Genomic DNA, 144,179 nt, shown 5'->3' on the forward strand with positions numbered 1-144,179 from the left:
ATATTCCATGCCAGCAAATGCATCCTCTGTAAAGTACACCCCTTTTGTAATTCCAATAAAAAAAAATCTCCAATCTCTCCCCCCCCCCCATTAAAGGAGACTTTTTCTGATCATATCCTTTCTCTTTCTGCGTCAGAGCTTCTACCGTCGCCATCTTCCCTCCTCAGCCCAAGCTGATCTGATCATATCTGATCTTACTCTGCCAATTTTGATCAGGGCTCTCTGCTGAGGACTGCGATGATGCCACTGGCAACTGGCTGTCCGATCTCTTGGGAGGTTGCCATATCTCATCACTGAAAGCCGGAAGTTCCAGGTGCCAAAATGTCTTAGAATGGCCCTGGACTCATATCTCCTGGCATTTTGCAGGTGAAAATAGAAACATTTGTGTACTTACAAATCTCTATACTCACACCAAGCATTTCTATCTGAGTGCCTCCCTCATGCACTCTCTTTCTCTCTCTCTCTCTCTCTCTCTCTCTCTCTCTCTCTCTCTCTCACACACACACACACAGAGAGAGAGAGAGAGAGAGAGAGAGAGAGAGAGAGAGAGGTGGCTGGTACTCATTGCAGCTGGTTGGGAGTCCAACCATAGGTGGAGTCAGAACCAAGGAAAGGCAGAGCCAACTAATTCTAGCTTTGTCCCCTCCTGAGTTCTATATTGGCAATTCTGAGACTCGGGAGAAAGAAGCTGACAGCCCTGGTTGTAAGTAGGAAGGCAGAATGGCAGAGTTGTAGAAATCAAGAACATAAGTAGGAAGGCAAGCATGGTGGGCAGTACCCCATTTTCCCCAGTAGAGCAGCCACACAATTATGGGCCATGCCTCAGTGACAGAGCATCTGTCTTGCATGTATTAGGTCCTAGGTTAAATACCTGATATCTCCAGCTAGAGATAAGGCAAAAAGCCTACAACACTGGAGAGACTCTGCAAGTCAGAGTAGATAATATTGAGCTAGATGGACCAATGATCTGGTTCAATAAAATACATTTTCTTATATCCCTATACATTACTGTTTGCTTATTTAAATAAATACAAATGAATACATACCAGTAGTGATGAAGGGGTGACAATAAATCTTTTTAATAAATACACTAACCCCCCCCCAAAAAAACCCCAAATGTATTTAAGCAGATCCTTGTCTACTGAAATGATAAGTTCATAGGGCTGGAATAACATTCTATATAGACGTTAGAATCATTGTACCATGATTGATCACCCGAGTAAGCAACAAACCCAAGGAAAATCAACAATTTTCCGCGTTATCAGAGCAGATTATACAGTGCTGTCATAATGCAGCAGAGAGATGAACAGTGTTCCTCTGACACCTCACATGTGACTAAGTTTCCTTGGGAACTTCCTTGAGAAGTTACACTTGGTAGTCAGCCTGGAAAACCTGAGAACGAATGAAAGCTACCTCAACACTAGTAACTTGAAAGGTCTGCCAACTGATAATGAAAGCCTAGTTTTGACTCGGGGGGGGGGATTCTTCTCAGTTTTACTGCATAATCTGAATTTTGGGTTCATTGCATGATTTGTCATATTCCATGCCAATTCTGGATCTTCACAGAAAAGGTGTCAAAGCTGGAGGTGAAGCATTGGAAGGGACGCACATGGAGCGGGGAGGGAGGGAGGGGACATCTGCCTAGCCAGCCAGATCAGCCGAGTCAACCCTGGCGATCAATGGGGTGACAGATGTCGCAGCCATATCGCCCTCACATCCTTACCAAAACTTAGGGTAAAAAATATGCAAGAACAAGAGCAAAAAGAACTTCAGGAAAAGGTTGGCTTACAGATCATCAAGAAAGCAAAATATTTAGGTATACCTGTAGATCTAACTATGAACAATATTAATCTGTTTAAAAATAATTATGAATAAGTTTGTAAAGGTATAAGAAAAGATTTTGAAATCTGGAGTAGATTAAAGTGATCAATATGGGGAAGAGTCTCCATAATAAAGATGAATGTTCCACCAAAAATGTTTTATTTGTTCCCAACGATGCCAATTATAGAGTAAATAAAGAGAATTGCTTTAAAGAATGGAGGAAAGATATAACGAGATTTGTATGGCAAGGGGAAAAACCGCGGATAAAATATAAATTATTGACGGGGAAGAAAGGGGAGGATTGGCATTGCCAAATTTAAAATTATATTATGAAGCAGAATGTTTAATATGGGTAAGAGATTGGATTAGATTAGAATTAGATCTTGAAAGTTTCAACAATGGATACGGATGGCATGCATATCTCAATTATGAGAAGGTAAAAGTCAACAAAGAATTTACAAATCATATATTAAGAAGTGCATTATATAAGGTTTGGAACAAATATAGACTACAGTTGGAACCATGGACACCTTGGTGGATATCACCGCTGGAAGCATATGCTGTTAAAAAACTGAATATGAGGGCAAATTGGCCAACATATAGACAACTATTGGAAGAGAAACAAAGGAAATTCAGATTAAAATCCTTTGAAGAGTTATGGCAATATGAAATTGATAGATGGCACTATATACAACTTAGAAGTATATTTAATTCGGATCAAAAAAGGGTTTGCAAAAGAGGACTCAAAATTCAATGCTACAATACTACAGAATAATAAGAAATTGTTATGTAACCTTTTATTGGACTGGGAATTGATGGATGAAGAAGTGAAAGAAATGATGATTAAATGGGCTCAGGATGTCGGACATACAATCTATCTATCTATCTATCTATAGCAATGGGAAAAACTCTGGCGATAAGATATACTATTTACTGCCTCATATACAATCAAAGAAAGTTTTGTAAAGATGTTTCACAGGTGGTACTTGACACCAGTTAAGTTGGCAAAGATATATAAATTCAAATCCAACCTTTGTTGGAAATGTGGTGAAGAAATAGGAGAAATTTTGGACAGTAATACATGAAGAATTAAAGAAGATGTTGAAAATGTCAAAAAACCAAAACAAAACAGAGACCTATCTCCTTGGATTGATAGGTGAAGAGATACCGGGGGGGGGGTTAACTACACCCTCAAGGGAGGAATGGATTTGTAAATTTAATGAATATTTAGCTTCTGCAAAACTAACAGCTATTATAAGAAATCAGTCAAATCAAAAATTTAAAAAGGAGTGGAAATGTTTCGATGAATATATGGCAAAATATTGCTCAAAAAAGATATGCTAATATGCCTAGATTAAAATGTAAAGTACCTGAGGGAAGGACAATTAGTAAGGAAAGTTAATAAGAATATATAGAAGATTTGAGAAGATTGTAGAATGCAAAGATTAATGTAATTTCAGAATGTGGAGGAAATCGAGTGGGGGTGGAGAGAAGTGGGGGGAGGGATAAAAGAATATTATGCTTGAGTGATTATTCAAATGATAAATATAAATATATGTGGGGATGGAGACGAAATGGTGATGGTTTTGGTATATTTGTATTGTAATGTAATATGAGAAAACTAATAAATAAAAAATAAATAAAAAGGCTGGAGGTGAAGCAAGGCAATGCAATGTTGGATGCAAGGCAAGGCAAGGCTGGTCAAAAGTTCCAATGCAACAGATAAAACTCTGAGCAAGCAACTTGCCCCAACAAGGTTTTAGAGCAGACAACTAAGTTCAAAGGAATTCAGAGCCTTAAAGTATATCTGGCCTGCAGATAGGCACTCCTCCATTGCATAACTTCCCTCTCTGTGCAACTGGACTGGTAAAGTTTGGTGAGAGTCATCTGGTTCCTCAGGCTCAGGGGAAGGCACCTGTGAGGGTCTGGACTCTGGCCCTGGTGGTCCAGGAGGTCCCTCTGGGGACTTTTGTCACTCAGCTTCAGTCGCAGTAGTCATTTGATCTCTAGTAATCAGAGGGACCCAGGTGGCACTGTGGGTTAAACCACTGAGCCTAGGGCTTGCTGATCAGAAGGTCAGCGGTTCGAATCCCTGTGATGTGGTGAGCTCCCGTTGCTCGGTCCCAGCTCCTGCCAACCTAGCAGTTCGAAAGCACATCAAAATGCAAGTAGATAAATAGGAACCGCTACAGCGGGAAGGTAAACGGCGTTTCTGTGTGCTGCTCTGGTTCGCCAGAAGCAGCTTTGTCATGCTGGCCACATGACCTGGAAGCTATACGCCGGCTCCCTCGGCCAATAATGCGAGATGAGCGTGCAACCCCAGAGTCAGTCACGACTGGACCTAATGGTCAGGGGTCCCTTTACCTTTACCTTTACCTTTAATCAGAGTCCTAAGCTTGATCTGGGTCCTTAGTGGGTGCCTCTGTGTTCAGGGGTCATGAGAATGGCTCTTTCCAAGAGGATCCTCCTCTTGACTGCTTAGCAATTTTAGGCAATCTGGTGACTCTTTTTCAGTATGCTCAGTGAATGTATGTAAAGATGAGAATGGGCAGGATAATGAGCTGTTGTGTCAATGTCCAATCCCCAAAGAGTTATTGGTGGATTGTGTGTTGTTAATTCCTATATTTCTGTTCCATAAATTAAAAGGGCCTATTTAGTTGGCGTCTCTTTACAGACATCCAATAAATCGCATGAATGACTATTTTTAAAACACTTCCTTTGATAAATTGGTGTGCAACCTTTATCATCTTGTTGATTTCACAGTGCAATGATCACCTAATTACTTCTACTTATTCCTAACATGTGAACACCTGTAGTTCCATCTTAATGTTTTACTTCATTTCTGTCTGTTTCTGTTCTGTTTGTTGTCTATAACACACCAGCCACTGAGAGAATCTACCTGCCAGTGAGAGAATCATGGCAGTGGAGAATCAACAAAGGCAGTCAACATCTGTTCCTTTGTTCATGTTCCTTTTAGAAGTCTTTTTAAAAAAGAAAGCCTCAGAGATAAGGGGTTGGGTTTTTTTGGACCTCTGTAAGGCACAAAAGTATGGAACTGTGGTCTCTAATCACTAGTCTCCAGCACCTTGCCTTCTGCACCACAGCCCCCTGTGTCCTTGAGATGCTAGGCCTTAGGTAAAAAGGCATCTCATTAGCTGAATTTTCACCCTGGAAGAGAGTTAGGTAACCTCCCAGCTGACTCTCCAAGCCAATTAGGACTCACCTAACTAGGTCTAAAATAAAAAAAAATTCCTTCAGTAGCACCTTAAAGACCAACTAAGTTTTTATTTTGGTATGAGCTTTCGTGTGCATGCACACTTCTTCAGAAACTTAGTTGGTCTTTAAGGTGCTACTGAAGGAATTTTTTTTATTTTACTTCGATCCAGACCAACACGGCTACCTACCTGTAACCCTAACTAGGTCTAGTTCAAGATCAACAAGTCCCAAAATTAACTAGTTCCAGTTCAAATTCATACCTTTAGAAAATCAACTACTTTGGTCCACATAAAGTTCAAGGTGAAGTTCATCCAAATTACCCTTGGCAAATATTTCTCAGCATGCATAATTTTACAAGCTGTTATACCAAAATATAAAATACACTTAATATGACTAAGAAGAACAGCAACACACACACACACACACACACACATAAAGTGCAATATTAATGGTTTAATTTATCCCCACCCCTCACAATTATGATCCTTACAGCTAAAGGCCAAAAGATTTCAAAGCATAAAAACACGTCAGATAACGAACTTGAAAGTGAACTAGAAATCATTCAGCATTCTACTCCAAAACAAACTTTAAAATAATTCAATTCACCTGGTGATTATGGAACTTATTTTCAGGTGCAGTTCAGAAAATTTTGAACTAACTCGGTGAACTTGATTTAACTGAACTTGTTAAACCAAAACATTCAGATCCTCCAGGCCGTATGAAGCCAAAATATTCAAGTCGGTTTATCAGTCTAATCAGCTTACTCTATATTAAGAGTGAGGACTCTACCTGCTTTTTACTTTCCTTGCTGCTACCTTAGATCATAAACCAAACTTTCCTTCTTTGACTGAATCTGTTTCCAGTTCCTTCAGCCCTCTGTTGCAGCCTTGAGATTTGACCATTTCTCTGGCCCTTTGATGCTCATCTGCCAGAACCAGCATGTGACCTACAGTCCATTAATGACTATTTTTACTACCCTTCTGATCCTTCTTCACCTGCATCCTGGACTGCAGTTGTAGACAATACTGGAGGTAGGCCAAGTTCTGAGCACCCTTTAGGTTGTTCTTCATACCTGCCAGTGCTTCCAATAGCTCCTATTCCACCATTATTAATTCACACAGAATGTCACACCTTTGTCCAGATTGTTAATGAAGATGTTAAATCTGATGAGACCCCTGTAATGCCCCACTTAGAAAACCTCCCCATGATTTGGTGTGGTGCCATTTCTCATTACACTATGTTTGCACTCAACCAGCCATTTTAAAATCCAAATGGCAGGGCTCCATGTCTGAGCCAAATTTAATTTAATTTTGCAAGTAAAGATTTTGCATCCACTGCTTTGCTGAGACTCAGATAAATTACACATTCTTTCATCCACTAATTTTGTAATGTTATCAGAAAAAGCAATCAAGCTTTGAAGATTACTAATACTCCCTGCCTGTTCTCCACTGGACCATGGAAGATCAGTCACTTAAAAATCCGAATCCCTGAGTTATCAAAGCATTGCTGCTACACCAGCCTGGGGACTGATTAATTTTTAAAATATTATATTGGTTTAATTCACTTTAACACACATGGGAGCTCCTCTGACCCAGAGCTTGACTGTTCAGTGGGCAGCATTCCTTACTTATTAGCACCAGATAATTTATAAGAACATGATAGTATTGGCTTGGTAGTCTCACCTTCCAAGGCATAAAAACAGGAAGAATCTCAGGATATTAAAATCAGGCCATATTGTCAACAGGGAAATCAGTTTTTCTGCACTCCTTAAGACATCTCATCAAATCACCACAATAGTTGACAAGTTCATAATGTTAAAAATAACACAGCCACCAGCATTTGGGAAGGGGGGGGTAGAAGAGCCTTCTAGCCTGAACAAATGCCTGCCAATATGTCTCCACACATCAAATGCTGCTGTTAGTGACACATTTATAAGACCGTGTCAGTTCACAGAAACACCCGTGCTTGTTTCTGAGAATGAAAAAACCACAATGGTAAGCACTATTGGCTGTTATTTGGGCCACACATTGCATTAACCCTGTTCACATTTTTTTTAAAAAAAAAATGAATCAGAGCCCTCAAAGGTATCTTTGTCATGTGTGAGGATGCTCAGGACTGACCACAATTTCCATCCTTTCTTAACCTCAAAGCTTGCCTCTTTATAATGCACTTAATGTAGTTTGGCTGCTGATGACCACTTTGGTGTTGCTGCTGCTGTAGAACATAAAGGCCCTCCTCTTGTTGGAGATAAGCTACAGGAACACCACCTCTGCAGTTCTCCAACAAAGTGCCAGCTCCAGGTTTTAGGAGGTCTTGAACAACAACAAAATCCTCTGTAGGTCTCCTTCTCTGAATGTACACTGATACCAGCAGTGGAGGAGGTGGGGAAGGTGGGACACCTGCAGGATGCCACCTTAAGGGTTTCCGCTACCCAAGGTGGCAATTTCACCCTGCTTCATGGGTGAGCTGGCCCTGTTGTTTCTGATCCTGGAGATAACACATAGACTTCTTTGCTAGTAGAAATTGGTAGCATTATCCTCCAGGAGTCTAACTCCTTTTTAAGTTGGTGGCCATCACCTCGTTTTGTGGGAGCAATGTGCTGCTGAGTCACAGATATTAACTTCAACTAGACCTATTATAGGAGTCAATTGTCACTGTAACACCCCACCTTTAGAAAGGAAATTTACAGGAAGGCTTATTACCACACCTACTTCAAAGAAGCTGCGTGAATGAGGCAGAGAAAATGAATACAGCATAAATGAAGAGCAAAGCATGTGAATAAATAAAAGGGTATCAATCGAAAACAAACAAACAAACAAACAAAAACAAATAAATCACATATCCAGCAAGGCAACGTGAAATTCCATTTCATTGACTAGAAAAATCCATAATGGAAATGCAAATTGGTTCTCAACACCTCACAAACAAGATACATATCGGAAGAGAACAAAGAATCTCTTCGTTGTGCTGAATAATACAAAAGAGAAATTCTCTTGGCAGCTGTTTCAGAAGGTTCCTAGCAGTCTTGAAAGAGTTTGGTTTTAAAAAATGTGTGTGCGCACACACGCACACGCACACGCACACAAACACAAACATAAAAGGTTACTTTGGTGCCAACTATTGTACCATAGTTTCCCCGCTAATTTATTCTCTGTGGTCCAAACCTGAATGGTTTCATCCAATAGTGACACCTGTTTTGTTTCTGTTTTCTAATCATCCCACTCTGAGAATTTCTTCTTACTCTAGTAATTCCTGAAGCAGCTGTGCTGGTCACAAACTACATGCAATTTATTATACCTACCTTTGAGTTCAAACTCAAAGAATCAGTTTCTGGGAGCTCTAATCCTTCTGTTACAGAAATAATTAGGCTCTTTCATTTGCAAGATAAAAATCTTTGGGGAATGCAAGAAAAGTAGCTAGTGACCACTATGTGTGTACATGTGAGTGAGTGAGGGAGATAAAGAAGAGAGTGCAACAGTCTTGCTACTGTATGGGAAGGTGTGTCTCTCATTTTGTCGGCACACGTACAAAAAAGACATCTTACAGAACTTCCTTTTATGAACAAAAAGTCTATGTACTATGAAGATTGGATGAAAAATTGGGACAATTTTTAAGTCAGTGTCAGCCAAGATTTGAGGAAATGTCATAAAAGTTATATAGCACAAATACACATCTTCATCTTTATTAAATAAAAATCACAAGAAGTAGTACAAACTGCTGAAGGAAATGTCATAAGTATCTTTCCTCTTTCGATATGTGATGGGATGGTCCTCTTGTCTGGGTAAAGGTTTTCCAAAAAGTGGAAATTATGAACCAAAATATTCCACTGAAATGCAGAATTGCCCTCCTTTCCATTTTTGACATTTATTTGAATTTATTACTTACCTTACATAAGTGGCAAACAGAACTACTGCAAAATATCTGCATGCTAAATTGATGGTTGACTGGCTGAGACAGACAAGGAGGGAGAAACAGGAGGATAACCGGGATGAGGGAGGAGATGGGTACTTCCCTCTCCCAATATCTGATTTCCCTGGCTGGGGTGGGCATCAGCCAAACACTATGAATGGAAGAAACAGTGTCAGAAGAAGATGGCATAGCCTTGTCACCCAGGACCTGGTAGCAGAGGTGGCCCAGACATTTTGGCACCTGAGTTGAAATGCCCCCTGCCACTCTGATGGTGGTGGTGGGGTTGACTGATAGGTGTGCTTAAGGTTCTGCAGGAAGATACACTATCAAAAGTTCCTTTCCTACCCAAGCTTCGTGAGAGCTTCTGCTAAAGGAGAAACACTTGCAAAGACTTGCTGCTGGGCTGGGCTGGGAGCTTTGCAAAGCACTTCTCTTGAAGAAGAAGTCCTTTCTGAAGTTCCCTTCCCACTCAGCAGCAAAGCTAGGTGGCGGAACACCTCCCCTCTTGCTGACAGTGAGAGGGGAAGCATTCTGCAGAGTTTTGCTGCCAGTCCATCTCTGCCCCAAGGGGCAGTGGAGGCCAGCAACAAAGCTGGGCAGTGGGATGCTGTGCCACTCTGCCGCGTCCACCAGCTCCCTTACCAGGGTTGCTTCTGCAGCAGCAATGGGGTATGCAGAGGACTCTTGGGGTTGCCTCCTCTTTCTTTTCCACCACCTGAGGCACCTGGCTCAGCTCTGCCTTGTAGTGGGCCAGCTCTGGCTTGTAGTGCTCTCATTGTTGGGAACAGATGCAGTGAGCATCTGCACACTTAGCAGTTTCAGAAGGCATGAGTCTCACCTGTAAGCTAGCCCATATCTTCAACAGCATGGTGGATGCTGCCTTGTTTCAATGCAGTTCCAACTGCTGCTTCTACCCTGGCCTCTTCTGTAGTCTAGCCTGAGCAGAGCAGCTGTAGCTGAGCCTGTATCTCCTTTCTGCCTTAAGAATGACCTCTTCATTACTGTCATTGTGCTTTGGGCAGAATACAGGGCAAGATACCAACAAATATAGAACTTAGCACTATTGGAAAAATGAATTTACCAACTACAGGCACATCTCAAGAATCAAAACACAGACAACCTCTCTACACTATTACTTGCTGCACCTTTTTTGGTTATGCTTCAATGAAGGAACATTAATCCCACCCTCCTGGTACCTATGGGCATTCGTGAAACATTATTCCATAATTTGCGAAAAAGATTATGGCTTTCTTGGGTCTTCTCTGGGTTGATGCCTACATTTATTTCCAGTTTTTCTCTGTTTTGCTGTGCTATCTGAAAAAAGTGCTCCCCCCCCCCCAATAACATGCATTATATTCCATAACACACAGGAAACACTACTGCTCTGTCATTTCAGGCCATTCTGCTTTTTATTATTATTTTATTTAAAAAACCACCAGATTTTCCACAGCTTGTTCTGCCCACATAAACCAACTGTCTCTGTCTCACAAAACGTGGCCATATGTTTTAATAATACTGTGGTTTATTCTCACTGGAAGGACAATTATACCCTGTATCATTTCAGATATGCTGTCTACGCTGCCTGTGTTCATCTCTCTCCTTTCCATGTACTACAGATCTACACATATGACTGGATCCTATATAGTTCCTCCATGAATGGAAGGAGAGTTGTTGTCATTTCCTAGCAGCACAGGTTCTGGTAATTTAGAATTGGATATTAAAACCAGTCGAAACAAATTACAGTCACGGGAATAGGGCTGGTCCTAAAATACGTATCTCAGGTTTCCAAGGCCAAGGTAAAAGAGCAGCATCTTCAGAAGTCATCAAAAGCAATATAGTGAAGGTGCTAGGCACACCTTTGTGGAGCGGGAATTCCATAATTTATGGGCCGCCAGAGAGAATGCCCTTTCCTAGGCCGCCGCTACCCCATGCATCTGAGAGCAAGGGCATGGCCAAGGGGACCGCCTTTTCTGATCTTAACAAGTGAGAGGTCTCTAGGGAAGGAGGCAAGATTTCGGGTATTTGAACCTTAAGTTGTTTGGTCCTTAAAAACTCATGTGAGTACCTTGCGCTCACAGTTAGTCTATTTGCAGCCTGTGTGATTTTTGAATGTATTTGATCACTTCTAGACTAGTCTATTGTAGGGATGAATGAACTTGCCAATGTTGGTTTCTCTCAGTTCCTCTTCCATATCTAAGATCTAGCGCCGAGGGCCTTCTGGCGGTTCCCTCGCTACAAGAAGCCAAGTTACAGGGAACCAGGCAGAGGGCCTTCTCGGTAGTGGCACCCACCCTGTGGAATGCCCTCCCACCAGAGGTCAAAGAGAATAACAATTACCAGACCTTTAGAAGGCATCTTAAGGCAGCCCTGTTTAGGGAAGCTTTTAATGTTTGATGGATTTCTGTATTTTAATGTTTTGTTGGAAGCCGCCCAGAGTGGCTGGGGGAACCCAGCCAGATGGGCGGGGTATAAATAATAAATTATTATCATTATATATATCGCCCACCAGCTCCCTTACCAGTGTTGCTTCTGCATCAGCAGTGAGGTATGCACAGGACTCTTGGGGTTGCCTTCCATATCGGACTGCATTTAAAAAAAAAAAAAGTCCTCACGAAAATTCACCAGCATTTAAACATGCACTTCTCCTGACATTACAGTCATACCTCGGGTTACAGCCACTTCAGGTTGTACACTTTTGGGTTGCGCACCACGCTGAATCCGGAAGTCCCAGAAAGGGTTACTTCCGGATTTCAGTGCTCGCATATGCGCAGAAGTGCTAAATCACGCTTCATGCATGCGCAGAAGCGCCGATTTGCAACCCGCACATGCGCAGATGCAGCACGGCGGGTTGCGAACATGCCTCCCGCATGGATCACGTTCGCAACCCGAGCGTCCACTGTGTTGTGTGCAAGTCTGCCCAACTTGCAAACCGTTTCCCTTCATATAATGCATTTTGCATGTTGTTTTCATAAACATATGCATTAAAAAAATAATTCCTTCCAGTAGCAACTTAGAGACCAACTAACTTTGTCATTGGTATGAGCTTTTGTGTGCATGCACACTTCTCCAGATATGCCTTTTAGTGGATGTGAATTTTCACCTGCGTTTAGTGTTTGTGAGTTGCTCTGGGAAGTGTGAATTAGGCAGGTTCACATTACTGAACTGAATTTCCCTGTCTGCTGATGAATAACTCCAGGGCCCCTGCTCTCTCATCTTATGGCCCTTTGTCTTTAACTGGGCTTTAACGGGACAGCCTGTCAATTGGAGGACTCCTTTATATAGAGGACTGTTCACAGTAAAGCTGGGCAACCTGCACACATCCACCATTCAAGAATTATGCTTTTAAATATGATTTTTTTTCCACCTGCATTTCCTGTATTCTTTCTGTATCTTTAATATTCAGTGGAAACCCTCCAGGCATCCCACATTACACTTTAGAGAGAAATTCCAAGGAAGGGGGAGGAATCCATCCTGTGAGTTCTAATAAAATCAGACTTCAGATTCCTAAGGTTTTGGGGGGGGGTTGGGTTTTTTTTACAAAGGGTTATTGCCTTACCTTACTACTCAGAATATTTATACAGTTTGCTGTAAACTAATGCAGTTTATCTGGTTAATATGTTATACTGCTGGCTTGCGTTCGGCTGTGAAAATCTTGATGCCTCCCTATTCCCTGCAGCAAGCCTTTTTTGAATAGGAAATTTCCCAGGTAGCAAAACAACAGCATATTTCAGGCAATTAAAATGCGTTCAGATAAACAAACAAGTAAACAAACAAACATTACTGAGGAAAGAGCATCACAGGGCAAGTTCAAGCATGCAGCTGTTAAAGTAGTACACCTTTTCGTAAGTCTGCTGTAGAGGCACGCTGAAACTTGCTCTTTTCTTTCTTTCTTTTATTTATTTACTTACATTTATATTCTTCCTTCTATCCCAAGGAGCTTAAGCTAGCATTTATGGTTCTCTGCCGCACCGTATTATCTTGACAACAGCACTGTGAGGATAGGTTGAGGGCCTGTGACTGGCTCACGGTCACCTAGGTTACTTCATGGCCGAATGGGGATTTGAACCCTGGTCTCCCAGGTCCTAGTTCAAAACTACACTTTGTGGGCTCTATGAGAGCTTTGGGAGGGGGGAATTTCAAGGGGTTCAACACGCATTGCCATACACATTAGTAATAGGTGCTTTGGGCTTCAGTTTCCAAGGCGAAATTTGGATTCTGTAAATGAATTCTGGATCCAAAGTTTTCAAAGCTTGAGTTACTCTCCACAAGCCCCCCCCCCCCAATAACTTCAGATTTGTGCTAGCCCCTGCTAGTCTGTTGTAGAAAGAAGGAGGTGCATGAGCCTGGAAATGTTCAACCACTTCCCGGATTGCAGAACATTATCTATTCATTTCTTGCCTATGTCTTGCCCCAATGGTCCATGTGCTGCCTTCCCCTCAGCTGTAGTGCGGCTGAGTGGGAGGAGGCAGGCAGACTCCTTGGAGGCCCCCGCAGAGCGTCCTGCCCCGGCTGGCCCCGTCCCCGGGCACAGGGCATGCACGCCACCCCAGGCGCCAGATCAGCTTGCTCTGCCGCTGGCCCCAGTCCCAAGTTGTGTAGTGTTTTGTCCACCAGTACACTGAACAAACTTGGCAACTTTAGGCGAGTCACTGCCTCTCAGCCTCACAGAGCTGTTCTGAGGATTTAATGAGATTTTTTTTGGGGGGGGGAATATGTATACCACTTTGAGATCCTTGGAGAAAAAAACGTGGAATATAAATGCTATAAACAAACTAACAAACAAATTTAACTCGAAAGCTAACATGGCATACTTTGGGGGTTCCACCCCATCAGATTTCTTGGTATTCAGGGAATGAACTTTAAGTGCTAAGGCAAAAAAATAAATTAATGAACTTGTTAGATTTGCAAGTCACCTTAAATGCTTTTAGCATTTATTGTCTCCAGCAAAAACAAAAAAATGAGAGGCAGTGTAGGAAGAAAAACAAACCAAACTGTAAACAACACCATATTTCCCCTCAATTGTGCCTAATGTCATGGGGAAGAAAACCATTCCTCACAGCTATGTGTGCCTGTCATCGCTCTGACACAGGAAAGGCTACTATCCGCCCCCTCCAAATGCATTTTCATCGTATGATAATTTAAGCAGATTGAAGCAAGCAAAGTGAGACTCTGTGCCCTTTGGTGTCAGTGAAATGTGTCTTCTTTCTGTTTGTTTTGTCTGTTGTGAGATTCACGTGGGAGGGGCTGAACAGAGAGGATTCAGAGCAATTTGGCATTATTTTGGCAGACCAAACAGAATGAGACTGGTGGAAGCCTCAGGTGTCAGCTAAATGATGATTCCACTAACTTGTTTGTCTGCCACACTGGTTAAATGGCAGCTGCTATGTATGAAATTAGGAGAATCAGGCTAACACAACTCACACTTCAAAGGAGGGAGATGCATTGCTTACCCCATAGAAAAAGTAAAGTTGGCCATGGTTGTACCCATAATTTAACCAGCAGAGCAAGCATACAGGGAACTCCCATTTTGCAGAAGCTCAAGGTATATGTAACCGCTGACGTACATGCCACTTTTGACCCCGGAAGGGCAGGGTAGGGGCAGAATGGGGCAGGTAGGGCTTATGCACATTCTGCCGACTCATTATGACACAGAATGCAACTGCTGTGCAAATGGGGAGTTGCCTTTACCATTAAGTGAGTTTAAGGGCTTGGTTTTCTGTTTGCTCCATTGTTTCGCCTCTCTCCCCCAACCCAGAAACTCACTCTTTCCCATTCAGTCAGAGCAAACATCACTTGGGTTTTCTGTTGATAAACATTTGCTCCGATTCAGAAGTAAGGAGCAAAGGGTTTTCCCAGGGAAAGCAGTGGAGTTAACAGAAAACCAATCGGAAAACCTCTTGGATCCATGAATATGTCACACAGTTTTGTGACATTTTGGTTGGTCTAGTAAAGCTATTGCTATGGCATTGATTTGGGATTTGTCAGTGGGGGCAGACACACCTTTAATTTCCATGTGGCTTGGAAAATATAAAATGTAGCCGTTTGGCAGCAAGATCCTAAACTGGAGAAACAGGATCTTATCTCAGATGAAGATGGCGCTTTGTTTATGAACTTGCTTTCCAGCTGCTAGGTAAAGCTACCAAGTTTGGCTTCTATTGAATGTTACTAAGTTGTTGTTGTGTTACATATCCTACCACCTGGAATTAATCTTAGTCTTTGCTCATACAACAGTTTCTGGGTTCCTTTTTATTCCAGTTTTCCACCTATCAAGAAATCTGTATGTTTTGCCTAATGATGAAAACAGACCTGGTTAACAAAAGGTTTTTGCATTTTGCAGATATGGGGAACCAGTCTTTCTTTGTTTTTTCCAATGTCACTCAAATGCAACACTTTTCAGCTGAGACCATTTACCCACTTGACTGAAAGGCATAATGGATTGGGTAATTAAGGATGGTATTTTCATGTGTAAAAAAAGTCCTAAATTATTAAGTTGTTGCTGCATAGAAAAATATATATTGAAATTTCCTTGTACGGCCAAAGATCCAACCTATTGTAACTCTAACCCTGAAAGTATAATATGTTCTTAAACTCATTCAACCATTAGTTTAGGGGCCCTTTGTCAGATATAAAGAACTGGTTTTTACAGTCACACACCCCAAAATCTGTTTATTGTATTTTTATCCCATCCATCCTCCAAAGAACTTAGGTTCTCCATCTCCCCATTTTATCCTGATAACAGCCCTGTGTGGTAGGTTAGCCTGAGAAATAGCAACAGGGCTGAGGTCTCCTAGTGAGCAGCTGAACAGCTGAACAGCACCCCAGGCTCTTCACGTCATCATCTGACACACAAACTTCTGTATCAGGTTGACTGTCAAATACTTGTAGTTTCTAACATTGATATCTCATTGCAAGTGGCCATTTCTCTGAAAACCTGGCACACAGAGCAGACCAGGAGCCAAAATAATCCTTGGCTAAGAGAATCAGTGAAGAATAACTATCAAATCATCACTTTGCTGTGAAACATTCTAAGCTACAAAAAAAAAAAGTTGAACAACACCCCTACCCCCCCCTTCTGCCCTTCTCCTAGAGTTCTTTCTGGCTTGTTATTAAACCTTTAGATACAAACAGATGAATGAAGCAACCTGAGCAGAATAATAAACTAAAGCATGCCTAGGGCAGCAAATATGTTTTAATTCGCCCTCCCCTTCTATCTCTCTGGTGTCTTTTTGTAATGGATAATGTATCAAAAGCCTCTTCGTAATCTAAATTCAGAATGCTAAATAAATGAGCAGAATCAAAAAGTCATGTGCTGCTTCTTTCCCAGCCCTGCTGTTACCCTTTAGCACTGCCCCTGTCACTTAGGACTTGCAGACTTTTATCTGACTAGCAGCTGGCATCAAAAAGTCAAGATCAACCCACTTATTCCAGGGGGTGTCCAGCATCGCAAGCTCTGAAAATGTTGGCATTAACAAGAGATTTACTTCCATGAACCAGAAAAACTCATAGATAGAGATGTTTCCCACCTATGAAGAAAACTTTTGATTCTACATCGAGTCAAACTTGTGGGTATAAGGATGTGCTTCTTTTAACAATCTCAATGAACACTCCCACTAGGAATTAAGTTTCCAATGGCCAAGCAGCTAGGAGATGGAACAATTAACTTTACACGAGTGCCAACAGACCTTTTAATCATTTGTTTGGTTCTGCAATTTCCTCCATTTAAATCCCCAAGACAGAGCACACTTTGCAATGCTGTTTGAACATTCCTGGCCATTGTCCATGGATGCCTATGCTCCAGCTCTGCATGCACATGAGAGTTTTCATCAACATTTTCTCTTTCCTCCTGCTGAAACTCCCAAAGCACTTATTGAACCCCCTTGAGGTCCCCAGAGCCCCCAAAGAGCCAGAAAACTCCTGATGTGTGTGGGGGCATCACATGCATATTCAACATCCTGGTGGATTACAGCCTCTGAAACCAAAGTTTTGCAATCTCACTGTATAGTAAGTTTCAAAAAGCATTGGCTCCACCAGACCGTATACATATGCAGGTTCTGAGTTTCTGTCAAAATGACGGTGGAGGAAAATGATTGACGCAGCCCACAGTGCATGGTGGAGGGGGGGGAGGGATTAAGCAGACAAGCCTAAATTGGAATAAAATATGGAAGGAAGCATTCCATTTCTTCGTATGTTTTCGGAAATGAAAAAGTGGTGCATCACTTTACATAATGCATACATCATTAAGGGTGAAGTACTTGCACAAGCATCTAATTTTCCAATCAGTCTTCAGTCACCAGAAATGATAATAGCCAAAGGTTTTAAAACAGAATCCACCAAGAACTTTGCTCTTCTGAATTCCCATTTCTGAGAGGACCTCTTTCCAAGTGGACATTAAATAATGTGACCAGAAGTTTTGTGCACTTCATATGCTTCAGTGGAGCCTAGAAAAAATGACTTCCTCAAAGAATGTGGTTTCCTTCTGGCATGGGTGGGGAACATGTGACCTGCCAGATGTTGCTCAGCTATAGCACACGTCATTCCTGACTAATGACTTTACTGGCTGGTTCTGATGAAAGTTGCAGTCTAGTGAAATATGGCCATTATCTTAAGAACATGTCTGGAATCTCACAGCTTCTCAGCCTGGTCCAAACAAAACAATGTTGTGTAGAATTACTACACTCGTCAGGGACAGTCCAGCGTAAGGCTACCATCAAAAGAGAGGGTAGCAATTTGAATAGCACAGATGGGAGTCCAGAAAGAAGAGTCCTGATGACACTCTACTGAGGAAACTGAATAAAAGTAGTGTATGATTTGAAGAGAACAGAGAGGTTTCTCTTTCTTTGGTCAGGCTTTGTACACTAAGGTTACCAGATTTTCCCCCCATTGAATCCGGGGACACTTTTCAACTTTAGTTGGAATGGATGGATTTTGTCAGGGGGCTGATTTGTAAATCTGGGGACTGTCCCCAGGAAACGGGGACGTCTGGTAACATTCTGGTAACATTCTGCAGTGCATTTTTTTTAAATCCTAAATATTTGCATCATGAAATTTTATATTAACCTCATCCCAAGTGCCGCTCTCTACCCGATGCCATAACTGCCTGCCTTGCACGCAGGCGGCCCTGCCCTTCTGCAGCCAGCAGACTCGCCCACAGCCTGCGCAGGCAGGAGTCATAATCCGACCACAAGCCAAGCACTGGCACAGCAACCCTCCTGTGTGGAGAGGAGTGCCACGTGCGCTCACAGCTGCCTCGGGAAAGAGGAGGGCAGGTGTACCGCGGCAATCACCGGGGTGCACAAGCCGAGTGCTGCTGCTGCACGTCCATTAACCGCATCTGCACATCCGCATCTGTGGCATCACATGCCCAGCTTTGGAAGCAAAAGTAGTGAGGGCTGGGGTTTCTTTTTAATGTCATGGATAGGACTACACCTGGAAAAAAAAAGATTTCTCAGTAATTAGTAACTGTTAATTACTGTACATGAGCAAATGAACTAGAATGGCCCCACATTTCCCGGGGACATTTAATGAAATCCGGGGACATTCTGGGGAAGGAATTTGTCTGGGGACATATTTGCAAATCCGGGGACTGTCCTCGGGAAACAGGGATGTTTGGTAACCCTATTGCACACATGCCCTCAGCCATTGTTTCCATCAATTTTTACCTATATGCTCTCAATCTGCCTTCCATGTTCCAAGTCTCTTCACAAATGGACACACCATTAACATATAATAACACTCCTCCTCTCTTCCTGTTTCGTGACAGCACCCATGCAAATGGGTGTGCAGCATAACCCACAAGAAAATATGGCCTTTCTAAGGACAGCTGTAAATTGGCTATGGGAGAGGCAGAGGGCTGTTCACTACTAATCTCACCCTCAATCATTTATTTGTGTCTGCTACTGGCTTAGATTCCCCAGCAGCAGACCTGAGTTGGTTCTTCCTTGGTTCTTCCAGCCTGCCACTGAAGCCCTACTCCACACACACACACACACACACACACCGCCAACCAAAGCTGAAGCAAAGCTGAAGAAAGTGTCTCCTCCTCCCTGTCCCTACGGGGCCACACTGGGCTACAACCACCACTTCCCCTTAAAACTAAGTTCTGTTTTCATAACTGAGGATGTTTCTGGGCCTGGGTACATGGAGTAATTGTTAGGTCTAAACTTCACACGAGTTTAAGCTCTGAACTCCATGATACCTTTTATAGTATGCTTTTAGAAAATTACATGTAGGATTGTGAAATTTGTTTGGATTTAAGCATAGATTTTTTGGTGTTGCGGGGAAATGGCTGATTTGAAGATCTTGCAAAACCGAAAGATTTCATAATCTGGAAATGCAGTTGAGTGATGTTTTGAGAAGGGGAAAAAAACAAGGCTACAAATCATAAATAACAAACACATGACAGAAATCCCCAGAATTAAAGCAAAAATAAAATACTGTAGAAAACAAAATTCAACATTTAGCCTGATTATTCTGACTCTCTTCAAAGTTCCATAGCATGCAGCATCGAGTTCCCAAGATACTGATCTTCAATCTCAAGTTTTTAGCTCTTAAGAGTTCCAGAAACTTGCATACCTTCTCAAATTCTGCTGTGCTTGGTCTCATAGCTCCCCAAACTTGATAAAATTGTCAGCGAGAGCCTTTAAGTATTCATAATGGAGAAAAATGCAAATGCTTATTAATAAAACTGCTCAGAGTTATCTGATTTATGAGATAGGTCCACAAGAAAGAACCAAACTTGTTCTAAATAAATAGGACTCCCCCCCCCTTGCTGCCACCCGAATTAAAAGAAGATGGCAAGTAGTGGGTGAAATGAAAAGCACCCCCAGTTGCCTAAAGCCGCTTGATTTACAAAGCCACTAAACAATCAGTCTTCCCATCTCCACAACATTTTAATAAGCCCTTTGCTCATAAATCTGTCAGTCATATTAGCATGTAGCACCACTGAGATTAGCACAGTATAGCAATGTGTTTTTAATTTGGGAACCTACGACACTCCCACGATAGTCTTTCCAAATTAATTGCGAGGCAGAAACATACTGTGGGAAGCAAACATACAGAAGATATGACATCATGGTATTCCACATATTTTTGTGGAGAAACTGCTCAGCAGGAAGAAAGCTCTAGGGAACATCTGCTGCAGTGGCCATCCTATGACAATTTCCAACAGGGCTGGCTCTACCATTGGGTAGAATTAAGTGATTGACTCAGGCAGCAGCCAATTGGAGAGAAGAGTTTTGTGCCCCATTCATATTATACACCTGCTAAACTGCTCTCCCAGGACCAGTGCTGAAGTTAGCTGCTCTACAAAGAATGAGAATGGGTGCCATCCTGCCCTTTGCCTCAGACAGCAAAATCCCTTGGGTGAGTCAACATCTATGGCACTACCTTACTAATCTGATGGTGGCCCTTAAGCCCACTGAATATCGGTCCCTTTCAAATTATGCAGCAATATAACCCACAGTGAGGAAATTTGCCATCTATATTGTCTAGTTTCCATTATGAAAGGTGGTAACTAGGCATTTCATTGTCTTTTCATTTGTTTGTTTGTTTGCTGCCATGTGCATATTATGATGTCTAATATAGGCTTCAGAATGGGCAAGATTTGTAATTGCTGATAAGAAATTGTTTAAGGTTTTAGATGAATGGCTATTTGCATGGATAGCCTATGCTATGCCCTCCAGGTGCTGGTTAACTACAATTTCCATAAAACTCAACTACCATGGCCAATGGACAGAGATGATAGGAGTTGTGGTTCAGTAAAATCTGGAGGACACCACATTAGCTACCTGTGGCATAGGCCTAGGATATTGGGAAGTTTGCCTCCTTCCATACCAGCCTGCTTGTTCATAGGGTGGGATCATCTTCTGCAGCTTCATTGCATGACTGACAAGCAAAAGAGGTTGGGTTGCTGAGAATGCAGAACAGAGCCTTTTCTGTGACTGCACTTTGGTTATAGAATTTCTACCATATGGGAGGGGAGCAGACTGACCCTATGCCTGATTACTTCTAGGCAAGCAGTGAAAATATTTTTATTCTGTGGGACTTTTAGTAGTTGTTAGTTTGGTTTTTTTGAAGAAGGAACTGGCAACCCACTCCAATATTTTGCCATGAAAACTCCATGGACATAAAAAAGGAGAAGCTTTGAGAAGGAAGTGAGAGTTTCCAAGGCAAGTGAGAGTTTCCAAGTTCATAGGGTCACGGAGAGCCGAACACAACTAAGGCGACTAAACAACAAGTTTGGTTTTTAATGCTGGGGATAGGGTGTAATTAGGCCTAAAAGGAGCAAACATTTAAAAATAAATAAATAAGAGTAACATACCACTTTCCTGGCATCATAAAGACATAATAAAACAATGATAAGAAATGGCAAGAGCTCCACTTCAGATGATGAAGATCTGAATGCTGATGATAAGGACTAACGTGCTTTGTTTGAAGCAGTGGAGTGTAGAACATAGGAGGCAGTGGAATGGACAGGGAGACTATAAAGAAACATAGAGAAATAGCCTACTGACTTTTCTCACTTACTCCTACCACATAGCGCACTCCATACCCCCCAACATTTCTCTGGGGAAAATAGGGACATCCTAGAAAAGTGGAACATTCTGGGATCAAATCAGAAACCGGGACAGCTTCTGTAAACCCAGGACTGTCCCTGGAAAATGCAGAATATATATTGAGGTTAATAAATCAGAAATGGAAGCCGAGGGAAGTCCAAAAGGGTGGAGGGAGAGATGTTTATGTAAGCTGTATGTTATAAGTGCATTTGTAATGAGAGAAAAGAAAATTAATTTTAAAAAAAATTCAAAAAAGGGTTGTCCCTGGAAAATAGGGACACTTGGAGGGTCTGCATAGCTACCTAAAAACCATTTTGCCCTGGGCAGAAGAGAGATAAAAGGCAGTACAGCCCACCATTTATCTCCTGGTTTTCCTGGTGAAGCAGCCTCCCTTGTCCCCAACCATCTTGCCCTCAGTGGGGAGGAGAAGTGGGGAGTTTTCAAAGGTTTTTGTTCTTGTAATCCTCAGAGGATGTTTCTGGACTCCTGGCCAACCAGTTCCATCTAGGCAACACTGACTCCTGGCTTCCTACATTCTGAGCAATATGGCACCAACATTTCCAGCGTGTGTCTGAAGACATAAGTTATCTATGATGCAGCCATCATAACAGATAGGCCTGTCAGGGAGGCCTGGATTTATTCGCCAAGTTTGCACTGTATTTTACAAACATCTCTGTCCCTTAATCAGCATCCTGTTGTGAATTATAGCCCAATAGAGGAGCATGTGACCTCTCATTTTATCCTTCAGCCCTAATGCTCAAGCTGACAGCACTGAAAATGTGACACATGCCTAAAATTCATGGCTGCTGTCCGGGAAATGACAGCAGGTTTCTGGTGTGTGTGTGTGTGTGTGTGTGTGTGTGTGTGTTTTAGCACCCTTCCCGACAGCTAGTTGAATCTTCTGTGATGTCTTTCTCTCATCCTGCTGAAGCTTACTATACACCCAGATCTCACCCACCAGTAAATTTGTCTGTTTCTACTACAGTTGGTTTTTAACATTGGGTGGGTGGGTGGGGGGTTCCTTAAGGAATGTGGTGATGTTGCACTTCAATGAGCTGTGCTTTCAAATAACATTCTGAAGCATTACATGAGAGTTGTCTAACTACTACATGGAGGAGAAAATTATCACGTGAGATACTTAAGCCTGAAATTGAGGCCTGAACCTAAATGGCAATTTGGAAGGGGGAGCAAAAATATTTAAAGAAATAATTGTTGTTGTTGTTTAGTCGTTTAGTCGTGTCAGACTCTTCGTGACCCCATGGACCATAGCACGCCAGGCACTCCTGTCTTCCACTGCCTCCCGCAGTTTGGTCAAACTCATGTTCGTAGCTTCGAGAACACTGTCCAACCATCTCATCCTCTGTCGTCCCCTTCTCCTTGTGCCCTCCATCTTTCCCAACATCAGGGTCTTTTCCAGGGAGTCTTCTCTTCTCATGAGGTGGCCAAAGTATTGAGCTTAAATGTGAAATTTAGATATATTTTTTTGCCCCAAAGTGTATAACTTTACATTCACGGTACATTGAATCACTTTTGCCATTTTACCAGCCCTCCACTCAGTTTTGGAGCTCTTAGTCATCTCTGTTTAATGACCCTGAACAAAGTATCTTCAGCATTTAGCGTCATCACATGTGCACATTTTTCTACACATTCCCTATCTGCAAAATTGTCAGAGGTTTAAATCTTTTGAAAGATTTAAAAGTGTTCCTGTTCATACAGTATATTGTTTTGGAAAGTGTAATTAGATATGAACTAAATCATTCCCCACCTCGATACTCCTAATGTTGTATTCATCCTAACAGGATTCCGGTCCTAGAATTGGCCAGCTGTGAATTTTGGAATATACCGTATTCATTTGTTACTCATTCAGAGCCTTTCATTTCCCCCTAGGAGCCAGAATAGGTCAGATGGAATTGTAGGGGTGGGAATGGATAACAAGGGAAGACAACTTTTAGTGTCAATCTTAATCTCACATGCACAAGTAACTGCTGCAGTTATGATCCATGTGGTTCTCTTCACAGCATGACTTTGTGGGGGAGGGGGTTGTTGCACTCTTAGTTACACTCTGGGTTCTATGAGAGAGAAAAGAGAGATGCATATCCCAGTGAATAATACAACAGAAGAAAAAAAACAAAAGAGGATAAGTTTGTTTCACTAAGTGCTTTGAAGAAAATTAGCTCTTTTTCTTTGCCAAAGTTCATTCCCAAAGGGAAACATTTACTCATTAGGAAAGGAGGGGGGAAAAACCATAATGCCAGTGACTTGGGAATATATCCAGTTTATAACCTCTTTGTAGTCTACTGCCAATTTAGCAATCCTGACAACATGGAATTACTTTAGGTAAATAACAGGAGCATCAGCATACCGGAACCTATCAAATTCATCCAGAAGCATGCCACTTTGTGGGGCTTTGGGGATGTCATAAAACTGTTGCCATTGTGCAATATTTGATCTAATGCCTTTGTAAAATTCAAAAGGGTAAGAACAATCTGGCTATAATGCTGGTGGATTAGAAAGGCAGAAAATTTAAAACAGGCAGATCAGAGATATTTGGTTCAATTGGCAAAAAAGGGAAACAGGTGTCAGATTTTAAAATATAACTGACCTCATGCTTTGTGGTGGAAGTGACATGTACAGGGCAAGTGATGTAACTATATTTGTTCTTTTTCATTCAAACCCAGAGGCAAGCTGTTGTCTTCATCCTTCGGTTCATAGCAATTTCTAGTGCATCAAATCTATTGCGGATAAGTGCTTCAGCTTTCACCTGGGTAACTAAACCTGAAGAGCAGCACAGCCTACCGAACAGCAAGGAAACACGTGCTGGGAGTCAAATGCAAGGAGATGGAACTCAGAACCTATCATCTTGCCACCCCTCTCCCTTATTCAAGTTTTACAGTCTGTGCAGCTGCTGGTGATATTGTTGTTGTTGTTTTTCACAACTTCCATTCCCCAAATAAAATGAAAATGTGTGTTGCAGCAGAGAGGAAGAAGCATCTAGGAAGTCAGGTTGATCAACGGCCCAGCTCATAAATGTGTTCAACAGAGCTGTGCATTCATTTTATAGCAAATGACAAATTGAACTGAATGGTGCCTATTTTTTGCTCAGTTTTCATTCTTTACAAAACAAATGCATAGGACAAGGGTGTAGAACAGCGTTTTTCAACCGCTGTTCCGCGCGGCACACTAGTGTGCCGCGAGACGCTGGCTGGTGTGCCGCGACGTGCTGCGACGAGAAGGGTGATTTGTTGCCTGGTCACATGCTGCAACGAGAAGGTGGCCACCATTAGGGGGCGCTGACCCGCCGGAAAGGAAGCCGGCCGGGTCACAACACGGGGCGAGCGCAGCTCTCAACAGCTGCCACCACGGCCTCGGATGCGAGAGGCGGCCGGCGGGTGCTGCTGCTGCTCCTTGTCTCGCACTCTCTCCTCTTGCTGGCGGCGCCCGGGGCTTGGTCGGCGTGAGGCCGCGGGCCGACAAGCAGAACAGCCTCCGGAGGGCAGCCAGCGGCGTCTACCAGGGAGTGAGCAGCCTCTTCGGCGAGGAGCACGTGCGTGCCCTGCAGAAGGTGAGGCGCCTGGCCTGGCCTGAGGAGGGGCAGGCCCGTTGCTCCCGGGGGGTTGAGCGTGTTCCAATGGATATTTTTACAGGAAAATATCATCCTGACCTTCCCCCTAGGTTAAAAGCTATCAATCAAGTTTAAATTTAGCTCCCACGCAGTCCCAGATGAACAGGAGGCAGTCAGGGCAAGGAAAGCTTAACGCCTAAGAATGTTTGTACTGTGTGGCAAGGGGGGGAAAATTAAAAAGAGCCACCCAGGCTTAAAGTCAACAAAGGGCATTAACAAATGGCCTATATATAAAGAGAATTACTTTATATATAGTCAATATAGGCACAGAGTTAATTTTTTTAACTTTTTTAATGGTGGTGTGCCTCGTGATTTTTTTCATGGAACAAGTGTGCCTTTGCCCAAAAAAGGTTGAAAAACACTGGTGTAGAACCTCAGGCCCAGGACCCAAATGTGTCCCTGAAGACTTGGGACTCTCAATCAATAAGGGGTGGAGCCGACAATATAAAAAACAATATATAATATAAAAAATTAAAAAATTGTCCAGTAGCCAGGCAGTCGGCTCTGGAGATTCACCCTCCCTCCCCTCCCTTTGTTTAAAGTTTCTTGTTTGCAGGTTAACCTTTTGCTTTCTGTTTAGCGGGCGCTGCTACGGTCTTTTGACTGGTTGCTGCTGAAGAACAGGGAAGAAATTTTCCTTCATTGGCAGGTTTTGTCTTCCCCATAGCAATTCATCACAACTTTGGCGGTTTAAGGCCTTGGGCAGAATCCTTTAGTCTTTTCTTCCCTAAAATTGGGGGAGGGGCCGTGAAGTGGTGACTCACCCCCCCCCCCAGGTAGTGATTCCAGGGTCCCTTCTCGAAGGGGTTGTAATATGGGTGCCATACACTGAAAGGTTGTCAGTGAACTACCCTGCGTGCAAGGATATGGGGTGAGCTGCCTGCATACACATGTGTTTTGCAGGGCAACCCCATATCCCGTTCACCCTGAGGAGCCCCCCCCACACACCTGGGGGGCTGGGAGGGATACACACCCAAGGCCTAAGCCAAGGTCTTCCTACATTCGGAAGTTTAATAAAGTTGTGGCCTAATTTTAATTCCATATAACATTGTCAGAGTCTTCCTTCCTTATCATCCCTGGCGGCTGGGGCTGGGGCCGCCTGGTCACGCAATATCTGGAGGGCCACATTTTCTCCTGGCCTGAACTATCTGCCACTAGTCCTTGGAGCCAATTCTGAACTGATTCACTTGCCCATTTAGATTATAGTTACAGGTAGGTAGCCATGTTGGTCTGGTATAGTCGAAACAAAATGTTAAAAAAATCCTTCCTTTAGCACCTTAGAGACCAACTAAGTTTGTCATTGGTATGAGCTTTGTGTGCATGCACACATCTTCGGATACACTGAAACAGAAGTCACCAGATCCCCACATATAGTGAGAGGGTGGGGAGGGGCCGGACTGTTTATGGCTGCATTTGGTCTTACAGGAAGAATTTACGACTGTTTATGATTGGTCCCACAGGAAAAGCAAGGTGTGAGATGGTTAAAGATAGCTTTATCATGTATAATGAAATAAGAATCCAATGTCTTTATTTAGACCAGGTTTCTCCATTGTTTTAAGTTTGGTGATAAATTGCAGTTTAGCAACTTCTCTTTCCAGTCTATTTCTGAAATTCTTTTGCAATAAGACAGCTACTTTGAGATCTTGTATAGAATGTCCAGGGAGATCGAAGTGTTCTCCTACTGGTTTATCTGTCTTGTGATTCCTGGTGTCAGATTTATGTCCATTTATCCTTTGGCATAGGGCTTGGCCTGTTTGTCCGATATAGAGAGCTGAAGGGCACTGTTGGCATTTGATGGCATACACAATGTTAGAAGATGAGCAATTAAATAGTCCTGAGATGGTATGTTTGATGTTGTGGGGGCAGTAATGGTGTTGTCTGAGTGTATGTGGCAGCAAAGTTGGCATCTGGGTTTATTGAAGGCTCTGGTACCAGTGTCCATGTTAAGCCTGGTGGTTGTATTATTGTGGGTGAGGAGTTGTTTAAGATTGGGTGGCTGTCTGTAGGCAATGAAAGGTCTTCCTCCCAGAGTTTGAGAAAGAACTGTCATTGTCTAGGAGAGGTTGTAGATCTCTGATGATGCGTTGTACTGTTTTAACTTGCAAGCTGTATGTGATTACTAGTGGTATTCTGTTATTTTCATTTTTGGGTCTGTCTTGCAGCAAGTTCTCTCTGGGTATCAGTCTGGCTCTGTTGATCTGTTGTTTAACTTCATTGGGTGGATATTTTAGTTCTAAAAAGGTTTGCTGTAGACCTCTAAGGTGAGAGTCTCTGTAGAGTTGGAAGAGATGCGGTTGTAACATAGGGCCGGATGGTAGCTAGAAGAATGTAGATATGTTTGTCGGTCAGTTGGTTTACGGTATAAGGTGGTGTCTATACGTCCATCCTGTATTTTTATAGTAGTGTCCAAAAAATGTATTTCTTGCATATATTGGTTCATTGTTAGGTTGATGGTGGGGTGAAAGTCATTGAATGTCTGGTGGAAGGTGTCCAGGGTCTGTTGACCATGTGTCCAGATAATAAAAATATTGTCAATGTATCACAGGTACAAGGGAGGTTTGAGTGGGTAGGAGTTTATGAAACGTTGTTCTAAATCTGCCATGAAGATGTTGGCATACTGTGGGGCCATGCAGGTGCCCATAGCTGTGCCGCTGATCTGGAGGAACAGGTCATCACCAAATTTGAAGTTGTTGTGGGTAAGGACAAAGTGGCAGAGTTTGGTAGCAAAGTCCGCTGTGATTTTATCTGAAATGGTGCTCCTTATGGCTTGTAGACCATCGTTGTGTGGGATGTTGGTATACAGAGATTCCACATCCATAGTGGCTAGTATAGTATTGTTAATTTAGATTATATCACCCATAGTTCTGCTTTTCTCTCTCTACTCCCTTTATTTGCTCTGTTTGGAACTATGCATGTCACACGCTATACCAAACTGATGTTCTTGAGATGTTATGGGCAACTGTTTTTCCTATGACTGATGGGAGTTGCAGTCCAAAACACCTGGAGAGCACCAGGTTGGCAAAGGCTGGTCTAAAATGTGTGTAGCTATTTAGGAGCAAAGTCTACTTCAGTATAACGAAACCTTAGTGCTCACAGAGAGGATGAGCTACATTAAAGAGCTTGGCACTATCATCCCCTGTGGAGCTCTGTGTATCAGAGTCCACAGAAGGACTGGAATATGCCTTTTATATACAGTTAAGAAAAGTTGTAAATGTGCAGAGATCCAAGTGTAGGATCATGCAAAATAAACAAGCTCAAATGAAGATCCATCTAAAAATACTGAAGACAGCCTATTACGGTGAGTGGCTGCAAGGTGTTCAAACAGGCCAGAAAAGTATCAATCTCTCTAAGGTGATAGGAAGATAAACCAAAGACATTTTTCCCCCCCAACAGATTAAAAAGCTGCTTTTGCAATGTGAGCATCATGCGATGCCTTCCACATAACTTCAACCCATAAAATTCAAAGCCTTTCTTGCCTTCAAAATTCCACACTCTAAATAATTATACTTCTTTCAAAAGTCACAATGTTTGGGATTCGTTTGTTTTTTTAAACTCAAACATCAGGCAGGAGGGGGGAAAGCATTTTCTTAAAAGAAATCAGCCGAGAGACACAACAGAAGAAAAATTCAAATTATTGACGAAAGATTGTGAATGGATATGACAGGAAGATGACATTCCTTTCAGGTTAGTCTATATCCTTGAAGGTTCTTTCCCTACCCTCCAGCCCAACTTCTTCTTTCAAAAAATTTATTTTATCTTGCAGACAAAAGAACTTGGAGGACTTGTGTTTTATGTAACTTAAAGAATGGCAGTCAGGTTATGTCAAGTGACGTTCTCTCACATCTTGATTTAAACACAGAGCTTCTTTCTCTCTAATCGCTAGCAGAGGCTTATTGTATCATTTCATTCAAAAATATTGTATAAGCACTGAGAAGGAACCAGCATGAATTATATGGAAGAACCAAGAGTCCAGACAGTGGAATCTCTATCTTCCTATCCTCTGAAGTGCTTCTAATATTTCATTTTATCCTCATCACAATCATGTGAAGTTGTTCAGCTTCAGAAACATTGGCTTCTATACGGCCATGGTTTCTGAAATTGTTGGGGATCCTCTGCCCTCAAGATGTTGTTGGCCTCCAACTCCCATCAGCACCTGACCAGCATGGTCAATGTTCAATAGTCTAAGCTAATAGGAATTGTAGTGCACCCAGAGATCCCCCAGCCCTGCTGTAAAATGTTGAAAAGGAACAATTAATATTAGTACCAGTTAACTGATTTTTGCTAATCAGAGAATTTCTACAAGCTAAACCATATCCTAAGAGAAGAACTATCTTCGTACTACCATCCTGGCCCAGCAAAGGACAGGTAGATGGCAGGTTGAGCCAATGAGTACCAGGGCATCTGAATACTAGGGTTCTTGGCCAGTGTCTGATCTGGCCAAATTTGGTGCCAGGTCTGCATATGGAAGTGAAAGAGCCTTGTGACCAGTGTCCGACTTGTTTTTGAGTGCTCAGTGGGTGAAGCCAACATTGCCAGCTCTTCAGCTTTTCCTCAGTTCCATTCAATAAAGAAAACTCTTTCTTTCTTTCTTTCTTTCTTTCTTTCTTTCTTTCTTTCTTTCTTTCTTTCTTTCTTTCTTGTGTTTTTTTAAGGCCCATAAAACCACCAACAACAAAATGTAATTGAAGCAACAGAACTAGGGAGAAAGAGAAAAAGTGAACTTAGGAGCTGAAGTTTACATCTTGCAGAATTACAGCTTCAGGACTAGTTCCAAACTGGCTTGCCTTGATTTATGAGAATGCTTATTTAAAATATGGGGATGTCAAAACGCTGCTTACATAACAATTAAGTAATAAATGGGGATTTGACATATGGTAAGTGGATTGGCTGTGTACATAAATTACTGAACTCTTGTTACAAGCTTTTCGAGGGTGAGGGCTTTCTTTTTGCGAGTTTCCCGGAATTAAATTATAGGTGTTATATGTAGCATGCAGCTTATTTTTTTTTGAGAATAATGTTTAGGGCCTTGTATATTGGCCTGGTGCATTATAATAAGCACAATCTAGCACTTTGCCTTGGATATGAGAGATTTAACAATTTCATTGAAATCAGTGGGATTTCCAAATTCCCATCTGGCTGAACAATGTTTAGTATGTATATACATGTACCGGTATATATCCAGGCTTACCAACCACTATGCAGCATGTGTGTGTGTGTGTGTGTGTGTGTGTGTGTGTGTGTATGCACGCCAATGTCCAAGGTGACAACCCTACCTTTACAACAGGGATGGCAGGCCTGCTGCTGCACTCCATATATTGTTGGATTCCAGTCTCCTTCATTCCTGGTCATGGACCATGCTGACTTGAACTCATGGGAGTTGCGGTCCAGCAACCTCTGAAAGATCACAGGTTTCTCCAACACTGCTTTAAATTTTGGTATGGTCTGCTTGTTGATACGGATCATTGGGAGTTGACTGGCAGTAAACTACTTCTTCCACCTGAAATGCAAATCGTATTTGATTGTTTGATTGATTATACCGTGTTTCTCCGAAAACAAGACCCCGTCTTATATTTATATTTCCTCAAAAAACAAACAAACACTATGGCTTATTTTCAGGGGGTGTCTTATTTCTTATTTTATTTTTATTAAGTATGGTACAGTTTAACCTACAAGGTTAAACTGCCTATCACTATGGCTTATTTTTGGGGTATGGCTTATGCATTTTTAAGCATTCCTTGAATGCTTAAAAATCCTGCTATGGCTTAGTTTATGGCTACGTCTTATTTTCGGAGAAACAGGGTAGTAAAAGAAATATTATCAATAAAACAGTTTAAAGCAATGGAAAACAATTAAAGATGATAAAATTTAACAGTAAAAATATATATTAAAGCATGCCAACTCCTACCTGTTTGGTAGGCTTGCCTAAACAAAAATGTGTTCAGCAGGCACCAAAAAGTGTACAAAGATCAATTTCTTACAACTGTAGAATGAATTCTATGTGGTACATGTAACAGTGCCAGTTCCACAGATTTAAGTGGTCTAGTCGCCACATATGGGGCAAGACAATGCTACAAGTCAACTGGGGCTTCATCTACCAAGAACAATACCTTGAATTTGGCCTGGTAAGAAATCAGTAACCATTGCAGATCTCTGAGCAGAGATGTTATATGCCAACTGGGTCTCATTTCCAAGTCTCCTGTCAAGCTCAAATTCAAAATATTCTACACTGGCTCACATTACATCTTCTTCTTTTCCAAACAGTATGGGAATAAATGAAATTTAATTTGTCCCATGGTGATGTTTCTTAGAACTATGCAGAACCTCCTGACCCAATCCAGGCCAAGCTGGGGACCAGGGATCCTATGTTTTGTTGTTTAGTCGTTTAGTTGTGTCGGACCCTTCTTGACCCCATGGACCACAGCACGCCAGGCACTCCTGTCTTGCACTGCCTCCCGCAGTTTGGTCAAACTCATGTTCGTAGCCTCGAGAACACTGTCCAACCATCTCGTCCTCTGTCGTCCCCTTCTCCTTGTGCCCTCCATCTTTCCCAACATCAGGGTCTTTTCCAGGGAGTCTTCTCTTCTCATGAGGTGGCCAAAGTATTGGAGCCTCAGCTTCAGACAACAGGGGAATCCAGTCCCAAATCAATTGAGGAGATGGGGCTAATATTTAGCTAACTTTTTAAAAAAATCCACCAATGAAACATAGGGTTGAAAGGGGAAAGGGGGGAAAAGGAGATGCTGTGTTTCCTCCACCTCCTGACCAATAGCTGAAGGTTTAGTTCTGCTGGATGCTAGTTCCTCAATATGGAAAAAAACACCATGGAAGCAGCCAGTCTCTGCAGTCTTCCCACTCAATGTTCTAATCCCTGTCACACCCAGGCTGCTCCAGATGGCCTGAGCCAACTCAGGGTGATCCAGGGTCATCTTAAGCCAACGAAGCCAAAGTCAGGATACCCCTGAGTCAGCCTGATTCAATTCAAATTCAATATTTATAATGATGACCATTAGGTCCAGTCACAGACGACTCTGGGGTTGCATGCCCATCTCGCTCTATAGGCCGAAGGAGCTGGTATTTGTCCTCAGACAGCTTCTGGGTCATGTGGCCAGCATGACTACACCACTTCTGGCGAACCAGAGCAGCACACAGAAATGCTGTTTACCTTCCCGCTGGAGCGGTACCTATTTATCTACTTGCACTTGACATGCTTTCGAACTGCAGGAGCCAGGACTGAACAACAGGAGCTCACCCTGTCATGGGGATTCGAACCGCCGACCTTGTAATCAGCAAGCCCCAGGATCCGTGGTTTAGACCACAGCACCACCTGCGTCCCCAGGTGTTATGTACTGAGCTGAATCCTAGAACAATAGGATTCAGAATCAGCGGGAGCTACCCAATCCAACTCCAGGTGGAAGTGAATCCGCAACCTGATTGGCCTGCTGGAGCAGCCAATCAGGCGGCTGGCAGAAGTGAATCTGCTACCTGATTGGCCTGTAGGAGCAGCCAATCAGGCTGCAGGCAAAAGTCAATCCACAATATAATTGGCCCACAGGTGTAGCCCTGAAGTAGCCAATCACGCAAGGCCCATTGTGTAAATAATGTATATAAGCAGATGGTTTTGGGAAAAGAGCCATTCGTCTTCTCTTCTCCTCCTGGATGACTATGAGCTGAATAAAGAGCATGAAATTCACTCTTGACTCCGAGTATATTTCACTGGCGACGAAGATGGGATCCTGCTGAGCTGACCGCCACCACGCACTGCACCGCAGCACCGCCACCTGCTGCACCGCTGCATCGCACCGTGCATCCAGGCTTCAGCTCCAGGACCCAAGGAACCCAGAATGGCAACCGACAGCAGCTTCTCGCCATTCAAACCAGCATCAGGAGACTGGGAAGGGTACGCCGCCCGTTTCAACTTCCTCCTGCAAGCGAAAGAAGTCACCAACGATGCCATGAAGAGGGCGACATTCTTCAGCGTCTGTGGAGAGGAGACGTTCGAAATCGCCTGGGCTCTCCTTGCACCTAGAGATGTCGCTACCGTCTCTTACAAAACAATAATGGAACGGCTGAAGGAGCACTTCTCACCACAGCCCTCGGTGGTAGCTTGCCGAAATGCCTTCTACGCAAAGCGGCAAGCCCCGGGGGAAACCATAACTGGGTTTGTGACCTCCCTCCGCCAAGCCGCCCGGCTATGCAACTTCTCAGAGTTGGAGAACATGCTTCGTGACCGCCTCGTTGGTGGCCTGAGGGACGAGATGTTGCAACGACGCCTCTACGCCAAAAAAGACCTCACGTTCCAGATTGCTCTGGAGGAAGCCCTGGCAACCGAAGCCGCCGAGAGGTCAACGCAAGAGGCACGACCGACCCCGCCATCCCAACCGAGGGTCTACCACGAAGACCTCACCGACGAATCCGAATCTGACAGGGAGGAAGTACACCGAGTACAGCGGCGCACTCAAGCAGCACACACACCACAGCAGCCTCGACGAGAAGGAGGGAACTGTGCAAGCTGCGGGGAGAACCACGAGAGGAGGACCTGTCGTTGCCGCAACGCAGAGTGCAGGCAGTGCAGAAAATTGGGACACATCGCCCGGGTGTGTCGGGCTCGACTCACCCGTCGACAAGCATCAGATGACCGACCCAGGAGCCCCAGGTCACACGGCACCATGCACCAAGGCAACTCGACGGAGATCACGGACTACCAGGTATTCCAGTTGCCCCATCCCAGCACAGAGAAAATTTATATAGAGGTACAGATAGAGGGAGCCCCATGCCGCATGGAGCTGGACACGGGTTCAACTCTATCCATAATCTCGGCCCGAACATTAAGAGAACTGTGCCCTAATGGGGGTCCCAAACTAAGGCCGGCCCCATTCACCCTCCGGGACTTCCAGAAACGTAAGGTCCCTACTATGGGGGTGGGGACCTTCAGGGTGCAATATCGAGGGCGAAAGCAACAATTGGACTTGCTGGTAGTTAAGGGCCCCTACGTTAGCTTACTGGGACTGGCATGGTTTGGACCTCTGGGGCTAGCCGTTACCGGGGTGAACCGCACTAGCTTACAAGTGGACGTGGACGCCATATGCAAAGAGTTTCCAGGGGTTTTCGATGGGGCATTGGGACGATATACAGGACCCCCCATTGCCCTACAGCTAGACCCCGCTGTACGACCCATCAGGCACAAGGCCCGCCGGGTCCCGTTTGCCCTGAAACCCCGCATAGACGAGGAATTGGACCGGCTCGTGGAGCAAGGAGTGCTGGAGCCGGTGCCCAACGCCCCCTGGGAAACTCCAATTGTCACACCCGTCAAGCCTAACGGTTCGGTCCGCATCTGTGCAGACTACAAATGCACCATAAACAAGGCTCTCACGGCCCATGCATACCCAGTGCCAGTGGTCAGCCATGTCCTCGCCACCCTGGCTGGGTCAAAAATCTTTGGCAAACTGGACTTGGCCCAAGCGTATCAACAGTTGCCTGTGGACGAAGCCACAGCAGAGGCTCAGACGATTGTGACGCACAGAGGGGCATTCAGAGTAAAGCGGCTGCAATTTGGCGTTAGCGTGGCACCAGGCATATTCCAGAATCTAATGGACTCTCTCCTTAAAGGGATTCCTGGTGTCACCCCCTTCTTCGATGATGTACTGATCACCGGGCCCACACCAGAGGAATTTGAGGACCGCCTCCGCTCCGTCCTGCACCGTTTCCAGACGGCGGGCCTCAAGGTGAAGCGGGAAAAGTGTTTACTGGGAGTGCCGCAGGTGGACTTTCTGGGATTTAAGGTGGACGCAGAAGGGGTCCATCCAACCGGTGACAAGGTACGGGCCATTTGTGAGGCCCCAGCGCCCAAGAGCAAGCCCGAACTTCAGTCATTCTTGGGACTATTGAACTTTTACCATGCCTTCCTTCCCCATAAGGCAGCGGTAGCGGAGCCCCTACACAGACTCCTAGATAAAAGGGCCCCTTGGGTGTGGGGCCAGCGACAAAGGGCCGCATTCCAGGCAGTCAAGGACTTGCTCGTCTCGAACTCGGTCTTAGCACACTTCGACGAGAGGCTGCCAGTGGTGCTGGCATGCGACGCCTCTCCCTATGGCATCGGCGCTGTCCTGGGACACCAACTCCCGGATGGAAGAGAGGTGCCAGTGGCATACTTCTCCCAGACGCTTGCTGCAGCCGAACGAAACTACTCACAGATTGACAAGGAGGGTCTGGCAATCGTGAAGGGCGTAAAAAAATTCCATGATTTCTTGTACGGGCGGCCCTTTACCATAGTGACTGACCACAAGCCGTTGCTTGGCCTGTTTGCCCCTGAGAAGCAGACCCCCCAAGTGTTGTCTCCACGTGTCCTCAGGTGGTCAATTTTCCTTGCCGGCTACCAGTATGCACTAATCCACCGCCCTGGGAAGGCGATGGGCCACGCAGACGCCCTCAGCAGGCTACCACTACCAGAAACAGGCCCCGACCCAGCGCCTGCGCAAGAGGTTATGACCCTGGAGCTGCTTCCCGACCGACCCATTCAGGCACAAGAAGTTGCGCACCATTCCACAAAAGATAGGGTCATCTCCCGGGTCCTGGACTGGGTGTGGCGAGGATGGCCCAGCAGCAGCCCCGGGCCAGAATTCGCTGGCTACACAAACCGCAAACATGAACTGTCGGCCCACAAGGGGTGCCTGTTATGGGGAAGCAGGGTTGTTGTTCCCCAGCCCCTCCGCAAAAGGGTCCTCACAGCCCTACACGAGACACACCCAGGGGTAGTGAGGATGAAGGCCCTTGCCAGGAGTTATGTGTGGTGGCCGGGGATTGACAGAGAGATAGAGGCCTGGGTCCAACACTGCCAGACCTGCCAAGAATCCCGCCCGGATCCCCCAAGGGCCCCAGTCCAGCCCTGGGAGTCCGCCCGACATCCATGGTCACGCTTGCACGTGGACTTCGCTGGCCCCTTCCAGGGAAAAACATTCTTCATAGTGGTGGATTCCTACACCAAATGGCTGGAGGTCGCACTGGTACCATCCACTTCTACGGCGGCAGCCATCCGGGTACTACGTAAGCTGTTTGCGACCCACGGGCTCCCTGACACCCTCGTCTCGGACAATGGAACCGCATTCACGTCAGAGGAGTTCCAGACCTTCACAGCGCAGAACGCCATCCGCCACATCCGCTCAGCACCATTCCACCCTGCCACCAATGGCCAAGCGGAACGCATGGTGCGGACCACCAAGGACAGCCTCCGCCGCATGACACAAGGGGACTGGGAATACCGCCTTGCCGCATTTCTTCTAGCACAGCACAGCACCCCAAGCACAACGATGGGCCGGAGCCCAGCTGAATTACTAATGGGCCTTGCTACTAGACTGGACCGACTTCACCCCGACAGAGCTCAGGATGAGGTAGTGGTGGGGAAAGGCAGGAACCCCCGGACATTTGTGGCCCAGGACCCAGTGTATGCAAAGAATTTTCGGGCAGGCCCAGCATGGGTACCCGCCACAGTCACCAAGGTGACCGGTCCCGTGTCGTACGAGGTACTAACGGAAGGGGGGCAATGTTGGCGCCGCCACTGCGACCAGATACGGCGACGATTCCCAGGAGGAACCCGGGAGGAGAGCGGGACAGAGGGGTCCCAAGGGGACAGCAGGGCAGTGAGGCCTGTAGAGCGAGAGGGGTGGGCAGAGGAAGCAGAAGCAGTAGGCACAGAGGGGCGCCCCGAGGCTGGAAGGACACCGGAACCAGAGCTACAACCTAGTGGTTCAGTGGCGCCAGACCAGACAGCCCCGGCACAGCCAGCAGCCTCGGAACACGAGCCAGAACCAGAACCCCTGACCAAGGAACACCCCAGGCCACAACGCACACGGAGGCGGCCAGCAGACCTTGGGGACTACGAATGCAACTTCCCGGGCAGGACTGGAACTTAGAGGGGAGGGGTGTTATGTACTGAGCTGAATCCTAGAACAATAGGATTCAGAATCAGCGGGAGCTACCCAATCCAACTCCAGGTGGAAGTGAATCCGCAACCTGATTGGCCTGCTGGAGCAGCCAATCAGGCGGCTGGCAGAAGTGAATCTGCTACCTGATTGGCCTGTAGGAGCAGCCAATCAGGCTGCAGGCAAAAGTCAATCCACAATATAATTGGCCCACAGGTGTAGCCCTGAAGTAGCCAATCACGCAAGGCCCATTGTGTAAATAATGTATATAAGCAGATGGTTTTGGGAAAAGAGCCATTTGTCTTCTCTTCTCCTCCTGGATGACTATGAGCTGAATAAAGAGCATGAAATTCACTCTTGACTCCGAGTATATTTCACCATCAATGTGCAAAGCTCTGTACAAAGTACAAGAGGATGAGCCCCTGACCCCCAAATTTACAATTTAAATTTGTATACAGCGGAGGTAAAAGAGAGAGAAAAGGAATATGGAGTCTCGGTAAGCAGGAGAATAAAATGCATTTGTTCATTGCTCATGCTTAGACTTAGTTAACTTTCTATGGATTAAGGCCATATTTGATTGCAAAACTTCATTCTCTCTCTGGCCTATAAAATCTTTCTTCTTTTAAAAGTTCCTTGTTTGGTTTCTAAAGGATGGCGCCTGCAGTGAAACATTATTATTCCAGTATGAGGAATGACGAGAGATAATTATCCTAATAACATTTCTTGAAGCTGTGAAAAAAATATATGGCTTATTTATACAGCACATTAGCATTTGTAGTGTATGCAAAATAAGTAAATAAATGTTAAACTAATATATTACTGAAAAAGTCAATATTGATTACTTTGAAGTTGAAGTGCCAAATAAGGGGCTGTACAAATGGGTCCAGTCCAACGAAGAAGAAAAATATGATATTCAGAGTAAAATAAATGGCTAGGCTATAATTTAATCACTTAATCCATTGCAATAATATTTTGCTGTAATTTATTGTGTTACTACAGAAGCATTTAAAAAATAGCACATTACCAATTCAGCTGTGATGGCTATTGTAAGGATGACATTACAAGAACGTCATTTGGGCCATTTATCTTTTTAACTAATAGTTCATTATTTTAATACATGGATCATTTTTTAAAACCTCTCCTACACATTTTTTTCCACATTCTTCTTTCAGTGCTGAACACAGAAAGTTGGAGAGGGATGACAGAAGCACCACTTCAGATGAAGGATCTTGTAATGGAACATAAATACAATGGAAGGTAAATACAATGAACATAATGCTGTTGATTTCTCTACAATTAACTAAAATTTTGCCCTAAGCAGAAATGTTACACCACTCTGTTGCAGTCTACATCTAGACTTCAAGCCTAGCCCCACTTACATGGGGATAAGGTCCATTTAATTCAAGGGCTCCTCCAGGTGAGCTATTAATTGAGCACTCCTCCTGATGCTGATTTACTTATACAAAGCTTACATGGAAGATGGATAATATGCAGTCTTTGTTGCAAGGCCAGCCCACCCATGATGCAAGATGAGGCAACCTCCTCAGGCAACAGGATCCATAGGGGCAGAGGATTCGGCTCCAAGGAATGCATCACCAATGCTGCCACTGGACTCCCTCCTTGTTCCCGATGTAGGTATTTATTTCCTTCTTGTTTCTGATGTGAATTTTAACTTCCCCTCTTCTTCCTCGGTAAGAAGGTCAAGTGAACACCATTTTGTGACTTACCTCGGGTGCCAAAATGTGTTGTGCCAGCCCTGCTTTGCTGCGTACTGATTTGTTTATGAGGAAGCTATATGACAATGGACATTCATCCAGACTTGCTTGCAGGGTGTTTGTATGCCTTCCTATTAGCTATCTGTTCACCCCACACTTTTCAATGCATTTCCTAACTGCAATATGGTCAATTCATTTTTAATATGCATTGGCTGTGCTGGGATGACAGAACACTGTAATCCACGTTAATTGCGCAAACGTAAAGCCCCCACTGTGCATTTAATCCCTCCTGCAAAATGCTAATGGTCTGGATCCACCTTAAGTAGACACCGTTAGGATGGTGCTGTAAGTCTCAAGGAGTTCAGTGAGGGTATCTTCCAGATACGTGGGTATAGGAATAAAGTCTTAGTGACAATTTCTCTAGTCCAGAAACTTCTACTGCAGGTGATAGAATGTACTGTGTACAGAACTGTATGTGTTAATGTAACCAACCTTGGCCTCCAAACTGTTTGTGACTGTTTGGCTAAAGATGTACTGGTGCTTATTGGGGAGGCTACAATTTAAAAACAAGTCAAAAAGAGAGAGAGAAAAGGCTTTATTTTATTTTATTCTTTTAAAAAAAACCTACTATATGAATTTCTTACATTATAATGTATGAGTGGTGTACAGAAGACCAACAATTATTGTGTCAGACTGCATCCACATCAATCATTTAAAGGACATGTAAAGCACATAGCTTCCCCTCACAGTCACTGTCCCCAACCATGTTGATGAGCAGCTCCTTACCAAAACCACCACAAAACTATTGTGCTGTGATTAAAAGTTAATAGGGAAATGGAGTGGTGTCTCCAAGGGTTCCCTCAACCCATCCATGTTGTAGTGAGATGATGGTAGTGGTTAGGACAGGGGTAGGGCATGATACCTTCAAGTTGTTATTGGGCAACAACTCTCCCACAGTCCAACTACATTTGGAAGGCACCATACTGTATCGACTGTCATGAGGTTAGCAAATAGAGACTGAGAACCATTAGCTCATCCCCCAGGGAGACATACCTGGAGGTTATATAATTGGAAAATAATTCATTGAACTAATAATATCTTTGCATATCCTGGTAAATAGGGATGAGAAACATCCAGCTCATAGGAAAATATAATTTTGTACATGAGACCATTTCTCTAGAACCATGGCCACCAGTCAATCAGCTGACATCAGCTGATGGGCAGGGGAGGGGTTCAATACTGCTGGGTCAGATCCCCTGTATAGCAAACTCCTGCAGAGAACAGCGGGTCAGTGGAGAGTTCAATCTTGCTAGGTGCTGATGTCAAATGATTGGCAAGTGGGCGACTCTGTTCATCTGTAAAAGTTGGCCAATGGGATAAGGGGATATAAAGACCTGGTCCACTGGGCCAAAAAGTTTCCCCACCTCCGCAGTAAAAAGCAAATAAAGCTACCTCCCTTATTAATTCCAAACTGTACGTCTCATCTCTTTATTTTCATGCTTGCTTGCACTCTCTCAAAAAATGCCAACAAGGTTGAAGCATTTGAGCTTTAAAAATATATAAATAAATCAAATCACATTTGAATTGTGAATTCAAACTGTGTTTTGACATTTATTTGAATGGTGAAATTGAAATATTATCCTGATTTATGGTTGCAGATATTTCTTCTGGCTCTACCCATTTGCAAACGACTTAGTTCTGAACTGTATTGCAAAGTGTGTTGCTGAGACCTAGTGTGCTCTAAACTGTAATGAGCCTTGAAGGTTTTGTGTTGGGTTTTTTTTAAAAAAAATCTATTCTGCAGCATTTCTGAAGCAAAGTCATTTCGTTTCTATCTATATTAATAATGTACATGCATTTAGGGCACAAAACAACAGTGCATTGACTCATCAACACTGAGCATTTCTGCAATTAGGAAACTTATCTAATCTGCATAGACAGTGACAGTTCGGGGACTAATTCATACATTTTAACGGTCTTTTCATTTACCGCACGGCATGAGGTGACAATGCTGGTCGGTTGTCATACAGCTTGCATTTGATTTTATATCATCCTCGCATATGGCGTTATCATCACTGCACATTCCCCATGGGAGCCATGTACTCATACTGGAAGGCTCTCAGTGTGAGGAGAAGAACAGACAGTCTGTACTGGCTAACAGATCCTCTCAAGAGGGAATAGGAGTTGTCCCCCCCCCCCCCATCTAAAATGGAAACACTCATTCTTTGCTGTTCTGCTTCATCAAAGAGCAGGTTGAATGAATCTGACCTTTGGGGTGTTTTCCCCCCCCCCAGCTAGGTTAACTTCTATAATTTTTTAAAAAAATTTGCAAAGAGTGAGGAGGGTCTTACAAGGAATTTGGAAGTCATGTTGGAATTAGTTATGTGTGAACTTAATTTTTAAAATAAATAAATAAATGAGTATCGATTTTGGATTGTTTTTGTTGACTGTTTTATATTGTTTTGTTTTTAAAACCAATAAAGCATTTTTTTTATAAAGGAATTTGCTTTCCAAATTCTCCTTCGGTTGGATTGTTTATTTGTTTTGTATGCTGAAATTTCATTTAAGAAAATTGAAGTGGTTTGCTACAGTTATATATGTACAAGAGGCAGATGGGGCTCATCCACCCTGGGAAGGTAGCCCATCTAGAAGAAAGACAGATCCTAAACCTCCACTGCCTTGTGAGATAACTTCGGCAGAAGAAAAGACTAAGGAGTAAACCCTACACAGAAATCCAGAATGGAGTCCCTAAGACAGTTGGATGGTCCTTATACATCTGCTTCTGGCAACTCTTGCAGCAAAGCTGGATTACATAAATGGCAGGAGAGATATATTGCAAAAATTGCATTGCCATCATCTTATTCCACCTACTGTAATTCATTTCAATGTAAAGCAATCACAATAAACATGGGGATGGGTGACATAATCAATTACATATTGTTGGCAGACCAAAAGCAACAAGAACAGCAAATCCCTAATTGCAGTCACTGTTCTAGACATGGGACGAATAAGCTAACATTAGCAGTGTCTGCTCCCACTGCCATTGTCACTGGAATTCTCATGCATCCCTAAACATCACATACCACACCAAAGCCATTTTTTGGGAGATGAAGAAATTATTTGTAAAAGAAGTCCACTCACCTTCTCAATGGCTGGCACTATGGACCAGCAGCTGCTCCCACAGGACCGACAAGGGAATTCCAGGGTTGTGATCGTGCCTGAACAGGCGGCAGGGGGTGTAACACCCCCTCCAACAATCAGATGCTGGATCCAAGCCTATCTGCCTGATTGGCCAATGACAGGCAGGCTTGGAAACAGGGCTGACATTGGGGGCAGGACTGACAGAGGAGACAGGCTTCCCTCGGGTCTGCTCCTGGTGGATTTAAACAGCCTGCACCTGGACCTTCCACCTAGGTTTTCCTACAGGGGTCCAACATATTTTATGTAAGTCTTAGGAACCCCCACTGTTGGATTAACCCATGGCGTCACGTCACTTCTTGAACGTGGGCTGGAAGTTAGCAATTACCCAGTGCCTATGCCAAGCCTCTTTCATCTGTATTCAAGAAAATTGTGGCCTGATTCAAGCCAAAGTCAAGTCTGCTGTGTCTTTATTTGATTTGGACAGTTGGGATGGAGGGAAGCACGAAACCTTGGCCTGCAAGGAGAACACAAGAACAGTCCGGCTGGATCAGGCCAGTGGCCCATCTAGTCCAGCATTCAGTGGCCAACCAGAAGCCTGTGAGAAGCCTGCAAGCAGGATCTGGGCACAACAGTACTGTCTCCTCCTGTGGCTTGCAGCTACAGGTATTCAGAAACATACTGTCTCCACTGGTGTTAATAAAACCTTCAAGGTTAGTAGCCACAGATAGTCTTATCCTCTATGACTTTGTCTAATCCTGTCTAATTCTGTTAAAAACCACCAAACTTTGCGGCCATCACTGCCTTTTGTAGGAGTGAATTTTGTAGTTTAATTATGTGCTGTGTTAAATAAGTACTTTCTTTTGTTTGTCTAAAAAAGAGAAAGAAAAGCAAGAGAAATAACTACATGAGTTTATAACCATGGACATTTTCCTGTATTAAGGTTTTTAATCTACACAGTACTTTTCAAAGCGACATTTCTCCACTGTAGGTGGCCCTGACAGATACTGATGCCCGAAAACTTTGTGGGTGATTTCATTTTTCAAATAGGTAACTAAGTTTTGGAGGAATTACAGCAGTTGGATATTTGTTTCTGCTTCAAGGATTCTTTTTCTGGCGGGCTTGGCTTGATTTGATCTATTCTTATTATTCCATTTGTTTACTCCATGGACACACAAACCAGCCCACAAGATTAAAACCATTTTTAAAACCCAAAAAATCAAACAGCAGAGCAAAGCCCAACCAACTTTGGAGATGTTCAAGCAGGATTTTTAGAAGCAGAAGTATCAGCCACAAAGACCTTAATTTGGCATTCTCAGAAGTATTAATACCATGATGAAAATCCAGGCTGGAAGAATTCAAGTATCAAATTTAACTTATATTCGAATCAATGTAGGCTGATCCATTTGGGCTGATGAGACAATACTCCAGCAATCTCAGTCTGTTCTCAGCCAGCCCTTACCTGCCTGCCTTCTTCCTTACAACCAGTTTAGTAAGTGGCACTCCCTGTCAGATTTTTCCTCATTGGTCTCAATGTTGCCCTTGTAGAACTCAATGGGGAAGAAGATTGGGGGGGGGCGCATAATTTCCCTGCTTGCAGAATTCAGGACTCTGCATGACATAGTGAGAAGCCATGATGGCTTAAGGATTTTCATGACAGTCCCGTCATTTCTGCGTGAATTGAAGACACACTGAAAATGGTTGTCACTAATAGATGGCCATCGTAGCCACCCTGGCCACCATATTCTGCACCAGCTGCAGCTTCCAAACCAACCTCAAGGGAAGCAAAGGCTTTATGTTTACTGGAAAACTGTAGGTGCTAGCTAGATAGCTAGATAGATATCACATGTACAGGCTATACAGTCAAGTTTCCAGACTGAGTGAATTGATTTCAGAAAGTTGGAGTAGGGATTAGTTTTCTCCTTTTTGCAAAATGGATCTTGTGGGTTGCCAAATTAATTTAAAGCATCACAGTGTTACCCACAAAATAAGGCAGGAGTCAAAAGCATATCAATTAGTTTCCTTCACACATAGCTGAAAATAGATAAGGGTTAATGGTAAAATAATTTTAACACTGACAAAGGCCTTCTTTCAGGCCTGAGAGCAATCTGAGGCTTTACCAGCAGAAGCAATTGGGGGCAGAAAGCATTAAGCAAAAGTAACACGGAGCTGAACCCTCATGCATGAGAACTCCAGGCTTCTCCCACCCAAACAGCTGAAGTTGCTGACCTAGAATTGGGAAGTATTGTATTGGTCACGAAAGCTAAATCTACTTTGTCAGAAGGTTAACAGAGTACAGCATGTAAATTGCAAGAGCTATGAAAAATAGATGGACTGGAAACATTTAATTTTATGAATGCATAGAGTTAGCTTGCTGAAAAGTCAGAACTTTGTGAAGGAATTGACAGCGTGGCCAGAATTTGATTAAACGGCTTATTATATCTCTGTGTATATTAAGTGGGTATGATTGGAACTGAATGTATCTTCAGCTGTTGTGAATGGTTTCTCCAACCCAGTCCCCTGCTTGATCTATTATGTGGCCACGTTTTTGCCAAGACACCCAAACACTCACCTCACTGAAGGGTATATTCTTTATGATTGCCTGTGCCAGATTGTTTAATTTTTTGTTCAAGGATGGAGAGCATTTGGACACCAACTCCTATCATTCCTGACCACTGACAGGGACTGATGGGAATAAGGATGTTGAACATCTGGAAGGTCACCACTATCCCACCCCTGTTTTAGTGCAAATAACAAACAATACCTTCCTGGCAGAATCTAGACTCTAGACAAACTTCACCCATCTGATGCCTTCCAGAGGTTTAGACTACAATATCCAACCCCTGGTGGTAGAAAGGGACCTTGCTGAAGGACATTGTTTTGGTTGCCCTTTTCTGGACTTTTAGTTTAGAGGAAAGGTCAACAAGAGGTGGCGAGATAAAAGTTTATAAAATTATGCATGGCATGCAGAAATTGGATAGGGAAAAGTTTCTCTCTCTTTCAAAACAATAGAACTCATGGGCATCCAATAAAGCTGAATGTTGAAAGAGTTAGAACAGTTAAAAGAAAGCACTTCTTCATCCAGTACACAGTTGAACTGTGGAACTTGTTCCTACAAAAGACAGTGATGGCCATTAGATTGAATGGCTTAAAAAAAAAGGATGAAACAAATCCATGGAGGGCAAGGCTCTCCACAGCTACTAGCCACAATGGCTATGCTCTGTCTCTACTGTCAGAGGCGTTATGCCTCTGGATATCAGTTTCTGGGAATCACGGGTGGGCAGAATGCTGTTGCACTCATGCCCAGCTTGTAGGCTTCCCACAGGCAACTGGTCAGCCGCTGTTAGAACAGGGGGCTGGATTAGATGGATTAGAAGATCCAACAGACTTACATTATGTTCTCATGCTATCAGCAGCAGAAATCTCTTCTGGTCCACAATGAGGTAGATGTGTTTGTATGCTATGCTGGCTCTACTACAGTACTTGTGGATGCTATCTTTCTAATGGGGCATCCATCCTCTACACACACACACACACACACACACATTTCTAGGGAACACAACTTTATTTATTTAAAAATTATGTGCTTCCCACTTTTGATGCTGTGGCATTTCTTTCAGCAACTTCAGAAGAAACCCCCATCGGAGCCAAAAAGAAATTCTTAGCATATTTTGTAAAGGAAACTGATGATCAAAAGTTATAAGTGCAGCTTGTTTTTAATTATTTATAAATGAAACTGGTTTTTTTTGGGGGGGTCCTAAAAGTTTTTTCCCCTAGAAGCAAAGTGATGAACAGTTAAGGATTTATTTTATTTATTTATTTTCTTGGTGCCTTGCAACTGCTTGACAGGGCTAGCAATTTCCAAAGAGGTTTCTGATAAAATATTGAAGATGCAATGAATGACCTTATGGAGTCCTAACATTTCAGATGACATTTTCATACATGATCTATACTCTTCTCACTAATCAGAGAGTGAATTTATCAAACGGACCACACCCAGTTCCCGTATTGGTGACAAGGTCATATGAATATACAGTTCACGATGCTCCCTAGGGTAACTGTACGGGCTGAATTTTCCCACAAGCCTAGGGTTGCAATATTTCAAAAAGTGGAAATCTGGAGACAAGTGTTGTTGATCTTTTTTTGGGCAAAGTTGTTGAGCAGCCCTATACAAGCCCAAGTTTTGGCTTTTCATTACTTAACAAAATTATAGGTTAGGGTGCACAGATTGCAAAAGGTTTATGGTGGCTCAGTGCTAGAGCACATGCTGGGTAAGCAGAAGGTCCCAGGCTCAACCACTAGTGTTTCTAAGTAGAGTTGAGAAATACTTTCTGTCTGAACATTTGAGTGAACACCCAGCCCAGCCCCCCTGATGATAGCCTTATCCTCTTTGAAATATAATGTAATGTCATTTTGTTCCAAAAGTTGACACAAAATACATAGCTGTCAAGTTTTCCTTTTTCTCGTGAGTAATCCTATTCAGCATGAGGGAATTTCCCTTTAAAAAGGGAGAACTTGCCAGCTATGACAAAATATAGAGGGATGTTTTATTGTTATTTTTTTCTTGAGAAGGGAACTCACTGTACTCTGTTGAGAAGCGATCTGGATTAATGTAACAATGTGAACTCTTCGTTATCCTATGACTTGGATGAATGGTGTCTGGCTAGTTAACTATCTGGCCAAGCTAAACCTATTATTCCTGTTTGTTTAATTCACAGTGAATAAACTTGTGGTTAGCTTTAATCTTCCCTTCAAATAACTGGTTTGTTTGTTTTTGTTCACCCTCTTTCATGCCAATGTAAAGTACCCCTCCACTTCTCTCTTTTCTCTTTTAAAAGAGCATTGTCAGCTCAAGAATATTGGAGTCTTTGTTGTTATCCTCCCAAGAATTCCCATTTTGCATCTAACTGGATGTTCACATAAGTTCTGTATGCTGTCAAAACACAGTCAGGATCTTGAGTCTTGCTCTAATACAGTTTAAATACTTTGGGACACAGATATCTTCATCCTGTTTTCCAGTGGTCCAGCAACTCATTATAGAAAGAGGTGATGTGCAGGCAGGCACCCATTTACCCTGTTTCTCATATTTTAAGGCATCCCCATAAAATAAGCCATAGCAGGATTTTTAAGCATTCAAGGAATATAAGCCATACCCCGAAAATAAGACATAGTGATAGGAGCAGCAGCAATGCTGGCCACGGCAGGAGGAGGAGGAAAAAAATAAGACATCCCTTGAAAATAAGCCATAGTGTGTTTTTTTGAGGAAAAAATAAATATAAGACGTGTCTTATAATATGAGAAACACGGTAAATCTCCTTGCACCTTGTAGGAGAAGACAGGAGAGGCAAATTGTGGCACCAAAGCCACTGTCTCCATTTTTATTAGTAGTTTAATTGCTCTACACCCTAGTGGACTTGGAATGCATGAGCCAGGAGATGGTAGAAATGAAAACAAAGATTGCTTAAAATTCCAGAATTGCTGATCATTTGTTCCAGATACAATTATGTTTTGAAAAGATCCCCAATGGAGCCCCTTATTCTAATTTTTCAAAAGGCGAATATTCATAACTCTGCCAATACAGAGGCAGAGTCTAGATTATTGGTCAGTTGCCTGATTTGGATATGGCCATTTTTGGACTGGAATAGCTTGACCACTGTTTTCTGGTTACCTCCAGGATGGATTGCTGCAGTGCACTCAATGGGGCTGCCCTTGAGGTTGGTCTTTAAGCTGCAGCTGGTGCGAAATGCAGTGCCTTGACTGCTCACTGGGACAGGATATTGCCCACACGTTACCCCACGGTTGGAAGTATTGAATTGGCTGCCAGTTAACTACTGGTGCTGGCTTTGGTGTATAAAGCCCTATACAGATTTAGACCAGGATACCTAAAAAAATTCTCTCACCTTTTATGTAAGGAGCTGACTACTTAAAAGGTCTCCTGCAGACACCATCTTATGAAGAGGTCCATTCTGCACAATAGAGGAATTACACCTTTAGTGCCACCTACCCCCAAAGGAATTCCCTCCCCTTAAATATAAGGCAGGCTGACAGCCAGGTGCCAGAAACCAACATTGCGATTCTGCACTCCCAGGAAGGATGAAAAATAAGGTTGATTGAATCACTGGTGGTCCATCATATGAAGCTGGTGGAGAGCTTATGGTTTGGTAGGTTACAAGCTGTACAGTTTTATTCTAAAAAATGTTTGTTCTTAACTTACTGGTTTTGAATCTTCAATAAGATGTAGAAATACTGTTCTCCACATGGTGATATCAGTGCAAAGTTCTTTTTGATGGGGTGTCTCATTAATTAAAAAAGGGTTTTGCGTAATTAATCTAAAAACTGGCTGTGCTAGAGGCAAAATAGTTTTGGACTGAACATGGAAATGCAAATTCAGCCTGCATCCTCCTCCTCTCTTCAGGGGCTCTGAAATTTTAAACAACTCTGAAATTTCTTTAGATGTCTTTTAAGTGTATTTTGGTAACATTATTAATAGAGTATCTCTAATTACAGGATGGTTTTCATATAATTATAGAAATGTCAATGGGGCACATTATTAACTGCTAAACAGCTTTTCTTCCCAGTTGTATACTGGTGCAATACAGCCTCTCATATAACCTGAATCTGCTTTTTCAGAGAACATGAAAGGCTATATACGTGTGAGGGTGGGAACAAGTTTCTATTTCCACCCCATATCACCATAGCCAAACACGAGGCTCACTTATACTGGGTCAGAGCATTTGACATGCCTCCTTACACAGAGGCAGGGTTACAGCATGCATAAAGGAGATGGTTATTAGACTTTTATTTTAAAAAGCCCTCCTTGTAAGCTGTTTTGGGCCAGTCTCAGGAACTGCCTAGGAGCAGCAAATAGTGCCCACACCCCCATCTTCAAAAGCACATGTGTTAGGCTCCTATCCCCAAACACAATAACAGTAGCTCTTTCTTAAGGGCCAGGAAGAGATCTTTATTCAGGCTGAATGGAAGCTATGAAGAGGTCCGAATAGTTGCAAACCATTCCCACCAGCTTCTAAAGCCAAGACAGGGTAAGCTCACTCGCAAGACTCTGTGCATGACTATGTTCACTCCATGTACACAGGCATGTCTCATCCCACCCATGTTGTCAGTGCCTGGTTCTTGGTGACAAGACTCTCCTGCTCATCTGCTTCCAGCTCCACTGCCACTGCCTCCTGCTCAGTCCTTCCCTTTGGCTAGTTGATGTCCTCACTGCTCCCTGATGCAGCTCTGTGCTCCACAGGAGGAGCAGTAGAGAGGGCTATCAGATCTGCTTCAACCTCTCTTTTACCTATAGTCACAAGCGGAAGGGCCTCCCTCCTCCATTCCTGAGCTAACAGCCTTCCCAGCTACTCACCTTCTTCTCCTCCCTCCTCCTCCTCTTCCATCTGGGACTGCCAAAGCATGCTGGATCATGATGGAGCTGAGCTGACACATAGCCCCCTAATCCCAGCCACGTTAGCTTGGTACCTGTGGCAGAAAATCCATCAAGAACATCTCCCTCAAAGTCATATTGATTATGCCTGGTTCAGTCTCTGCCATCTCCAATTAAAAGGATCAGGTTACAGATGATGATAAAGTTGTGAAAAGAGCCCTGTTACAGTTGTTGTTGTTGTTGTTGTTTAGTCGTTTAGTCGTGTCCAACTCTTCGTGACTCCATGGACCATAGCACGCCAGGCACTCCTGTCTTGCACTGCCTCCCGCAGTTTGGTCAAACTCATGTTCGTAGCTTCGAGAACACTGTCCAACCATCTGGTCCTCTGTCGTCCCCTTCTCCTAGTGCCCTCAATCTTTCCCATCATCAGGGTCTTTTCCAAGGATTCTTCTCTTCTCATGAGGTGGCCAAAGTATTGGAGCCTCAGCTTCACGATCTGTCCTTCCAGGGAGCACTCAGGGCTGATTTCCTTAAGAATGGATAGGTTTGATCTTCTTGCAGTCCATGGGACTCTCAAGAGTCTCCTCCAGCACCATAATTCAAAAGCATCAATTCTTCGGCGATCAGCCTTCTTTATGGTCCAGCTCTGTTACAGTAGATCACACCAAAGGTGTACCGTCCCATATTCCATAATGGCTCACCCAATTCCTATAAGAATCCCACAATCAAGGCAAAGGGGCATGTCTCTTGTCCCCTAGTGACTGGTATTCAGGGGCATGTTGACTCTGAATTTGGAGGTTGCATATAGGATATGCCTTATCCTTTGCAAATTGATCTAATCCCATTAGAAAAATAAGAAGACCTCTCTACCTGAGACCCTGGAGAGGTAAAGAAGAAGAAAATGAATTGATTTACTCATTTATAGCAGGCACGTCCAACAGGTAGATCATCTGTGGTAGATCACTGGTAGATCAGTGGCCCTCCCCAAAGCAGCTCAACAACTTTGGCTCCGTTAAAAAAGCTCAACTTTGACCTGAACCCCAATAAAGGGGGTAGATCACTGCCAGTTTTTAACTCTGTGAGTAGATTGCAGTCTCTTGGGAGTTGGCCACTCCTGATTTATAGAAACCAATACTGATGTGACATTGGTGTGCATGTATGTAGGTTACTAGGTTTATTTGGGTATAAAAAAAGCCAAGTCTCTTCACATAGGTCGGGAGAAATCTCTGTTTTAAACCCGGGAGAGCCTCTACCAGTCAGTGTAGTCAATAGTGAGCTAAATGAATCAATAATCTGACATGGCATAAGGCAGCTTCTCCTGTTCCTAAGTAGATGAGATTGTCATCCTGTTGAGGGAGACTTCATTGTGAAGATGCCTCATCTTTTCTTAAGGTGCCTGAGACTTTTGTGACATTAACCCACTACAGCAAGCTAATTCTTGTGAAGTTGCACAGCTTCAAACACAGCAGAAGAATGCAGCCATGTTTAAACTCACCACCACCACCACCACCAATACAGCTAGAGAAGGGGGAAAGCCATTAGAAGGCACATTTAAAAAATAGCCACCCAAGATTAATCTCCCGCACACAGATTCATAAGTGGGAGAGTAAGTGACAAGACAGCACAGCCTGTTATTTCTATTCTGTCAATGAAAAATTGCTTTCACTCTCAGTCTATGTGGCTTCTTGCTGTGTCTGAATTTTTAAGAAAAAAGAGCTGCAAAGATTTGCCTAAAGGAACCATATTTCTCCGGAATGGCAGGCAAGGATCCCTTAAGTGTTCTGATAAGGAAGTGATGATTAAAACATTAAAGATTCTAAAAGTGGAGGCATCAATCCTCACGCAGTGTGCTGAGGGATGTGCAAAAGAAAAAAAAAAGGAACTTAGAGAATGTGTTATTTCTAGAGCTGGGACAACATTTCTCAGAATGTAATTTCCTGATCAAGTTTCTGAGAATTTTCTTTCTCAAGCTTTTCCTGAACTGCTGGAGAATTTCAAATCCAGTCCTCCCAGTATTTGGCAAAATGCCCTTCCCCTACTTGGGGCCAGGATACATGAAACATCATCTCACTATTTGATCTCTCTATCATTTAGCACAGGAGTGCCTGACGTGCTCTGGTCCATGGGGTCATGAAGAGTCAGACACGACTAAACGGCTAAACAACAACAACAACATTTAGAACACTGAGATCCAGCTCCAAAGGCCTTCTGGCAGTTCCCTCATTGTGAGGCTACAGGGAACCCGGTAGAGGGCCTTCATGGTACCGTAGTTACACCCACCCTGTGGAACGCCCTCCCATCAGATGTCAAGGAAATAAACAACCATCTGACTTTTAGAAGACATCTGAAGGCAGCCCTGTATAGGGAAGTTTTTAATGTTTGGTGTTTTACTGTGTTTGATGGAAGCTGCCCAGAGGGAAAACCCAGTCAGATGAATGACACGTTATTTCTTCTTCTTCTTCTTCTTCTTCTTCTTCTTCTTCTTCCTCTTCCTCTTCCTCTTCCTCTTCCTCTTCCTCTTCCTCTTCACTCTGCATGTGAGGGCCTCCTGCAGATACCATCTTATCAGAAAGCAGACCTTTTTTTGTAAACTAAACTAAATGATTGATGTAGACCCCAGGATTATTGCTCTTATTTCCATCTAATCTACAGACACCCAGACGAGGTAAGCTCCCATTGTTCGGTCCCAGCTCCTGCCCACCTAGCAGTTCAAAAGCATGTCAAAGTGCAAGTAGATACCGGTAAATGAGTACTGCTCCGGCAGGAAGGTAAACAGTGTTTCCGTGCGCTGCTCTGGTTTCACCAGAAGTGGCTTAGTCATGCTGGCCACATGACCCAGAAAAATTGTCTGCGGACAAACGCCGGCTCCCTCGGCCTGTAAAGTGAGATGAGCACCGCAACCCCAGAGTTGTTTGTGACTGGACAGGGGTCCTTTACCTTTACCTTTTATAATGTAAATGGTCAGCAAACCTTTACTGCAGGACAAAAAAGAGGATCTTTCCTAGGTTAAGTATAGTAATTTAATTCACTGAAACTGTAAATACTTGTATACGTTACTATGTGTTTAAATCTGATTGGTTGGTAACTGAATTCTAGAGAGTTCTCTAGTAGTACTCATGGGATTGGCTAATGTTGGTCACATAGGAGGTATCTAATGAAGGAGAGAATCCATTGTATGTGAAGCAAGAGTGGCTGGGGAAACCCAGCCAGATAGGCGTAGTATAAATAATAAATTATTATTATGACTGTATTTTAGACTCCACTGTGAGCACTGCTAAGATGAATAGAGTGTTGGAATGCTGCTTCTCTGCTTGAAAGAAAGCAAAGCTGCAGGAGAATGTGAGAGTGAAAATATCTCATAGGAGCTGCAAGGCATGGCCTAATTTAGATACAGAAAGCTGAGTACTGAACTCTGGAAAGAGATAAAAATACAGTTGTTTGGAAGTTAAGAGGAGACTGTGGGCTCATGCTTAGAGAAGCATATAACTGTAAGTTTCTGCAAGTAAAGCTTTTGAATGTTAAAGTCTGGAGATTGGTTTAATTTCCAAAGAAGGATATCAGTCATATATAAGATTAGAGCTTCTTTGCTACCCTTATTCATCATCCTAGACCTAACTGGAGAAGCTGAGGATGGAAACTGGGCCATTCTGCAGGCAAAGCAAATGCTATGGCCCTTTCCTAACCAAACCTAACATTGCAAAATTGAGGCAATCTCTTCATTGTACAACTTTACTGAATATCTTAACTCATTGGCCTTAGTTGAGAATTTTCCTTTCCTGGGTTCACTGTTTTCTTTTTAAGCCTCCCATTCTGCTGTTCAACAAGCCTCGAGATGACATTCACGCTACTGCTTTGGCTCATGCTAGTCAATGCAGAAGAAGACAGCTTCTAAACTGAAAGTTCCCAAAGCCACATAAATGTTTGTTCATCTGTGTCTTACAGCCTCTGACAGTTTTATGCTGATATACCGTTGATGCAATCCATAAATGCAATCCTAAATTTCAGGTGTTTAGGGTTTGTCAGTTCAGTTCAGTTCACTCCCAACTTTAATGTTCTGCTTACTGTATTTATGCAAAGAGATGGGACTAAAGACATTTTCATGTTGCAGGAAATATTATCCCTTCTCCGCTGTACTGTAAATAGAGCATGGAGAGTGTACGCAGCCATAAACTGGAAGCCTCAGGTTCCTAACTGAAGTTAAATCAATGCAGGGAAGCCGAAATTCCCCTTTAACCACAATCGGGGATAAGCTTAGTGAGACTGGAGTAGAGCATGGGCTTTACAAGTGGACAAAATATCAAAGTTTTCTGTAATTGTAGTGCATATTCTGCATATCACATCTACATCTAAATGAAACATCTATGAATAAATTGGGTGACTCTGAAAGCTAGCAAGAAAACTCCAGTTACTTTCTGTACTCTGTACCTCTGGCATCTGTGAAAGGGGAACTCAGGTAAGCCCCCAAAGCCTGGATCAATAAGAAAATCCCCTAGAGTGGCATCACAATGAAGAGTAATGAGATGGTCTCCTAGAGAACATTCCGAGAAGTCCCCAGCTGAGCATATTAATGACCATCATCCTTTAGATCAGGGCAGTCCAACATGCAGCCTGGGGGCCACATGCAGCCCTTGATGCCTGTTTTGGTGGCCCTCAGCAACATTTGACACACACCCCAACCCTCATGCTGCCTTCTCAAAGCCAGTTAAGGGAGGCAGTGCCATAGAGTCCTCCCGCCTCCTTCACAAAGCCTAGTTAGCGTTTTCCCCAGCTCTGGCAAGAAGCAGAGAGGGCTTTAGGGCCCTGCTGGAGCTCATACCTCCTTGCCAAAGACCAGCACCTCACTTTTCTGGCTTTGGAAAGGCAGCATTAGGTGGAAGGGTGTCAAATTTTGGCCTTGCACTCCCCTAGATCCCTTTCTTTCTCTGTGTGGCAGGCAGGTTAGGGGGCAGGAGGGAGAACTGAGATGTGAACAGAAGATGTGGTACCCATAGCACTTGCTCAAAAATCCATATGTTCCCACAGTCCTAAGAAGGTTAGTGGCCCCTGCATTAGACATCCACTCTGCAAGTCCTTTTGATAAAAGAAAGCAGGCTCCCTCTAGATGAATCAAAATTCAATGTTTAAACCTTCTCCTTGACAGCCATTGTTTACGGTGTTCCCTGGTTCTTCTTTTAACTTCATATTCTGACACTATTATTCAGTCTGTATCCTCTCATTTTCCAAACTATAACAAAATAAAATATGTGAAGAAGACTATGTACAACCAAGGTAACATGACAGAACAAAGTAGTCAATAGGACTGCTTAGATGATTGACTATTTCAGATGAAAACACAAGCAAGCTGAAGAACCCCAAAGCAATGCTGAAAGGTACACCAAAGGAAAGCCTTTGAAGATAACATGGGATGTCTAGGATGAGGCTGGCAGGTTCGGTGACAAATTGTAAAAAGGAGGCAGAGTAATTGCATATCCCCAAATAACAGAGTTATGGATCCACTAGTGGCTAAAAGTTTTCTGGCTGTTGAGACTAAAGCAAAGACGTAGGGAGGTCACAAATATCTGTGGGGTTTTTTTGCTCCCGAAGCAAAAATAAAAATAAATCCACATTGCTCAGGGGCAGCTCCAGGCTTAAGTAAGGTGGCTAGGCAATCCTGATTTCTAGAGGCTGCCTTCTGCCACTAGTGGGCCCTGGTGGGTTTACCTAGAGGTGAGCAACAGAATAGCAACAATACTCCTAGCAGTCTAGTCTCCATTTTATTCTCTCACAACACCTTTGAATGTACAGTCAAACCTTGGTTTATACCTATCTTGGCGAGCGACCGCTTCGGCAAGCGACCGCCGTGGACCTGGAAGTGTTTACATCCGGGTTCCGTGGCGTCAGATGCGCAGACGCGATCTGAGCATATCACGCATGCGCAGAAGCAATCTGCACATGTCGCGCATGCACAGAAGCGATCTGCACATATCACGCATGCACAGAAGCGCTCTATCAGTGCTTTGCGCACGCGCAGAAGCGTGCCTTCGGCGAGCGACCACTTCGGCAAGCAACCGCCTCCGCAGAACGGATTGCTGTCGCAAACCGAGGTACCACTGTATATTGGTTTCAGAATTGGGCAAAAATGTCAGCTAGACCTGGCCACACAATACTTCTATAGAGGACCAGGCCACATTTCTTTTTTCTTTTTTTAGGATGGGCTTGTCAAAGCAATTGAGGGAGCTGCTATGGATACTTATTGTAAACCAGCCAGGATGCTTGCAGCTATGATTTTCAGATCCATGTAAAAGTGATTAACAACATGTGCAAAGTGCAACCACAATTCAGATCTGCATTTGTTTGTACTGCACCTGTGCTGATGTACAGAGGGTATGGGGCACAATTAAACTGATTGCAATGCTATGTATTGTGTTTGTGTTCTGCCCCCAATGCTAATATTGTGTTGTTCTATTATATTGCCCCGTAGCAGTTTGTGATTTAGAAATGAGAGCGTAGTGTGCAATTCCTGATAATATGCATACAATGTAGAAGTGATGTGTAAAAATTTAACAGCACATCTATTTTTAGAGGCAATCCTCAGTTTCTCATTTCTTTTGCAATCTTAATTTCCACTTCAGTTTGCTTTTTTAAAGGTCATCAGTCTTTTAGTGCAATTTTCTCCTAAAGTACATATTTTTGTATACAATTTAACCTGGTGTACATATTTTTGCAAAACAGTGTCCATAATATAATGTTTTTGTTGTTTTCACTATTATATGCATTTATATGCACATTACTTAGCTGCACTGCAAAATTTGAAGAAATTTTGAAGGATGGCTTTGTTTTGGTTTAAGTACAGTGGTACTGTACCTCGGGTTACAGATACTTCAGGTTACAGACTCCGCTAACCCAGAAATAGTACCTAGAACTTTGCTTCAGGATGAGAACAGAAATCGTGTGGGGGCGGCGCGGCAGCAGCGGGAAGCCCCATTAGCTAAAGTGGTACCTCAGGTTAAGAACAGTTTCAGGTTAAGAACGGACCTCCAGAACGAATTAAGTTCTTAACTCGAGGTATCACTGTATTGTTTAAGAAAGTGAGAATTAGGTGAGTTTGCATTTAAATGCAAGCTGAATAAAATCTCTCTATCATCCCTATCCTGAACTGTGACCCCATCATTTTATGGAATACTAATTGCACAGTTGTAGATATGGTTTTATTGTTTTGGTTTATTGAGTTTGTAATCTTTTGTACCTTACTTTTTTATTGCATTCCACTGATAGATTTTGGCTCCAAAGCAGTTTATAAATCTGCAAATATACAAAACAAAACAATAAACAAAACAAAACATGCAACATTAGCCTCTAGAAGGACAATAGCATCTGCAAAAAGGGGAACTGACTTCAAACACCCAACAAAAACAATGGATGCAAAAAATCACTATCAAGGACTCAGCATAAGGACAGAGGAAAACATGGCACAGAAGGTTTCTCAAAAGCAGCTTAATTGCTGGGACTTAACAGTATTTAAATGGTATAGATGTTTAAAGGCAAAGAGGAGACAGGGAGGATTTAGTTGAGAAGATCTGTTTTTTGGAGAGAGGCCATAAACATGCAGTGCAACTTTCACCAGAGGAAGCCTTGCAAATTCAAGCTTCAATCAATGTTTTTAGAAAACTTTGCTATATGTCTCTGAGATGCAGTTTGCTGTCGGCTCTGTCTTACTATGTTTACACTGCTTGCAGAAAGACAGAGCCTTGAGAATGGATACAGGGCAAGATATTTAACTGCTAGAAAGTGCAACAAATGGCATGGTGGAAAGCATTAACTGAGCAATATTTCTCATTCCTATTTGCATGAAACATGCAAGAGCAAGATGGAATTTTCACATGTGCCAGGATACATAACCCCCAACATTTCACAAATAGAAATAGGGGCATGTATGTCCACTGCCTGTTGTCTTTGTCCATGGAGTTTTCTTGGCAGGGATACTGGAGTGGCTTGCCAGTTCCTTCTCCAGGTGGATCACGTTTAGTCAAAACTCTCCACTATGACCTGTCCATCTTGGGTGGCCCTGCATGGCATAGCTCATAGCTTCTCTGAGTTAATCAAGCCCCTTCGCCACGACAAGGCATTGATCCATGATCGTGAAGCTGAGGCTCCAATACTTTGGCCACCTCATGAGAAGAGAAGAATCCTTGGAAAAGACCCTGATGTTGGGAAAGATTGAGGGCACTAGGAGAAGGGGACGACAGAGGACGAGATGGTTGGACAGTGTTCTCGAAGCTACGAACATGAGTTTGACCAAACTGCGGGAGGCAGTGCAAGACAGGAGTGCCTGGCGTGCTACGGTCCATGGGGTCACGAAGAGTCGGACACGACTAAACGACTAAACAACATGTCCACTGCAAGGATCCTTGACTAACACTTTACCTCAGGGGTTCCCAAACTAAGGCCCGGGGGCCGGATGCAGCCCAATCGCCTTCTAAATCCAGCCCTCGGAGGGTCAGGGAATCAGCGTGTTTTTACATGAGTACAATGTGTACAATTTTATTTAAAATGCATCTCTGGGGTATTTGTGGGGCATAGGAATTCGTTCATATTTTTTTCCAAAATATAGCCTGGCCCCCCACAAGGTCGGCTGGCCCCCTGCTGAAAAAGTTTGCTGACCCCTGCTTTACCTCTTGCTGAACTCTCTAATCCAGAGGTGGAGAGCCTGTGCGTCTACAGATGCTGCTGGATTCCAAATCCTATCAGCCCCAGCCATCAGGAATTATGGGAGTTGTCAATTAGCAATATCTGGAGGGCCATAGATTCCCCACCCCTGATGCAATCAATCCTTTATTTTCTATATTAATTTAACTTTGTCTCTCCCTAATTTAAAAGCCATGAAGGTGTGGCTTGTAATTGTGACTTTAGGAATGAGAAAATGAGAGACTGAGAGAAGTGAACTTGACAGATTTGTCTGTTTTCAATATATAATTATTTTCCCATGGGGAGAGCTTACAGACATCATTATTCTTAAAAAAAAAATATTCTGGCTCCCCAGTTACTTTGCATAGGATCCAAATGGAGCACACAGTTAAGTACTATATGTATTGCCCCAGTAGAAAAGGAGAATGGGGGGGGATGTGCATTGTCTGATTGTTGCATAGTTTCTGATAGTGAGCAAAATGGGGTGGGAGCGCTGACAGACCAAGCTTTGGATGTCCAGCAGCTGTTTATGAAATCTGTAAGATACATGAAAAATAAGCATGTTATCTGCATGTGCCATACACAGTGTGTGGTTCCTCTTCTCCATATTTTTTCTTTCAATAAATTGAATATTTTTTCCAGTCATCCCCCTGGGGTCCCAGTTGGAAAAAAAAGTATGACTATTATAGCCCCAAACTTGGTTCATTGTTGATTTTGGGACCATTCATTCAAGGTACAGTTGCAGTTTTACATCATGTGCAGGTGCAGAACAGAGGACATACAAGAAACAGGTATGGGTAAAAATAAACTATAACTTCATTAATGGAGGGGAATGCAGGGTTGGCTAGGTGCAGGACAAGGATATCAGAGACGCCACCTGTTGTCTGATGGCAGCACTCTGGCCTTCAGCTGGGGCTACCTCCTGGGAGTTGCCAGCAGAACAGTTCCCACGACACAGGCCAAGCATCTGGGTTCCAGCTGGCAATCTGGGCTGCATGGTGAAAGACCTAACCCTTTAAGCCATGGCCAAGGTCTCCCACACCATCCCCAAGACCCCATAGGTTCCCCCTTTATTAATGATCCTAAAGTAAAGGGAGGCTGCGGAAGGCAGTGGAAGACAGGAGTGCCTGGTGTGCTCTGGTCCATGGGGTCACGAAGAGTCGGACACGACTAAACGACTAAACAACAACAAGTGTGCATGCACACGAAAGCTCATACCAAAATAAAAACTTAGTTGGTCTTTAAGGTACTACTGAAGGAATTTTTTTATTTTGTTTCGACTCAGACCAACACGGCTACCTACCTGTAACAAAAGTAAAGGGAGCCCTGAGTGTTAGCTCCCGTCGCGGACGACTCTGGGGTTGCAGTGCACATCTTGTCTATAGGCTGAGGGAGCTGGGATTTTTTCTGCAGACAGCTTCTGGGTCATGTGGCCAGCATGACTATGCCGCTTCCGGCAAACCAGAGCAGCACACGGAAACTCCGTTTACCTTCCCACCGGAGCGGTACCTATTTATCTACTTGCACTTTGACGTGCTTTCGAACTGCTAGGTGGGCAGGAGCTGGGATCGAGCAATGGGAACTCACCCCGTCGCGGGGATTCAAACCGCCGACCTTCTGATCGGTAAGCCCTAGGCTCTGTGGTTTAACCCACAGCGCCACCCACGTCCCTCATTAATGATCCTAGTCTGCCCAAGTTGAAACAGAAAATAGACACAAACTTCTAGCAGTGCATCCATCTTTGGCTGAAGAGAAGGTGAAAAACCTCTCACCCTGGGCCAATTGCGTGTGAGCAATATCCTTTTCTTACCCTGTCAACCAGTAGCCAACAAAGTTTTCAGCAATCAACCTTTAATTGGGGCTCCCTTTTGAGATCCTGGGAAGCACAGCTTTCTCTGGAAGTCACACAGAACTATGGAGGTCCTAGAATAATCCTGCAAATCCCAGCCAATTCTCGTGGGTCACTGTGTAAAACATACAAGGTGGCCTCTCCATGGGAAGATGGTGAAGTGTGACAAAACATCAGGAGAGTTTGCATAGAACTTTTTCATCCAAGAACAAGAGTGTTACGGCCTACTACATAAGACAGAGACCCCAGGGCATTGGCATGAAACCACACAACAACGTACTTCACCATGGCCTATTTCATTGAATCTCATAATTGCACAAGATGTAATGTCAGTGCTAGTGTAGCAATGTGCTTGCTTATCGAAGAGCTTAGAGCTGTTTTCCTTGTTGCTTTTGCTACCAGAATTTGAAATTGTAGTATGTAAACAGAAGATATTGATGACACACACAAAAACCCCTTCTTTTGCAAAGCCCTTTCCTCTGTTGTGAAAGGCGCGTGCAGTTATGCTTCATTACCACTGTATTAGATGACAGCTTAAAACAGCAGCTGATTTTCTGGGATGGCTTGAATGAATGTCACACTTGGATACCTGATTCAGTTAAGCAATGACTTCTACTTTGCTCTTCACTGCTTTCCCATTTCCTTTGTTGAAAATTCCACTTCTGGTTCTCATTGTCCAAAATGCATCATCCAGTTCCATCGCTATAATATTAGCTGTAAACTTGCTGCAGGCAATGAAGGAAGAGTTCAAGAATTTCCATTGTAGATCTGCTACTACTCTACATTCCACTTGCACACACAAAAAGATCTTTGACTTAACTAGGAATGTTAAATTCAAGAAGTTTTGAATGCAAATTCTGACTATTCTCAGTATTAAAAAATGTTGGAATGAAAAGTACTGCAGCTTGCCAGTATTATTCAGCTTTCTTGCAGAGTGCAGTATAGGTCATGTTTATATAAGGCTTATGTTGTGATTTCTTTGGTTTTTTTATTGCCATGATACACAAAGATATAAAATCCATTCATTACAGAAGCCTGCTTGTCACCGCCTTTTGTATCTTTACCCTGTCAAGCCTCTTGGAATCAGATGAAACGATATTTGAGATCAGGAACATCATTAAGAGCGGGCATTTCAGACTAAAGATTCTATAGAGAAGACATGCAGTTTCCCATGGCAACAACTATTGATGTCTCTTTGCAGCAGTAACACCTCACTTCATTTAAGAACACATAATCATATGTTTGAAATGGCTGCATGATATATCTCCCTGCATACATAAAAATGTAAGGTGCTGTCACACTGCAGTTCATGTGGCTACCAACGGGTGGACCCATGAACTGCAGCATGCCAACAGCAGACAGGACTAGGGTTGCCAGACTCAATAGAGGACAGGACTTCTGTGCCTTTAATTGCCCTACTCTCTTTTGAGTCTGGAAACCTTAAAGAGAAACCAGCAGACCCTTTGCTTGGAAATTAAACAAGGGGTCTGCTGGTTTCTCTTTAAGGTTTCCAGACTCAAAAGAGAGCAGAGCAATTAAAGGCACAGAAGTCCTGTCCTCTATTGAGTCTGGCAACCCAAGGCAGGACAGATGAGTAAAGCAGGCAAGTCTGTGGCCCAGATAGTCTTCTCCTGTTCCCTGTGTTGTCACCACCACCATCAGCCTACCCGCTTGAAGGCATGCACAATAGGAAAGCCCAGGGTCTGAATGAGCGGGCAACCCAGCTGAGCAAGGGTTTCTTATCACTGTTGTAGCCTCCAGCCACAGTTTTTCCCCAGACTCCCCATTCCTTTACAACTTTCCCTAGTATCAAGATCCTGCTGCTTCAGAGGAGAGGGGAGTCAAGAGGAGAAGCCTTTTACCTTGTGACACTTCTTTCACATACTTTATTCTCTTGGCAGTGTAGAACAAAGAGGAGAAATACTTTCTCTTCTTCATTCTCCTCTCCTTTAAGATGGAACTTGGGGTTGGAGCAAATGGTGAGGGGATAGAGAGCGGGAAGTTTGGGGTGAACAGCGAAGGGAGTAGAAAATCGTATTTCCTCTGTTTCCCTCTCACAATATGTTTTTTTTAAAAAAAATCACATTATTTCATATTTATTTAGCCATTTGATTACAGACTAAAGTAGAAGGCACATTAAAATGTGCAGATACATTTCTGTGTTCATTCATTTAGTAGCAGGCATTGGGTTGATGAATCATGACTGGGACTATGGTGTGCAGGGAGGAGGGTTAAAAAGCTCCTGTGATTCTCTACCTTCTCCTGCACACCTTGCCTACACCAGTTTCCCAATTTTAAAAACTTCTAAATAAGAAAAAGAGTAGTCTGCAACAAATAATAAAGCTGAAATAATTGGGAAGAAGTCAAGTCCCTTAAAAAAGAGCCATCCAAAAATTAGTTGTGGCTTTAAAAATATATATGTTATATCTAGTGAGTCTAGCTGCTGCGACTAGATTTCTAGAGTTTTGTCTCTAGAAATCCCTGTCTATCCTCACCCTACCCCCGCTGCCGCCGCCACCACTGTCATCAATATAGCACACATCAAGCGCATTCCACTTTTTTCTAATCAAACTGTTACTATATTCTCTGTCATCTTTAAAGACAGGACACCTTTACCACCTGCAAAATATAACATGCTCTGTCACTTGACTCCAATCAATCCCCAACAATCAGATATTCAAGTTGTCAAAATGGAAAGCTGTAGCTTATAACTGCCACTCTTGTTTGGGTGCCAACCTTTACTTTCAAGTTTTTAAGTGTTCCAACTATGCTTCAGTTTAATGGGTTGGGTGTTTTTTTAAAAACAACAACAACTCCAAATGTCTTTTTCCATCTGATTGGTGGGGATTGGTGTGTGTGTGGGGGGGGGGGAATCCTTCTCCCTTAAAAAAAAATCTTTAAAGACTTCTCTCTGAGACAAATGACTGCACCTAATTGTCTGAAAATTGTCAGGTTTCATCCTCTTAGTGCAAAATTTACCCAATTCTGCCAAAATAAAAATGGGAGGTGCCCTAAATGTGAAAAGAACCTATCACAAAAATTCATGCACCTATTTGCATGTCCCCCCCCCACCCGGGGTGCATCACCTCAGAATGGGCTGCTGTGCTTGCAATTTCCATCCACAAGCTTGTTTTATTTCTGCCTTATAGTCAATGGAAATTCCTAAAGCAAGGGTTTACTTTGCAGTGACATTCCAAATTCCCAAAATATATGGGCCAAATATTGTTGGGACATGGAGATAGATCCCCCCAACACACACACACAATGTGTGTGTTAAAACTCCTGCATTGTTTCCCATTCATAATATCCTTCAATAAAAAGCATTTTCTCTTATCTCTTGCTGAACCAAATCTTACTGATTTTAATCTCTCACACATTGGTCTCAGATACAGATTTGTTGTCCTCCTCCCCAAAGTCTACAGCAGGGGTGTCAAACTCAAATTCATCGGGGGCCGCATCAGCAGTTTGGTCACCCTCAAAGGGCCGGTTGTGTCTGTAGGACTATGTGTCCACTCTTTATTATCATAAATTATTGTCACTGCATTCAATTATTACTGTTTTTTGTAATAATGTAAGCTCATTCCGGCCCCCACGCGGATCACATTCCTGCGTCGTGGCGCGTGTGTGGGAGGCATAGCTGCCAAGTTATCCCTTTTTTAAAGGGATTTCCCCTTATGCTGAATAGGCTTCCTCGCGAGAAAAGGGAAAACTTGGCAGCTATGGTGGGAGGGGATGTAAACGAGGGAAATTTGAACAAAAGGTGGGGATCAACGGCTTCGGGGGGGGGCTCAACTAAACCTTCGGCAGGAAGGAGAAAGCCACTGCTGGGATTAAAAACCTGCAGATGGAAAGAGGGCTTCCCTCTCCCGCCCTGCGCACACCCAAACCCCGCTAGGCAGGATGCCACACGCTGCAACCCACCCCATGCTTTGGAGAGGGGCAGGAACATGCGGTGCAGCGCCAACTCCCTGCTTTGCTTTTGCATGTTCCCTCCTCAGCGCCAGAGTCCCTTCCCCTCGCGCTGAGGGAGGGCAGCGGATTTCCCGAGGACGAAGGTGGCGGCAGCCCCAGCGGACGTGCATCTTCGCCTCAGAGCTGCTCTTCCCCCCACCCGCGCTGTTGTCGTCTTCGCCACCGCCTCTCCCTACTGGGACTGCAGGCAGAGGAGGGTTGAAAACCTCCCCCCCCAAAAAAAATTCCCCTCCCACCTACTCAAACCGCGAGGCGACTCCATCTGGAGCCCTACATCACGAGGGGCTGAGAGGAGGCGGCGGCAGAGCGGGAAGAGCAGGAACCCGTGCCGCCGCCGCCGCCTCCCTCCCGGCCGCCCCCCGGGGAGCAGCTCCGCCGGAACTGAGAAGCCAAAGGGCGGCTCGGGGGTGGGGGGCAGAGCAAAAGCCAGGCACCCTCCCGAGTGTCTATGAGGAGAAAACGGGGAAAGAGGGAAGAGATACCCGGCTCCATCAAGAGAGCGGCTGTTGCACTTCGCCTACTTCCCCCTCAGGCTCACTCCGCGTCCCTTTCGCCCGCTCGCTCGCCCACCTCCCGGATGCAGCCGAGGAGAGGAAGGGAAGCGGCGGGCGGCGGCTCCCCAGTGCCGCCTCACTCACTCTCGGAGACAACAGCAAAGCCCGCTAAAAAAAAAATCCAGCGCTGCTCCGTCCCGGCACCAACTTTGCCGGCGGCGCCTGTAGGGCTTTCCTACCTCCTCGGCGGGCTTCCTCCTCCTCCTCCTGCATCTCACTTCCCCGTCTGGCCGCTGTGCCACCGCCTCCCTCAGCCTCATTCGAAATTAAAATTCCCTGGCCTCCACCTGCAGCCCCGCCCCCGGTTTTGACCCTTGGCCAATCGCAGGCTCCAGAACTACTGTCAGCGGCTATTGTCGGCGGCGGCTACGCGGGCCACATGACGAGGTCTGGCGGGCCGGATTAGGCCCCCGGGCCTTGTGTTTGACACCTGTGGTCTACAGTATATGTTTATGCAGGAAGAAGGCAAGGCTAGCTAAGCTCCAACCTTCATGCATAGACTATAAAAGACTGAAGAGGGACACCAATGCTGTATGCTTCACTGCTTTCACAGTCAATTCCTCTTCCCAGTGAACTATGGGAAAGGTAGCTCTAGGAGGGGAATAGGGGTCTCCTGGTAGCTCTCAGTATCCTTAACATATTGTACTTCCTGACATTCTTTGGGGGAATGCATGACAGTTTAAAGTGGTATGAAATGGACTTCCTGTCTGCCGCCATTGCTGACTGGCGAGAATCCCGAGCTCCAGGATTCCCTAGCATTGCGAGGGACGGGGGAGCCGTGAGAGCAACACGGACCCCCAAAAGAGCTCCAGATCGAGCATTCTGGGGACGTGGGAACTCAGCTGCACTGTTTTTCTGTCTCCTCTGCCCCCCCCCGGTAGCCCTAATAAGGGCGCTGAGAGCGAGCGGAGTGGAGACGGGGGTGCTTGAGTTAAACTGCTACCCTTGCAATGTGAAGCTCCATGCCAGCAGCCTGGAGCGGTGGATTCTTCCAAATTAGTTGGATTTGAGAATATTGGACACCGTAAGTAAAGAGAAAGACTTTGAAATAATTTTTAATTGGGTATGGGAGGAGATTTAAAGAGGAAGTTGATCCCTCCCATTGAGTGAACTGAGAGGCAGTTAATTTGCCCAAAGCCGGAAAGATTGACAGGAAGCATTCAATTATCAAAAATTGAGCTAAAACCTTCCCCCTAAGGCAGGGTAAAGGGGAGAAGGATTGAACCTAGCAATACCCCTGTAAAGATTTTTATTCTGGACCGACTGGGGAAAGTCCCCCTGAAAGCTGGAGTCCAGTCTCTGGAGGGATCAGCAAGCCACCATTGTGACATCATAATAGAAATGAATTTGCTTGCCTCCTGTCAGCAGTGAAGAGAGCACAAAACATAAGACTGTGTAGATGAAGTTGTACAATGCTCTTTTCATAAATGGACACAAGATTTTTAAGATATGAAGAAGAATAAGATATGAAGAAGATATGAAGAAGATCGGACATAACTTTTGTTTCTGAACTTTGGAAATAAGAACTACGCCATTTCCTGTCTACTAATCTCTGTTTTCCCAGGAAATTTGAGACGAGCAGGATGTCAGTAGACACAACACCATCTGACTTGGACCTTCAAAAACAACTTATGGAACTTATGGAAGATTTAGGATGTGACGTGTATCAGAACACAATACAGATTGCAAAAATGAAAAAAAATAATTCAAAACTGTGTGGAAAATTAAGAATGATTATTCCCAATTGAGAATTTAGACAAGAAATACTTACAACCACTAGTCCTGGACAATGCAGAATCAAAACAAGAAAAGGAAGCTGAAGGGAACATTGTTCCCCCAGTGAGGGGGGGGGAACAAGATTCATGTTTGATTCCAAGAGCTTTTAAAGAAGAACAAGTATGGAATAATGCCCTCCCAGTGAGAGAGGGAGGGCGGAATCAATACTGGGGCCAGAGTTTAAGGGAAAGAAAAATTGTGAAAGGGCTAAAAAGTGGAAAAAGCAGTTGGATGGTGTTTTGTAATATTTAAAGAATTGGGGAGGCAGCAGGGGATGACCAAGGAAGAAGGGTGGATAGGAAGGGACCGGGTGGGAGTGGGGTGAGGAGCAATAAGGGATGTTATTTTTTTATTGCTTTATATGGTCCAAAACTGGAATGACCTATGGAACTCGCTGAATCATCTGGGAGACCCTGAATCCAGGGGAAGGGGGACTGATTTAATTTTAAGTGATTAAATGATATTATGTTAGAAAAATTAATATTTGAATTCATGGAAATGGCTTTAAAAGTCCAGTGCAGATGGGACCCTAGTAAAGAGTACTCAGCTACATGGACCATTGGCATGACTTCTATGTTGCTACAATGGTGCCATTAGAGTAGTCCTCTAACGTGGGTGGAAATGTCACAATTATTGTAACACATGCGTAGTTAGACCCTAAGAGAAGGAACTTTGTTGAGTGGGTTTTCACACTTACCGTATGTTTCAGTGCTGCAAGAAGTGAAAGATTTATATAATCATTTTTCCCTCCTTGATTTTTTTAAGAGACATATAATCAGGAAAGTGTAAGCAGCACATGGAATTGGTGGTTTTTCTCTTTAGTTAGAGTTGCAGAGGGCCATTCTGCTTCTCACTCTATGTTAAAAGCAATCCAACCATGGAGAAATCACTGATATTTCCTCCCTCTCCCCCTCTGTTTATACACACAAAAAACACAGCGACAGCTTTCATGAAGGGTTGACGCCTTTCACACTGTACTTATAATTGTGCTTTTAACAGCAGCTGCATTAATTTGTCCAGGAGAAGCCAGGTTAGTTTGTTGTTGTTTTTTTGCAGTAAAAACAACAAAGATTCTTGGAACACATTTATGAAAGTGTATGTTTTCCTGGAGTGCAGTCCATTTCATGAGATTCATAAAGTGCAACCCCACATTGGCAGGCAGATATTCATATGGTTGGGGTGGGAGATAGAGAGGAGTGAGGTCAGAGGATAATAAAATTTCAAAGCAGGGGTGTTCACACATTATATTCAATGAGTGTACAGTTTGTGTACATAACAGTTGTACAATGTAACAGTTGCCCATCTGTACAAAATTAAAGAAGTGTTTACATGAATAGCAACAGTTAGTATCTGTGTTCAGAGTTGCATGTGAACAAGCCTGGCAATTGCATAAAAGCAAAATGCTTACAGTGGTTAGTAGCAAAGCAGTGCTGGTGGTAAGAACAAAGGACATTTTCCCTTGTTGCCATTTCTTTTTCCTCTGATGTCCATTCTTCTCACCCCCACCATGCATGAAACAGAAAGATTCATACATCCTTTGAGGGCATTGTTGGAGACAAGCCGGTATGATCTCACTCACCCCTTGCTAGCTTAGTTTGTATGCAGATATGGGCTTGAATGAACACCCCTTTGATTGTTGAGATCCAATAAGGATGGAAGTCTTGAATAGACCATCAATTGGATTATAGCAGGCAGAGATGAAAATGCATTGATTAATTAAAACAGGAGGGAGAGTTACTGAGCAACAGGGGAACTTTAAAAAATGAAGAACACTGACATATTCCAGCTAGATCTCTATTATGAGATTTGCGAGGGATTCCAGCTGTTGGAAAGCATTTATCCATGAGAAATCCAATGGGGATTTGGGAAAGGATTCAAAATTTCCTTTTGAAATGCATTACCACTTTGCAGCTGCAGCTATTTCCTGTTTGGAGAAGCAGTGGTGATCAGGTCTTTGAGCTCAGCAAAAAGCAACACTGTGTATCCTGATGCAAGTAAATACTTGTTAATTGTCCTGTAGGATAATTTCCTACCCCTCAAAGGAAAGGTATTTTTACAGGCTATTAAAACATCTGAGGAGCTGTAATAAGCATCACAGTACCTATTAACAAGAGAAACAAAAAGCAATTGAAGCGGCAAAATGAAACAGGTAGTTCTCTTTACTTGATCAATGTCCATAAAAGAACCCAGTGGGAGAGCCAACTTCAAACCAGGGGAAAGGTAGTAATTATAGGTATAGCAGAGAGAGCACTGCAAGGAGATGTGGCTGCACCAAAGGCCTTTGAAGACTTCCTCCGAGAGTCTGAGCAAAAGAAGAAGAAGAAGAGTTTGGATTTGATATCCCGCTTTATCCCTACCCGAAGGAGTCTCAAAGCAGCTAACATTCTCCTTTCCCTTCCTCCCCCACAACAAACACTCTGTGAGGTGAGGGGCTGAGAGACTTCAAAGAAGTGTGACTAGCGCCCAAGGTCACCCAGCAGCTGCATGTGGAGGAGCAGAGACGCGAACCCGGGTCACCAGATTACGAGTCTACCACTCTTAACCACTACACCACACTGTTCCACATACATATTCTGTACTCTGCTGCAACACATCTGGAGTCACTCCAGTTTAGTCAGCAGATTCCATTTAAATATGCACTACTTTAACGAAGATCATATGCCTGTAAGCTTTGGAGAAATCCACCCAGTTCTTATGGGAAATCAGTCTTCATTCTTTGGCGATCTTTTGCAGCCAAATAAAATTGTCTTCCAAAAACACAGTCTTAACGGTGTGTCCATAAGTGACTGTGGAGGGCAATTCTGGATCCACAAATCCTTCCGCAGTGGGAGCTTAGGTTTCCAGGTGGGAGTTGATCACGGTGTGGATTTGTCAAAGGTGTCTTCCTCTTAGCTCATTTCTCCCTTTTGTCCTGAGTTCGTGGTAGAGGCTATTATCCAACCGGAGTGCTAACAGGCCAGAGTTTCCCAATTATCCATGCTTATACTGCATTTTTTCCCACTTTATTACATCACGAGAAAGAAACTATACAAAAATGAACAAATATTCATCACTTCCTGACAGCTTAAAGACAAACAAACAAACAAACAAACAATAACCACATCAACAACAATACATTAATTAGTGTTCACAATATTTTAAACATAAAAATATTCTTTTTTCTATATACCTGACTTCCCATCTACTCCTTACTTCTGCTTCTCATCAATTGTTCACTGCCATGTCATAACATGTTTTGGTTTTAATATTGTGTATACTATCATAGGTTTTCCATCTAACTTAAAATTCTTACTGAAGTTATTCAAATGCTGCTACAGACTTTAAACTGTCATTGCTATTTTTCAAATAAATTTTAAAGACTTCCCATTTTGAAATAAATACTTCCTTTGATTTATTCTTTATTCTTTCCAATAGATTATCTAATTCCACATATTCAATCATTTTCTGCGTCTACTCAAATCTAGAAGGGATTTTATCACTTTTCCAATGTGTTGCAATAAGTATTCTTGCCACAGCCGTAGCATAGAGATGATTTTTAGGGATGATTGAGTCTGTGATTCCCAGTAGGTAGGCTTCTGGTTTCATGTTAAAATATATTTTAAACATTTTTTCCAATTCAAAATGGATATCCTCCCAGAATGTCTTGATTTTTTTACGTTGCCACCACATATAGTATAGATTGCCTGATTTTTCTTTACACCTCCAACAATTGCTTAGTACACTTTTATACATCTTGGAGAGCTTCCAAGAGGTTATGTACCATTGATGTTGCATTTTAAGGAAGTTCTCTCTTAAAGAATAATATGTTGTAAATTTCCAACCTGATTTCCACAAGTTCTCCCACTGATTCATGGTTATTGTGTACACAAAATATTGTGACCATTTAAGCATAACCACAGTGACCTCCTCCTCCTTGACTTCCCAATCAAGGAGTTGGTATGGTTTGGAGAGTGTTTTAGATTTGGAATTTACTGTATCGGATTCAAATCTAGAGCTCTGTGGCAAAACCTATTCTGAATGTCTCATATATATGGTGCTACTGAAACCAGGGAGAAAGGGAGCTTATACTGCATTTTTAAAGATTTGCCTTGAGAGCATCTTTAAACCTCTTTTGTTGTCCACCAGTATTTCATTTTCCATTATTAAGTTGGGAATAGAGTAGTTGCTTTGGAAGACAATAATCAGGTATCCAAACCACATGACCAGTCCAATAAAGTTGATGTTGAACAATCATTGCTCAGACACTGGTGATCTTTGCTTCTTCCAGTACACTGACATTAGTTCTCCTGTCTTCCAAAGTGATGTGTAAAATTTTTCAGAGACACCATTGATGGGATTTTTCAAGGCATTGGAGATGGAAATCAGGATCTATCCCAGATGAATAAGTCTAGCTAAGGTTGATGAAAGTTAGGGTAGAGTGACCCTTCCAACTACATATGAATAGCACACTGAGCAGTAAAAATATTTCAGGGAAACCAAAGAACAGCTTCTTCTCCTTCCAATTATGGTCATTATCATTATCATTACATTTTATTATCTGCCTTTCATCCCAAGATCCCAGGGTGGGTTAGGACAATTAAAATGCTGTGTCTTACAGGGTTTTTTGGGTTTTGTGTGTGTGTGTTTGCTAGATCACCAATGTGGCAACAGAGGGTGCCAGCATGCCTGCCAGTACCTCCTGTGGTGCTGGTATGTGGTCACAGTAAAATATCCCCTTAAAAATCTACAACATGCAAGAGATTGATAGCTCTTCCTGCTCAGTTCCTGTTTTCACTAGCTCAGTCTCTCCTATCCTGTACATGCTCACATTTCATTGGACACCCACCCACCCCCTTCCATTTTGAACAGAGAGGGGGTGCAAAGTGCTTATCTCTGAGTGGCTGATGCAGGTGTCTTTTACCCCTTGATTGAGGAGTGGGTGATGGGGAAACGTCTGCATAGTTGTTGTTTTTATTGTGTCTCTTTTCTAGCTGGTTTTAGATGTGGAAGCCATTTTGTGCTAGCCATTTTGCAACACTCATGGCACTTTCCCATAACATGTGCTCTAAATATGTGCTCTAAATATCTATCTTTGCAAATCACATCCCCTGAAACCATAACCCATACATCTGTAGATGGGCGTACAAAGATTTGTGACATCTTTTGAAATAGTCACTGGCGATTTCCTCCCACTGTGGGTCAGGGAGAGTGAGGAGAAAATCCTTTGAGTTTTGTTTTGTGTGTTTTTGTCATCATTGCTGTTCCTTAGGTCCTGAGGTTTTGAAGTTAAGGATCTAGTAAATGTGCAAAATGCTTTGGGTTCACAAAAGTGAAGGGGAGCTTGTAAAATACTTCATCAACTGCAGATACTGCTCAAGCCACCTTCTTGGGGGGGAAAAAAGGCACATCGGAGCCCTTTTGAAGAGTCTGCATTCAGCAATCCTGATATATGATGAGTGAACATAAGGCAGCAAACAAATCTGTTCTCTGAACTTCCCGAACAACAGATTAAACATAATCTCTTTATGGGTATAATTTTTTAAATCTCACCATTAAAATGAAATGTAGCTACAGCCTTTTGGTCTTTGTTTCTACTTTTAATACAAAACCATGAAGAGGAAAGAAGAAGAAGAAAATGAGGCCTGTGTATGTGTCTGCATGTTTATACACCTCAGATGTGCTCCACTCATTATGAACATGCCATTTATGTGGATCCCCCCCCCTCCCAATTTCAACCTGATCAAGAGCTGGAATAAATTTAAAGACAGTCTTTGATAGAAAGATAGATAGATGTGACAAGGTACAAACAAAATGCTATATCTAAGGTGAATTTCCCTCATTTGGCCTTTTTAAAGCAATATATTAGCTAAAACACAACCTTCCTTCACAATTTGCACTGGTGTGGATTTTGCAATGCTGTGCTGTGTTCTAGTACTGTGTATAAAGATGTATATGCTTGACTAAAATGTGCATATAATTGTATACTGTATATTGCTGAAGATATAATATGCAATAAATTATGGGAACTGTTTTTTGCAACAACAAAAAGTTGCATATAAAAATATGTCTAGTAGGATAAATTTGCACAAATATGCAGGTGAATCCTCATGATAGAGACTTTTAAAAAGAAATCTACAAATTGATGGGGAAGTGCAGAGAGCTGAACTTAAGATCAGAAAAATGAGAAACCAAAACATTCAACTGTCCCTAATCTCAGGCTTCCACATTCTCGGCTGCTCTCATGTGCCTTCTTGATTGGGAGAAACTATAGTTTGCTCCATTCAGACGTCTGAGAAATCCATTGACTATTCCAGTGTAAAGTGAAAAGTATGCATATACAGTGGACACTTGGGTTGTGAACGTGATCCATGCAGGAGGCACGTTCACTACCTGTAGCGTTCGCAACCCACAGCGCCGCATCTGCACATGCATGGTCGCGATTCGGCGCTTCTGCACATGTGCAAAGCGATTTGGTGCTTCTGCGCATGTGCGAGCACCAAAACCCAGAAGTAACCCATTCCTGTATTTCCGGGTTCTGCGTGGTGCGCAACCCAAAAATGCGCAACCCGAAGCGTCTCTAACCCAAGGTATGGCTGTACAGGGTTTATCTTGCCATTAGGCAAACCAAGCGAGCTGCCTCCAGCTGAATGCTAATTATTTGTTATCAGAGAGGAGGAGCTTTTGTGGGATTTTCTCTGAGGGATGGCCAAATACCCTGATTAGCCTTAGATATTTTGTATCTTGATTTGGTAGGAGAAGGGCTGCCATTTGCTGCTCTGCCTCAGGCAGCAAAGTGCCTGGGGTTGGCTCTGTACACATGTGGGCTCTTCCAGATCAACTGTGTTCATCATTCATCCTGATTTGCTTGCACAAGGTTCATGTAGAGATTAGACTAGGTCTGGTCTTTATCGAGCATTCCTTCTAATTTGCTTGTGGGATATTTCTATATATTCCCATTAATCATTTGCTCATTCCATACTTTTACGTGTATCTCCCCATTGTTTTCCTAACTGCAAAAAGTCATTGTTTGTTTGTTTGTAAAAAGTGGACTTGTTGCATTAGGGCAATAAAGGTAAAGGTAAAGGTACCCCTGACCATTAGGTCCAGTCGCGAACAACTCTGGGGTTGCTGCACTCATCTCACTTTACTGGCCGAGGGAGCCGACGTTTGTCCGTAGACAGCTTCTGGGTCATGCGGCCAGCATGACTAACCTGCTTCTAGCGAAACCAGAGCAGCGCACGGAAACGCGGGCAATACAACATTTTAATTCATTTTTTATTGCACAAACCTAATTCCAGGTACAGTGGTACCTCTACTTACGAATTTAATGCGTTCCGAACACACATTCGTAAGTAGAAAAAAAATTGTAAGTTGAATCCCATAGGAATGCATTGGGAGAAAAATTTGTAAGTCGAAGCAACCCTATCTAAAAATTCGTAAGCAGAAAAAATCCTATCTAAACCGCATCCAAGATGGCGGACTGAGCTCCATTCGTAAGTAGAAACATTCGTAAGTAGAGTTATTCGTAAGTAGAGGTACCACTGTACGTGCATGCATCCATCCTCAATATAATGAGTCTGGGGGGCACACTATGTATGTCTGTACATAAAAAGCTGCCTTATACTGAATCTAGCTCCTTCATGTCTGACTGGGAGACACTCTCCAAGGTTTCATACAGAATTCCCCCCCCCCAGCCCTTTTTGGAGATGCTGGAGATTGAACCAGGGACTCTTTGCATACAATGCTGATCTGCTGGATTTGCACTTGTTAAAGCTACAATTAGATAAGTTCAAGTCCCTTTGTTTAGTATCTCTTGCAGCTCTGCACATCCAAGGAATTGAGGTTGTATTCATTTTTTATCTAATTTGGGCTACGCCAGCCAAAGTACGAGTCTCATGAATAGCTCCTCTCCTGCAATGAACAAGCACCAATGAGCATTTCAAGGCTGTAGTTTAGAGGAGCAACACAAATGCAATGCATTTTTCCCCTAATGAGATTTTCTGATTTCTTTCAACATTTTTTATCCTCTCTTCTTCTTTTCCCAAGTAACAAAAAATAAATAAAATACAATACAATCAACTGGAACAAGCTAGTGTCTGAGCGGCATTTCACAGTTATTCAGAATTATGAATTCTGACTGACTACCAGATGCTAAATCAGTGGAAACTGCCTATACAATGATTGCCAATTGAGCAACAAACCTCTTCAAAGTGGTTTGGATCTCTTTTCAGCAAAACTGTTCAATCTATTTAATGCCGCCACTGCATTACCCAAGATGTACAGCAGTTTTCTATTTACTGGAACGCTCGCAGCATTATATCACTCGCTTGTGAACTCTATCTAAATTAACACCCACCTCTTGCTGTTACACCTTGAGGAAAGAAACATTTACTTCCTTCCCAGCCTTTTGAAAATACAAAGGGGGGGGGAGGGAGAGGGGAAAGATATAAGTAACAAACATCAATAGCGTGTTTAAGGAATATTTTAAAATTCGCTTGCTGAATTGAGAGGGGGGAGAGAGAGAAAACATGACTGCAAACATGATTCTGCTCTTCCAAGAAATTGGTTTTATGTTGATTGTTGCCAGCTTTCTCTTTGTGCTTCGGATAAAATCTTGAGAACAGAACAATCCCAAAGAGCGGAGAATGTGGCAATCGAGGAGCCTGCTGATAAGGGAGCATCTCCTGGGAAGCAGCATTAGGGTGAGTTTATACACAATCAAGATGTGTGCCGTTATCTCCTTGTTCTTTGTCACCTGGGTTCTGGAAAAGACAACTGTGGATTTTGATTTAAAAGTGCATGCCCTACAAATAGGGAAATATATGTATAGCTTGGTTTTTTGTTTTTGTTTTTGTTTTTTGCTTTGCAGTTTGGGGCCAGAAGAAAGCAATCTGGAGTTTAATATTGCACCCCAAAGAGACCAATAATAAATACTGGTAGAGGGATAGGGAATATCTGGCTTTTCAGATGCTGCTGAAATACCCTGGCAGCTCCCCATGCTGGCTGGGGCATATATATGTTGATGTCCAAAAAAAACCTGGAGGACCACAGGTTTTCCATCTCTGATCTAGGGATAGAGAAACCTTATTCTTTCTTACAAAAGATAAACTGCACACTTGCTAGGAAAAAAAAAAGTTCACAAGAGCCTGCCTTACAGCAGGTCTGGCAATTTTTTCATCTAGCCTATTACTGTTTAGACCAGGGTCACCAGTATTGCCTCCTGCAGCTGAACACAAAAAGAACTTGCCTATAAGTCTGTCCCCACTGAAATAAGCCAGTAAAATAGCATGCAGGCTATGTTTGGTGTACTGTGTGGTGCACACAACAGTTTTTTCCAGTATACAAGTGTTCATGGAGCATAAAAGGTTGGCCATCTTCTACAATGTCTAGCAGTAGCTCTCCATGAGAGTCAAGCAAAGGTCTTCCTTCATAACCAGAGATACTGGAGGTTGAAGCTGGGAATATCTGGCTCAAAATGTGGCTATCCAGCTACTGTCTGTGGTTGGGTAACTGCAGATATTCCACCTAGTCCTAGACTGTACCTGTTTCACTGGCAGAAAGTGAGTTCCCAGGCCTATTTCCCTAGTTTGGACCCAGGTTACTTGAAGAACTACCTGCACCCATATCAACCTGTCCATACCCTGAGACCAACATCAGAAGGCTTCCTCAGATGCTTATCAGTTGATGGCCACCGATAATAAGAGCCTTTGCAGCAGTGCCCCCTGCAGTTGTGGACCTTTGTGTCTCTGCAATGCTTAATAGGGCTTTGAAGACCTACTTCTTTTCACTGGCTTTTAGTGAGTTGTATATACTGGGGATGCTGTGCTGCGGGTCCTTGAATTTTACCGTAACTGTTTTCTTTATTAGATGAAATTTTATGGAACTATTCCCCCCAATCTCCCCACCCCACCCCATCTGTTATATCTGCTGTAACATTTGCAAACCAATTTTAAATACAGTGGAAACCACCACTGGGAGAAAATATCTCAATAGGTAGGGTTCATAGTGATTAATTAAAATAATAATAATATGCATGCACTATTACTAATAATTTGTTATTGTTTTACTTCTGAACTATAGTCCCTCCCTAAATTTCATCACATTGCACATGGGAAAGGGCTGATGGACGAAAGACAGCAATGAACAAAAACATGACTAGATTTTCAGGGAAGACAGAGAAATGTATTCCCATTCTGAACTATGGACTTAATGGTTGTATGGAGGAGCCCCCTCTTTAGACAGCTGTGTGTGTCATTTTACTTGAAATGTTGTAAGTAGAGATAGGGAAGAAATTTGATTCAGAGCATACCTACTTACAACATTTCAAGTAAAATGAGTATAAATGAGTATCCCATGAGTATATTAGGGGAAATTGTACCAAAATGCTGATACGTTTTCATAAGGACTTTTTTTTAAATGCAAACGGATGTAGAAATGTGGAAAACAGAATCATAGAGTTGGAAGGGACCACGAGGGTCATCTCGTCCAACCCCCTGTAATGCAGGAATTCTTTGCCCAATGTGGGACTCAAACCTATGACCCTGATATTAAGAGTCTCACGCTCTACCAACCGAGTTATCCCGAGTTCTGAATAAATATGAAGTGGAGAGAAACCAGAACTGGCACCTCCACCCCATCCCTAGTGGTAAGCCATCAGTGCTAGATTTGGTGGCCCTCTTGCTCATTCTGCTGAGTGGTGCTCTTGGACTTCTACCCGAAAATCCTGACCTGATGGCACCATTAATCAAATGTAGATTCCAAACTGATGTAAAATGTAAAAACTGATAATGTCGATTCAGTGCCGGTACTCCCTTAAAAAAAAGCACTGTAAACTTACCCTTAGTGTTTTCTAAATATGAATTCATCTTATTGAGTCACAAGAAGCCAGAAAGACCAGACAGGTTCCTAAGCAACACGCACATGCATACACACGCACATATATATAATCATTCTGCATGGAACAAAATACGTGTTATAAAACTGTGTTGTGGTACTTAAGGAACATTTACGAAAGTGCAGAATGCTGTTTGCATTTATCTGTCCATATCTGCTGAAATCCCTTCCTGATAATATAAAACTGATCCTGGGGGAGGTGGGATTTGGAAACAAATTGGCAGTGCAATTGGGCCAGGATCGTTGTAATATGCTCAAACTGTCTTGCCCCGGTGAGCAACCAGGCCGCCGAATTCTGCACCAGCTGAAATTTCCAAGCTATCTTCAGAGGTAGCCCCACGGATAACGCATACAACCTACTCCAAAACTCCAGATGATCCCACTCACCAGTTTCAAGTAGATCACATAGGGGATAAAATTGAATCTTGAGGAACCATTGAAGGCTCATGGGACTATATTTGGATGGTGTGGATTGGCCAAATTTATGGAGGATAAGGCTATCCATGGCTACCAGCCACAAAGGCTATGCTCTGCGTCCACTGTCAGAGGCACTATGGTTCTGAATCTCTGCTGCAGGGAAAGCTGGAGTGTTGCTGCACTCAAGTCCTGTTGAGGGTTTCCCAGAGGCATCTGGTTGGCCACTAGATGCTGGACTAGATAGGGCCTTAGTTCCAGCAGAGATCTTGTTTTCTTTCTTTTTTTTCCGGTAACCCCATATACTGGAGCTGGTCTTGTAAAAGTCATAATCAATCTTGAATAAATATCATCTTCCTCAGGGTGACAAAGCCAAATCTTCTAAGCCTCTCCTCTGATGGAAGTAAGCTTATTCTCTGACCTTTGCTGATGCCCTTTACATCCCCCCTCCCAATTATTTCAAATCCCTTTTGCTAGAATAAAGATTGCATTCAGGGTATTCAGAGTGTGGGTATGGATGGTTTTATATTGTGGCATGTTCCCTGTGCCTTTCTGGAGCATGTTCCTTTAAGTTTAACATTTGGACTGCTGCCCTAACCCACATTCAAATTGTCAACGAACCATGTAGATGGCTATTGAAATCTTTTGCAGGAAGGCTGATAAGCACTTTCATTTATTTATTTTTTTACATAGCAATTATATTTCTTCATGGCACTGCTCTTTTTTTGCATCAGTAATGGGCATAGAATTTTTTTGGTGAGCTTTATCCATTTTTGTAACAGCATATAGCTGCATGCTGTTTGTGACCTCTGTGTCGATACAGAGTTTGCACTGTTCGGCAGTTTTCCCATCCCACTCTTCACACTTGCTAACAATGGGGGTCAATGTGTGACAGACCCCGGTGCTACTTATTGCTCCAAACAAGATGATATGCTTTTCTGTTTGGGCAAGATTACTGCAAGCATTCAACAATGCTGAGGATTTTAATTAGCATGGCACTGCATATTTTGCCCACATTTTAAAAAACCATTGCCTGTCATCTAATAAGAAAAGAAATTGCATTCGAAAATTATTAGAGGGAGGTATTTGAGGGAATTCTCATAGGGGGGGGGGCAGGGTTTTTCTTTCACTTATGCCTCCCTTCTGAGTGCAGGTATTTTGTTGTGTTTACCTGACTTTCAAGGTGACCAAAAGGTGATTGTGGGTGTCCTTTTCTGCACTCTTGATTATTCAGTCTTCTCAGGTGCTCACACAATTCCTGAAAGCCCAATGACATCCTCAGCTAGGTTTTCCTAAAAGGACAGAGAGGATGTCTACCATCTGCCTCAGAATTGTTAATTGTTGATGATGGTGAGATCTGTTTCTTCTTCAAAATGTGGTGAGGTTATTCCCCTCTTTTTAAAAAAATGTAAAAGGACATCCTTAAAAATGAAATCAGTGAGTACACATTCTTTGGGCACTTAGTAGCCAGGTTACCCAGCTTACACATGTTTGTATGTAATTTCCATACTTCAGCCAATGCCCAGGAGCAGACATCATGACGTATTTCCTCCCAAGGAGCTTTCTCAGATCACGAAGCCTGGGTGGCCAGCAAGGTCACAGAGCATGTGGAAAATGCTTAAAGGAAATAGGTGGAGGAAACACCATGAGAAAGGGGAGATACATTCAGTTTACATATACAGTAAAGGTGAGCCAACCTTGATTTTTGGTTTTTGAAACAACACGCCAACTGAAACCGCTGTATTCCGCTCTGGTCAGACCTCACCTGGAGTACTGTGTCCAGTTCTGGGCACCACAGTTCAAGAAGTATACTGAGAAGCTGGAACATGTCCAGAGGAGGGCAACCAAAATGGTCAAAGGCCTGGAAACAATGTCTTATGAGGAACGGCTTAGGGAGCTGGGCATGTTTAGCCTGGAGAAGAAAAGGTTTAGGGGTGATATGATAGCCATGTTCAAATATATAAAAGGATGTCATATAGAGGAGGGAGAAAGGTTGTTTTCTGCTGCTCCAGAGAAGCAGACACGGAGCAATGGATTCAAACTACAAGAAAGAAGATTCCACCTAAACATTAGGAAGAACTTCCTGACAGTAAGAGCTGTTCGACAGTGAAATTTGCTGCCAAGGAGTGTGGTGGAGTCTCCCTCGTTGGAGGTCTTTAAGCAGAGGCTTGACAGCCATCTGTCAGGAATGCTTTGATTGTGTTTCCTGCTTGGCAGGGGGTTGGACTGGATGGCCTTTGTGGTCTCTTCCAACTCTATGATTCTATGAAACACAACAATCCTTCAAAATTGACAACCGAATTTTACAATGCTGCACTCCAGCCAAGCAATGTGTACAAAACTGCATAATCTAGAGTAAAGTTTTTGTTGTTGGCATAAAAAAATGCATCTATTAATCAAAATTGCAAAAATGGGTATTAGGCAAAATTACATACAAACATGTGTAGAGGAACATAGTAAAATGCTGATGAGTTTTCACAAGGAAACTCATTTTCATAAAAGTAAAATCTCAAACTGGTGTGGAAATGCAGAGAATCATGGACTCTCAGAATTGTAGTTTGTAATGGACACTGAGGGTCATCTAGTCCAACCCCCTGAAATGCAGGAAGCTCCATTAAAGCAGTCATGACAGGTGGCCATCCAACCACTGCTTAAGACAGTGTTTCTCAACCAGTGTGCCTCCAGATGTTTGGGGACTACAACTCCCATCATTCCTGACCACTGGTCTTGCTAGCTAGGGATGATGGGAGTTGTAGTCCCAAAACATCTGGAGGCACACTGGTTGAGAAACACTGGCTTAAGAACTTCCAAGGAAGAAGAGTCTACCATCTTCCAAAGGAGTCTGCTCCACTGTTGAACAGCTCTTGCCATCAGAAGGTTCTTTCTGATGTTTAGTCGGAATCTACTTTCCTGGGGACGCGGGTGGCGTTGTGGTCTAAACCACAGAGGTCGGCGGTTCGAATCTCTGCGACGGGGTGAGCTCCCATTGTTCGGTCCCAGCTCTTGCCCACCTAGCACTGGTTTCACCAGAAGCGGCTTAGTCATGCTGGCCACATGACCTGGAAAAACTGTCTGCAGACAAACGTCTGCTCCCTCGGCCAGTAAAGCAAGATGAGCACCACAACCCTAGAGTAGTTTGCGACTGGACTTAACGGTCAGGAGTCTTTTACCTTTACCTTTACTTTCCTGTCACTTGAAGCCAATGGCTTGGGTCCTGCCCTCTGGAGCAGTTTGAGAAAACAGGTGATATCTTCCTCCCTTAAGATATTTGAAGATAGCTAGCATCTGCTCTCAGTCACCTGTTATCAGGATAAACATACCGAATTCCTACAACTGTTCCTCATAAGGCTTGTTTTCCAGACCCCTGATCCTCTTAGTTGTCCTCCTCTGCATACATTCTGAAGTTAAGATGGTGGGGGGATACAATCTGAGTGAAACTGAAATTGACAGATTTGCCCACCAGAGAGCCACATTGCAATTATAGGGTCAGATATAACCTGTATCCACCAAAAAATTTCAAGAGATTTTGAAGCACCATGAAAGCAGAAAAACAGAAGCCTCCTTTGCAGGAGAGGAGGAAAAAAAATCAGGAAATTAGAGGACAGGTTCTGGCACAACACTAATTTTAGTGACATTGCAAATGACTGAGGGAAAACATTGAAAGGGGCAAGGCGACAGCCGAAGAAAAATTGCAGTGACAGTTGCTTTCCTTTTTCTAACAGGTCCTTGCTCTTGGGAAAGGCAAGTTGGATTGATCTTACAAACAGATATGGGAAAAGTGGTCAGCTGCCATGTTAAACACTACTGGGGCTACATTTATCATCCCTTCCCAGATATTCATGAGAGCACATCAGTGAGCTGAGAGTGGAGGAATTTTATGTGATGAATATTTGCCTTCAAGGGCAGGCGGGGACAATCCTCGCGGATTAAGAGGGATAATGCTGGTGCATTTGCTGCAAACAAGGGCAGGTGAGCAGCACATCAGGGCAGTGAGGATGATAACACAAGTGACCTTTCTTAGGCCAGTGACAATAGTCCCATTGCATACAGCAGCAGTTCCATCAGCCGATGCATTGGAGATCACAGCTTCAGCCTGATCTTATGGAAAATCTGGGTCAGACAAACAGTCCTCCCAGCTCAGAGAGGTGAATCAATTATGCGGTGTCACAACCTGAGATATGGAATTACATGGTTAGAGCATGACCTTAACAAAGAGTCATAAATGATATTTGCTGGGGAGTAGGGGGGGGGGAATCAACCACATGCAATCATTGTTTCTTTGAACTAGGTCAGAGTACACATATGGGCAAACTGCAGACCAGAGGTTGCTCATTTTTAATGCAGTCCCACCCTCCTTCAAATGCCCCATTATGCCACTCCATTACAGTTCCTTCCTTCCTGTTCACCTCCTCATTTTTCCTGATTTCAAAAATGTTGTTTCTCTACCTAGTTTCAGAACTATTAGAATTGTATGTGAATGAAGCAATCATATTGGCTGTGAGTTCTAGAAGACCTGCTCCTTGCATTGCAGGCCTTTCCCTACTTGACTTTGGAGTGCAGAGCCCTGACTGACTCCAGCTACAAAAACTGAGGCTGCTGAACAGACTTTTCCACTGTAGGCAGCAGAGTACAAAAAGAGTTTTCACATAAGCTAATGTGAACATGGGACACAGGTGGCGCTGTGGCCTAAACCACTGAGCCTCTCGGGCTTGCCGATCAGAAGGTTGGCGGTTTGAATCCCTGCAATGGGGTGAGCTCCCGTTGCTCGGTCCCAGCTCCTGCCAACCTAGCAGTTCGAAAGCACGTCAAAGTGCAAGTAGATAAATAGGTACTGCTCCGGTGGGAAGGTAAACGGCATTTCTGTGCGCTGCTCTGTTTTCAGTGCTCTGTTGTGCCGGAAGCAGCTCAGTCATGCTGGCAAAATGACCTGGAAAAACTGTCTATGGACAAACGCTGGCTAAAGAGAGATGAGCGCCGCAACCCCAGAGTCGCCTGCGACTGGACTTACCGTAACTGTCAGGGATCCTTTACCTGTACCTAATGTGAACAGTTGAGTAGTCAAAGCATAGGGAAATATGGCTTCCTATTGATTTGAACCAGGGCTTTATTCAGCTGGAGCTCACTGGAACTCAGTTCTGGCACCTCTCAGGTGAGCACCATAAGAGAACAAGGTTCATAGTGAGTTCCAGCACCCCCTTTTCTAGAAAAATAGCACTAATTTGAATATATTTATTTGAACGTAGTCCCAGTTCCTCAGGTTCAGTTATAGAGAAGCAAAGCAAACTTAACTCAGTATGGGACAATACGCAACAGATTGAGATCTTTCTGTCCTGAGCCTCTCAATTTAAGCAGGGGAATGTCCACAAATATTTCTATGGTGTGATAATGGCTGCTCTGCTCTGCACTGCATGGCTGAACTGGAACCACTCTACTACGGGGTTTTGGCAGCTTTTAACTCCATACGGTTTAGCTTTCTTTTCCCCTAAATGCAGATTGCCTGATGGCGTGTAAGATAGCTAATTAGATATAAATATCTACCAGCACCCAAATACAAAGGATCATACAGTGAGCAGCTGTGATGCTCAATAAACGGGTTTTGTGTGTGTGAAATGTGGCAATTGAGACACTTTCTAATTTTGAAAATGAAGGCTTGGTTTTTTTCTTTCTCTGTCTGAAAATCTCTGTTTTTGTGGGTAGATTCAATTAAATAAAGACACTTTTGGCGGCAGTGGCTTTCAAAAATCTCCATAAAGCAGGGATAAAATGTAAAGGTTTCCTGGGTTTTGTGTAGGATTTAGAGAAAGGCATTGTGCTGAATCTTAGCATTCATGGATGAGAGCATACAGAAAATAAAAAGTTAAAAGCCCCCTAAGAATCCTGATGGTGAAGCTAGACAATGGTTACCAGATTTTTTTCAATGAATCCGGGGACACTTTTTTTGGGGGGGGGGGGAAGCTGAGTAGCAACAGGGAGTCAGTAGTGGGGATGGTGAGGCAAAAGACCCTGGGCCCAAGCACACATGCATATTGTATAAAGGTGCAAAGCCCTTCTTTCGCACCCTGTGAAACATTAATGTGCAGAGTTTTTTAAAAAAACTGGGCAATGGCACGCCACCCACCTGTGACTCCCGAGCCTTCCCTGATCTCCTGCCCCCTTCCCCCTTTGTTTTGACAGATATGGGGAGGCTCAGGAGTTGCAGGCGGGCAGCTGTTGCCCAGGAGGGACCAGCCTGGTAGTGCAGTTGGCTCTGACTGGCTTCAGGAGCTGCTCTCTGCCGTGGTACAGGAAAAATGGCAGGCTCCATAACAGCGAGCAGCTCCTGAAGCCAGCCAGAGCCAACTGCTCTACCAGGCTGGCTCTGGGCTGCTGAGGCTGCCGCTGCCACATTTCCCGGGGACAGATTTGCAAATCTGGGGACATTCCAGAGATGGAATTTGTCTGGGGACAGATTTGCAAATCCGGTGACTGTCCCCGGGAACCAGGGACGTCTGGTAACCCTAAGCTAGACAAAATAGCTAATTGCTATTGCTGTAATAACAATTAGAAAAGACAACACTTTACTTAGACATTACCTTAAAAATGCATTTTGTTTATTCAACACAAGAGCCTTGCAGCTTTGCAAACTTAAAGAATGCATGCTGACTGCCACTTTGTTCTTTCATGTTCCCAGTGTGAATACATTGGGCACTCCCCTCCATTCAGGAAATTTAGTTATTTCAACCAGTCAGGGATTGGGAGGCTTTGGCCCTCCAGATGTTGCCAGACTACAACTCCCAGAATCCAGAATTCATTAGCCATGCTGGCCAAGGTTCATGGGAGCTGCAGTCTTGCAACATCAGGAAGGGCCAAAGGTTCTGAAGCCGCGAACCAGCCCATTGTTTACAAGAACGGTCTGGTCTCTACACATGCAGCAGTATGAAGTGGTAGAGTACTAAGGTAGCAAAAAGACTGTACCATTTTGGACTTCAGGTGTATGGGGCTGAAGTTTTTAACATGCTTTTAGAAAAGGAAAAGGAAATACTTCCCTGTGAGTAATGCATGCATACATACATAATTTTACTTGTATGACCCCTTTCCACAGTTCCAACAAAGCTCAAGGTGGCATGAAAACAATATGTAACTGCAACATAACAAAAGCAGTCCTAAACATAAAATGAACCAAACTGAATAATTTCCACATAAATCACAAAATCTAAAATAAAGATACAGAAAACCAACAGCAACAACAGCAACTATCCCCCACAACAAACAACCCCCCCCCCAAAAAAAACATCCTAGCCTGAGAGTTTGTTCGGCAGCTTCTGCTTTTGTAGCTGGAGTCAGTCAGGGCCCCACCCTCCCAGGTCAGGTGGAAAATGCCTGCAATGAAGATAGCAAGTCTTCCAGGAGCCAAAGCCAGGATGAATGAACTAGCCCATCAAGGGTATAACTTCTTGCCTATCCTACTTTTTATTGGGCTAGCGTTCCATTTTCAGGGAGCTTGAGGCACCAGCCTGAAGTGGTACAATCCATCCTACCATTTCATGAGTCTGCCATCTCACCGTGCTTGGTGTGTAGGCCGAGCCAAAACCAGACCCAAAACAGACATTGGAATAAATATGTGGCTACCATCCAAAACTGCAATCCCACACTTACTGCAGCTCCCCTCACTGGCTGCCAATGTCTATTAGAACTGTTTGTTTTATTTCCAGTATTTATAGACTGCTTTTCACAACAGATGGTTACATAGTGATTTACAGAACAATCAAGAAATCCATTCATCAGTCAAATGATGAATGGATTAAAGCTAACAACAGCAGCAGCAAGAACAACAAGGCAGGTAACAAAAAAATGTACAACTTACTTAAAATGCCTGCTAAATTAAAAAAGGTCTTCATTGAACACCTGAAGTTCAACAAGAAGGGGGCCTTCTAATTTTGAAACAGAGTTGTGATCACAGAATTGAATGCACAGCTCATGGTGGTTATAAACTCTGCATCTGAGCCATGGGGGACCAGAAACTCTCCCCAAGTTCTCACTTTGCACTAAGGAGAAATGGATTAAATTTCCAAATGCATGAAGACAAATGTATGGAGTGAGCAGATCAATGGATGAGGAATGGCATGCTCTACTGTAAGATTTGCAGTCCAATGAATTTGGAAGTGCAGTTCTCCAGAAAAGCCACATGTACAAAAATGCATATTATAGGTAAGTGTGCATAAAACTGAAAAAAATAATTTACAAAACTGCATATTATATTAAGGCAAATATGTGATTCGGGTACAAAATGCAAAAATAAGAGCACTAGGAGAAATTCACACTAGAACACTGGCAAGTTTTCATGAGGATAAAAAAAAATGTGGAAAACTGAACTTTTAAGATTAGAAAAACAAGAAACAGAGAGATACCGAAACTGCCAGGTTGGTCCATCTCTAGTGACTGTCTACTCACTGTAAATACGCCCCCTTGAATCCATGGAGGGTGGCAGGGCTGGGGTGGGAGGTTGCAGAGCTCACCTGCTGGTGCCCACTCTCCCCCGCCCTCCCCCACTGTGTGTTTGTTTAACTAAAGCTCTAAATGACTGAAAAGAGCCACTGTGAAGATATGTTTTTTAAAAAGAATTCATAACATAGTCTCAAACCAGCAATTTTCTTTGAACTGCTCAATTCATTACAACACCTGGCTCCATTCACCAAAATGTTGGGTTTTTTTCAGTTTTGATGAATCCACCCCCACTTTAGACTGGAACTAAATGAGAATGACAGACTTCACTCGGTAAACAATTCTTTTAAAAAAGAGAAATGAAATAAATGGGGCTTGGAAATACCAGCTAAAATATGAAATATGCTACATTTGCCTCCTGCTGGTTTCTGATGTAGCTGAATTGCACTCTGTAATTATCTGACTGTGGCTGAAATCCAACTCTATTTACCTGGGAGTAAACCTTATTGAATGCAACAGGACTTGACTTCTGAGCAGGCATGATGAAGATTGCACTGCAAACTGAGTGTATGGTAAAGCAGAAGTCAACTGGCAGCCCTGAGAAATAGCATTGCTCTTACCCAACTCCAGCTGGCAAAGCAGAGGAAAGACAGGTGTGTGAAAGGCACATTTTCTGTGCATGTGGAAACCTAGGAAGCTGCCTTATAAGTCAGATGGTCCATCCAGCGCAGTGATGCGGGTTCACCATCACGGTGAGCACGATTTGTGGTAGGGGCTTAACAAACCACTCCTGAGTTCCAAAGGTGGGGGCATGAGTGGTCACTGTTGGATAGGTCCCTGGCTGTTGTTGGGCAAATTTGTATGATGCAAGTTGATGGGTCAGCCCCCTTGGTATAAAAGCCAAAGAGAGAGGTTTCTCTTTCTCTTTGGCTGCGTTTTCGGATCCCCACCCTCCGCTGTTTTTAGGCCTGTGTGTTGACATTGCTGTGCCTCACAAGGGCCTGTATTCAGGGGCCTGGTAGGAATTTTTCCATTTGGCTGATTGGCTGGTGCCATCTGGTTTTTGCCTACTACATAGCACATAGTCACAACTTGTAAGGTTGGTGGTTAGGCATTGGTTATTGGTTGTATATGGGGTCTGTTGACTGCGTTGGCCCCTTGAGTTAATGCTTGAGTTAGGGGAGATTCCGGTCAGGAATACAGGGGCTCTATGCAGTGTCCATAACCCCGGTCGGGGACCAGCAACACACATGAGCCCCTGGGAGCCTGAGGGGAGAGGGGAGAGCCTAGTGGACCTGACTCCCTGTCTCTCCCTGTAGGGTTTCCCCTTGTTGACAAGGCGAGTTTATTTCTGTCCTTAGGTGACAGTTGGAGAACCAATGCCTACGCAACCACTCACTTACAGTGGTACCTCTACTTACGAATGACTTGACTTACGAATGTTTCTACTTACGAATGGAGCCCTGTCCGCCATATTGGATGCTGTTTAGATAGGATTTTTTCTACTTATGAATTTTTAGATAGGGTTGCTTTGACTTACAATTTTTTTCTCCCAATGCATTCCTATGGGATTCGACTTACAATTTTTTTCGGCTTACAAATGTGCGTTCGGAACGCATTAAATTCGTAAGTAGAGGTACCACTGTATTTTATATTTGTATTTCAATAAAAGCTCTGGCCAAATTCGTGCCAAAAAACCATTAAACAAAAATTCTGTCTATGGTGTGAGTTATTTGAGGGGTGGTTTGGGGGACCTCCACACGCAATGTCTGCATTGTCTGGCCGCAGCTCTCCAGGGTTTCAGGCAGAGAACATTATCAACCCTACCTGGAAATGTCTGGAATTGAACCTGGGACCTCCTGCATGCAAAGCAAGTGCTCTGCCACTGAGCTTTCCTCCTTCCAATGCTTTCATGAGTAGTAATGGGAGCCTAACTTGCAACCCTGAATCCTCTCTTTAAACTACCCATGCATTTGTAATGCCGATTCAGATCAATGTTGACTGTACACAGAACTGTCAGATTGGATTGTACATGTGGTACTGTTTTATGGCATTGTACTGATTTATTGACTTTTTTCTACTTTATAATTTGATGTTGCGTAATAGATTTTTTTTTACTGATGGCTGCATGTTTAATGATAGAGTATTTTTGGAAATCCCAGGCTGAGCTACTCCTTGAGGTATGGTTCAACAATATCTGGGGCATGACTATTTCAGAGCGACAAACTGGGCTTAGAAGGGTAGCGAAAGGTGTTAAAAAGAAAGACACCTTTGATGAAACCTGGTCCCCTTTATTTTCCTACATAAAGGAAGTAGATAGCAAATTTCTCCCACCAATTTTGCAAACATGTCTGTGGAGAGTCTACATTGAACATTAGTGCCCTAAGATTATGTAAAATGACGTTACAGTCTTAATGCTAGGTTTATGATTATTGTGTGTGCAATGGAAAAAGAAAAACATGTAAAAAGGGTATATAAATAATTTTTTAATAAATATAATGGTAGCAAATTAAGGACTAATTAAGGACCTTCTGAGGGCACTAGGAGAAGGGGACCTTCTGAGGGCACTAGGAGAAGGGGACGACAGAGGACAAGATGGTTGGACAGTGTTCTCGAAGCTACGAACATGAGTTTGACCAAACTGTGGGAGGCAGTGCAAGACAGGAGTGCCTGGCGTGCTCTGGTCCATGGGGTCACGAAGAGTCGGACACGACTAAACGACTAAACAACAACAACAACATGATTATTGTGTGTGCAATGAAAAAAGAAAAACATGTAAAAATGGTATATAAATAATTTTTTAATAAATATAATGGTAGCAAATTAAGGACTAAGCCAGATGATACACAGGAGTTAATTTAGGAATATGCTGTTTACCAAATCAAGACAATTGACCCATCAAGCTCAGTCCTGATTGCATGGACTGGTGGTCCGGCTTGGACCAAGACTTTTTGCTGCCTGAGCCAAAGGACAAGATGATACCCTTATTCTATGTGCAGCAGCCAACAGGACCGGCAGTGGTTTTTTTGTTTCAGTGCTGGTGACATGATACCATCCCACACTGCACCTGCAGATAGGAGGTTAGTGCATGAGGTGGTTGATGGCAAGATACACAGGAGCTCTGTTTTCCAGCAAAGGAGAACAGCCAGGGGGCAGAGGAGGGATAGCAGGGGAATTGCTGCTGTTGCCCCATACCAGCTGTTGTCTGCACTAACTGCCACACCTTTGTCTGATGGTAGAGCAGCCCCACTAGCAGTGGCTCTCCAGAGTTTCAAACAGAAACTTCTTTCTAGCCCTACCAGTAGAAATACTAGAGATTGACCCTGGGAGCTTTTATACTGAAAGCATGTGTGCTACTGATGGGCTACAGACATCCAGCATTATCTGACACCCTAGTGATATTGGGCTGGACTGAAAAGCAATGTTGTAAGAAGAGCTCTACTTGCTCAGGTCAAGCCCCCCCCCCCCCTAGTCCAGCACTCTGTTCTCTCACAGTGACCAACCAGATGCCCCATGGGAAGCAGTACTTTGGGACAGAAGTCTAGGGCCCAACTCAGCAGCAGGGCCAGCCCTACGGCCAGCCTGGCTGGGTGGCGCAGGGCACCACGGCGCCGGCCCACCAGGGGGGGCGCCACAAGTTGCGGCCACCTGCTGGCCGGCCGGTCTGTCGCGCAGCTGCGCCCATGGCAATCGCGCTGTGCCTGCCTGCCCGCCGCGCAGCAGCGCCTGTGGCAGTGCGCTGCGCCCGCCCGCCCACCGCGCTGGGAAACGGGGCGAGGGGCACGCCGGAGGGATCCGTCGCACCACGGCGCCAGGGGCGCTTAAGACGGCCCTGCTCAGCAGTCCTAGCTGATGTAACTTAGCGTGGTGTAAGCTATCCCTATTCCAAACTCTGTTCAGGAGCCTCTGGAAGGGGCTACTGCCAGCTAAGCATGCAGGTGAGTATGGGCCTGAGACATGACTGAGCTGAACAGGATTTAGAATAGGTGTTAAGTCTGTGCTTGCTCCACTCCTTCCCCCACCATGCTCATTTTTTGAACTTAGGTATGCCAACATGTGTTCTGTAATGTATGTTAAGCCCCATCTGAGAAGATGTGAGGGAGTCACCCCTGGATTTATTCAGCTCTTGCTGGCATAGCCCCATCTGAGCCCTGGCTCAGGAAAACTCTAGAGCAGGGGTCAGCAAACTTTTTCAGCAGGGGACCAGTCCACTGTCCCTCAGACCTTGTGGGGAGGCCGGACTATATTTTGGGGGGGAAATATGAACGAATTCCTATGCCCCACAAATAACACAGAGATGCATTTTACATAAAAGGACACATTCTACTTGTGTAAAAACATGCTGATTCCCAGACCATCCGTGGGCCGGATTCAGAAGGCGATTGGGCCGCATCCGGCCCCCAGGCCTTAGTTTGCGGACCCCTGCCCTAGAGAGCCACTGAAGTTACCTCTTCCTCCTGGCTCTTGAGTTTGGATTGTGCTGCAAGAGTCTAAAGTTGCCTGATTGCAGCACTACTGACCGACCCATATCTTCTCTCCCCCTGCCCTCATAAGTGTCAAAGCTATGTAGGTGGCTTCTTTTGAGCAGACAACAGTAAGACGGAAATGGTTTGGAAACCCCTTCCCACAGCTGTTCCTGTGCAGAAACTGGCAGCCTTCCTTGGCTGCTTTTCAGTTTTTTAAAAAATATTAAAAATCAGTGAAGCATTCAAGCGCTTCCCCTGTATCTTAGCTAGGAGTGTCAGGGCCAAACTAGAGTTAAATGTGTGGTTGTATGCAATGTGTATTTAAATTAAAACAGCAGCTGCAAAGTGGATTGGACTATAGCATGTTAAAGGCAAGCTTAACCTTTCCTTCCACCTCCACTTGATCCTGATAAAAGTTTTCTAGAGAAAATATTTGGGGCATTTCAGTTTAGAGAAAATACAAGTAAGAACAGACATGACAGAGGCATACACAATTCAGAATGGTGTGAAGGAATTGAAAAGAGAAAAGAATTCCTCCCTGGAATGACAGAATTGTAGCATTGGAAGGGACCCTGAGGGTCTTCTAGTCCAACCTCCTGCAATGTAGGAATATGAAGGTGACCCATATAGGGATCAATCCTTCATCCTTGGCATTATCTACACTCAAACCAACTGAGCTAACTGTCCCTTTCTCATAATACAAGAACTCAAGGCCATCTAACAAAGCTAAATGTTGGAAGATTCAAGAAAGGCAAAAGAAAGTACTTCACACAACACATAAAATATGGAATTTGGTCCCCTAAGAGGTAGTGATGGCCACCAACTTGGAATCCTTCATGGAGGATGTCTGCAGGTTCCCCATGGGCATCTGGTTAATCACTGTGGGGGGGAAGTGCTGGACTAGATGGGCCAGTGGTATGACCCAGGGGGCTCTTATTATGTTCTTAAAAATTCCTAAGCTAAGTTCATAAATGGACATTGGGACTGTGGCACTGATGGGGAAGAGTTAAACCTCACTGCCCATGTGTTGTTGTGGTCCCATTCCTGAATGCCTCCCCTTGTTGTTGCACAAGAGTGACAAATCTACTGGTATCTGAAGAAGTGTGCATGCACACGAAAGCACACGAAAGCTCATACCAAAGCTCATGCACACGAAAGCTCATACCAAAATAAAAACTTAGTTGGTCTTTAAGGTACTACTGAAGGATTTTTTTTTTTTTTAAATCTACTTTAGTTATGCAGTTGAATCCCTTTGGTAAAATAGCCACAGACTAGAAGAGGGAATAAAATCTGGCCTTCTAGCTAGCAAAAATGGAAATGTATGAGGAACTGGAAGGATAGAATAGGGCAATAGCATCCAGAAACACCAACAACCAATGGAGAAGTGTTTTGTTCTACAGTAAAATAAGAAACAACAGCACATAGCAAATATTGTTTACTGTTGAACCAAAGTTTCTGTATCAAACCTTCAAGAATATCCTTATGAAGCAGCATATGTAAAACATGTCTCACATTCTATTGCTCCTCAAGCCCAGCTATTAAAAGACAAACTGATGGGTTTCAAGTTGAAGACACCTTTAAGGACTAATTTGTTTCTATATCTATATCTGTATCTGTATCTATATCTGTTCCGCATTTTCTCTCTGTGGACAGGGGACATATTTTTCTGGCGCCGTGTTACCAAGGCAACAGTCAGTCAAGCCACTGTACTAAAAACTTGGCTATCTCCTCGCAAAGGACACAAGTGAAGGAAAAAAATTACATCAGCCAAGAAAGTCTTAGCAATGGTCAGGTATGGTTAAGGGTGCTTCCACAATTCTCCACATCAGAATTTTGGCCTGGATTTTGGCATTCCACATTTTGAAGTGGAATTGATATTTTAGTAATTATTCATTATTCTGTTTTTTCATTTCCAAACTTTGTGCATACTGTACACAGTTCTTATGAATTAGGGATGGATGGATAGATCTGCCTGTTTCTAGACTGTGTATTCTCTTGAACGTGTATTTCAATGTGAATATTCTCTTAAAGCGTATATTTAAATGCATATTTCTTGCTGTGATAATACCCAATTTGTCCATAATCACTCAGGTCACAAGAAACCAAGTTTAAGTTGACTATACACAATGTGATCAATATTTCCTTCCTTCCTTCCTTCCTTCCTTCCTTCCTTCCTTTCCAGTGGTACTGATGAATTGGAGCAGATTTGCAAATTAACAAAACATTACACAAAAATAATTTCATGTTGCACATCCCCCAAAGTCTTATTGAGATTATGCATAATGGCTGAAGAATGTATACAATGCTGTGGATATATCTACATTAACCAAAAAAAAAAAAAATAAATAAAAAAATAAAAAAAATAAAAAAATAAAAAAATTCCTTCAGTAGCACCTTAAAGACCAACTAAGTTTTTATTTTGGTATGAGCTTTCGTGTGCATGCACACTTCTTCAGATACAGTGAAATGGAAGTTTCCAGGCACTTATGTAGAGAAGGGGTGGGGAGGGGTGGGGATGGGGAGGGGGGATCACTCAGAAGGGTGGTGGAAATGGGTGATTGACTGACTGATAGCTGTTGATTACCGCAAACGACTGCAAATGGTTTTGCATGAAAAAGCAAGGGTTGAGATGGCTGAAGATCGCTTATCATGTATAATGAGATAAGAACCCGATATCTCTGTTCAAACCAGGTCCCTCCATGGTTTTGAGCTTGGTGATAAGTTGCAATTCAGCAACTTCTCTTTCCAGTCTATTTCTGAAATTCTTTTGTAGTAAGACAGCTACTTTGAGATCTTGTATAGAATGTCCTGGGAGATTGAAGTGTTTTCCTACTGGTTTTTCTGTCTTCTGGTTCCTGATGTCAGATTTATGTCCATTTATCCTTTGGCGTAGGGTTTGGCCTGTTTGTCCAATATAGAGAGCTGAAGGGCACTGTTGGCATTTGATGGCATACACAATGTTAGAGGATGAGCAATTAAATAGTCCTGAGATGGTATGTTGGACTTTCACCCCACCATCAACCTAACAATGAACCAATCTATGCAAGAAATACATTTTTTGGACACTACTATAAAAATACAGGATGGACGTATAGACACCACCTTATACAGAAAACCAACTGACCGACAAACATATCTACATGCTTCTAGCTACCATCCCAAACATACCAAACAATCCATCGTATACAGCCAGGCCTTACGTTACAACCGCATCTGTTCCAACTCTACAGACAGAGAATCTCACCTAAGAGATCTACAGCAAACCTTTTTAGAACTAAAATATCCACCTGATGAAGTTAAACAACAGATCAACAGAGCCAGACAGATACCTAGAGAGAACCTGCTGCAAGACAGACCCAAAAAAGAAAATAACAGAACACCACTAGTCATCACATACAGCTCCCAAGCTAAAACAGTACAACGCATCATCAGAGATCTACAGCCTCTCCTGGACAATGACCGCTCCCTTTCTCAAGCTCTGGGAGGAAGACCTTTCATTGCCTACAGACAGCCACCCAATCTTAAACAACTCCTCACCCACGATAATACAACCACCAGACTTAACATGGACACTGGTACCAGAGCCTGCAATAAACCCAGATGCCAACTTTGCTGCCACATACACCCAGACAACACCATTACTGGCCCCAACAACATCCAACATACCATCTCAGGACTATTTAATTGCTCATCCTCTAACATTGTGTATGCCATCAAATGCCAACAGTGCCCTTCAGCTCTCTATATTGGACAAACAGGCCAAACCCTACGCCAAAGGATAAATGGACATAAATCTGACATCAGGAACCAGAAGACAGAAAAACCAGTAGGAAAACACTTCAATCTCCCAGGACATTCTATACAAGATCTCAAAGTAGCTGTCTTACTACAAAAGAATTTCAGAAATAGACTGGAAAGAGAAGTTGCTGAATTGCAACTTATCACCAAGCTCAAAACCATGGAGGGACCTGGTTTGAACAGAGATATCGGGTTCTTATCTCATTATACATGATAAGCGATCTTCAGCCATCTCAACCCTTGCTTTTTCATGCAAAACCATTTGCAGTCGTTTGCGGTAATCAACAGCTATCAGTCAGTCAATCACCCATTTCCACCACCCTTCTGAGTGATCCCCCCTCCCCATCCCCACCCCTCCCCACCCCTTCTCTACATAAGTGCCTGGAAACTTCCATTTCACTGTATCTGAAGAAGTGTGCATGCACACGAAAGCTCATACCAAAATAAAAACTTAGTTGGTCTTTAAGGTGCTACTGAAGGAATTTTTTTATTTTACTTCGATCCAGACCAACACGGCTACCTACCTGTAACCAGAACTATGGAAGGCACCACATTGAGCCGCATGAAATGGAAGTCCATCAACCTCACCAAGAAACTTGCCCAGGTACAAACTGACATCCTCTTTCTATCTAAATGCAAAAACCTGGACATTGTACCTAAGGGTCTTAGAATTAAGAACCCTCTTCAATCAACTTATCCCACAGAATATGCCAGAAAACTATGCCACACTTTATCTAAGAAACTGCTGAAACATCTTATCGGCGTTCTGTATTCCAAACAGAAGTTAATAAAGGAGGAACTCTCTGCACTGGAGAACTCCATCAGGAATCACCCGGCCTGGCAGAAGTTCCACAAGGAAAAACAAACCATTTACCACTCTCAACTGGAGTTACTGAAGAACCAGAAAAATAAAAAACTCTGCAACCTTTCCAACCTACAGGCCACCAATCAAAACAAGATCAACAACATTGTCAATCTTTCACAGCAAACACTCAGCCCAGCTGAGGAATCCGTCCTTTCACGGGGACTATCATTCTGCCCTGCCAAATCCCAACACATGATTCAGTTCTGCGGGGACCTGGAAGCATTTTTCCGCCGTTTACGCCTGAAGGAGTATTTTCATCACACACAAGAACAAGACAAAGTAGAACAAACTACATCCCCACAACACAACACCTCTCAACTTACTGGGGAACAACCATCACCCTCCAAACGCATCAATGAACAGAACATTGACCACCAACTACCACCGAAAAGAAGTTACACAAAAAGGGACTCCACATGGACCCCTCCTGATGGACGCAATACCACACTAGATCTGTACATCGAATGCTTCCGCCACAGAATCCAAACGGATGTGACCAGAAAACACCATCGCTTACAACAAAATCTAAACCATGCTGAAAGGAGAGCCATAGAAAATCTCAGGAACAACCCAGACATTATAATTAAAGAGGCAGACAAGGGTGGAGCTGTCATCATCATGAACAAAACTGATTACATCCAAGAGGCCCACAGACAACTTTCCAATACTGCCTTTTACATGAAATTGGACTCAGACCCCACACAAGCATACAAAAAAGAACTGAACAAGATTATTAAGGAGCTACCCCTACACATCCAAGAACAGATCCTCACAAACACACCAGCGGAACCTCGGCCAGGAACTTTCTATCTTCTACCCAAAATACACAAACCAGGAAACCCAGGACGCCCCATCATCTCAGGTATTGGCACCATTACAGTGGGTGTTTCCGGCTATATGGACTCTGTTCTGAAGCCATATGCTATCAGTGCTCCCAGCTACGTACGTGACACCACAGATTTTCTGAGGAAAATACAATATTTGAACAATCTTCCTAACAATACTATACTAGCCACTATGGATGTGGAATCTCTATATACCAACATCCCACACAATGATGGTTTACAAACCATAAGGAACACCATTTCAGATAAAACCACAGCGGACTTTGCTACCAAACTCTGCCACTTTGTCCTTACCCACAACCACTTCAAATTTGGTGATGACCTGTTCCTCCAGATCAGCGGCACAGCCATGGGCACCCGCATGGCCCCACAGTATGCCAACATCTTCATGGCAGATTTAGAACAACGTTTCCTTAACTCCTACCCACTCAAACCTCTCCTGTACCTCCGATACATTGACGATATTTTTATTATCTGGACACATGGACAACAGACCCTGGAAACCTTCCACCAGACATTCAATGACTTTCACCCCACCATCAACCTAACAATGAACCAATCTATGCAAGAAATACATTTTTTGGACACTACTATAAAAATACAGGATGGACGTATAGACACCACCTTATACAGAAAACCAACTGACCGACAAACATATCTACATGCTTCTAGCTACCATCCCAAACATACCAAACAATCCATCGTATACAGCCAGGCCTTACGTTACAACCGCATCTGTTCCAACTCTACAGACAGAGAATCTCACCTAAGAGATCTACAGCAAACCTTTTTAGAACTAAAATATCCACCTGATGAAGTTAAACAACAGATCAACAGAGCCAGACAGATACCTAGAGAGAACCTGCTGCAAGACAGACCCAAAAAAGAAAATAACAGAACACCACTAGTCATCACATACAGCTCCCAAGCTAAAACAGTACAACGCATCATCAGAGATCTACAGCCTCTCCTGGACAATGACCGCTCCCTTTCTCAAGCTCTGGGAGGAAGACCTTTCATTGCCTACAGACAGCCACCCAATCTTAAACAACTCCTCACCCACGATAATACAACCACCAGACTTAACATGGACACTGGTACCAGAGCCTGCAATAAACCCAGATGCCAACTTTGCTGCCACATACACCCAGACAACACCATTACTGGCCCCAACAACATCCAACATACCATCTCAGGACTATTTAATTGCTCATCCTCTAACATTGTGTATGCCATCAAATGCCAACAGTGCCCTTCAGCTCTCTATATTGGACAAACAGGCCAAACCCTACGCCAAAGGATAAATGGACATAAATCTGACATCAGGAACCAGAAGACAGAAAAACCAGTAGGAAAACACTTCAATCTCCCAGGACATTCTATACAAGATCTCAAAGTAGCTGTCTTACTACAAAAGAATTTCAGAAATAGACTGGAAAGAGAAGTTGCTGAATTGCAACTTATCACCAAGCTCAAAACCATGGAGGGACCTGGTTTGAACAGAGATATCGGGTTCTTATCTCATTATACATGATAAGCGATCTTCAGCCATCTCAACCCTTGCTTTTTCATGCAAAACCATTTGCAGTCGTTTGCGGTAATCAACAGCTATCAGTCAGTCAATCACCCATTTCCACCACCCTTCTGAGTGATCCCCCCTCCCCATCCCCACCCCTCCCCACCCCTTCTCTACATAAGTGCCTGGAAACTTCCATTTCACTGTATCTGAAGAAGTGTGCATGCACACGAAAGCTCATACCAAAATAAAAACTTAGTTGGTCTTTAAGGTGCTACTGAAGGAATTTTTTTATTTTACTTCGATCCAGACCAACACGGCTACCTACCTGTAACCTACATTAACCAAGGCCTGTTGGGAGATTATTTACATTGATAGGGACATATGCACAGTTCCCTTGACAGAATATATATGCATTCTCCATGAGGCTTGGTGAATGTGCACAATGCCAGGCTGTTAAGCACATTGAATACTCAATTTATAATTCCCCATATATGTATGTGAACACTCAAACACTCTTCCCCACACCATCCTGTCCTTCAGCCCTAGAAATCCACTGTTTGTATGAACTTGGCCTTGAACTACTATTGCATGAAAAGTAGCTTCTAACATCTGCATTAGATCAACTACATTAAGTGATCTTGAGTATGCCCATAGGAGTCTCAGCACATAGGGTGGCCACAGTTAAAAAGAAAAGAAATGAAAAGAAAGAGATATCAAAAGCCTAGAATCATCTTCCAATGAATGATGATCAAATATTCAAGGCATTCTGCGTGGCATAATTGTTAACTCAAACATCAATTACTCATAGATCCATTCATTACCAGTTCAGCAAACCATGATATATGTAAAGTCTGACTCACAAATTTAAGTGAATCGCCCCCTTGACTTTTCAAAAATTAAAAAGGACTATGGCTGATTGAGCAATGGGTGTCCTAAACGTGGCCATAGCAGAACCTTGTATTTTGCCTAGAGAAGGTTTTGTGCAGGGCCAGCTCACACATTAACTAATATGAACCCCTTGGGTCATGGATCTTAGCAGGCCCACCATAGCCACTGGAGGCCACCACCTCAAGTGTGAAAGTCCTTGAGGTGACACTTCTTCCCCACCTCACCCCACCTGCCCCACCACCTCCACCAGCAGTGGAAAAGCAGCACCAATTTCAGGCAAGATCTTCTGAAATGATTTAATCCCAAATAATGGGAGACCTTGCAGATATTGCCACTGCAGGGCAAGCAGTGCAGATGGTGGCAGTAGCAAAACTAGTGGTGCAGGTGGCAGGAGCAGGTGTGGTGGTGGCAACAGAAGGGCTGGTTGGCACTTTCCATTTTGCCTCAAGTGGCGAAATAGGATGCACTGCCATTGGACCTTGAGAGGGATGGATAAGAGCCCCTTTGACTCACTCGGCACTGTCATTAGCCTCTTTCCACATGCAGAACTGCCAACTGTCATCTCAATGCCTGCTTTCCTGCCTACTTGCTGCAGCAGCTGCTGCTGAAATGGTTGCTCTGGCTATCACTGTCCACCCAGCCATCACATAAAATCAGGGCTTTTTTTAAAGGGGGAACTCACAGGAACTCAGGTGTACACCATTAAAGAATGAAGAAGGTGTTCATGGTGAGTTTCAGCGCCTCTTTTTCTAGAAAAATAGCACTGCAGGCTGCAGCAATATACAGCCCTCCATACAATATACAATACATGACCATTGATTTGATGAGACCATTGAGACCATTCATCTGATAAGCTCCTTATTGATGAGTCCTATTAAAAAATGAACACAAAACCAGTTCTTTTTATGCTTGTTCTAAAATCTGAATTACAGAAACCCGTACTGAAATTTCATTTTCTGAGAGTTTTCCCCTAGAGTCCTTCAGCAATAACTTAGTGTAAACAAAATTAAATGCTTTGGGACCCTTCACTATGGGAATCCATATATACATAATTATTCAACCTATCAACATGCCCCTATATCCTTAAGTATTTACAAAAGAAAAGAAAAGAAATAGATTTTCTCTTGAGGACAGTCCCTAGAGAATGAGACTTCATTTGACACAGAAAACAGTTTAAGCAAGATTCAAAACATTGGAAGTTCTTCAGCTTTCTTGTCTTCATTTTGGGAACAAAGAGACAGATAGCATAGAAGTTCAGGTTAGCCCTTAATGCCCTTTATCCAACTTGTCCTATTTACATGCATAAGGACCTAAGAGTTCTGCTGGATCAGGCTGAAGACCCATCTAGTCCAGCATCCTGTCATCACAGAGACCAATCAGATGCCTCTTTTGGGAAGCCCCTAAAGGCATTCTGTCTCCAACCATGGATGTAGAATAGAGCTATTGATAGCCTTATCTTCCATGAATCCTCTTTCAAAACCATTGTTCGAGAGCTGCTCCAGTTTTACACAAGTAACAACTCCTGACTCCATGTCTGTATATTCATGTTTTATTATACAGATATGTACAAGACAGAGATAAAGTTCTCATGTCCATTCGGTCACTTTCAGATCCCGGAAGTGGTGTCCTGCGGGAACGCCTCCAACACATTAGTCTGGGAACTGCTAGTCTCCTTTCTTGCCTACGTTTAAGTCCCCTGCTTTGTTGAGGCCTCTGTTCGTGAACTGCTCAGATGTTGCCCAGGCTCTCTAGAGTCAGAGAGGGCTCTGTACCTGCCTGTCACTACTGCATGACGTTCCTGGACTGCCCTGGTGTTGCTTGGAACTCTCAGAATCAGAGACCCCCTGTGCCTCCTCGCTGGGCTCTCTGCTGACCCCTGGTGGTCCCCTGACAACCACATACCATATGTTGGTGGCCATTGCTCTTCTGGGAACAAACGGCATTGAGTAAGTATTTTCTTTTCTCTGTGGTGAATCTTTCATTGTTTCCTGGAAGTGGCTTTTTCCCCATGATGTGAAAACTCGAATACAATGCAGAAAATGAATGGTTATTGAAATATTGGGGGAATTGAATAAACAGCTGTGTGACTGCAGCCTTAGAAAAGTAAAAGAATGGGTTTCTCTAACAATAACAACGAATATAAAGAAGACAGGTATAAAATATGTTTAAATATAGATAGATTACAGTCAGAGACCAGTCTTTACAGTAGAAGGAAGGGCTGTGGCTCAGTGAGAGCATCTGCTTTGCATGCAGAAGGTCTCCGGTTCAATTCCCAGCATCTCAAAGTAGGACTGGGAATGTCCCCAGTCTGAAACTCTGGAGTCAGTGTGGATACAGCTGATCTAGATGGATCAACAGTCTGCCTTAGTAAGGCATCTTCCTATGTTCAACTCTGGATGGAACAAAGTTTCAAACTGGCCCCAGTACTTGTGAATTCAGAATCAAAGAGTGCAAATTAATCTGAATTAATTTATGGTGGTCCTGAAAATAAATTCAGTTCCCCAGGGCATTTTCTCCTTCTCTCCCCCAGCTGAAATCCTGGTCTGGACTAGGCAGTTGGCATGAAGAAGATTTAATGGGAGTTTTTTGTTCCAAGCAAATTGCAGGGGTGGAGAAGGGCAAATTCAATTTAGATCACAGTGGCCAGCAAAGGGCTAAAACCCCTCAAATACCACACCAGGTCGGGTTCTTTCTACAGGAAAATTATTCACCCAGTTGCTACTGATGTGATTCACATCAAGTGTAGTTTGAACCTCTGGCAACAAAGAATGGTAACCTGATTGGAGTTCTCCATATGCCCTTAAATTTCTCAGAAACTCATCATTCCCTTAGCTTCATTCAGGCAGACAATACATCATCAACTCCTTCCCTCCCTGATATCCAACATCAGGCCACGGTTTTGTTTTTGCAGGGAGCTTTCGTGAGCAAGGGAGGCTTCCCACTTCAGAAGTTACATTTCCAACCCACAGAAGGGGATCGAAGGGAGCAGAGCTTAGTGCACTCTTTCTCACTCCACTTTTACTCATGAGTAGAATGCCGGAAGGTAAAAGGAGGACTCCAACATAGGAATCTGCTTTATATGGAAGACCGCGGCTGCATCAAGTTTGGAAGTTTCTGGCTGGAGGCTCTCCAGGATTTCAGATGGGGTCTTTCCCAGCCCTAACTGCAAATGCCCAAAATATGACATGGTGCCTTCTGTATGCAACACAAATGCTCTACTACTGAGCTACAGCCTTTCTAGTTCCACAGGAGTATTCACAGGTCTTGGTGCCCCCTTTGAAGAAAGTGAAACTTTCTAAAGACTGGATGTAAAAGTCAGCAACATCCCTTGAAACATGAGGTTCCACACACAGTGTGTTTTCAGAGTGAAATCTGGACTTTCCTTGAATATTAAGCATCATCAAGTCCTGTAAATAGGCACCTAAGCAAGCATCATTTTGCACTGTTTCAGATTTATGAATTCTGCCACATGGGCCGGTGATGCAGAAGTGAGCATTTCCTTGCTGTTGATTACATTAGCATACATCAAGGCCTGCGGTCCACATGGCGGTACACAAGTACAAATCAGCATGTACTGTGCCATTTTAAATCCTCCCCCCCCCCTGTGTTGCCTTCATGTCTCATTTTTGCTAGGTTTCTTTTCTTTTCTGCAGACTTCATACATTTAAATCAATTTAAAAAGTCATGGCTTCCTCACAAGAATTCTGGGAAATATAGCTTGTTAAGGGTGCTGAGGGTTGTTATGAGACCCTCCCCCCCCCCCCCACCTAGAGCTACAGTTCTCAGAGTTCCCTGGAAAGAAGGATTGGCTGTTAAACCACTGTGGGAATTGTAGCTCTGTGAGCAGAATAGGGATCTCCAAAATCCTCTTAACAAACTGGAGTCCCCAGGATTCTTTGGAGGAAAGCATGATGATGATGATTTTTTAAAGTACTATTAAAACTGCTTTAAATGCATGATAGAGATGAGACCCAACTATGGTCCATTAATTTCAATGGGTCTACTCTGAGTAGAACATAGTTGGCTATAACCTATTGTAACACCCGAGGAGTATTCATATACAGTTCAAAATGCAGAGCTTCCCTTAAGTGGCTAATCAAGAATCTGTTAATGTGGCTGGAGCAAATTTTATTTATTAGCATCTGTTCATTTCTTACGCAGACAAGCATGCTGTTAACATTGGGTGTTTTGTTACAACCTTAAACTGCATTGGAAGAGCACCTAGGGCCTGGTATGTTTGCCTGTTGTTAAATTTATAAACAAAAGGCACACATGTTAATATGGAAAATGTGTCATTACCAGTGGCATTATCTGAAACAATTTAGTTCACAACTAGTTTAAATATATTAACATTCAGAATCAAAGTTCTCCCCAGAGAAGAATACACCCCCTGCTGTGGTCTCCCTGGGAACTTTCTGCTGTGATTTTATAATTCATCTGCCTCCAGAGTTTTCACAGCTCAAAAGGGTGAGATAGGCACTTTTGAAGAATCCTCCATAAGTCAGCCCCTCCCTTCTTCATCCCATTAGATTTTTCTGATGCATATATATTTTCCCCTCCAGAAATTTATTATTTTGTATTTGGTTATATGTCATGCCAGTAATAAATTGCTCCTGCCTGTTGGAGTGATGCTGCTTCTAATTAAATAATATAACTAAATAACAACATATATATATATATATATATATATATATATATATATATATATATATATATATATATAATCTCCCTGCAGGAATGATGAGTGAATTAGCAGGCAATGGCATATGTAATATATACTAGATAAGGATCCATTACAGAATTTAAGTGACTGGAAAATTTCAATTGCTCTGTTTTCCCTAAATCCCCCTTTCTTTCCTAGGTTTCTTTCCTGTTTGCTTTTTCCTAAATAAAACCTGCAGAAGAACTTTGTAGTATAGTCCCCCATTCTGCTGCCTAGGAATGCTATATTTCTCTGCGCCTTTTTCATTTTTACAGGATGTGGCCTTTACTGCTGGAAGCACATTATGTAAAGTGTGTGTGTAAAGTTCACACACACACACACACACACAAATATGATGAGCTAACATTTAAAAGAAGCATGCCAAAGGAAATAATAGATTCACTGAGGCAACTAATCAGTTTCATTTCCAGTCTATTAAGAAAGAGAAAGAATTTGAAAAGGGAAACACTAAAACTGGAAAATAAAATAACAATGTATGTTCCAGCATATGGAACCAAGTAATAGCAACCGAAATTACAACATTAGACTTAAATATTTTATGTCGTCGTAATAGACTCATTCAGTAGCTCTACAGTGCTGAAGTTAGCAATATATTCAATGCAATCTTCCTGAAATAAGCTCCTTTCAGACCACTCCTCCAAACCCCACCTCTTCCATGAAGATTAGCCCATGTTTTGAACTCAGCTAATTATTAATTCATTTGTACACTTTTATTCAGTGCTTTTTTTATGGGGGTACTCAGGGGTACGCATACCCCTAAACATTTTGTGAATCTAAGTTTGGCCTCATTGAGGGGCAGTATTTCAATACGAGTAGGAAAATGAGAGCACTGCTTTTATTCATTAAAGACACACACAACCACAAAGCAGCAACTCACAAGTATTAATATAAAATGCACCCTGGTGGGGATCATTTTCAGTACAGGGGCCAAAATATATCATGGACAGCCCACTAGGGGCAAAATGCTATTGGTGAGTATGATAGAGGGAAAATTGGGAGGGTCAGAGATTTGGCTCTAATCTAGGTACAGTAAGCTACAGTTCAGTCACACAAGAGTCAGAGGTTTCTATACACCCACCCATATATTAGTCCTTTATTCAGGCAAGTGAGAGGCAATATCAATGTTTAAGCATGCATTTCAGCAAAGTCTGAGATCTGAGCTGGCAACGACTATCAAATAATAAAACCTTGGAGACATAGCTAGTATCTAGATGATGTTGACCCAGGGTGTGGCAGCTGTGGAAAAAAAGGCAAATGCCATGTTAAGGATAATTAGGAATGGGGTTCACCATAAAGCTATGAATTCACATGTCTTTATATAAATCTATGGTGTAAGCACACTTGAAATACCATGTACAGTTCTGGTCACCTCACCTTAAGGAGGAGTTGTTGGAGTAAAAGGAATTTAGGAAAGGGTAATCAGAATAATCAAGAGGCTGGAGAAAATCATCTACTAGGGGCTTCTTTTTTAGTTTAGGAAAAGCTATGAATTAAGGGGGACATGGTAGATGTGTATAAAATTATGTGTGGTCAGGACCAGCCAACGAAGCTGAATTTTGGAAGATTCAAGGAAGACAAAAATTTATTCCCCAGCACATAATCCAAGGAAATTCCTTCTGCAAGATGTAGCGGATGGTCACCAAGCTGGATAGATTTAAAAGGGGATTAGGCAAATTCATGGAGGATGAGACTACTAGCCACAATGGCTATGTACAACCTCCAGTATCAGAGCCAGTATGCTGTGGAATACTAGTTGGTGGGAATCAAGTGGGGTTGTTTTACTCAGGTTCTGCTTGTTGACTTCCAGAGGCATCTACTTGGCCACTGAGAGAACAAGATACTTGACAAGATGGCCTTTGGTCTGATCCAGCAGGGTTATTTTCATGTTCTTATGAATTCAGTTTCTAGGCATCTATGGTATTTTATTGCTAGCCTTGTAACTTCCTACTTACAAGCATTTTCCAAATATATCAAAGGAATGATATAAAGCAATTAAAATCAAGCAAAGCATTGATCATTTGTACAATTGTACAATTTGCACAGTTGTAAGGGGATCTGGCTTTTCAGTAGATCCTGCTCTTATACATATGGTTGAACTGCATTTAAATGACTGCAACAGAAATAAATCATTGCTGAAATCTTATTATTGAAACAACCAAACTTTCTGTTAGCATTCCTCTATAGGCGGGACCTTGCCTGTCTTCCAATATTTAGTTATTAACATTCCAGTTGCTATAAGCATCTTTAAAGAGAAATTTACATTTTCTTATTTCACTGACTTTCTTTTGTTACTCAGTAAGATTATTCTAGTTTTTTATTTTTTTAGTAATAATTATTGAGGTCACCATCCCCATTCTTGCTATTATTATTATTATTTATTCTATTTTTACAGACTTGCGTTCACCACCTTGGGAGGGCAGTGGTAAATTATCTGAGGGTAAATGGTCCTTTCCAGCCATTGCAGAAACCTTTGGAGCATTCTGGGAACAAACTGGCTGTGTGTTGTGGTGGAACAGACAAGGCACTAATACAAAGGAAACATAGCCTTCCCAGTTCCCCAAAACTGGGGAGGTTACTATGCCAGTCCTGGTACTGGCATAGTTTATTTCTCTTCCATTGTTTCAAATGGGAGAGAAATCTGTCATTCTTGCTTTTAAAAGAAGAACAGAGGAATGCCTGGTGTTGCTGCACCGTAACTCCTGCCCATCAGCATGAACCCAGCAGGGTATTAGATTAGGCCATTGGACCACACCTGGAACTTCCTATCACCACTCAGATTTAGGATTGTCAGCAAAAACAATGAATTAGTCATCCTCACCAGGGGGGAAGCCAGACAAAAGAAAGACTGGCCACAATCTTATGATACCTAACACCCACCAGTCCACCAAAATATGAAAATAAGTCTCTAAATGCCCAAAGGTCACAAAAATCTTTATGGGTCACCAACCCCCACCCCTTAAAAAAACCAACACCACCAACAACAACTTTGGGTTGCATATGCCAGCACAGCTATAAAGCAAAGCCACACAAAATCTAAAGATGTGAGCTGGGTGAGAGAAGACATTGCAAATAAAATAAGGACCGAAGAAGTAAACTACCAAAAGAAGTTGCTTTGCAAAGCATGTAGCACAGTGTATAATCCAAATCATGTGTTCTCGTAGAAATGAGCCATTTATAAAACGATGGAAATGGGAAGTAATTTAAAACTAAATTGGTCCCCAAAAGGGAGTGATGCAGGGAAATTAAAAGATAATCAGATCTCTGGTAAGAAAACAAACACATATACTGTATATACAGTTTTCCTGCTGAGGAGCACGCAAAGGCAAGATTGACAACATGAAGGCAAGGTAAGGAAACAAATTGACCCACTAAGTCTCTTGGGAGAATGGAAACAATATTTAATGAATGCCATCAATATCAATATTGGCAGCTCTTTTTAATGCAGTCTACCCCACCCCATTAAAAAGCCAGTGGAAAAATAGTGATTTTTACAACTCTATTGTGTTGCAGCAAAACAACCTGAGATCCTCCAATGCTTAACTTGGACTGTTTTATTGTTATAAAGTACCTTGAAAATCCACAGTGAAGTTTACAATATGTGTCTGCTCAGAGAGGATGCTGTAAACCGCCTTGAGCATAGTTTTAACTATGGCAACAAAGAAAGGATGAATAAATGAATGAAGATGTGATGGGGTGAGCCTGCTGTGCATCCCCAAGCAGGCTCCATCTGAGTGGGTACATCTGATCCCACCTACAAGGGCAGTGTTTGGTTCTCATTGACAAAACTGTGTCCTGCTCCTCTGCTTCCAGTGCCGCCACCTTCTCCTCCTGTTTAGCGACTCCCTCTGGCTGTTTGAATTCCTTCTCACCTCCCTGTTGGGACTCTGCAGAAAGAGAGAGCTGGTAAGTCTACTTCCTCCTCTCTGGCAAGCTCTCTCCTCCACCTTTCGATACTCATATTCAAGCCTCACTTCTGTTCCTGTTCCTGCTCATTCCTCCTCCGTTCCTTGGGTCAGTGTATGTCAAGTCATGCAAGATCTTGATGGAGGGGTCTACGACACTATCTTTCAACCTTTTCTCTTGATCATGGTGGGTATTTACTATGAGAATAGCTAGTGCCTGGGCCATACTGATTAAGCCCCTGATGGTGGTGAAAATTTTCCCTCCATTAAAGACTCTACCAGCTATTTATTTGTTTGGTAAAGGCCAGAATAATGCCACATCTAGTTTGGCCCTTAGACAGGTTCAATATACAGTAGCAACAAAACACTTATACTATATTAGCTTGTCTTTTGCATCTGACTTGTTTCTGGACACAGATACAAGAGAGAGAGAGACCATGTGCGCACATATTTCATTTTTCCACGGGGTTCTGAATAAAACTCAGATTTAGTAGAATTAATCTCAGCCTTCAAAAGAACAAAGTTGAAAGAGGAAGTCAGTTTTCCTTGTTCCTCTTTCATCTCTTACGTTCTTTCAAAGGAAGAAAAAGGTAACTACCCACACCACCTCATTATCAAGGAGGCAGAAGGGGGCACTCAAGGACTGATGACCCCTGGGCTAGGACTTTTGCTGTAATCCAGCAGGCCTTTTTAATGGTTTTATTACTGTATTCCTGTTGCATGCATGCACAGTATGTTGCTGCTGGATCTGTTCTCATGGATGTACAAATCACTTGAGAGTTGTGTTAGATACAACTACAGTGGTACCTCGGTTTATGAACACAATTGGTTCTGGAAGTCTGTCCATAAACTGAAGCGTTCATAAACTGAAGTGAACTTTCCCATTGAAAGTAATGGAAAGTGGATTAATCCGTTCCAGACGGGTCCACGGAGTACTCAACCTGAAGCGTACTTAACCCGAAGCATGGGTGTAATTGGTTCTGGAAGTCTGTTCATAAACTGAAGAGTTCATAAACTGAAGTGAACTTTCCCATTGAAAGTAATGGAAAGTGAATTAATCCGTTCCAGATGGGTCCGCAGCGTTCGTAAACCGAAAATTCGTAAACCGAGGTGTTCATAAACCGAGGTTCCACTGTACTGTTCCATAGTAATATTTGGCCTCTGGGATAGATGGCAGTAGGCACCTGGAATCCATCAATTCCCCCCCTTTTTTTTACCTTCGTGAACTATCTCTTCCCTCCTTCTCCTCCTCTCCCTTCCTTGCTTCTGTCCCCTCTTCTTATTTGGAGCTCATCCTCCACTTTGTCTCAGAAACGAGTTTACAAAAGACTCATTCTGAATGATGCTGGTTTGCTAGGCATGGAAACACCTTTAAGCATTGCTGGTATGAAAGAGAGGGGCACAGAATAATGATAGATCCATTTAGCACTTTGTTCATAACAGTATATGGTTCCTGAATTTATATACCCTAAAATGTTAGCTTTAGAAAGCTGTCTATGTTATTAAAAAGAAATAAAAGAGCCCCTTGTTTCAAACCAGCCTTTGTCTTTCTCTCTTTCATCTCACCCATTTAAATTGGCTAGGTTGCTTGACCTGTGGATGGGAGGGATCTAGCAATTTGGAACAGTGGTTCTCATGCTAGAATTCTCTCACATGTTCTTTGTTGGATAGTAAGGGGGAAATTACTCATCTTTATATCCCTCAAGGCTTTTCTGTTAACCCAAAACTTACTGCAAAAAATATGAAGGAATACATAATTTTTTTAAATAAATAAATAAATTTGAATGTTAACTAATCCACCCTGGGAAAAGAGCTGATGGGGAATGACAACGCTAGCAACTCTGGCAGTGAGTCAGTGACCCTCACCTAACAAGCAAGTCACTGCTGTTTACCAGAAAGGAAAGGGACTGGTGGTAGGGAGGTTGACCCCGCGCAAACACACAAGTTGAGTTCTCCTCCCAGTGCTTTTACAAAACACACCACCTCCCCCTCTACTTCCCAGTGAGTTGCAGGAGATCAGAACATCATGGCCCCACCATGCCATTCACTACTCCTCAGAATGAGTAACATATTGTTATGAGTTTGGGGTGGGGTGGGGAGTGGACTACATGCAGAGACCCTCCTAACCCCTGTATCTGCCAAGTATTAAAATATAAGCCAAGCTACCTTCCTTTTGTAGTGATTGCCTGGGTGATGGGCCATTAAGGGGAACAAAGGAAAGGGGCTCTATGTAAGATAGCTTGCAGTTGTTTAGAAGGACAAAGGCAGAGTTGAGGTCAGAGAGTTTGGAGTGATGTGAGCTAGAAGCAAAGCAGCAAACTGGGAACTGAAAGAGAGAGAGCGAGAGAGCAAGAGCAATGTTTGATTTCTGTTTGCAGCTATGGGAGAAATAAGACCCTTTTGGGGGTAATGCCGTGAACCCCTCCATCATAGGCTCAGGTAATGTGTGTGTGTGTGTGTGTGTGTGTGTGTGTGTGTGTGTAAATAAACCATATATCGTAAAACCACCACAATCTTTGCGGTGCCTCATTACAAAAGGAAATAAAAACCCTGGGTAAGCACCTGGAAACCTTGAATCTTGGGCTGACGTGCAACAATATTAATAAGGCAAAAACAGGGTCATTGATTTACTAGGGACAGGGACCAGGGAAGGGGGGTGTTGTTCCTGGTAAGTAAAGTCAGTCTTGAGTGTACATTCCCGTGGTTGCTATGGGAAGCACACTAGCTTTACATGGTCTGGATTTATAGTGAAAACAGTATAATATAAAACAGTACCAAATAACATTTTTTTAGAACTCTGAAGATGAGCTTCTCTGTAAAATGAGTGACATAAACAAAATATGTCATGGTGTGGGAAGAGATAAAGCTTTTATTAGCACTTACTTGGGATGAACTGCAAAACATGACAGGCTAGGGACCCAACTCTCAATTTCCGCACAGCTGGTGTCATCCTTTATGTTGCTGCAAAAGGAAGGAAGATGATACTTTTTTTAAAAAAAGATGCCACTGCCAGGCCAAGGCAGTCATGATTCCCTTTCCTGCTACATAATTCCACCAGAGGACCACACCAGTGCTTGTATGAAATGAAGCATATGTCTGGAATGAACACACACAGGACTTAGTAATTGGGGTTAACTAAAGGCCACAATGTGATTTATTTACAAAAATGGTGGGGAACCGGTGGCCCTTCAGGAATTGCTGTACAACATAGGAGCACAGGAAGCTGAAGAGCATTGGTCCATCTACCTCAGTATTGTCCACACAGTACTATCAGTGGCTGTTCAATGTTTTAGATAGGGAATATTCCCAGTCCTGGCTGGAGATGCTAGGAAATTAACCTGGGATATTCTGTATATAAGGCAGACGCTCTACCTGCACATTGCCCCTGACCCCATACAATTTACTGCTCTGGTTGCAGCTTATGTGAGTCAAAGTCCAACAATATCTGGCAGGCCACAAGTTGCCTCGTCTTGGCTTTCAAGAATGTGTGTTGGGGAGGGATCTATTGGGCAACCTAATAACCCACTCTGGTTGGGTTAGTGCAAACCACTATAGAGCTGGAAAATGAGGCATTAGGAGAGGCATGACTGCCTTAAACAGTGCCAGTGTACCATACCTCCAGTGACTGCACTGTCAGCATGCATCCATGCCTTTACTGGAGGCAAAAGAAGCCACTGTATACTGAGTCAAACCACTGGTCTGTCTAGTTCAGCATTGTTAACACTGACTGGTGGCAGCTAACCAGAGTTTTGGGCAAGGGATATCTGCAACCCTGCCTGGAGAAACCAGGGCTTGAATCTGTAAGCCAAGTGGAAAGAATGTGCTTTCCTTCTGATGTATGACCCTTCTCAGAATCATGTGTACATGAGCGTATGAGCACTCACACGTAAGAATATACAAGCCTGCTGGATCAAGCCAATGGCTCATCTTGCCCAGAATCCTGTTCCCATGAAGGTCAACAAGATGCCTTTTCTGGGAAACCCACAAACAGGACCTGAGCACACAGCACTCTCTCCCTTCTGTGGTTTCTAGCAACTAGTATTCAGACACATTACTGGCTCTGGCTATGGTGGAAGAGCATAACCATCATGGCTAGCAACCTTTGATAGTCTTATCTTCTATGAATTTGGTTAATCTTCTCAAGCCAGGTTGATCACTATCTCCTGTGGGAGCAAGAGCACAGAAAACCTGACTGAGAAGCAGAGTAATTTATGCAGTTGTAAGTAATTTGGGGAGGGGGGCATAGCTGCCAAGTTATCCCTTTTTAAAGGGATTTTCCATTATGCTGAATAGGCTTCCTCGCGAGAAAAGGGAAAACTTGGCAGCTATGGAGGGGGGTTGTTGAGCCCACTTGTACTGGTAGGGCCAGAATTTGCTATTACTCACTGCAGATTTTAGCTGAAGAAGGATTTCTTGTCAACTGATGTCAATAGCACAGATTCCTTCTGTGACAAGTGCATCCTATTGACCTATATTGACACACAGGCTTTCTCCAAAATGACCCTTTCAGCTCCAGCCTCTTGTCTCAGTGTTTGTAAATGTCTGTCCCACATATTGTAGGTAATATTAGGGATGGGGAAGATATTCAACATGGATTTTCATGAAGAAATTTGCAAAAGAAAATAACAAACTGATGCAGAAATGGGGAGAACTGAACTTCAGAACTTAAAAATAAGAAACTGAGAGAAACCAAAACTGACAGATTTATGCATCTCTAGCTGAGATTAGAACAGTTTGTAATGAAGAGAGGGATGTCTGAATTATCACTTTTCATTCTGCTCTGCTGTATTATTATTATTTATTTATTGGGGAACTCAATGCTTAAACTATGGGACTTTAAAAATATAAACTATGAGACTGATCTCAGCAATCCTGCTATGGAGGTGATGCCAAGGATGGGCAAATCTGTCACGTTTTTCCACCAGTAAATGAGAAAACAAACTGTCTCAGAAAATTATCAAAGGAGAGATAAACTTTGGGTGAAATTCTTTTTTAAGATCCTCGACCCTTGGACCTTTGCCTTGCCGACGCCTTGCTCCTTGACTCCCAGACCTTTGCCTCTGCCTTGCTCCTTGACCCTGTGACTGCCTGCTGCTGGACCCTCAGCCCTGCACCTGTTCCTGCTTCTACATCACCATCTTGCCTCTGGTCCTGACGTCCTCAGTCAGGGCTTCCCTCGCCTGCCGACCGGACCGTGACAGTTTGCTGTGGCCAAACCCCGTCCTGGCCAGGGTGCAAGATGGACGAAGCCCAGCCTATAGACCTCACCGCTGTGCTGCAGAGCCTCCACATGCAGGTAGCTACACTTCAGGGGTAGGTGCAAGGACTTCAAGCAGCCCTTGCTGCAGCCCCAGCCCGACGGGCTCCCCCCGTCCCAGCGCCGGAGAGGTTCAGTGGGGAGCGTGGCGCCCTGCGGGGCTTTGTAAGCCAGTGCCGGTTGTTGTTTGCCACCTGTGCTATGGAGTTTCCCACCCCACAGAGCCAGGTATGCTTTATAACCATAAAGTCTGCTCACAGGCCCGGCACTTGATTGGGTTACGCCATACCTTGAGGCCGCCGACCCCCTGTTGGGGCATTTGGACAATTTCATTGCTGCCCTGGAAGGCATGTTCGGGGACCCGAATCGTGCTCAGACGGCTGAGATGGCCCTGCAGAAACTCCGGCAGGGGGCCCGCCCGGTTGCTGAATATGCCACTGAGTTCCAGCACTGGGCTGCGGACACTCAGTGGAATGAGGCAGCTCACCGGTTCCATTTTCGTCAGGTACTTCATCCCCGCATAAAAGACGAACTGGCGCGGGTGACCTCCCCAGCAGCCCTGAGAGACTTTATCACATTGTGTATTAATATTGACACCCGCCTGTTTGAGAGGGATTCTGAACGCAGGTCAAGGGACCCTCCGGGGGCTAGCGCTGCGGTGGAGTTGGAAGAGGAGCCCATGCAACTAGGCGCAGCCCGCCATTCCCTCTCTAGTCAAGAGAAGAGGCGGAGGCGGACCCTGGGACTATGTTTGTATTGTGGGGAAAGGGGCCATTTCGCAGCAGAATGCCCGGCGAAGAGGTCCGCGTCAGGAAACGCCAGGCCCCGGCTGAACTAGGAGGGGTTCAGCCGGGACCCAGTCTTCACGCACCTCACTTCCTGCTCCCTGTTTGCTTCCTCCTTCCCGAGGGGGGATATGCTGACCCTGGAGGCAATGATCGATTCTGGGGCCTCTGGCATTTTCATGGACATAAAGTTCACCATAAAATACCAAGTACCGTCAGTGGCGAAAGCCTTGCCTGTTCCAGTGGTTGGGTTGAATGGAACTCCCCTTGCTTCTGGCCCCGTTACCCATGAGACCTGCCCGCTGGCCATGTTAGTGGCGCCCCGACATCAGGAACTATTAGTCTTTGACCTGATCCAAACACCTCATTTCCCGGTGGTCCTGGGTAGTCCCTGGTTGATCCGTCATGACCCTGCCATTTCATGGGCACAACGGACACTGTCTTTTTCATCATCCTTCTGCCAGGACGCCTGCGCTCAACCCCCAGTGTTACCTCCATTGCCACCAGCGCCGGGGACGCCTCACCAGCCGGCCCTTAGTTCTTCCACCTTACAGGGGACTGCCCCTGACGGAATAGCATCTCCGGATGTCCAGTTAATCCTGGAGCCCTACCGGGACTTGGTGGACGTGTTTGAGAAGAAAGGGGCCGAGACTTTGCCCTCCCATCGGACTTATGATTGCCCCATTGACCTGCAGCCGGGAGCAGAGATCCCCTTTGGCCGCATTTATGCCTTGTCGGCCCCTGAACTTGGGGCCCTCCGAGAGTACCACCCACGCAATCATCCCTGCACCTCCATGGCTTCTCTCATGCCTTCCGCCACTGATCGGGTCTCCCACATCCAGGAGACACAAGCTGACCTGGTACAGCACCTAGAGAGGGCCAGAGCGGATTATAAGGCGCAAGGAGATCGACGGCGGTGGCAAGGGCCTGCGTTCCAGGTTGAGGATAAGGTTCGGCTGTCCCTGGAACATCACCGCACCGGACGTCCCTCGACTAAGGGAGCATTCCCCATCCCGCAGCAGATAACTCCAGTCACCTACAAGCTAGAGCTTCCCCCCCCCTGAAGATCCCTGCTGAAACCTTGCCACACGGACCATTTTCCAGGTCGCACCACCCCACCGTCATCCCAGTCCAGGTGGACAGCCACAAGGAGTTCCAGTTTCGCCCAGGTCCTGGACTCGAGATGGCTCCGGGCAAGCTCCACTACCTAATTGACTGGGTGGGCTACAGGCCGGAGGAGCGATCTTGGGAACCAGCCGTCTTTGTTCATGCGCCTGCTAAGGTTCAGGCCTTCCATCGGAAGTTCCCAGATAAGCCCGGGCCATGACCGGGGGTGGAACCCCGTTTCCCTATGGGGGGGAGTACTGTCAGGAGTCAGGCTCTGGGGCCTGTGGTGCTTTGCAGGACTGGGGCCTGTCTCAGCTTGTGCTGGAGAAGCAAGGAGTGGCCACCCAGGTGAGGCCTCAGCTTGTGCTGGAGAGGCAAGGAGTGGTCACTCAGGTGAGGCCACTTAATAACTCACTGCACCTGGTGGCAAGAGCTGGGAGGGATAAAAAGCTCAGCATTTTCCTTCAGCTCTTTGCCACAGCAACGCTATCCCTGCCTGGTTGCCTCTGGCCTCTTGCTCCTTGGACCCTCGCCTTGCCGACGCCTTGATCCTTGACCCTTGGACCTTTGCCTTGCCGACGCCTTGCTCCTTGACTCCCAGACCTTTGCCTCTGCCTTGCTCCTTGACCCTGTGACTGCCTGCTGCTGGACCCTCAGCCCTGCACCTGTTCCTGCTTCTACATCACCATCTTGCCTCTGGTCCTGACGTCCTCAGTCAGGGCTTCACTCGCCCGCCGACCAGACCGTGACACCCGGTAAGGCTGCATTTTGGAGCCCCCGAGAGTGGAGGGTATTGGAGCTGCAGTGCGGCAAGCACACATCGCTAGCTTTGAAGTGTAAAGCTGCGGGACTTCATGGCAGAGGCGGCCAACTCTTCCAAAATTAGAGACCAAAGAGACCTAATTGTGAGTGTTTTGAATTTTTATCTAAATCTTTAATTTGGAACATGGGAAGGACATTAAAGAGCTTGGAAGTCCGTCCTTCCCGCTACAGAGCTTGGGGGAGCGCTAGAAGCGATCGAAGTGGCAACAGCCGATCGCGGAGACTTTGCAATTAAGCCCACTACCCTTCTAAAAAGGAGAAACCCTGCCAAATAGGGCTAGGCAGGAGAAAAATTTAAAATTTTACAGCCCTGAGATCCAATTTAAAAGACTTTATTCCACTGTGCTCGCTCCCTGCAAGCGGAGACCCCAGGAAGACAGACAGGCATTGTGACGTCACAAAGAGCTTCATTGCGCTGCTGAACTGTTGAACTCTGTTTCCTCTTGAAAGGCTTTGAAGTTACCCTCAGCAGTCTGAGCTGCAAATAAGTAGCCAATTGGAAGGGAAACAGCTTAACATTTGATTTAAAGTTTTATAAAGAGACTGTAGCTTCGATTAAACGGACTAATTGCTAAAATAATCTAGAGACTTTTCAAAGTGGGGCATTGGGAATACACTGTATCTAGAGTAGAGACTGTAACAAAGAGTGACCTTGAACTGCAGCTGTTGTTATGGCTGGAACTGCAAGGAAATTTTCCACGCCAAACATACCAACTCAATCTCCAAAAGACCAGCATAGGAAAATACCAGGAGCAACAGCCTTGGCGCCATCAACAACAGATCACTTTGGATCTAATCACACAGGAGCAGCAAAAGAAACAGGCAATACCACCACCACTTGAACAGAGAAGAACCCTGACAACAACACCACAACAGCCACTACCTGAATAATCAATACTCTAAAACAGGGGTCCCCAAACTACGGCCCCCGGGCCGGATGCGGCCCAATCGGCCTTCCAATCCGGCCCGCGACGACCCCCGCTGCCCGCTGCCGCCGCCCGCTCTCACAGCGCGCGGCGCAGCGGCGATCTAAAAAATCGGCAAAAAATCGCCGAAAATCCTTTGTGCACATGCGTATGGGCCTCTCCCGACCCGGAAGAGGTCATTTCTGGTGCACTTCCGGGTCGGGGGAGGCCCATACGCATGCGCACAAGCGATTTTCGGCAATTTTTTCCCCGCCCGTGTGCGTGTGCGCACGGGCGCGCACTCCCCCGCCCTCCGGCCCGCTGTGCGCGCACTCCCCTACCCTCCGGCCCGCCGCGCGGGCACCGGCCCGCCGCGCGGTAAGTCTGGGGACCCCTGCTCTAAAAGATTTTAAGGCACACATGATAGAGCGCCTGGATAAGGTGGAAGCAGTAGTAAATTCAAGTGCAACTGGAATAAAAGAAATCCAACAAGACTTGTCATCTTTGAAAAAATACGTACAAACCAACACACTCCAGATACAAGGAGTATCAGAAAGAGTGACAGAATTAGAGACACAGAGACAGGCATTGGAGAGGCAGGAGGAATCGACCCAGATCTCTATTGCCTTCCTTCAGATGAAACAGAACGAATCTTATCTTCGCATACAGAATTTTCCGGAGGTGGATAGAAGCATATTGAGAGAGGCCATTATTGAAGAGTTTGTAACCCAGTGGGAGCTGGATAAAGAAGAACTGGAGAAGATTGTCAAGTACGTATATAGATTTGGACCAAGAGGGAAAAAAGGTTCAAGATTATTTGGAGACTGCATGGTTAAATTTCAAAACAGAGTGCAGAGAGACTTCATCCTAAGCCTCCACTTTAAAAAGAAGTTGGTTATAAAGCAACAACAGGTGGTGTTGTTTAAAGATATTCCTAAGCTGTTCCTAAGTTATAGGACCAAATATATGGACTTGGCACATGCTTTGACAAGACAATGAATTTCATTTCATTGGGAATTTCCACAGGGTTTGTTTTTTGAGTATAAAGGCAAAAAAATTAAAATTTCTACACTTGAGGAGAAGAGGAAGTTCATGCAAAAATACGAGAGGGAACTTGGAGCAACACCAGGACAAGACAGAGGAGAAACATCAGGTGCAACAGCAAGTGGCCAGGAATTAAGAGGGTGCAACAGCAGCGATTGTAGATCTCACCTTAGAAGCAGAAGCATCCTCATAGACAACATGGCTTTAAAGATTTTGAGTTGGAACATTAATGGGTTAAATTCCCGGCCTAAACGCAATCGAATTCATCATGAGTTGGTAAAGCAAAAATTGGGCGTGATTTGTTTGCAAGAGACTCATGTGACCAGAATACACAGGAAAATTTTACAAAATAAAAGGCTGGGAACAGAATATATTTCATCAAAGTTAAAAAGAGAGGTGTAGTAATCTACGTGAAAGAAAAATTGGAATCCAAACTCTTATTTAAAGATGAAACAGGAAGATATTTGGCAGTGGAAGTATTGATACAAGGTGAGAAATATCTGTTTGTTGGAATTTACGCACCAAATGAAGGGAAAACAGAATTCTTCAAGAAGCCACATGATGAATTATTGGAATATATGGACTACACTGTGATTTTGATGGGAGACTTGAATGCAGTTGTTTCTACCATGATGGATAGATCACAAAGGCAGAAAATTACCAATGAAGGCAGACTACCTAGAACTTTTTTTGACATGGCAGACAATCTGGATATGGTCGATATCTGGAGATTGAAAAATCCACTAGAGAAAGAAAGTACCTTTTTCCAGATTCGAAACAAACATGGTCCAGAATCGATTATATATGGACAATTAAGAATCTGGCTACAAAAGTGACCAAAGTAGAAATTTGTCCCAGGACTTTTTCAGATCACAAGGCCGTAATGATGGAATTGAAATTATCTCCACAGGGTTCTTTTAGATGGAGAATGAATGATGCTCTGATGAGGAATGAAGAAATAATTACAAAAGCACAAAAGACATTAAAAGATTATTTTGAGATAAATTTGAATACAGGAATGGAATTAAAGACAATATGGGATGCCAGTAAAGCTGTGATACGATGATTTTTGATACAGCAGAATGCAATTAAGAAGAAACAGCAAAATGAGAAAAAGGAATCAATCCTGCAACAGTTGAAGGACAAAGAAAAGAAATTACGCGATAAACCCAAGAACAAGCAGATACAGAAAGAAATTAAGCTGTTACAAGTTCAGTTAACCCAAATAACAAATTTGGAGATCGAATGGAAAATAAAAATGATGAAGCAAAGAAGTTTTGAGTCTGCGAATAAGTGTGGAAAATTACTGGCATGGCACTTGAAAAAAGGCAGAAACAGAGCACCATTACCACCATCAAGATAGAGGACAAATCTATAGAGAAACCAATAGAGATAAGGAGAGCCTTTCAAAAGTACTATAAGCAATTATATAAGCAAGACATAGAGCAGCAGGAAACAATTGAACAATTCCTGGGAAAATATGGACTTCAAAGAATCCCAATGGACAAAAAGATTTTATTGAATTATAAAGTAACCTAACAAGAAGTGGAAGATGCAATAAAGCAAATGACAACAGGTAAAGCACCAGGACCAGATGGTCTGTCGGCAAAATATTACAAGGTGTTAAAAGACTGGTTAATCGAACCAATGACGGATTTGTGTAATAAGATACTTGGAGGGGGCAAGGTACCAGAAACCTGGAAAGAGGCATTTATAACATTGATACCAAAACCGGACACAGACAGCACACAAATGAGGAACTACCGCCCAATATCACTTTTGAATGTGGATTACAAAATATTTGCTAGTATTTTGGCATCAAGATTAAAAAGAATATTAAGAGACCAGATTCATAAAGATCAGGCAGGGTTTTTACCCAGCAGACATTTGAAAGACAATATTAGAAATATTGTGGATATTTTAGAAATGCTGGAAGCAAAGAAGAACACAAGTGCAGCTTTAATTTTTATTGATGCCGAAAAAGCTTTTGACAACATTTCTTGGAGATTCATGATACGCAACTTTAAGAAGATGGAAGTTGGGAGGGAGTTCATCAATGAATTGATAGCTATATATGCAGAACAAAAAGCTAAGATTATTGTAAATGGGGTGGTTTCAGAGGATATTAGAATAGAAAAAGGAACCAGACAAGGATGCCCACTCTCTCCTTTGCTATTTATTACAGTTCTGGAAGTTCTGCTAGATGAAATTAGAAAAGATGAGGAGATTATAGGGATAAGAGTAGGAAAGAAACAATATAAACTTAAAGCCTTTGCAGATGACTTAGTTTTGACAGTTCAAGACCCGGAAAATAGTATACCTAAAGCATTAGAGGTTATACAAGAGTTTGGTCAGCTGGCAGGGTTTAAATTGAACAAAGTGAAAACCAAAGTTTTGAGCAAAAATTTATTACCTGAAGAAATTGATAGATTACAAGAGAATACTGGTCTGACATTTGTTTAAAAGGTAAAATATATGGGTGTTAACATGACTACGAAGAATATACATTTGTTTAAAAACAATTATGACAAGTTGTGGAATGAAATTAAGAGAGATCTAGATATATGGACTAGATTAAAATTGTCATTGCTAGGCCACATTTCAGTGATAAAAATGAATGTATTGCCAAAAATGTTATTTTTATGTTTCAAGCGTTACCTATTGTAGAGAAACTTGCATGTTTTAAAGAATGGCAAAAAACCCTATCAAGATTTATCTGGCAGGGGAAGAAACCTAGAATTAGATATAAGTTATTAACTGATGCTAAAGAAAGAGGAGGCTTCTCACTGCCAGACTTAAAGATATATGCAGAAGCTGCGGCATTTTGCTGGATGAAAGAATTGTTTATGCTTGATAACACTGATGTTTTAGATTTGGAAGGTTTTGACAATGCATTTGGTTGGCATGCTTATTTATGGTATGACAAAGTCAAGGTTCATAGAGGTTTTAAATGCCATATTATAAGGAAATCACTGTTCAATGTGTGGGCCAGATATAAAGACCTTTTAGAAAGGAAAACACCCAGGTGGTTATCGCCCCTAGAGGCAAAAGTCAATAAAAAGTTGAACATGGAAGACAAATGGTTAAAATATAAGGATATATTGATAAAAGTAAATGACCAGATGAAGTTGAAATCATATGACCAGATGAAAAACGAACTGAGTGATTGGTTGCAGTACCATCAGATTAATGAAATGTATAAAATGGACAAAAAAAGTTGTTTTCAATCTGAAAAATCAAACTTTTGGTGAAATTCTTATGCAGAATTTTGGTCATGTGTACATTACTTTTGATGTGAATGAGGTATATTTGTAAATGCCCTTTCCAGGACTTGCCCAAGACATTTTGGCGACTAAGGCAAACCACAAAATGGTGCCCCTTGCTGCCAGAGAAGAAGGGTTGAGTGAAGATACACATCTGGGACAGGGGGAGGGGCAAATCAACCTTACCCAATGGTTGAACTGGAAAGGGGCCCACTCTGAATCATGTCAGATGGGTTCAAAGCCCAGGAGACACAGAGGACAGCCGGTGGGCGTTGGGAGACCAGCAGGGCCTTCTGTTTGCTGAGACACCGTTGTGGAGGCAGCAGATCTGGCCTCCAAGGAATGTGCTGCAGTTGTTGTTGCCACTGCTGTTCCTGCAGATTCTGCCACCCAAGGCAGTTGCCTCACCTTTCCCTCATGGGTAGACGGGCCCTAGTCCTTTCTTTCCTTCTGCAATGTATCTCACCAGCGGTCTGTGCTCTGCAGCCTTCCCAGGTGCCTCCACTTCAGTCAAAGCCTGGGGAAGATGTAAGTAGATAGCTCCTGGTGCATTTTGTTTGTATTTGTAATCCGGAAGTGTGGGCAGCTTGTTGGAGAAATGTTCATTGGGCAGAAAGAAAAAATGCAGTTCCCTTGGCCACCTTGCAATGATGAAAATGTAAGCCAGATGTGGGTCACCTCTTTTAGATTGAGGGCTTCATTCCCATCTGGGTGACCTTTGGGGGTGGGGGCGCATGTTAGTGGTAGGCGGTGCCAGAGGCAAAAGTGGAGAGAGAAACTGATGCAGTTTTACCTTTGTGGAATAGGCTAGTTTCCGCACACTTTCACATACCCCTATGTGTTCAAGGACACATTCCAACCAGGCAAAAACATTCAGGGGCCAGTGAAGCGTGTGGCCTGGGGAGAGTTCAATGGCCACATTTGGCCTCTGGGCCTCAGGTTTACCACCCTTGATATAAGCTCAAAACCTCACACCCAACTGAAATTCTGAAGAAATTGTAAAGTGTCCTGAGAATGAGGCAGCAAAATTAACACCTCTTTCACAGGGGAAGAAAATGTACAAGAAACCAGAGGACAGATTTCAGCACAGCACTAATTAAAAACAAAGCAAGTCCTTCCCAGTGACAATTTGAGCTGGAATTAATCTGTAACCCTGAAGATTCCAAGACAACAAGTGGTGATATTAAATTAGTAATGTCAGTTTGTGGATACTAAAGCAAAGAGAGTACAAAGCAGCTGACAAAACTGTAATAAAATTTCCAAATGCTGTTCATGTATTTTCTCTTTCTTTTTTCTTTTTTCTAATGTTGATGCCTGGCTGGGGGATTACATCACAAGCTTGCCATGTTTTTCATATTTACCTTTTAATTGTTTCAATCCTGTTGTAAATCTCCCTGGATATATGATTGAAGGGAGATATATTTAAAGTGTTTACAATAAATAAACAAAAGTAAAGACAAATTCAGGAGAAGATGGAAGTAAAAGGGAAGGAGGAGGATCAATCTGGGGAAAGTAGTTTCGGGGTTGCTTTTTCTTCCCCCAAAACAAGAAGACCTATAAGGGCTGTGCACTTTTACCTGGGTGCAAGAAACACTGAATACAATGGGACTGACTACTGAGTGAATATGCATAGGACTGTGCTGTGAATGCATTGCCTGGATGTAAAAACAAACAGCGAGGGTCAGATAAAACGTGGAAGGATATCTCACACAGTACTAAACCTGGGTATAAGTGGCAGGGGGGGATTTTCTGACAACAATGGGTTGAGTAAAGAACCCCACAACTTGCTACTTGCCTCTTAAACATGGATGGGAAATCTCAACCCCCAAAGGCCTCTCTCTATGGCCCTCAGAACAACCTCCAGGCCACACCCCTTAAGGGTCCTGTTCTGCACCCCAGAAATTCTTTTGCCTGGCTGGAATGTGTCCTTGAACATTTATGATGCTTCTAGCTTGTCTGGGTGTGTGCAGAAACTAGCCTACTTTACAAAGGTAAAAACTATCTTAGTTGCACTGCCCACTTCTACCTTTGGCACTGGCCCCACCCAGTGGCCCTCAGAAGATTGTCCAGAAGGGATTGTGGCCCTTGGACTGGAAAAGTTTCCCCAGCCCTGCAATAAGGCCTAGGTTTTTTTTTTGTTTTTACACCAGGCCTGATGGGTAGGAGGGCAGCAGGAAATGTGTTGAACCCGCTCACAAAAATGGGTACATATATATCTGCTGGAAGATGACTAACTCCGACACCTTTGCATTGTGGGAAATGGGAATATACAGTAGTAAAGATGCTTGCATCTCAATTTTGGAAATATGCCTTAAGAGTCTAGGCATCAACTTCCACACAAAAACCCATCCTTCTATTTTTTTTTTTTTTTGCGTTACAAATCACTGGAGAAGACCATTGAGCTGCCCATTCTGAAGCAAGCAATAAATTTGATGGCACAAATAGCAGCCAGTGTCAAAAGTACCTAAGTTAACTGCATATACTGTAATGAAGTAATAGGGCAGAACCGTATGGGATTTGAGTGTGTTACATCCTATTTTGATTTTTTTGAAAAACTGATATAATGAAAATGCAGAGATGACATGGGCTATATAGATTTTCATAAATTTTTGGTTCCACACCATGGGTTCTGGCTCAGATAATGAATAAACGATTCTCAGGGTAGGATATGGTGATACTTTTTTATATATATAAAAAACTAGTTTCAAAAGAGATGGAGGAATAAAATCTTAAAGTGCACGAGAGAAGAAGCAGGGTCTTATCCAAAGTTTCCATCTAAATGTCTTTAATTTATATCCGACTTCCTAAAAGGAAGCCACATCTCCCCGCCCCCCCCTTTTTTAGGGAGGAAAGTTTGAGACTGAGAGAAGCCTTTCACACCAGATCATGAGAGAGTGAGAATGCAGAAAGAGAGAGTGTTATGGGAAAGTCAGAGGTTGGGTTCTTAAAAAAGCAGATGTGTAGGATTCTTTCTGGCCATCAGGCACCCTTTCAAATGCAAGCTCTTCTCTTTAAGTGCATGAATACCAACAGGAAGACTTTTAAATTTATCCTGAAGGTCAGTAATGAAGGAGACAGGGCATTCCACAAATGCAGAACCACCTCCAAGAAGCTCTTGTCACATGTCAGTGCAAACCTAGCTGCAGTCAGGGTGGCACCACTAATATTTACGTTTAATATGCATTAAATGCAAAGTTATGCCAGCTTTCAGAGGGAAAAAACAACCTCTGGTTCTCGTTAGAGAAATGTGTTGTGAACTGTATATGAATTGAACCTTTACCTCAGCAGCAATCTATTGACAAGAACTGATGTTTATTTATGTACTAAAACATAAACTCCTGCCAACCTAGCAGTTCAAAAGCACATCAAAATGCAAGTAGATAAATAGGAACCGCTACAGCGGGAAGGTAAACGGCGTTTCCATGTGCTGCTCTGGTTTGCCAGAAGTGGCTTTGTCATGCTGGCCACATGACCTGGAAGCTATACACCGGCTCCCTCGGCCAATCATGCGAGATGAGCGCGCAACCCCAGAGTCGGTCACGACTGGACCTAATGGTCAGGGGTCCCTTTACCTTTAAAACATAAACATGCTATCCTTCTCTCTCTCTCTCTCTCTCTCTCTCTCTCTCTCTCTCTCTCTCTCTCTCTCTCTCTCTCTGTGTGTGTGTGTGTCACCCTTCCCCCCCCCCACCTCATCAAACCATTGCTTATGCCTCTGGGCAAACTGAAAGGATGGATGTCAGAATCTCACCAACCCTAGGCCAGCCCCTAAAAACAGATTTGCTTCCAACATTGCACAAAGGGAAAGAGAAACATGCTTGCCAGATCCCTGTTTTCACAACGAGGATCATTACCTGATAACAACAATAATCTCCCCCTGAATACTTGGCCTTCTATAGGCTGCATTCATTATTTAGTGTGTCTAAAATAGCCTTCCCTTCCCTGATTTACAAGCCAGGATATCATGGTCAAATATACCGAGGAAATATAACTATACTACAATATGTTATCATACTGAGGAAAAGCTATAGTTGACGAAGGGTCATAGGTCAGGGTCATAGAGCATCTGATTTACATGCAAAAGGTCCCAGTTTCAGTTCTTGGCATTTCCACGTGAGGTTTGGAAAGATATTCTGTTTGAAATTCTAGAGAACTACTGCTGCTCCATACTGAGGCAGGTGGACTAATAGCTTAACTTGGCCCTACGTTCCTTGCTACCAACAGTTCAATAGTTAAGAAGGGTAGCAGAAAAGGAGAGAGTATTCCACCACTCTAAATCTCAAGGATAGCTTGTAAAAATGTCACCTGTTGAGCTAATAAACTGGAATTTTGCATACATATTCTACCTGATGATGTTTATGGACATGCCAAATTTTAACCCAATCTGATTTAAAAAAGAGAAGTCACTGGAACGTTTTTATGAAAACTACTGCTCAACTGTTTTCAGGCTTGTCAAAGAAAGCACACATTTAGTTATTTCAAAATGTCATAAGCATCTGGATAGGCTTGTCTAAAAAATAATGTCTCTAGCTGACAAGAGTACTGTAGAGTGAAGCCAGCTGCTTGGTCTCAATAGGCAGGGAGTTCCAATGTGCAGGTGCCGCCACACTAAATGATCAAATGTGGAATGGGTATTATGCACTACCAGCTGCAGTAGCACCAATTCCATCAATTAAAGCAGTTGAGTGATTTGGTGACATTCTCAACATTGATTAGGGCTATCTCATGTTGGCTCAAGCTCCACAAAGCTGGCAAATTAGACCCTAAGGCTGCTGCCTCAACAGACGTGCTTGCAGCCAGCAATGATGTTGTGCAATGTTATGCTTGCCTACAACTTACTCTTAAACACATTCACACATTTCCTTGGGCTTTCAGACCCAAATCCAGATGGGGAGGATGAGGTACCTGAGACTAGCAAAGATGCCCCACATTGTTTTGGTCCTGTCTTGCCTCATGGACCCACTGAGTCTTATTGTATTGCTAGAGGGATGCACTTGTGACTTGATTCCTGCCTGTATGCTGATGTTCTCTCTCCCTCCCTCCATCTTTCACCCACTCTCTCACACACTTCTGTCCACCCCAACCCCTCCACGCTGGACAAATTTCACCTCCACCAAACTCCGATGCACAGCTTGTTTGAAAAGACAGAGCTCCTCAACTGTCAGAAAACCATATCTGATAAGGAACATCAAGGGCAAACAGGTAGGATGCACTCAAGATGCAGTCCCCAATTCCCAATAACCATTCCTGTAAATATAGTTAACAACAATCAGTAACATATAGCTTTTGTATCTCATGTTCACTTTAGCCTATTTCCACAATCAGAGCAAACACACCAAAGTCCATTTCAAAGATCCTATTGTACAACAAAACCCAAATTCTCATATGGAGTGGCTACTAAACAAAAGTGTTCCAGTAAACAAATGGGGAAACATCTTGAAGGTTATGGTTCCTTTTGCAAGGAAAAATGACAAGCCTGGGTACTCAAGTCAATGCCCATATATCATTTCTGCTATATATTATATATAATATTTTCCCCTTCATGAACATAATCCATAAATGGTTTCCATATCAACAGAAATAAATCTCATTCTGTATTCTGCAGATTACTCTTTAATAAGTCTCCTTCTACGATAGATTGAAAATCCATTCTCTGTTGTCCTTCCAGTGCCTCAAGCTAATTCTCTCCCCCACCAATATAAAACTCTGCTGTTTTCACTCTTCAAATGTCCTTTGGATCAGAGATATCATTCAACATTTATGAAAGATGTTAACCTTCCTGTCCTCAACCTTTCCCAGAACTCAGATGCAATCCCATCAGCTTCTTCTAACACTCCCTGACACTATTTGTCTGTGATTATATCCTAGACGGGGTTGGGTTTTTATTTAAAATAATAATAATCAAAGAATAAGCATCATTTGTAAACCAAGGTAGGAAAAAAGAGGTACACAACCTCAGATGAAATCCATTCAGCACAACCTCTTGGATGTTCCTGATCCCTTGGTTCTCCAGTGTAAAATATTATTCTGTTAGACCAGAGATGAGGAACCTATGACCCTCCACATGTTGATACAACTCCCATCATGACCATTGGCCTGCTGACTGGGGCTGACAGCAGCTACAGTCCAACAACATCTGGAGGACCACAGATTCCCCATCCCTGTAATAGGCCCTATGTGATCATATTTCCCCCAAGTTACAATTTCACCTCTCTTTTGTTCGTCAATGCCTGCTCCACCCATCTGTCCCTCAGGTCCTGACTTTTCTAAGCCTCCAGATCTCTTTCTAGTCCCTCAGATCTCTTTCCACTAGCCTTCATCTTCCCTGCTCAGCACAATTGTTACTGTCCTCTCTTCATTTCAACTGCACAGCCTTTTTTATCTCCACAGATTTGATTTTGCCAGCCAAAATGACTTTTCATTTCCCTTACCCAAACCACACTGTTAGTCAATATTCTATAGCTGACAGCTTCACCAGAGCAGTTTGAATGTACATGAATGAATCTGTGGCTGGATTAACACCATTCTTCAGCAACAGGGAGGAACATCTGCACAACAGCACAACCTTGTGCTTGATATATATTAGGAAACATTAACTGCCATATACTTCTTCTTTACTTGTAGTCATTGCAGTTTACAGTTACAGGTTTTCCAGCAAATGCACACTACTACAGATATTATTATTTAATTGTTTAGCCAAAACTATTAAATATACATCTGAAGGACTGGGGAAGATCACCGGCCTGTGTAAGCATTTATAGTATCAAAGGGTAACTAGTCTGTGTTAGGTGAGGGCCGTCTTTACCCGCGATGCCCGCTGCTGAAGCCACCTAAGCTTGAGAGCAGTACATGTGAAAAGGATCTAGGAGTCTTGGTAGACCACAAACTTGACATGAGTCAGCAGTGTGATGCAGCAGCTAAAAAAGCCAATGCAATTCTGGGCTGCATCAATAGGAGTATAGCATCTAGTACCACTGTATTCTGCTCTGGTCAGACCTCGCCTGGAATACTGTGTCCAGGGACCCAGGTGGCGCTGTGGTTAAACTACTGAGCCTAGGGCTTGCTGATCAGAAGGTTGGCGGTTCGAATCCCTGTGACGGGGTGAGCTCCCGTTGCTTGGTCCCAGCTCCTGCCAACCTAGCAGTTCGAAAGCATGTCAAAATGCAAGTAGATAAATAGGAACCGCTACAGCGGGAAGGTAAACGGCGTTTCCATGTGCTGCTCTGGTTTGCCAGAAGCGACTTTGTCATGCTGGCCACATGACCTGGAAGCTGTACGCCGGCTCCCTCGGCCAATAACGCGAGATGAGCGCCGCAACCCCAGAGTCGGTCACGACTGGACCTAATGGTCAGGGGTCCCTTTACCTTTTTTATTCTGCTCTGGTCAGACCTCACCTGGAATACTGTGTCCAGTTCTGGGCACCACAGTTCAAGAAGGATATTGACAAGCTGGAACGTGTCCAGAGGAGGGCAACCAAAATGGTCAAAGGCCTGGAAACAATGCCTTATGAGGAACGGCTTAGGGAGCTGGGTATGTATAGCCTGGAGAAGAGAAGGTTATGAGATATGATAGCCATGTTCAAATATATAAAAGGATGTCATATAGAAGAGGGTGAAAGGTTGTTTTCTGCTGCTCCAGAGAAGTGGACTCGGAGCAATGGATTCAAGCTACAAGAAAGAAGATTCCACCTAAACAAGCTACAAGAAAGAAGATTCCACCTAAACATTAGGAAGAACTTCCTGACAGTAAGAACTGTTCGACAGTGGAATTTGCTGCCAAGGAGTGTGGTGGAGTCTCCTTCTTTGGAGGTCTTTAAGCAGAGGCTTGACAGGCATATGTCAGGAATGCTTTGATGGTGTTTCCTGCTTGGCAGTGGGTTGGACTGGATGGCCCTTGTGGTCTCTTCCAACTCTATGATTCTAAGCTCTTAACCGCGATCCCCAGGTAATTGTGGTCAATGGGTCATTTCCGTTCTCTTCTGTGGAAGAGCTGCAGAATCAACAAATCTGGTAGCACCCCTAGTGGTGTCTTGCACTTTGTATGATCACAAAAAAACGAAAAGACGGAGTTATCACTGCCGCTTTTTATTTTTTCATGTTAGCGGTTTCCGCTGTTCCCCTACTTAAAAGCTCAACAACTTTGACCTGCCCCCCCCCAAAAAATGGGGAGCACTGGGCGGATCTTTGCGCCGCACCCCAGCACCACATATGCTAAAGACGGCCCTGGGAAAGGGCCTCCAGAATGATTAACACATCCCTGGGGAAAATGTTAGGATGCACAAATCTATCAATTTTTGGTCCTCACTTCCAGTTTCTCATTTGTCCAATCTTCAGTTCACTTTAAAACACATCAATTTGTGTTTTTTAAAAAATAAAACAAAATAAAGTCCTTTTGAATATTCACCAGTATTTTAGTAAACATTCCTCCTAATATACACATCTTTGTATGCAACTTTGGCATATTTTAAAAAGCAATCTTACCAAATAATGCATTTTTGCATGCCATTAATTTGACTGGAGTACAGCATCTCAAAATTCAGAAAAGTGCAACTTTTCAAGGACATCTGGATTTTCATTCGCTTATTGTTTCAATTAGGGGAAACAGAATTTCTTCCCCCATCCCTAGCTACGGACATTGATTGCTACACAGCTCTTCAAGTAAGCTTCTGGGGTGACAACTATTGAACCCTAATTACTATATGGCACTTGATTGATTGATTGATTGATTGATTGATATGCCACCCTTAGTCTGAAGATCTCAGGGAAGTTCACAGCATAAAAATACAGAAAAAGTAAAGGGACTCTTGACCGTTAGGTCCAGTCGCGGATGACTCTGGGGTTGCACACTCATCTCACTTTACTGGCCGAGGGAGCCGGTGTACAGCTTCCGGGTCATGTGGCCAGCATGACTAAGCCGCTTCCGGCGAACCAGAGCAGCGCACGGAAACGCCGTTTGCCTTCCCGCTGGAGTGGTACCTATTTATTTACTTGAACTTTGACGTGCTTTCGAACTGCTAGGTTGGCAGGAGATACAGAATAATACAGAATAAAACCACAAAAAACATAAGAATACAAACAAAACAATAATCCCCCCCAAAGAAACCCACATTTAAAAGGACATAGACGGTTAATCAGCCCAAGGCCTAATTGAAGAGGATGTATAATGAAAGCGTCAAACCTCCTTGGGGCGAGCCACTTTTAACAACATGCCTTTAAGTATGTGTTTTTTTCTCTGCACATTCTACTTCTCTCTCTTTTCATGTTCCTCCCCAACAAAGGAAGAAAGATAGTGTTATGAGTCTGTGGGTGTTAGACCACTATGAATTCCTGGACCAATAAGTGTTCTTATTGGGATGTTAAACGGGGTGCCAGACACCTATAATCACTGTGCAATCTTGCAGAGCTTGGAGAATTTAGGTGCCGTACACCAGAATAAAGGTTCATGCAAAAATAAGGGCAGAGCAATCATAAACTATTCTTGTTATGCAGGAATAGAGACACACAGCCACATCATGGCTATCCAATGTTGCCACATCATGCCCTATCCAATGTGTGCCCAGCTCCAGAAGGGAGGGGGAAAGCACAGAAGCAGATAAAACAAAAGATGTTAAAATGACAGACATGCCCCCTCCCTCAATTAGGGACTGGGTCAGCAGTGGTATGCCCACATGCCACCGATACACAGAGGGAGCCAGTGAAGTCATGATGATGGGGACACACCCTTGCATCACAATATTCACAACAATGCCAGAGTACAGGGGTGGGTGGTGCTCACTGGGTCTGTTAGTGAGGAAGGCAGAGAACTCAACAGTAGGTGGAACCAGATCCAATAATAGGAAGAAACAACTATTTTGTCCATGCCTTCTACCCTGCAAAGGCAGCACTGAGAATAAGGAGTAGGAAGCTGGCATACAGTTCCACCCACTGGACCTCTAAAAAAGGAAGCAAGACAGGTGGCAGCAAGCTGAGAGCAGTGGGGAAGGACACTCTTCCCCCTGAGAGACCAGCCCTCTAAACAAGTTTGGATTCTCTCGTGCTGCACTCAAAAACTGTTTTAGGAGACCAGTACACACACGGAGAAGGGGAGCCCAAACAACATTGCACCCACAAAGCCCCCTAGGAACAACACATGCAGAGAGCATACATAGTCCGTCCAGCTAGGAAGGGAAATACTCTTTTTATAAGCTGCCAAAAAACAGGCAAGGGGGGCAGCTACAGAGGCAAACAGCAGCCCATCCATGACTCCATCCTACTTCAGCTAATATGTTGCTATAGCCTCATTGGCGGAATTTTTCCACTGGTAGTGCCAGTGCATCTAGAGTGTTCTGCTGGTGTATCTGTTATGGCAGTGGCATATCTTCTTTCCACCAGCACTGAAGGACCTTCAGCTGAATCTTATAACCTCTCACCTGGGAGATCTTCAATACAGACTTTAGGCCCACACTGTTCAACCTCCTCACCAAATATATTGGGCCCATAGAATTTCCACCTGTACAGATCCCCTATTGACACTCTCTATAATTATTGTAACCATCACATTACACCATAGATTAATAGATCCAATTTCTAAGAAAGAGGCCATTTAAACAAGGTAAAATGATAAAACCCAGAAAAGGAAAAAGAGAAGTCTTTAGAAATAGTGGAGACCTGACACGCTAAATGAATGTTACTTGTGTCAAGTTGTTTATTTAAATGCATCTATTTAAAACATTTAACTAGGAGTTTACCACTGAGATTAAAGGAGTTACATATATTTAGCCTAAAGGAACAACATGATAACATTTAAACATCTAGCAGGCAATGTTTTAAATGAAGGAAGAAAGAACTGAAATGTTAGTAAGACTGGGCTGATGGGGGGGGGGAGGATTTCAAATCCACATTGTGCTTTGTTGTCCTCTTCTGGCAGAGCTAACAACTTGTGCTGAGGGCCTTAGGAGGTTTAATGTTCCATCCACACTTAATATTTACTCTATGCCTTTTAGGTACAGGTCCATGCTTTAAAGCTCTGTGTCTGAACACCACCACCACCCCAGTGCTTTCCGCACAAAACCCTCTCTTTAATGCTGAATCAGAACAAACAGCAAAAGGAAGTTTGGAGTGATGAGCTGCTTGCTGTTACAGGGATCAAGCACGAGGTTGGAATGTGTCCTTGTAGTGTGCTAATACCTCTTGCTTGCCTGAATCTAGACTATGCAGATGTATAAGTGCCTCTAGATTTTGTGTGGCTGGAATGTAGTCTATTGTACAAAGGCAAGAGTCACATCTGTTGCTTGATTTACTTTTGCCTCTGGCTCCACCCAGTGCTGGCATGCGACACCCAGAAGTTTGCCTGTGAAGGAATGGGGCTGTTGGACTGAAAAGATGGAGGTTTCCCACTCCATCTTGCAGCATAGAACAGCCTTCACCAACCAGATGTTTTGGACTACACTTCCCATAAAAAGTGGTGTTGGGGGATGAATTTTCAGACCCCTGGGCTCTCACTTGTGGGGTGCTCCAGGGTTCCGTCCTCTCCCCCCGGCTTTTTAATATCTATATGAAGCCGCTGGGAGAGATCATCAGATGTTTTGGGCTGGGTGTTCACCAGTATGCAGATGATACCCACCTCTACCTCTTTTTTAAATCTGAACCAGTGAAGGCGGTGAAGGTCCCGTGAGAGTGTCTGCAGATGGTTGGAGGATGGGTGGTAGCTTACAGATTGAGGTTGAATCCTGACAAGACAGAAGTACTGTTTTGGGGGGACAGGTGGTGAGTGGGTGGGGGTGGAGGACTCCCTGGTCCTGAATGGGGTAATTGTGTCCCTGAAGGACCAGGTGCGCAGCCTGGGAGTCATTTTGGACTCACAGCTGTCCATGGAGGTGCAGATTAATTCTGTGTTCAGGGCAGCTGTCTACCAGCTCCATCTGGTACACAGGCTGAGACCCTACCTGCCCACGGGCCGTCTCTCCAGAGTGGAGCATGCTCTGCTTATCTCCCGTTTGGACTACTGCAATGCACTCTATGTGGGGCTATCTTTGAAGGTGACTCAGAATCTACAACTAATCCAGAATGTGGCAGCGAGACTGGTGACTGGGAGCCGCCGCCGCCGGGACCATATAACACCTAAAGGAGCTTCATTGGCTCCCAGTACATTTCTGAGCACAATTCAAAGTGCTAGTACTACTCTTTAAAGCCCTAAATGGCCTCTGCCCTGAAGAAGCATCCCCACTCCCATCGCTTGGCTGCACACTGAGGTCCTCCTCTGAGGGTCTTCTGGCGATTCCCTCACTGTGAGAAACGAAGTTACAGGGAACCAGGCAGAAGGCCTTCTTGATAGAAGTGCCCTCCCTGTGGAACACCCTCCTTTCAGATGTCAGTGAGATAAAGCACTATACAACTTTTAGAAGACATCTGAAGACAGCCCTGTATCCGAAAGTTTTAATGTTTGATGCTTTATTATGTTTTATATATTCTCTAAGCCACATAGAGTGGCTGGGGAAACCCAGCAAGATGGGCAGGTTATAAATAGAAGAAGAAGAAGAAGAAGAAGAAGAAGAAGAAGAAGAAGAAGAAGAAGAAGAAGAAGAAGAAGAAGAAGAAGAAGAAGAAGCCCCAGCCATCATGGCTGTATGATGATGGGATTGTCATGAGACAGTCTTGTTGGCTAAGGATGGAGAATGTGATCCTCCAGGTGTTGCTACAGCTTCCATTATTCCTAACTGTGGTCTGTGGTGGATGGAAATGGGGGTCCACCAACATCTGGAGGGCCAAAGATTCCTCAACCCTCTTGTAGATGTTGCTGAAGTTTTGTTGTTTTTTACTTGATCCAGATTAGACACTATTCCAGTCTGTCACTGTTTTTGCGGTTCCTCTTGCCTTTGTTTCCATGACCAGCACAAAAACACACACAAAAAAACCCTACACAACTCATTTGCTTGAATTACGCCCCACCTTTTGACAAAACTTCTTTACAAAGCAGCTTACAACCATATTCAAAATCACAACAATATTACTATATATAACAATCATAACATTTATAGCAAGAAGTACTGGTCATGATGGCTATATGAAAGGTTTGTGCATGGACCTCAAGATTTGCCTAGAATTTGTATCTATTACTGAGTCATTCTGTGCTCTCTCTGCTTCAATCTGGGTTCCCATTTCCAAGTCACTCTGCATAGAACAAAGCTTTCTATTCACTATAGTGCAGAATATAAAAATAAATGGATTAGCAGTGTATGTTTACTCAGAATCTAGTTCCATTGTTGTTATATGGGGCTTATTCTCAGGTTAGTGGATATATGTTTTCACACACACACACACACACACACACACACACACTTCTTATAACTCAACCATCGGCCCTTTTCTTGTGTGTATCGGGGTGGGTAAAGAGAATTTACATTCTGCTGTGGTTACTTGTATTGCATGCAGCATTCTTTAATTTAGGGAGAAAACTGGATTTCCACGGCTGCACTCACACCGGTGCCATTATGAAATGCTATAACTTAGCAAACACTATGCATAACTTACTACAGATCAAGGCCTTTCATCTTGTAGATTGCAATCCAAATCATGCTGTAAGTGTGTTTGTCATTCCACACAGAAGCAGTTCATTTTATTCTGGGGAAAACAGAAGGGGAGGAGGGGAAACCCTGCCATTTTCTGAGCCACATACTGAGTTTTGCACGGCTTTCTTTGCAGAAGTGCTCACACGGTTCATTAAGGAAAGACTATAGTGCTGGGGAGGGCCCGGAGCAACTGAGAACCTGTTTTGCATGCATAGGGTTAGTCTATGGAATCATTGGTTAAAAGGATGCCTTGTAGACAGTGCCTAAAAAGTCCTGGCAGTGTAGGATTTTTCTATCATAGATTTTTTATTGATTTTCATACAATTTAACAAATTCAATTAAGTTTCCATACTACAGTACCTTAGCATTTCGACTTCCCATCCTCACTTCCATGATGTTTCTATTAAAATCATTTTATCTACTGCCTTAAATAGAATACTTATTTCTATAATATATATTCTCCATTACATTTTTAAAAATCATTCTCATTTCCAGTCCTGCCTGCAACTTGGTTTGGTTATACTGTAATATTTTCTCAGGTAATCTGGAAAGGGTCTCCACGCTTCCACAAACCTTTTGTTTTTTTTGGTCTCTTATTTTTGCCATCAACTTCATCATCTCCATATAGTCCAGTGTTTCCCAAAGTGGGTGACCTTTCAACCACTCAAGGAGATAAGAATTACTGCAGCAGTTTCCTATTCCTGAGAACTTCCGGAGAACTCAATAGACAGGAGGAGAGTCAGGGCAAAACAACTTAATTGCTTCTGCTCGGCACTGTCCCTAGCTTCACCTACTGCTTGGGATTCCTGCTTTCCGCCCTACCAGTCCCAATGGATACCAGAAACCAATGGAATCTGGCGACCTGCTGCTAGTCAGAACCAAAATCATGAAGTAAACAGACCAATAATATTACTTGGTAGCATGTAGACATCCAGTGAATGTTTCTGTGGAGGGTGGGGACAGAATTGTGGCCAGTGTCCCTGATTTCCACATGGTCAATATGCACATTATATACACATAGGCTCTCTCTGTAAAATCTGCAAAAGACAGGGTCCCCAATGGTATATTATTCAGTTCAGCAACATGGTAATTAAAGTGGTGACAGAGGAACCAGTCCCAATTCCTGCCCACAAATTCACCGAATCTCTGCACAAGGCTACTAAAAGGCAGTACTGTGTCACATTGGGGGACAGGGGGCGGGGAGGTGTGGAGGACTCCCTGGTCCTGAATGGGGTAACTGTGCCCCTGAAGGACCAGGTGCACAGCCTGGGAGTCATTTTGGACTCACAGCTGTCCATGGAGGCACAGGTCAATTCAGTCAAAGAGATTAAGAAATACCTGACATTTAGAAGACATCCGAAGGCAGCCCTGTTTAGGGAAGTTTTAATGTATTTTTAATCTTTCTTGGAAGCCTCCCAGAGTGGCTGGGGAAACCTAGCCAGATAGGTGGGGTACAAATAAATTATTATTATTAATTATTATTATATTTTATTGTCTTCATAATTTGTTTTTATTGTATTTCATTCTTATTTTATGTGATGACGTCATTGCTAAGGTTATATGTAATGAATTTTAACATTGTTATGTAGATATTTGTGTAAAGGCTTAAAGGCAAAGGTAAAGGGGCCCCTGACCATCAGGTCCAGTCGTGTCCGACTCTGGGGTTGCGGCGCTCATCTCGCTCTATAGGCCAAGGGAGCCGGCGTTTGTCCGCAGACAGCTTCCGGGTCATGTGGCCAGCATGACAAAGCCGCTTCTGGCGAACCAGAGCAGCGCACGGAAACGCCGTTTACCTTCCCGCCGGAGCGGTCCCTATTTATCTACTTGCACTTTGACGTGCTTTCGAACTGCTAGGTGGGCAGGAGCTGGGACCAAGCAACGGGAGCTCACCCCGTTGCAGGGATTCGAACCGCCAACCTTCTGATCAGCAAGCCCTAGACTCTGCGGATTAACCCACAGCGCCACCTGGGTCCCTTGTGTAAAGGCTTAGTCCTCACAATAAACTTTACTTTGGTTGGTTTGGATTATTAACTCAAAAAAAAAAAATCACCAGAAGAGGAGACTCAGTCATACAGGGCACCTCTTGCATTATAGTATGTACCCCGCAGCCATGGAGGAGAATCCCATCACAGATCCCAATAGCTTGTTGGGGAGTCTCTTAAGGTACTGGCCCTAGGATATAGCCCATTTGAATGCTCTGCCCTCCAGAGTCCTGAACAGACACCCTCTTGCTCAGGGACCCCAATCTAAGGCCCGAGGGCCGGATGCGGCCCAATCGCCTTCTAAATCCGGCCCATGGACGGTCCGGGAATCAGCATGTTTTTACATGAATAGAATGTGTCCTTTTATTTAAAATGCATCTCTGGGTTATTTTTTGGGCCCGCCACCGCCCAGGTAGCGCTGTGGTTAAACCACTGAGCCTAGGGCTTGCCGATCGGAAGGTCGGCGGTTCGAATCCCTGTGACGGGGTGAGCTCCCGTTGCTTGGTCCCAGCTCCTGCCAACCTAGCAGTTCGAAAGCACGTCAAAGTGCAAGTAGATAAATAGGAACCGATACAGCGGGAAGGTAAACGGCGTTTCCATGTGCTGCTCTGGTTCGCCAGAAGTGGCTTTGTCATGCTGGTCACATGACCTGGAAGCTATACGCCGGCTCCCTAGGCCAATAATGCGAGATGAGCGCGCAACCCCAGAGTCGGTCACGACTGGACCTAATGGTCAGGGGTCCCTTACCCTTACCTTACCTTACCTGGTGTTTTTACATGAGCAGAATGTGTCCTTTTATTTAAAATGCATCTCTGGGTTATTTATGGGGCATAGGAATTCATTCATATTTTTTTCCAAAATATAGTCTGGCCCCCCACAAGGTCTGAGGGACAGTGGACCGGCCCCCTGCTGAAAAAGTTTGCTGACCCCTGCTCTTGCTCCAGACTCTCCACAGTCGTACCTGGTTTTCTAAAGCAGCAGTGGTAACAGAAAGCCTGAGGTGAAGCCCAAACCAAAAGATGCAGTACTTGACTCATAGCCCAAACTCTGCCCTGGAGGAGAAATCATGAATCTCTAGATCTAAGCTGGGATGGAACAGCAGTGCCTTTCACACTGAATGGATATCACTGGTGACACATCTCTCTGGGTGCTTGGCTGGACAGTTCCTGTGCTGTCTCAGCAACCTTCTGGCCTTGGCCGTAGATAGGGAATCTGAGTCTTTCAGCCCCAACACTGACGGTGATTAGACAGACACCTTGATAAGTTCAGTCTCGATGGTGTGGCTCTCTAGTAAATGAAGTGCTCCCATCAATTTTGCTACCATCTTCCTTTGTCAGAGGAGAATAAGCACAATAAACAAGTCTCTGCAGGGTAAGAAAGGACCCACTTTAGCAGCAGCAGCAACAAAGAACAAAAATTAATGCAAGAAACTCATACAGCATATGTCATTGTCCAGTCTTGGCACCAAATTTCCTTGAACAAATTTCAGCTAAGCATGCCGACTGATAAATCCATGAGCATAAAGTGTAAATCTCTCACTCCAAGAGCCTATCTCGCCTAACACCACCCTGTTTATTGCCTATGTACTGCAGTTGCTGCACAACACTGTACCCACTTAGCATAACAATTCCATATTTCAAATCCAACTGCAGGTAACACTAATTACAAGAGAATGCTGTTTGGCATCTGCATTGAATGTATTTGTAAGCCTAACACAGAATTATCCATGAATGTTAAAAGATCTGTTGCTTATTAATGAGTGCAGCACCCGTTCTATTCAGTATTTTGGGACATGTTTTGGTCCAGCTTTCAAAAACTGAATATATCAGTCTTACCAATGCTGGCTCTGCTGCTACAGATGTTGTCAGCCAACAGAATTGGGAGGGCACTGGGGTGGGGGTGGCGGATAGAGGGAAGTTGATGGCAAAAGTGGAAGATTTTTTTAATTGTAAAACTGCGTAGAAAAATGATAAATTGTCTTTGTGATATGTACACAGGAAGGAGGAGGGCAAATGCTTTTGGCACCAAGTTAGATCTCGCTTTCTCCTATTTCTCTGCTAATAGATGTGAAATGGCTCGTGGCATTGTCCAGTCTTTTGAGGATAAGATGACTACACTGTCAAATTTTTATCCCCCACTTTTTTTCTAAAGTAGGAATACGGAGAACAAACTTCCCTTTAGATTTCCGTCAGTGGAGTAGGGCTCATGTATTCCCCAAGGATGGACTTGGGTAGCATTAAAACCATAAGCCCCTTGCTTTCTAGATATGGGATGGAGCTTGAGGGGATTGAAGGATACACACAGGTGTAGGAAGTAGGTCAAATGGATGAAATATTTGATCATAGAACTGGAAGGGATCACCTGAACCTCAGCATGCCTGACAGACACCCACCCATTATCCCTGACCATTGGCCATGCTTGCTGGGACTTATAGTACTTGCAGTCTCACAACATCTGGAGGGCCACAGGTGCCCGATCCCAAATTTAGATAACACCATGTATACATTTACTTTGGAAATGTTCTGAGGACCATGTATAGCACCCTATAGATCAAAGAATGTGCCATTCTTCTCTGTGCAGCTGCCTCTTTGTCCACACCAGGCACTCTAGTGGAAGACATGCTTGATGCATGTGCAGCTGCCCGCTCCCATACAGGTGGATCAGGAGCAGCTCCAGGGCAGGAGGGAGCCAAGGGGGCAACCAGTGCAGCAGCGGCCCAATGTGTATGATGGTGGGGCCAGCCATTGTGCGAGAAGCATGTGGCTCGCTATCCTGAGACACCAAAAGGGGCAGGCAGAGAGAGGGGGCTCTGTATCGGCAGGGAAGGGCCCCCAGGAGATGCATGCCCTGCACTTTGCTGCCAGAAAAGGGAGCCATCTCCCTCCCAACCTCACAGCACCTTTGGGACCACTGCGGCCCAGTTGTGCCCTTCAGAATTTCTGCCTGGGGTAACGTCCCCTGCTGCCTCTGCAGTCAACCAAAATACCACGAAAAACCAATCAAAGAACTGGACAACTTGGATGATAGCTCTCTGAATGACTGTTACAACAGGTAAAAAGGAACTCTAGTTGGAGAGGGGAACCTCACAGCACCTTTGGGACCACTGCGGCCCAGTTGTGCCCTTCAGAATTTCTGCCTGGGGTAACGTCCCCTGCTGCCTCTGCAGTCAACCAAAATACCACGAAAAACCAATCAAAGAACTGGACAACTTGGATGATAGCTCTCTGAATGACTGTTACAACAGGTAAAAAGGAACTCTAGTTGGAGAGGGGAATTGGAAAGGGCTGGTGCCCTTATGTTTGTGAGCTTCTCTGGGATATTTGGATGCTAAATGGATTATCTCTCAACAGCAAGTCAGCATTCCATGGCATGTCTTCATTGGGCTGTTCTTGATATTCCCCCCATTAAGTCCCCCAACCCGCTAAAGATTTTTGTACTTTTGAAAATCTTGAGGTTGCCCTAGGATGGCTGATACCTCCCTCTTGTTTATGGGTAATGCCATTGTGGCTACATAAGAAATGGCACTCACAGCCTAGACATCAGAAACTGATAGAAAGGTGATAAACAGAGCTCATATTTAAAGCCTCATGAGATCCATCAGTGACAACCCAGGATATATGACATCACACCAGAACAAATGGTTGTTCTGCAGCCAAGGATATATGGCTACAATATCTTTTGACACAGTCTCCCGAACTACTTATGAGTGAAGACTGCATAGAGTAACACCTGGTTGCTAACACACAATTGTTGCTCAATAAAGCAGTAGTGAGTCTAGTATGAACAGTAATGACACAGAAGAAATAGAAGAAATGGCAAGTTTACCTGAATGCTTCTATCTGGCTGTCAAAAGAAAAAAAAATCTGAAAAGGAGCTGTGATGTTTATAGCATTCACTGTATGTGATGCTACCTGTAGAAGCAGCAATGAGAGGAAGAAAGTGGTGTGAAAATACAGATACAAGGGAATGTTAACAGCAGATTTTTTTCTCCAACACAAAATAAGGGCCAATATAATATCTGAAATAAGAGCACTGCCTGTTGTATGAAGGCAGCCTATCTTCCTTATGCTCCCTGATCGTACTCTTAACCCCCTTAGAAGACCTAGGAGTGGGTTGGGTTGTATTTGAGGTTGGATGTGGGTGGGGAAAGCCATTTCTTTGCAAAAGAAGGAAAGAAATTACACAGAGATGCCAGGCATTAAAAAAATTATTGAGCCAATTACAGCACTACTTAGTGCAAAAAGAAAGAGGGAATGAGCAAAATGGACAAAATTAATCATGGATGCATTTGACCCACAATGCCTGTAATGAGTATTTAAACACTCCTTTTGAGAAGAATAGGGGAGGGAGAGAAACAAGCAAAAAAAACTGGTTATACTAAAAAGCCAGTTCTGGAACTTGAATTATTATTTCCTTTTCTGTAATTAATTTTAGCCTAGAAGAGACATTAAAAACTGCTTCACAACCTAAATGCATTGTTTGGGAGAGCTCCGAATGAAGACATTATTTCCCAGTTATTCTTTTTCATTCTGACTCAACACAGATATTTATTTATTTATTTATCCTAAAGCAATAGGTATATAGAGAAAAAAGATAATGTACACTAGGAGAAACAATTATTCCCACTTCTGGTGGGAGGTCCCCATAAGCAGAGGGAATGGGAAATTTGCCCCTGCCTTATAGGGCTCCTGATCTGAGTTCTCTGGCTCCTTATACCAGAAACGGCACATCATACATGCAAGCACATGGTGCTAATTGGATAGACTTTGTCCTGAATATAATTTCATTCTGATCTCTGCTCTAGAGGGGATTTTACAAATGATACCTGTTTATCAACAAAGTATTTCCAACTGAGGAGTTTAGAAACCTCTCTGTGTCCTAAGTGCTAAAATAGATGTTACTTTCATAGTGTGATTAGGTAAAGGTAAAGGCCCCTGGATGGTTACGTCCAAAGGCGACTCTGGGGTGTGGCACCCATCTCATTTTTCAGGCCAAGAGAGATGGCATTTGTCCACAGACAGCTTTCCAGGTCATGTGGCCAGCATGACTAAACTACTTCTGGCGCAACAGGACACTGTGACAGAAGCAAGAGTACGCAGAAACACTGAACCTTCCTGCCACAGCCATATATATTTATCTAGTTGCACTGGTGTGCTTTCGAACTGCTGGGTTGGCAGAAGCAGGGACAGAGGAACGGGAGCTCACCCCGTAGTACAAATTTGAACCACCAACCTTCCGATCGGCAAGGCCAAAAGGCTCAGTGATTTAGACCACATCACCACAGCAATTATATCAAGGGATCCTTTTAGTAGGCACAAGAGGTGGATGCAACTGTCAATGGAACTATATCATGGTGGGGGGGTAACCCTTCCTTTCTCCAGCTGGGGCATTTTGGTGCTGGGAGATTGGGAGGTGCCTGGACCATTTTTATAAAAGAACCTTTGACTGAGTGCTCCAAGAACTAGGGCTGAGCCAAGAAATTTTGGAGCTTGAGGCAAAAGGCAAGATGGCATTTTCCCTTCCATTTTCCCCATTCCATATGCTGAAGCTGATTGGACTGGCAGTTGAATCTTACTTTAACTTTGGTTACCAGGCAATGCTCAAGCAGCTGCCTAGCTTAGTGGTGCTTGGCAAGCTGAACAGCCTACATAGCTCTGCCTTCCAACACAGGTGAATGACTTCAGAAGAATGGCTGGGAAAGGAAGTGAACTTCTACTACTTCATGCATCCACAAACCTGCTTCCTGAGGCAGCAGCTTCCCTCTCCTCTTGACTGTAGTTCTGGTTACAGGTAGGTAGCCGTGTTGGTCTGGGTCGAAGTAAAATAAAAAAATTCCTTCAGTAGCACCTTAAAGACCAACTAAGTTTTTATTTTGGTATGAGCTTTACCAAAATAAAAACTTAGTTGGTCTTTAAGGTGCTACTGAAGGAATTTTTTTATTTTACTCTTGACTGTAGTACCTTAAGGACTGCCTCTGCCCCATATGAACCAACCTGGACCTTGTGATCATCTGAGGCCCTTCTTCATGAACCTTCCCTCCACAAAAGGGGTATTTACAATGCAGTCAAACCAACAATGCAATGGTATTTTATAAGTTGTGTGTCCTTGTTTCTCAGTTTGATCCTTTTACATGATTTTGTATGTTTTGTGGAATTTTATGTATTGTGATTTGCTGTTATTTTTATTGATTATAGATTAGTCATTCTTTATTGTAATTGATAAGTGTAAACTGCTTAATTATTATTTGCTGGTGTTTAAATTTACTGTTTACCAATAGATTTTAATAGATTATTGAATATTGCTTTATTTGATATATGTTTTTTAAAATTCCTTCCAGTAGCACCTTAGAGACCAACTAAGTTTGTCATTGGTATGAGCTTCCGTGTGCATGCACACTTCTTCAGATATTTTATTCAGATGTTCAGTTTATTTTAAAGTTATTGTGATCTTTTTATATTGGATCAGATTGTTACCATTAATGTTTGATGTTTTGTTGTGTTTTTATGTGTGTTGGAAGCTGCCTGGAGTGGATGGGGCAACTCAGCCAGATGGGCAGGGTATAAATAAAAATAACTATTATTATTATTATTATTATTATTATTATTATTATTATTATTATTATTATTTCTAGGTAGGCACATGATAGGAGCTGAATCTCACATAGCTTCCATGTAAGATTGCTAGAGAGAACTCTGGGAGACACTCCCATTGTGCCCTGATGGGGGAGGGTGTAGCCATATAAAATCTCCTCACCTGTCTAGGCACTTCCTCGTTGCTCTTTCACCTCATGTAAAACATATGCTAAGTCTAAGCCACAGCTCTGACTCCATTTTAAACTAGACCAAAGTATGTCTTTGTAACTGGATTACCATTTTAAGCCTGCCCGAACAACGCTGCTGTTACCGGTATCTGTTATTCGTCAACAAGTATTCTGAGTGAGTAAATGTTATTTTTCCCCTCTTTCAAGGGTTGCTATATTTCGAAGGGCAAAAAAGAGGAGACATTTGCTGACTTCTACTTTTAGCTATGGATTGCTATGACGACTCTCATTTTACATACCCATGAAAAAGAGGGTGCGTCCTGGAAAAAGAGGACAGATGGCAACCCATAGAGGACATATGCTTTACAGAAGGCACCGAGATTATATATATATGAGGGGGTACTTAGAGCAATAAGTGGGGACCTCTGGGAATGGTTGCTGCACGTGTTCTGCTGAAAAGAGAGAAGTTAACCCCCTAAAATGTGGGTACGTTCACACCTCTCTGTATTGCAGCTATGAGTCTCTGCCGAGGGTATTATTAACTTGGACCAAAAAAAGCATGTCCTGTGTGCAGGAGAAAAGTGACAAACTAGATACTTGCGATCAGCATTAAAATTCTGGGTAGCTGTTAAAGTGTTTTGGAGACAGAGAGCGAGACAGAGAAAATATACTTTACAGGATATGAAACAGCTGCCCTTCAGCTGGTGTCCCTTCACAGATTGCATCTATCGCTTACAGATTTCACAGATTACATTTGTGATGCATGTTACCCTGGGAAGTCAATCTGACCAGACAACACGAGAGGCTTAAATTCAGCCCAACTTTATTCTGTCAGGTTTTATAGAACCTAAGTGAAATATTGCCACTAACTGGCCAAAAGAAAAAAAAAAGGTTTTCCCATGACCCAGTGATAGAAAAATGATTGAGAACTCTCAGCTTCTTGATACGATGTTGTCAACCTCCCCTGAACAGTTAATCAAACTTTTAATTGGGGGAATGGGGCAGACAATCCACTCACTGTTTGAAAGTACACAGGAGATTGCCACATTCAGCTGTTTTATAAAGGAGCTCTAGGAAGAATGCTGATGGGGTGGTGATGAAATTCAGTTCACATTTAAAGGCGACCCTAGCTAATTAACATTTTCCAAAACAGTAAATGAGCCAAAGCATAGTCAGCCAATGAAATTTACATAGCTACAAATTTTGCAATGCAGTTCTCCAGCCAAGTAAATGATATACTAGGGCAAAGTGTGCATATAAATGTATGTATTAATGAAAAGAACATACAAACATGTATTATATTAGGTGACACAGGGCTCTGCCCCTGCTCTCTCTGCTCACCAAGCCCCTCTGCTAGCTCTCCACCCTTTACATCTCAGACAAAAAACTTGCAGCACCATTTATGACCAGCATCCTCCCACAGCACCAGCCACCCCCATGGTGCCCATCTGTCCCTCACCTGACATCACAGTAACATCAGGTGATGCTTCCCTTTGAAGCCCCAATTGCTGGTACTTCAAAGTGAGTCATGGGGCTTTTAAACTGTGCTTTGTGAACACCCTCCCAAGGAGATGTTTACAAAGAGCTTTCAAACTTCACTGCAGGTTGGATTGGGGGAACTAGATGTCCATCAGCAAACCAACTGTGCCTGAATGGAGCTGGGGGAGGCACTCCTCTCCCCGCTGCAGGCTGGGTGAAAGATCTTCCCAATCCACTAGACAAAGGCTCTCCCCACCCCTCGTCAGGTGAGTTTAATGGATAGGGAGGGGCAAGCACTTTGGCCAGCAGGTTGCTAAACTGGGGGAAAGAGAAACAAAGACCCCTTCTGCACCATACATTTAAAGTGTTATAATACCACTTTAAACCGTCATGGATTCCCACAAAGAATCCTGAGACCTATAGTTTG

The 144,179-nt window shown here is 43.5% G+C and overlaps 1 protein-coding gene across 1 annotated transcript; it reads left to right on the forward strand.

The window, feature by feature from the left end:
- The first annotated feature begins 33,143 nt into the window (after nucleotides 1-33,143).
- Nucleotides 33,144-112,897, forward strand: LOC132591539 (uncharacterized protein K02A2.6-like). The gene is made up of 2 exons (XM_060270577.1): nucleotides 33,144-36,099; nucleotides 112,320-112,897. The coding sequence occupies exons 1-2, from the start codon at nucleotides 33,180-33,182 to the stop codon at nucleotides 112,895-112,897; spliced, it is 3,498 nt and encodes a 1,165-aa protein (XP_060126560.1). The 5' UTR covers nucleotides 33,144-33,179.
- The last annotated feature ends 31,282 nt before the right edge of the window (nucleotides 112,898-144,179 follow it).

This window comes from Zootoca vivipara, chromosome Z (assembly GCF_963506605.1).
Source record: "Zootoca vivipara chromosome Z, rZooViv1.1, whole genome shotgun sequence".
Classification (NCBI taxonomy): domain Eukaryota; kingdom Metazoa; phylum Chordata; class Lepidosauria; order Squamata; family Lacertidae; genus Zootoca; species Zootoca vivipara.

Coding starts and splice junctions, on each gene's coding strand:
- LOC132591539 (XM_060270577.1), top strand. CDS start 33,180: ATGGAACGGCTGAAGGAGCACTTCTCACCACAGCCCTCGGTGGTAGCT. Junction 36,100..112,319: donor CATAGTGGTGGATTCCTACA/CCAAATGGCTGG, acceptor GTCTGCTCACAG/GCCCGGCACTTGATTGGGTT.